The sequence below is a fragment of the Abramis brama genome, assembly GCF_963993115.1.
Source record: "Abramis brama genome assembly, chromosome: 10".
Lineage (NCBI taxonomy): Eukaryota > Metazoa > Chordata > Actinopteri > Cypriniformes > Leuciscidae > Abramis > Abramis brama.
In genome coordinates, this window is record NC_139972.1 from 22,901,328 (window position 1) to 23,045,506 (window position 144,179).

Genomic DNA, 144,179 nt, shown 5'->3' on the forward strand with positions numbered 1-144,179 from the left:
CAATGCTGTTGAACTCGGGGGTATTCCTTTAATACTCAAGCCATAAACTCATTGGATTTACAGCAGCACACCCCACTTTCTACTTCCGTCTTCATTTTTATAACCCTGACTTGCTGTTATTATAACATTATAAACAGGACCGACGGAACCTGTGTTTTCCCAGGGAAGTCCCCGCACTAGTGATGGGAAGTTCGGCTCTTTTCAGAGAGCCGGCTCTTTTGGCTCAGCTCCCAAAGAAGAGCCGGCTCTTTCGACTCCCGAAAGGCTCTTAATTTAGGATTTTTTGTAGGCCTTTATTTTACCATAACTTTGCAAAAATGAATGGTTTGTGTGTTGAAAACCCTTTCATGTGCAGTGTTTTTATGCATTTATTGCACAAATTAACAACAAAACAGCAAATAAACAGCTCTGTTGTCATTGAATGCAAGTTTTTTAAACCTAGGGATCCTATATAAAGCGACGAGAATACTTTTTGTGCGCAAAAACAAACAAAAATAACGACTTTATTCCACTATTAATTTCCTTCTCTCTGGGCCTCGAGTCTTTTCACGTAGTGTTTTTGCGCAGCGTGTCAGTGTTGTACGACACACGCATCACACACATGACCAGCGTCGGCCAATAGTGAGCCTACGTGGTGACGTGTAACACAGACACGCTGCGCAAAAACACTACGTGAACTAACTCGAGGCCCAGAGAGAAGGAAATGAATAGTGGAATAAAGTCGTTATTTTTGTTAGTTTTTGCGCACAAAAAGTATTCTCGTCGCTTGATATACTTAACATTGAGCCACTGTAGTCACTTAGACTATATTAACGATCTCTTTAATAACTTTTCTGGGCCAGCAAGTTTCAATCCCTTATAAGCCTATGGAGAAGTGATCCAGCTCTCAAATTTAATCAAAAATATCGTCATTTGTGTTCCGAAGATGAACGTAGGTTTTACGGGGTTGAAACAACATGAGGGTGAGTAATTACTGACAGAATTTTCATTTTTGGGTGAACTAACCCTTTAACGTTGTTACGACTCGTTAACTTGCAGTGGAGTGCTGCTTCGCTTCACCCACCTCTCTGTTTTTACATAATGGTATGATCCCATATCCTCACATCTGATTGGCCGCGATGCGATTGCTGACCAATCAAAACAAAGTTCTGCCTTGAGGAAAGCAGAGAAAGGAAAAAAACTGGGAGCCGACTCTCACTCGATGCGAGCCGGCTCTTCTGATTCACTACAAAGCATCGGCTCTCAGAGCCGCATCTTTTGCGCATGACACATCACTACCCCGCACCCCTCTGGCGTTTCTGAAATGGCACTGGTGTAAAGGTGAGTCAAGGGAAGAGAATGCTGGAGGAGGTCGAGCAGTTTATGATGGCATCGGGATGAGAACTAAATAAAACATTGGTGGCTATTTGAATTGGCTATTTCTTATTTGTCTACACATTCAGATATTGTTTGATGAACTCTAAATTTAAAAACCATTCAATTTTAGCTACTGCCTCGAGTTCAATGTTCTTGGCGTGTGCATTTGTTATGAGGAGGAATCCTCCACCTCAGAAGCAATTTAGATCTGCACCACTAGATGTCGCTGTTGGCCATCGTAAAGTGCAAGATAAGCCACCATCAAGAGTGAAAAGTGAACTACAAGATGATTAATGGAAGACAAATAGGCTTACGTTCAGAAATCCCTCTAAGCGTATGCAAAAACATTCCGCTATAGGCTATATTCAAATAGAAATAATTATTTTTCAATCATGCTATCTATTTTGAAAATATTGGATGAACTTTGGTAACGAAATATACAGTGAGGAAAATAAGTATTTGAACACCCTGCTATTTTGCAAGTTCTCCCACTTGGAAATCATGGAGGGGTCTGAAATTGTCATCGTAGGTGCATGTCCACTGTGAGAGACATAATCTAAAAAAAAAAAATCCAGAAATCACAATATATGATTTTTTAACTATTTATTTGTATGATACAGCTGCAAATAAGTATTTGAACACCTGTCTATCAGCTAGAATTCTGACCCTCAAAGACCTGTTAGTCTGCCTTTAAAATGTCCATCTCCACTCCATTTATTATCCTAAATTAGATGCACCTGTTTGAGGTCGTTAGCTGCATAAAGACACCTGTCCACCCCATACAATCAGTAAGAATCCAACTACTAACATGGCCAAGACCCAAGAGCTGTCCAAAGACACTAGAGACAAAATTGTACACCTCCACAAGGCTGGAAAGGGCTACGGGGAAATTGCCAAGCAGCTTGGTGAAAAAAGGTCCACTGTTGGAGCAATCATTAGAAAATGGAAGAAGCTAAACATGACTGTCAATCTCCCTCGGACTGGGGCTCCATGCAAGATCTCACCTCGTGGGGTCTCAATGATCCTAAGAAAGGTGAGAAATCAGCCCAGAACTACACGGGAGGAGCTGGTCAATGACCTGAAAAGAGCTGGGACCACCGTTTCCAAGGTTACTGTTGGTAATACACTAAGACGTCATGGTTTGAAATCATGCATGGCACGGAAGGTTCCCCTGCTTAAACCAGCACGTCAAGGCCCGTCTTAAGTTTGCCAATGACCATTTGGATGATCCAGAGGAGTCATGGGAGAAAGTCATGTGGTCAGATGAGACCAAAATAGAACTTTTTGGTCATAATTCCACTAAACATGTTTGGAGGAAGAAGAATGATGAGTACCATCCCAAGAACACCATCCCTACTGTGAAGCATGGGGGTGGTAGCATCATGCTTTGGGGGTGTTTTTCTGCACATGGGACAGGGCGACTGCACTGTATTAAGGAGAGGATGACCAGGGCCATGTATTGCGAGATTTTGGGAGGAAGCTCAAACTCCGTGTTTCTCAGCGACAGCCCAGAAACCTGACTGATCTAGAGAAGATCTGTGTGGAGGAGTGGGCCAAAATCCCTCCTGCAGTGTGTGCAAACCTGGTGAAAAACTACAGGAAACGTTTGACCTCTGTAATTGCAAACAAAGGCTACTGTACCAAATATTAACATTGATTTTCTCAGGTGTTCAAATACTTATTTGCAGCTGTATCATACAAATAAATAGTTAAAAAATCATACATTGTGATTTCTGGATTTTTTTTTTAGATTATGTCTCTCACAGTGGACATGCACCTACGATGACAATTTCAGACCCCTCCATGATTTCTAAGTGGGAGAACTTGCAAAATAGCAGGGTGTTCAAATACTTATTTTCCTCACTGTAGCTAATAAACATTATCTCATTAAATTATATAATATGATAACTTGATATTAAATTCGTTATTCGTTTCATGGTATTACCACTGTCAGACTTAAGTATTCTTGAAATTAAAAGATAATAAGAACATCTGTGTAAAACTAACAGCATGAAGTGAGTGTTGCTTTAAAATTAAATCACATTTCAAAGGGAGTTTTTGTATTTTGACAAATTACTACAGAGAATCGGGTCAAAAATGATGGGGTAGATTCAAACCAACTTTATTTTAAAAATCATTAAAAATGATCAACATTAAATACATTAGAATAAATGGTGTTTTTTGCACTCTATACGTATACATAGGCATCAAATATGCAGAACCAAAATGGCTGTGTAGGAAAAAAAAGGCCAGCATGATCTTGATTCTCATGCCTATAGGGAAAATCCACAATGAACTACATTAATGATGAAGGTACGAAGCCCCCAGGGGGTCTGACGTGCCCCAGCATCTCCTGTGAAGATCTGCAGATGATAAAAGTGGAACATAACGCTTCAGTCTTTCTTAGTTTCTAATAATACCATTAAACATCACACAAACCTACTTGCGTCGAAACAGCACTGCATATTTGGACCGTGATTGACACGTCTAATAAAAGCAAAGCGTGCTTCCTCCAAAGTGATAGAATTGTCACAAACGGCAGTGATTTCAGTCTCCTACCCCCGTCCCCCATCAGAAATATGCCCAAGACAGGAGCGTAAAAATAGACAGCAGAAAGATTCCTAGTGCTTTAAATAGAGCTGACTCTCTGAGTATGAGGTCAGTGTCACTGAATTTCTTTGTAGGCTCTATTCTATGCTTCTGTGACTAAAGCCAAGCACATACTGCTCTCTTTCTCTCTGACGCAGGAATCGGCTATACTTCAGTCTCTCACCAGTGTAACACTCACAGCCTATACACAGTGTGGCGAGAACGCAGCGTTTCCCTCTGAAAGAAGGCCTGAAGGCTTCTGTGACTGGAGCTGCATGAACGGTGACATTTTTTCATTATACAACCTGATTTTGCAATTAAAACTTGTACCTAGAGTATTGGATTCATTAAATCCAATCATGAATAATTTACGTGCATATCATTTTAAAAAAAAAAATCAATTACATACTTCCATGACATTCCTCATGTGGTCTTTTCTTCATTTCTTAAAGCCGTGTATGAATTATGTTCTTTTGTTCCACTCTGTAATCTTTATGTTTGAACGGCTTACATGTACAATAGTTGGTCAAAAGAACATGTACAAGCCATAAAACAAGAAACTGGGTCCCCGACGTCAGTGCCTGACCTCAGTGGGATAAGGATCAAATCCCAGCTGCCGCTCCAACTTCTAGGGAAAATCTGTCCCATGAGAATGTTGGCGGTTATAGCAGCAAATGGATGACCAACTTCTTATTAACGCCACTGGCTTTTAAATGAAATGTTCAACAAGCTGAGGAGTTGTGTTTGGGTGTCCTCTTACTTTTGTTAATGTTTTGTATAGGACAGACTACAGCAAATATAATGGACACACTGGCTAGCCATCAGTTTATTAACATTTCTTCCTAAAATCTTAATAACTGAGGTTTATCAGTTGAACTGTGGTGCTGATCGAACACATTGGGAAACAAGAACTGATCTGGTTCTTATTCAGAATCAGAACTGGTTTTAATTTTAAAAACAATACCCAAACCAAACAATGTTCGGTTCTCTTAACAGTTACTGGTGCTGTACTGAAACTACAGCACAACCAGTTCAGTTTGATGACAGAATGAATTACTCTTTTGAGGCAATTCTTTTTAGTGAATAAAAAACAAACAGCGCGATCAGTGTATTCCAACTCCAGAGCAATTGGCAGTTTTTTTAGTAAATAAAAACACAACGCAACCAGTGTAGTACCATTCTTGAATGCATGACTCTTAAGAGTCGGTTCTTTTTATTCAGTCAAACACACACACACACACACACACACACACACACACACACACACACACACACTCTTGTACATCTATCTTTATGAGGACATTCATTGACACAATGCAATCTCTAGCCGCTTACCCTAACCTTACCCATCACAACTAAGTGCCTAACCCAAACCCTTACCCTAAACCTACCCATAACCTAATTATAACCTTATCCCTAAAACCAAGTCTTGACCCTCAAACAGGCCTTTAAAGGGGTCTCAGAAAGTGAGGACCAGCCAAAATGTACTCACTTTACTCTCTTTGTCCTCACTCCAATGGTCTAAAACTCAAACTGGTCCTCACAAAGATAGTTGTACAAGTACACACACACACACACACACACACACACGCACGCACGCACGCACACACACACACACACGGGGACTTTCTATAGACATAATGATTTTTATACTGTACAAACTGTATATTCTCATATTCTCTCAGACACGCAAAACACTATTTAAATAAAAACATGTTTTGGACAATTTATAAGCCATTTTAATTGTTGAGGACCAATAAAATGTCCTCACTAGTCAGTTTTCGTAATATTTCACTATATAAGTGGGGACATTTGGCCCGCACAAGTGTAGTCAAACTTACACACACACACACACACACACACACATATACGTTTAGCTATCTAAATAGGGACATTCCATAGACTTTTATTATTTTTATATATTGCTACTATAACTATAAATATACTACTACTACTACAACTGCAGTACTTATAACTATTATATAAATACATTCATATCATATCTCTAAATACTACAACCAAATTCTAACTTTAACCCACACCCTAACAGAACATTTTCTGCATTTTAACAAATAATAATAACAATACTTAAAAAAAAAAAAATTACTTTACTTTTATACTATTTTCACAAATGAGAATGTCTCCAAATAGACGTTCGGGAGATTTGTCTGATTTGGCTCACTTTTTTAGTACAGTTTGACCCCAAAATATGGTTGAGTGGGTACGTACACACACACATACACACACAGAGAGAGAGCTGTCAACTAACTGCAAGACATAAATTAGTATCTGGCTGTTACAACATGTAGTTAAAGATTTGACATTTAATGAAATATGTTACTACGTACATATGTTGTTTGTTTTGTTGAGTTGTGCAATGCCAATTATTGGACTGCATTAATGCTAGCTGACAGGATGTGGTTTCAATGCTGTATTCACATACAAAGTTATGATTAGAGTTTGGGGCTTAACAAAGACTGATTTGTTATCATTTCATTATTCAGAGCACTGCCTATATAAAGACTATAAAACGCCTGGGAAAACACATTTTGCAAGAATTAAATGTATTTGTTTTTGCAAATATGAAATGGCTTTTTTTTCCAAATATAATTCTTTACAAGTACTAAAAGGATGGAACCGTTAATGAACTAGAACTGTTAAGAGGAAACGGAACCAAAACCATTATATTCTTTGCGATTTCCATCCCTATTCATGATGCACCAACTCCTGGGACGATTATATCAACTGGGCTTCTCCGTGTTTTGATGTGTTTTCTTTTGCATGCTCAGGACCATCTGTTTTCTGCTCCACTTACATACTATGGTCTGCCTGGAGTTATTCAGCACTACATTCCTGCAGCTTCCCCTCCGCAGTGCCCCGAGCAGTGCTCACTGTCAATGCCAGGGTCTAATTAGGACACCGATTCTCTGTGCAGATCCACACGTCTGGGTTATCCTAAACCATTCACTAAATCCTTGTAGTAAGAGAATAATGCTAAATCTGTCCACATTAGATTTATGTGCACGGGTACAAGCTTAGTTCAGCATATGGTCAAAAGTGCAATGATGTTTTTCTATTGCATCCTTTATTCTTTCATCAGTTATTTGAATCTCTATATGTGTCTGAGTAGCTGATCAAACTGAATGGACGATGAAAAATGCATGTTATTGAATTATTGATCGTGCGTGGTGTAGCAAATTATGGGCCATATTGATGACATCCTCAGCCACTGTTTTGCACTCTTATCTCAGTCAATATGTCAAACCTTGCTCTCAGTAACAAAAAGTTTTAGCCCTAAAATGTATTATGCAGAATAAAGGAACCATGCACCCAAAAATAGTATTTCTACAATGACATCAGACAATTTTGCATCCGTGCTAGTACTGTAAGTGTCCATATAATATCTAAGACATCAGTAAAGCATAAGCTGAATTCAGATAAGCATACTACTCTTTAATTCTTTGCATTAATAGTATGTAATTAAAAAATTGACAATTTAGTCAGAATACAATTTTAAAAACTCTATCTTATGGGTGAAGCTGTTTGTTGCATTGTGCTTGGTTGCAAACGCAGGGAGACATTTTCTTGGCACGTGCAAACATCAAACAGATATCTTATGCATGCAGAATGTCCAAAATGGGCTGTGAAGCTCTTATCAAAATCCATGGACACAAGAGCTTGCTTTTTTGCATACCACTTAAAGGCAGTTTAATGCATTTCAACATGGTGCGTACATAATATGGTTTATTTAAACCACAATAACTACCAAATTAAAAGCATAAAACCCAGCACACATTCAAGATGTCCGTTAGTGCATCATTAAAAAGCAAATTCACATATCATAAATGTCTTAAAAGCATCCACTGAATGTCCTTACACTTTACAGAAAGGTTTACAGACATAAAACATCTTTTAAATGAAAATACATATCCGTCAGCATATTAGTGCTATGGGGAAATAAATGCCCTGTTAAACTATTGTCTCAGTACATATATTTTGTATTGCATCGCAATAAAAGCAAATATTACACTTTAAATCACTCCCTGAAAAAATCACACATATTGCGATTTGGAATTTATATTTGGTTGGGACCCCAACAGCGAGTCAAATTTAAGCTACTTTTGAATTTTACAGCATACAGTATATGGATGCTGGGTAATATCACTCCTGCTGGTGTGACAAAACGCTTCTTATCTCCCTCCTTCATTACTTCATTAATAGCCTGCCAGCCTAAAAGTTATGTCAGGCTGAGATGCGTTCACTTAGGAACAACCATGCGTTCGTCAATCTCTACTTTTATAGTCGTGAAGTTTATTACAAAAGAAATCTATCAGGAAAAGCTTTTTTGCTGTGAAAGCTTAATAAGGGGAGGCTGGACGCGTCTCATTCATCAATGTAGCCGATGAGTTGACAATGTTAATAGCAGCATGAAGCCTAAGAAATTGATGTATCTTCATCTGTATAGTAATAATAATAAGCAGGGTTCCACTATATGTCCTTTAATTCAGTTTATCAGCGCTCAGATGCTGCACTCTCAACCATAAATATTCACCACAATCCAATGGTTATGGAAAACCACCTAGTTTCAGGCAGCTGAGAACAGACTCTTTCTTTTGATAGCAGCATATAATATTATGAAATGTACTTGGTTTTTAGTGTCAGCTCTAGTTGTTTGCATTGACAATAAAGTCTGATTTTGAAGAGATAAAAGGATACAAATAAAATGATATGAAAATTAGCTGAATCTTACAGTGTTAACTTAACACAAATATATAATACTGTGAAGCTTTCGGGGTCATGGATGAATTGTTGAACAGACAGAGATTCAGTTAATTCATGCACGTTGTGGCCGAGAATGAATCAAATCTCTGGAAGAGATTTGCCATACGCTGCCTGATGAAAAGATGAAGAGCTGAGAAAGATGACTAAGACAAGATGCAGAATATGGGCATCTTCATAATAGAGTATAATTAAAACCTAGCATTAATTATATTCAAAGCTCAATTTAATTTGAACAAATAATGTCGTTGTTTTCATGAAAAGCTACGTTTTCAGGATTCTATACCAACTGAGTGATTTATTTATTTATGAGTGCAAGTGCAAATTCAGCACGGTCTGAGACTGTTAGTATCCTCGCGGACTCGATGTAGAGCACGTCCCACTCATCCATAAGAACTAGGCCTGCACTTAAAGGAGGATACCAGTTTATTTTGGACCTGAGCAAGAGATTAATTATTCTGTTTAAAATATTTCCAGTGGATAATTAGACACATAGGCCTACTGCATTCACTCTGTCTGGAAGATTCTACAGCTAATCAATTTGGTTTAGTTTCAGACTTTAATGTCCTGGTGGTTCAATTCAGATGTAAACTCAGATGCATCATAGTGCAACACTACCAAAACATTTCAAAAGGCCTTAAAAGCAGATTAAACAAGGTCTATAAAGTCCACTACCATGTTATAATTGTTGAGAATTAATCAAAGATTCTGCATTTCAGTGAACCCAAGGTTGATTTAATGCTTAAACAGAGCATCACAAATAAACAGCTGCATGCTTCAGTACACTGCCAGTGCCGTGAGTGTGAGATCCTGCTGAGATGAAGCATTTATCCTTATGCAAACACATAAGAGTTGAGGTCAAAGGTGTGGAATGTACAGCTGTAGACTCTAAACTGCTTAAGTTAACTTGGTTAAGTTTTCCAGTCTCACAAACAAACCTATTTGAATTATGAATTATTTAGAGCATTTTACATTATGTTAGCTAATGTTTTAATAATGGAGGAGGCCAGGGCTAAATGTCACTTTTTTACCATGAATATTTCTCAGAATGTTATTGATGTTTAGGCACATACCTTAACATCTGCAAAATAATCTGTTGACTAGGAGAGGAAAAAAGAGATACACTTGACCAAATAGTTGGGCATGTTCTGCCCCAAGATGGAAAAGGTATACACAAATATATATAGTTTTTGGCCAACAGAAACTGAAATGAATAAATTATAACATTTTAAACATATGACATCCTCACCTGTCCTGACATTTAGGCAAAATGCCCTTGTTTCTTAAAAGACAACAACAACGTCACTAACAATCCTACAAATTTGCTAGGTGTTGAACTTAATGGTGAGAAACTTAAAGGGGTTTTTTTTATTATAAAGTATACTACAAAATAAAAAAATAAAATAAAAAGCAAAGCATTCTGACTGAATCATTATGAAAAAAATATTTATGAACGATTCTCATGATAGGCCAATGGACTGAAAAATTAAACTTTACACTTTATCTTTCATAAGTAAAACTTATTGCAATGCACAGTAACAACAAACTATAAACTCTATAAACTGTTTAATATATTTCTATAATATGCTGTATATTGTATAATGTTTGACAGTCCTTGTTACTGTGCATTTTTCTTCGATTTGAAAAACGATAGGACAGCGAATCATGGCTCTCCTTTCAGGCTAGGGACTCACTTCAATGGCAGGTGCTAATTGGATGGCATGTCTCGCGTAATAGCTCTGGGTAAGTGGGGCCCCTCGCCCTCCATTCCGGCTCAAGATCTCCGTAGACTGTCACTGTCTTTTACAGTATCGTGTAGCCGTAATGGCGCCAGCTTCCACATGCAACAAGGGCCTGTTTATTATGGCTGGACCTCCGTCTCTTCCTCTCGTCCGCTGATTGGCCGTGCTACTTCAGAAGCGCGACGTGATTGGTTCAGAGACCTGTCATCGGACGCGGACTAGACGGGTACCCAAGACGGCAGGGTTGCGCGTGTGCCTTCCCAGGTCCTGGCAGCACCATCCGGCGAGGGGGTGAGGACGCTGGCCGCCTGTTTTATGACTGCAAGAAACACTGGATGTTCTTATTTTGATTTCTTCTTCACTGGATATACATGCCCACGATACTGAGAGCAAGCACGCGGCACGCCGGTGAACGAGCACATCGTTATCGATGGGGAAAATAAGTTGAAAGCTTCGGAAGAATGTTTCCAGGAAAACGGATTGCTCCGTTGATCAGCGTGATGGGTGTTTCGAGGGGATTTTGACATTTGGAGAGGATCTGGAGGTATCCATCTACAGCTTAGAGCTCGAGCGCAACAGAGCGCCATACTGCAAAACAAGCTTTCCGGATCGATACAGTGTAGCAGCAGCCTTTTCATGCGGGGGAATTGTGCGTTTTAATGGAAATGTAAACAAGTAAGCTGGCGAGCAAGTACCAAGTCAGCAACGGTGGCCTGATTGAGATCCACGTAACTTCTGCAAACTGCATGCAGCCCTGGCGGTGGAAACAGGGCTGGATGAGCCCAAAATGGCAAATATGAGGAAATCTAAAAGATGAATGTTGCATTCCCCACGTAACTTGTACTATTCGCCTAATTTCCCTTTCCATACAAGCCCGAGTTTAGAGCAAAGCAAGGTGCTCCTCGTGCCTCCAACATGAGGGAGATTTAAGGCCGTGCGGAATTGATTTTTTATTATGGGGGGAGCGCATTATTTTGATTTAATCCCTCTCTCCTCTTTTACTTTTCTTTTGTTTATCCTTCGCGAGATTTTTCTTGGATGTCCGCGATTGTCATTTTGCTAGTCTGGAACGTATAACGCAAAAGATCCTCCGAAGTAGGTCAGATCAAAGCTGGAGAGTTGTTAGTATGACACCTTTTCACACTCATCTTGATGTAGGCTATGCCGGACATTTATGCTTTGATTTTTTTTACCCGTCGTTTGGCTCTATGACAGCCAAATGAGAGTTTGACATCTTGGCAGCCTCCCTCTCCATCTCGTTCGCCTCTTTGTTTTGTTTTTCCACCTCTCATTTTCTGGCTGTTGAGTGAGTGAATGGCTCTGTGCGGAACGACGGCTTCCAATGCCGCGAAAATGATGGCTGCGTACAACGGCGGAACCGCGGCAGTGGCAGCGCATCACCCGCACCATCACCACCAGCTGCCCCATCTCCCGCCACCCGCCCACCTCCACCACCATCACCACCCGGGCCAGCATCACCTCCAGCACCCCGGCTCGGCCGCCGCCGTGCACCCAGTACAGCAGCACGCTTCCACGGCCGCAGCTGCTGCTGCTGCTGCCGCGGCGGCGGTGATGCTGAACCCGAGCCAGCAGCAGCCGTACTTCCCCTCGCCCGCTCCTGGTCAAGCTCCGGGGCCGGCGGCCGCTGCAGCCCCGGCGCAAGTTCAAGCCGCCGCCGTGAAGGCGCATCATCATCACCACCACCACTCGCATCACTTACAGCAACAGCTGGATATAGAGCCGGACAGACCGATCGGATACGGAGCTTTCGGTGTTGTTTGGTAAGTGACATGGTAAATCACATTGTAACAACTTCTGTAAATGAAAGTTGATCGTTTGTTGCTGCTGACGACTTTAATTTTGACTTCGAAAGTGCGCTTTAAAAGTAATGTGAAAATAAAAAAGTTACAAATAAAGATTGCATCTTTGGGAAGTGTAATTATAATGATGTACACTCTCATGAGATGAAGACTCTAGACACATCAGACTAATAGAAAAAAAGCATTATTCCACACAGAGCTGGTCTCCCCCCTCATGGGTGCCGCCATGTTGATGTCACATGACCAGCTGTGGCGTGCAATTTACCAATTTACTTACAGTAATGTTGCCTTCACGTGCCATCGGAATAATCGTAAATACTAGTTTCCTAGTTAAAAAAATTGGACATGAGTGCTCTCTCAAGTCACATTTTTAATGTGACAAGTTCGTAATCATGACTTTAGAAGTGACACGTGAAGGTAGCATAATAATTGTATATAATAATAATAATAAAGTAGCAAACCACTAATACTGACAATAATTAATATGTTTAGTCAACTTAATCCCCAGAGAAAACGTAACTATTTTACGGAATGGTGATTTTGTATGAATTTGTACGGAATTGTACGGTTTGATTTTTAGACAAAAAGGTAAGCATGAAGGCCCACCCCTAACCCTTAGGCTACTGATTGTATGAACATTTTAAAAATGAGATTGTATGAATTATTCACCAATTTGCAAAAATGTAAAAATTGTTATGAATTGCCATGAGAGTGTGTTGGTTTACTTTATAAAATGTGTTACAAAAATTAAACATAAAAGTGCAATATAACAGCTAAAGAGTGATGGTATGGATCAGCATGTTTACAATTTATCAGATAGAATGAGTGGACAAATAGCATAACAATGATCATTTTGCCCATTGTAACTAGATCTGCCTAAACCAAAACTTATAGAGTGCACCTTTAAAGTGTTTTACCTGTCAGGTTTGTTAGGATGGAGAGGTACCATATTTTTAGATTCCTGTGTGACAGTCCAAGGGGAATAAGGGACAGCTTTTGGCAAAGAATTGAAGATGTACACTAAGGGAACATCGCTCTACTTAAGGGATAAGCTGACTTAAATGCTCAAGATTTAATTCATGTCAGTTTGAATGTCTTGAGAATAGTTGCCAACACAGGTGTTTGCTTCACTCCATGTATAAACCTATAGGCACTGAACCTATAAATATAATGTTGTAAAGTAAAGGGACCCTTCACCCAAAAATGGAAATTCTGTCATCATTTACTCACCCTCAAGTTGTTCCAAACCTGTATGAGTTTCTTTGTTCTGTTGAACACAAAAGAAGATATTTTGAAGAATGTGGGTAACCAACCAGTTTCTGGTCCCCATTGACTTCCATAGATTTTTTTTTTATACTATGGAAGTCAATGGGGACTATCAACTGTTAACCATATTCTTCAAACTATCTTCAAAAAACTCCTACAGTTTGGAACAACTTGATGGTGACTAAATGATAAAAGAATTATTTTTTTTTGGTGAACTATCCCTTTATGCAAGTGCCTAGTAAATAACTTTTGAATTTCTTCCTGCCACAACCAAACCAGTTCACAGGGCAATACAAACCAAAGATGAGAAGTTGAGTAATATGTGTAATTCTTTAAGGAAGGACAGTGCTGGTTCTCAGAATGAGTTTGTAACTACAAGAAAATGCAATATCCTTTGTAAGCACACACCCTGTCCTTGTAGAAGACTCAGCCACAACTACTGTTCAGAGGTTAATCTGAGAGTTAATTCCTGGGACAAGCAATTATTAAGCACAATAGACAAAATTAAAATAATGGGCCATTTTCATTCTTTGACTTTTTCTAGCACACATATATTGGCTCTCTGTGTGTTTATCCAAAGGAATCGCCTGTAACTGGTGCCTGCAGAGGGGCCACAAAACTAGGGGAGCTCTCATCAACAGCCACCCTACCCCCGCCCATGCAATCTTAGCCTGACCTTTCCTCAAAATCGCTTCCTGTTGCTCATTGTCTGCTTTTAATCTGCACTGTTGCCTGCTGGTATATTTATAGCTGTCCTCCAGAGGCACGACCATAGAGGAAAATCATTTAGGGTTTGCACTCTCTTAAAGGGGGTGTTCAGACTGCAGAACCATGGGTAATTAAATTAATAATTTACCCAGAACGTTACAAATTGACAATTCTGCAATCATTTAATAATACCTCTCATGTTGTTCCAAACCTGTATGACTTACGTCTTTGGAATACAGAACAAGATGTTTTAAAGAAATGTGCTATCTTTTACTTTTAATTACAATCAATGGAACCTGGAGCTTTCATGATTTCATGCAAAAGCATGAATTTCAGTTCATAATAACTTCAATTTCAGATTGTTTGTCACACAAAGCTATTGTTTAGCTTCTCAAGGCATAAGTTAAAGTCATATGCTCATATGTTTTGATACTTTATGGTGCCTTTGCACCCTTTTTGAACTCGTAATGGGTAAACATAAACATAATGGGAAATGTACCAGCACAATCTTCTCGCACCATTCCTGATTTTTTAACACACACTCACAGCGTTCGTCTTGGTCTTGCAGCTAGTAGCGCAGAAACGAAAGCTGCTGCTCTCCGTGTGTTTTCTTCAAACTCCAGGTGTAAACGAGGACGTGTCGTGTCTCCTTCATCTACTTGTGATCCGATCTTAATACCCTGTGTAAACAGGGCCAAAGACTTCGTAAGGATCCTGTCTATTGGAACGCAGATCCTGTGCTGGGATAAAGGAAGAGTTAAAAAAAGGAGAAGTGTGAGCTTGGTCCTTGTGTTAGCTATATAGAAGGCTGTTTTGGATGGTGTTTTACATTCTAGTTAGTGCCCTTTCATTCGTGCAGCTGCAAAAGTTTAGATAAATTGGTTTTGGCCCGGCCACAAAGTGTGTGTGTGTCACATTCTGGTTCTGATGCAGATGGAGTTGAATTTAATTATTTGATATTCTAACTATACATAACCTATATTATCTTTTTGCATTTGCTTAATTGCAGGAAATAATGCTTTATTAAAGTAAGCATATTGTTCAGTGATTTTGCAAACAGTTTTATATCCTGTCTTCAGAATGAAAATGAAAGCAAAATGAAATGGAATAGAATTGGTGGTTTATGCTTAAGAGACCCTGCGTGTGCTTGGCGTTACTCGATCGTATTCTAGTCTGCAGGAAATGAAGTGCAAACTGCTGGGTCTGATGCTTTCTGGGAAATATCCCATATCTGTCATTAATAATACCCTCAAAATTGTCACTCTAATAGCGTGGACTGCTTATGTGGAAGATATAGTGGCATAACTCTCTCTTGATGCTCAGTCAAAAAGTTTATTTTGAAACCCCTCGGCCTGCATGTACGCTTGTAGTTTGAGATTGACTCATAGTGTACGTAAACAAATTTACGGGAAACAGGAGCGCTAAATGCTAAACCGCTGTAATTTAAGAAGGCTTCAGTTGATGGTGATGCCTCATTTGTGGGTTCTGGGAATTCCATGTGTGTCCTGTATTATGTTTTGTGTGCCTTAATGTGGCATGTTGTAAGTCAGGTTTAGGCAGCTTTGGTCATTTCTTGCCTCTGATAACTTTACATTACATTACTTAACATTTACATTTTACATGAGAGAATTTGGCAGACAATTTTATCCAAAGTGACTTGCATTGCTTTCAAGGTAAACGTTTTATTAGTTTCCCTGGGAATCATACTCATGACCATGGCGTCCAAGACAAGAAGTCTTTAATTTTACATTATAGTGCATATGTATTTTGTGCATGATATAATTTGTTTGCTATTCTCAACCTATTCTCAACCCCAAGGAGTTCTAAATTTCTAATGCTCTCACTGTCAAAATTGTTCCAGTGAACTTAATTTTGCACCCTAGAAATTCCCAGAATGCACTGTAAAAGCTAATGATCATGGGTTTCTCAGTGTATTTGTTTACTGAAAATGTTGTAAAGTTATCAGAGGATAAACACAAGTGTGTGTATATACATATATCCTTTACTTAAAAATTTGTTGGTAATGTACATGAAAGGGCTTTTTTTACTTTGATTTAATATTACGTTAAAATGAGTTTAGTTGTTTTGTAGATAACATACAGGATATCATACAGTTGTTAGATTTAAAGAACCACTTTGTTCACTTTTTTAAATGTATTTGTTCATTGTTCAATTTGGTAATTTTTGTGCTGTCAATCAATTAAAACAAATTAACTAATTAATTGCACATTTTTCATGAATTCCAAATTAATGTAGAAACAACATAAAGACAGTATGCTTTAAATATTTGTTTGATGGCATCTTTTTTTATGAATGAAGTCCAGTATCACTGATACTAATACTGATATTTTTTTTCTCAATTTTAGCCATTAATTATAGCCATTTGACATTACAGTATAATTGAAAGCTATTTATTTTAACATGTATTAGGCTTTAAGGGATAATGTAGAGCGAGGCGGTTGTTATAGCGAATACAACCCCGACAGGCTGATCAGTCTTGAATCAGCCTGAAGGGGTTGTATTCGCTATAACAACCGCCTCGCTCTACATAATCCCGCTTATTACATGGCTACCTACCAAATAAATCAAAAATATTAAATAAAATAATGTAACGCTAACCAAAGGAAGATGAAAAAACAGATGCTGCATTATTTGCGTTATGATGCTAAATATTTTTAATGCGTTATGATGAAGAAAAAAAATGCAAAATGAATGTTAATTTTCACAGCCCTAGTCATTTTTAATTGTTCATTATTTGTTAATTATAATCTGCAATTTTTATTCTATTTATTTGATTATTATTATTATATATTTTCCGTTTTATTTGATTAATTATTATATTTTACTTTATTTATTTGTTTTTAATTTATTTCTTGAATACCTGTTTTGCTTAGAAAGATAAACTGATTCACGACAAGGAGAATTTAGGAGGCGAGCGGAATGACACAGTCTGTTGCCAACAGTTTGCTCGTATTTATATTAACAAACAATGCATATCATAAAAACAGATTTGTCCTGTTCAACCTGCGTCCCACAGGCCTCCTGCTGCTCAAACCAGATCCAAAAACAGAGACCTACCAGATAATCTCTGTCTCAATCTTAATCACAGCCCTCATGACTTACTTGTATTTTTACACGTGCGGCCTCCATCCGTGAGCTGTTAGAGCCAGTGCTGATAAAGACGAAATGCCAGACACATGCATTCGCATGTCATGGGTCCCGTATAATAGGCTATTGTTTATTTTCCATTGGGAGTTTAGTTGATTTTCCCAAAAAAATGGGTTGAACTGTGGTTCTCCACTATGCCCCCATAGGCCCCTGTCTCTCAGGGAAGAGGCATGGCTCTGCACAGGAATGTATCTGAGTCTTCGGTGGCCATTAAAGTGTCAGCCGGTCTCTGTTGCGCTCACGGTTTGATCTGTGCGGGGAATGCTAGCATGGTCACGGACAGCTTGAATTAGGCCTGATGTTCTTAAGATCTCGTCTGGCAGATTGTCTTTGCAAAAATATGCAAAGTCTCTTTCTTGAAATGGCTTGGTGAAACTTCTGGATCCTGCTTTGTTGATTGGCATCACTAAACATGACACTTGTCAGTAATTCTCTGAACAGCTCTTATACAGTATATATATATGTATATATATATATATGTATAGACAATCGACTACTGTGGACTTCGACCGAAAACAGGATGTAAACACAGGTATGAGCGCTGGCCGAATTAACTTCATTTTTATTCATATCTTTCACATCTACTGCAGTCAGATTCACCCGTGTTCACTCTAAAGGAATCACTCACATTGGCTGGGCACTTGTAATGACACATCAAGGATGTTAAGAGGCTAAAAGCAGGTGTAAAACTTGCCCCATTGAAGTCAACAGGGTTCAGATTTTAAAAAGAGGATAACACGGTGTAGGCAACACCGATTTTTGTCATTGTTCTCTGTATTGACAGCACTCCAAATTTACAAAAAAATGAGCTCAATGTTAAAATTGACCGGAGTTCTCCTTTAAGGCTTGAGTTTTAAAGATGTATGACTACTTTAAGATTGCAAATCTCTGAAGATCACTGAGTTTTCTTTTCTAGAAGTACATATGAAGTTGAGTTTTGGGAGAACTACAGGAAAATTAGCTCTATATGTAGCTGCTATTGATGTAATGATTAATGTATCTATCTAATGTACCAAGCTATTTAGTTGCTGATCAAACATGCTTAAACAACATTAGAATATTAAATATGATTTATCATGCAGTGTGTGTTTTTTCCCAGTGTGATGAGCAGCAGGATTGAACCCCGAAACTCTTTGAGTTTTCCTCTCGTCATCTATTATCTAAAATCTAATAATGTCTTAATTAGTCTGATGTGATCATTTATCAATATGACCCCCATAATTGAAAGAGTCATTACATGATTGTTGAGTAGATTTTAACTTTCTCTTTTCAACCCGTGGTTTTGCTGCAGCTTTGTGTGTGTGTTTTTTAGGCGAATTATAATGGCAGACGGCCTGGTGCTTTTATACTCTGAACTTGAAAGGCTCACGGACGGGACAAGCTTTTTTTTTTTACAACCACAACAGTCAGAAGCAGCTCTTAAGAGGCTCTGGGCTTGGCAGATGCACAGACCGAGCAGAGAAACAGCTTACCTTTGAAGTGTTGGGGGTGAAAGAGTGCAGGAGTGTGTACGTTAACCCTTCACTCACCTGCCTCTATTCTGGGCTTTACTCATGTTGATCTTGACTGCACTGCTGAGAATAAGTCTGTTTTGTTTTCCTTGTTGTTTGTATGAATGCCACAACGGAATGTGCGGGTCATTTCCCCTCGAAATCAAATCAAAAGAAAAAATTGCATAATAATTAATTTGTTCGTTCGTTCATTTATTCATTCTCAGAACAAGTTCTGTCATCATGATTCATGTATGCATACATGCAGTTGTATGCAAATGTACTTTCCAGTTTAACCTGCTAGAAAATCAAAGCGTATGTCTATGTCTAGCCAAGGTGTGTTCCAAATTTGAAGTTGATATCACAAACAGGATTTAAATGATCATTTCCATGGTATCACAGTGTCAAATTTTAAAACACAAGATGAATTTTAAGTGTTTAAGCTTTCAAATGATGACTATTACTAAATATTCAATAGGGGGGGAAAGCCAATAAAAAAATCGTACCAAGTCAAGTTGTTTTTGATAACTGGACACTGACAGTTATCAGCCTATATGATATATCTTCTTTTGAGAATTAATTTTTTATTTTTTTTCACATTACAATAGGCTAGCCTTTAGATCTGTTATACTGATTAGCATGTCTATGGATTCAGTAATTCAGTTTCAATAATTTGCAGTTCATCTTAATTTTGTTTTTGTAATTTATATAGTAACACTTTAGTTAGGGTTAGGGTTATGCTCAGATGTAAAATAACTATTTACAAATACTTTCTTTACAGTACTTGAGTACATTTTAAAGTCTTGAGTTGAATTACGTTGTGGTTCTTTTATTTTTACTTGAGTTGAATAAAGATAAAGTATTCAACTTCGCTACATTTATTTTTCACCAAAAGTACAAAGTACTTTGACAAAGGTGCCGACGGAGCAACTGGGTGAGCTTTTCCAACTACTGTATTGGAACCTTGCGCTTCAGCCAATAAACAGACAGGTCTGACTCGGGTGCAAAACCAATCAAAACTTCAAGTTCAGTTGGGGAGCGTTAGGTCCATATTTTAGTGAATGTAAGTGAGCTGTGCTCATTTTCTGACTTTAAATTGTAATTTTGGCAGCTCCTGAAATGGGTCGTACCATCGATATTACCAGTGCACTGAGCAGTTGAAGTAAATAGAAAACTCGGCTCATACAAGGACACAGTTATTGCATGGATGGAGCAAGAACAATGGGTGTCTAAAATGCATGCACGCAGTTCAGTTTAATGGTAAAGCTTGCCCTCTTTAACAATGCAGTTAAACTAAATGTATGAAGCAAACTTTGAACAAAGCTGAAATAACCCCAACATTAGCAACAACAGTGAAATAAGATTGCAGGATTTATCTGTCAATCAGATACACTGTAAGTGTAGTTTGTTACTATAGCAACAGTGGACGAAAAAGAAGAGCATTTTATTTAACATGTTAACATGTACCCCACTTTTTTTTTAACTGGCACTCTTGCATTCATGCTGTTTTAAACCCTCATTTTGCCCTTCTTAAAAAAACATTCAAATTATCTTAAATGGACTTAAATTAGTAATAAAACAATCGCTCTTGACAACCGAGATAGCTAGTATATTTGTTTAGCACAGCGTCAAACGCAACAATTCATGAGACTAATATCATGTTTTGCTCCAAAATCACTATATATGTATACATGTCAGTCGTGTTTGAAATAACTTCTGTGGTCCTATGTTGCTTCTTAACACAGCGTGAGACAGAAAATATTTTATTTTGTAAAATTCTATGATACAGTCTATGTTGATTACCGTTGCATTACATCATTCTTATGAAAATACCCGAGATGGCTTGAAGAACACAAATAATCACATCGCATCACATCAGTGTGTTTATTGTATTCATGTTCCATCAGTCAAAACATCTCTATCTGCATGTTATTCAGCTGTCTATTATATCTGATGTCCATTTAAAGGATTTTCGTCATAAATTTAATACTTCTATGAATCTGACTTGTGGACGCCCTCTGGCTTCCAGTATGAATGAAACAAATTACATGAAAAGTGTTTAACGCTTCATATTGCTAACATCGCCTCTTTTGGGGTAAAAATAGAAAAGTAATAATAAAGTACTTTGTAACGTAGTAGCTTGAGTAATTTTTCAGCAAACTACTTATTTACTTTTACTTGAGTTAGATTATTTTTTATGGAAGTAAAATAATGACAAATGTTCTTGAAACAAAAAATCTTGTTGAATTGCACTACTTGAAAAAATATGCATTGCATTAACCCTGCTTGCATTTTAATGCATTGTGCTGAAATTCAACATGGTTGTATATTTAAGCTGTGAATATTTCAACTCAAAATATTTCACACACGTTTTCATTATTAAAAATTCAATAATCCATATTCACCTTTCAGATTTCACTTCCAAAATATTCATTCTGTTTAAAAATACAACCTATAATATTCGACAGGCAATTTTTTGGTCCATTTTATTTCGCTTTACAAATTCGCTTCAACAAATTCAGTGATTCAAATTCGACAGAAAATTCAACATTTGACATCCAGGAACGACTGTAACTGTAGACTGTAACTCTAACTGTAAACACAGCTTTTGTGTCTTTATCAGCTTTCCATATATATATATATATATATATATGGAAAGCTGATAAAGACACTAAATCTGTGTTTACAGTTAGAGTTACAGTTTACAGTTACAGTTAGAAAAGTCTGCAGTTAGTTTTGTACATGTAAGCAGCTTTCTCTACCGTGAATGAAATTATAATGTAAAATTCCCCGATGCTGATCTACAGATAAATCGTTAAATCTGAGGTAGTAGACATATATTTCTCTCGGTTGTTTAGTTTTCTTAACTTTATAAAGGGCTGTGCTGCAAAACTGGGGATTCCCTCAATATGTCATTCTCTAGGATTCCCCTGCGGTCAGGACACTTAAAGTAATATTTTTTACTTTAAAATACTTTTTTTTTTTACCATAATTTTTCAGTATTTCTACTTGTACTCAAGTAAATTATTTTATTTAAGTACACTTTTTAAGTACTCTTTCCTCTAATCGCACTCTCATGTGTGTTTTTGCAATATTTCATACTTTTCATTGATTTTCCAAAATAATTACACTGTAAAAAGTGCAAATAACTTTAATTTAGCTGAACATCCCAACCGGGTGTACAAAATCTCACATTCTTTCAGATCTGTTGTAAATTTATGGTACTTTTAAGTGCTGGTATATCATCATGAAAATATTATCAGTACATAAAATAAATAATATAGTTAAAATTTGGTGCAAGACTTAATGGTCTAAATATAGGCTTCATTTGCAAATATAATTTATTTTGATCTTGTGGTGAATATGACATTTCTTAATAGTTTTCATATTCGTCCTCTTTGGCTCTTTTTCGGTTCCTACCTCTATTTCTCTATGCTTATTAAAGTGTACGTGTTTGTTGTGTTATTTAACCAGTGTTCCTCAGTCAAAACAGGGGAAACGCATGAGACTTTCAGAGAGGATGTGGCTGTGTATTGTGTCAGCTGTGGAGCAGAGGTCCAACTGCTTTAGCTTTAATACTGTGAAGACCACCTCTTCCTCAGAGAGCAGAGCTGTTAATTAAAAAGCCCTCTGCTCAGACTGAACCGTTCCATTTAGAGCTCACACCCCTGACACTTTTTGTACTTATTTATAGCTGTCCTATTAGCTGCCCGATCTCAATTCTGCCTAAAAGCTACCTGGATTTCTTCTGAAGCATTCTATGAGTGAGTGTCATAGATGTGGTTTGGATCTCCCTCTGTCAGATTTGAATATAGAAACAATATCCACAGACAGGATGTCTTTAAAACAGAAATTTGAATATATTTCTGGCCATCTGTCTGGTTTGTTTGCCATCCATTCAAAACAGACTTGTGAAGCACACCCTAAGCAAAACCAGCCCTGTTTATGTACCCTTCAAAATTCAGACAAACGCCTTGAATGTGATTTTTATTTTATTGTTTTGGTTTGAAAGGAATTTTTTAAATGCTAGGCACTAGTAGGCAGTAAGGCTGCACAGAATTGAATAACACTGACATTACGATATCTTGTTTTTCTGCAAAACATATTGCGATATAAAAAAAAACAAAAAACAGGATTTTTCACTTTCAAATTACTTGGAGCGATATTTGGAAAGAATCATTTGTTAGGGAGTGCATAGAAAGAAAAAAACAGGGAAAAAAAGAAACTGAAAAAGCAAACCATCATTTTAGGGTTGAACGATTTGGGAAAAAATGTCAGTGTTCACGCTTGGGTTTACTCATTACAAGAACCAACAAGTAAAAAAAAAATCTCTTTCCACTTGATTTTTCATAGTCCACATTCTCACTATTTTTGACCCATTCAATATGACTTTAAAATAATATGATTTTTATTGTAGTTTTTTTTTTTAAATAAACAAAATAAGAAATATATTGCAATAATACTATTACTGTACAGTAAAAAAGTTGAGGATTTAATAAGAATAATTAAAATAATTTTATTCTATAATACAACTGTAAAATGTAAAAATCTTAATTTCATTTTCAAACGATAAACCATCTAGCTTTTATTTCGGACGTTTGTAAGTTAATGCAACTTTATTGTGTTATCTTTATTGCTCCTTTTTATCTCAGATAAACTCAAACGGGCGGTTTTCAATTGTCTCATTACTCTTTACATTTCACAAATATGTAGAATGTGAACAATACGATATAATTTGCGATATATGCGAAATCATGTATGGAACCGGCTCAAGGGCATATTTTTAGAGATGCAACAATGCATTATTTTAGGGATGACATCACTGCGCACACCAATTTATCAGTATAAGGCCAAATGGAAACGGGTTTGAGACAGCAAATTTTGCACAAAATATTTTTTTTAACGCTTTTTCACGTTGTCAAACAGGGCAAAAACTTGGCTAATGATGCTAAAATAATACTGCTGCATGCGTGTAAATGAACATAGTGCCGCGCTTCACTCTGGAAACCAGCAGCACATATTTATTTAAATCACAGACTTCGCGATTGCATTAAGGATATTGATTTTATATTGATATTTCATGAAGCCCTGCTAGGGAGTTTGGAAGCAACAGTGGCTGATTTACATGAGTGTCATCCCAGTGAGGTTTTTTGGTGACAGGCTCACACCTGTAAGCTAGCTTTAGCTTGCTACTCTGAGCTGCACTGACGACATGGAAGCGCAGGCAAATGGTTGCTTGACTCAGGCTTGAGTTAGTCAGTGTTTGCCTTAACACTCTTTCTGAGTGTGGTGGCGAGAGGCCAGGGATGCCCCCACGCTGTGTGCAGTGGGCCGCTCAAGCATGACTGTCCTCAGGGCATCACCAATGTTTTTTTCCGTGATCCTCAGGCTTGTTCTAGAGTCCTAATAGCAGAGATGCTCCGGGGGAGAAAAAGACGAATATCCGGGAGTGTGATTGCAGATGGGAAATGTGGTCAGGGACTGTAGGAAGTCGGGGAATGTATGGGTGGGAGTGTCTCTTTTGTCGTAATTATCTCTTCAGCCATTTCCTCAGCACAACAAACACCACCCTGTTTTTGGCCCTGTCAGTATACGGTTTGATTAAGAGCTCTGGCTTTTCTCAAGCTACTTCTAACTGGACTGAGCGTGATTGGTTCTTGGCGAAAGCGGGAGGAAGTGGCCACGGCATCTGCCATTACTGGAACCATCCTCAATAGGAGAACTCCCCGGATAATAGCATCCATTTGTCTAGAGCATGTTTTGGCCTTCCTAAGTGGCTTCAAAGGGTGATTGAGAGTATTGTTGTTATCTGGACTGATTTGTTTTTTTCTTCATTCCCTAAAATTAAATTAACCACAAACCTTACTTCCACACATTACTGAATTTTTAGACTACATTTAGAACTGGTATATAACATTATATAAATGTTATTTTTACTGTTGAGAGTGTTTTGTTTGTGTTTTGGTTGTTGAGGGTTAATTTTTAAAACCACTAATAATCTATTAAAATCAAATTAAAAATGAATATCCATTTTAACGCCTAAATTCACTTAGCTTTCAAAGCATTTAAAACAGTTGTTTATTGTTTATCTGGCATAATAAGAAATAATTATCGGTTTGTCGTATCAGTGAAAATTAATATGGGTGCATCCCTAGTTATATAATTTATAGTTTTTCCTGTCATAATACTGTACTATACTATTCAAAAGTTGGGGATCATCAGAACAAAATGTTTTTGAATGAAGTCTGTTATGCTCACCAAGCCTGCATTTAGTTGATTAAAATGCAGTAAAAACCGTAATATTGCGAAATATGTTTTGTTTTAATGTATTTTACAGTCTGATTTATCCCTGTGATGGTAAAGCTGAATTTTTATCATCGTTACTCCATTCTTGTCACATGATCCTTCAGAAATCATGCTATGATAATTATTAGCAATATAATATATATATTATATTAGCAAATTAGCAATATGATTATTATTATCAATGTTGAAAACAGTTGTGTAATTTTTAGGATTATTTGATGAATGGAAAGTCTGAAGAACACCATTCATTTGAAATAATAATGATAAAAACTTTTAATAAATGTCTTAAGTGTTACGTTTGATCAATTTAATGCACCCTTGCTGAATAAAAGTATCATGATATAAGATTTTGTCACACCCCCAACTTTAACCACATCAATAAGTCTGAGTTGTGTGTAACCTGTCTTAAATACTAAACAGTTCGTGTCCATTTTTCTGTGTAGTCAGAATTCATAGTTCCTTTGGGCCTCTTTTCCAAAAGTTAGCCTTCACAGCTAAACGGTTTGGATATAAGAACAGATATATGCTCATGTTTTAGCCATATCCTGTTGTGAATCATCGTTTCTATTATGCTTTCAAGGTTGGGATCTGATCTAACCCAGTTAAATACTGTTTTATCAGTTTATGACTATCCTTGTACTATGTCCTGTTAGCAAAGGCTCACAAATGGGATCTGGGATTCTCTCACCGAGTGGCCCTCGATGTTGTGACAGTGAAAGAGTGTGAGCGGGCTCAAGTGTCCGGACTCTCCACCTTAGGGCGTGACCCTGTGCGAGCACTGCCTCTGTTATCAGTGTTCAACACATTCTCCTTCTTCGTCATTCACAATTGCTGCACACGCAAACACACACCCACTCCAGAGCGTGGACAGATCTAGAAGCAGAGCCCAAGTCTTCGCTGGCACTGGGTCTAACGAGTGCTTGGGGCCTCTGTGAGGAAATTAACCGTGCAGTTTCACAGCCAAACAAGCCACAATCAGCCTCTGATGATAACTCATCTTTTAGTCTCTCTGCTTTCCCATGATGCACTAAAATGTTCCAGCAGTGCAGACTGTGCCTGGTCCCTGTATGCTTTCCCTTTTCTCTCCCAAGCTCTATTGGCAATTTGGCACAGCATGGTATGCTTTCTGCTTTGTTGGATCGTTGCATGCCAGACTATTTTTAATAACTGATTTATATTTGATTATTATTATTATTATTATTATTAATCATAATGTAAATCATAAACTGTTAGCCTATTATTAATGAAAATGTGTTATTTTATATACTTTATTATTGTTATTTTTATTTATTAATAACAATAATATTATTTTGTTGTCAAATAAAAACATAAAAAGTATATTAACTTTATTATTTTATTTTATTTATATACTTTATTATCATTAATAACAACACTGACAGTATTACAATAATAATGTATTGTTATTTTAGTTGTTGCTAAATAATAGTAATAATAATAATAACATGCTTTTATTATTTTAATTTAATTGTATATTCAATGTATTTTTAGTAGTATGACTATTATTATTATTATTGTATTGTTGTTGATGATGATGATGATGATGATGAAATTCTGATCATTTTAATTTATATTATATTTAATTTATTATTATTATTATTATTATTATTATTATTATTATTTATCAACACATTTATCGACAATAATAATGTATTGTTATTTTAGTTGTTGCTTACTACATAATAATAATAATGTGCTTTTATTAATTTAATTATATATTTAATTTATTAGTAATAGTAGTAGTACTATTATTATTATTATTGTATTGTTTTTGATGATGATGATGATGATGATAATAATAATAATAAACTTTTGTTATTTTAATTTAATTATATTATATAAATAATATTATAGTTTATATTATATTTAATTTATTATTGTTATTATTATTAGTAGTAGTAGTAATAGTTGTGTATAGTAGTAGTATTAAAGGGACTCCAAAAAGAAATATCCTATTTTAAATATATTTTATATATATTTTAAAAATCTTCTTTTTTTTTTTACAAAGCCTAAAGTTAATATTCATTGATTTAAGTTCAGTATAAATAAAAGGCATCTGTTTAAGATGTATATTTGTTAAAATAACACTGGAAGTGACATGAACAAAACAGGCCTCTCATATTCCACCATGCACTTTTCTCTGTAGTCTGTGGCTCGCCTCGCCTCCCCCCACCACCTTCTTTCAACCTGAAAATCCTCTCCAAATCACTGCTGTTGTTAGGCTACCATATGTTCGTCTCTCTGATCCTATTTGAATGGGTTTACCTGAGAGGTTGAGTGGGGTTGGGGGCAGGGTGGTGTGGAATGTGAGCGGCTGGAGGGGCAAATGCAGGACTTGCCCTCGGCCTGGCACGCTGGTGTCCCTCTCATCGTAGGCATGTGAGTCCCGCAGCACAAACACATCACAGCAGAGCCGCCGGTTACTGCAGCTTGACAGTGGCCCCTTGGATGATCCTCTGCGCGCACACGCACACACACACACACACACACACACACACACACACACACACACACACAGAGGAACCCTCAATGTATATGTAGTATAGCCAGAGGGGCCTGTAATTCAGAATCTGTCTAGTTCCACTAATGGGCTCGTGAAGGTTTCAAGCTTCCGGCTGACTGGAGGAAATGTCTAGATTGCTGGAGAACAGTTCTGATGGCAAAAAATAGAATAATAAGCCCATTATTGTGGCAAACCATTTATGAGTCAGTTAAAGTGATAATTCACCTAAAAATGAAAAATTGGCATATACTCACCCACTTATCGTTCCAAACCCTTCAGACTTTCTTATGTAGGACACAAAAGGAGATGTTAGGCATAATGTTCATGCTACTGTTTTTCTTACATGGAATGGAATGGGGATGAATGCTTTGCAAATGACAACTTCAAGCCTTCTAAAGCCATACGACAGCATTGAGTGAGGAAGCGAATGTCAGTTGTACTTTCATAGTGCCTTTTTGTCATTTGACCTTGAAAACATTCATCCCCATTTTTTCATCGTATTGCAATTTTCATCGTATTGCAAAAGTGTCATTAAAAGATGTACGCCTATTTTAAAATGTTCTGTCAATGTACACAACAGTACAACATATCAAACAGGCTGTACTTTTCACATATAGCCTCGATTATGACTAAGGTTTATGAGCAAACTAAGGGCCAGATTTACTAAACAGCAAATTAGCATGAGAGCACAATCTGCCAAGAGCAGCGCAAATTAGTTTAAGACATGCTTTTTTTGGCCATTAATTAATGGCGCAAATACCGCTAAATTGACGAGCGCAAACCTTTGTAAATCACCTTGCATGATTCATTTAAATACACTCCTCCAACTCCTCCAAATGTATATGCAATAAGGTCAGCTGCAAAATAACCCTGTCCAAGCCTTTTCAACGCTAATTTTTCACTGCGTGTCTAAAGTAAATCCTGACAGAAGGTTTTTTTTAACGCCAAAAGAAGGTTTACGCTGGAGCAAGCTGTTAGTAAATCTGGCCCTAAGATTGCATGATGGAAAAATTTCATTTCCTAGTCATGTTTTGCTAGTTTGTTGTGCTATAGTGTGCAGCACGTTATAAGCTCAGCCATTGCGCATTACGAGCTTTGAGAGATGAAGGATAGGTGGTTAAGTCGTTCTATGTAAAACGGTTCCAGTCACACTACAGGGAGCAGCGAAAGAGCCTCACATGTAAGACTTTGTATTTAATGTCTTCAGAGAGCCACTGTGCATATGCTCACTCACTCTGCCTCCCTCCACATGAGCTTTATTTTCTCATCCTCTGGGGTGCTTTGAAGAGAGATGAAATAAAATATTTGATTCTGGTTGGAAGGAACAAAACAAATAAGTACAAGTATGGATTAGAGAAGCACTTTCATGTCTCCCTTACTGTTAATGGCTCCCCTTAAATTAATACTTCCCCAAAATTTTCCAATGGCAGCAAGCCCTCCCATTGTCTTGCTGTGTATTTCAGCTGCAAAGCTGGAGGGAACACAAAAGAGTTGCACTATAATCCATTATCTGCCATCTTCCCCTTGGGCCTCCACCGTCTCCCTCTGATCGATTCTGACAGTGCCACTGTCGTGTTGACGTGTGTGTGTGTGTGTGTGTGTGTGTGTGTGACTGTGTGTGTTTGTCAGTCTGGGTGTGTTTTGTGTGTCACTGACTCGCTATACTTTAGTTAACTGTTTGTCCAGCATGTTTGTAGTTTAAAATTTAGAATTTGAATTACCAGATGAGGAAATAATGCTGATTTTACAGTTTTATCATAAATTAGTAGTGATACACCAATTATGATGCATGATATATCGGTATTATATTCGTTACCGGCTGATATTTGAGTTTATATGTATATGCATGACAGTTTCCATGTCCTTAAAAGACAATGCAAGATGCTTCGCAAATGATATAAGCTACCTTTAACCACGGCATTGACTTGTTTGTCAAATTTCAGCTCCGAATCAAAAATGACTCCAAGGTTCCTCACTTGAGTGTTGACATTAGTGGCTATGGGGCAAGATGTACAGAAAGCTGTTTGGCTAACTTTGGGGGACCAAAAATGACCACTTCAGATTTTGGCAAAGTTGTGATGTTGGAGTCTTCATTACATCTCAGGGGCAAATATAGCTGGATATTGTCAGCATAACAATGGTAAGCCACATTATATTTTTGACAGATTAATCCCAGAGGGAGCATATATAGAGAAAACAGAACTGGACTAAGACATGAACCTTGAGGAACCCCTGAGGAAATAGGGTGGGAAGATGAAATAGAGCTTCCTAGTTCCACCGCAAAAGGTCTACCATATAAATAGGAGGAGAACCAGTATAAGGCAAGCCCCCTAATCCCTCCCCACTCCTTCAAACGGTCAAGGAGAACCCCATTATCCACAGTGTCAAAAGCTGCTCTAAGATCAAGAAGCACTAAAACCTACAGACAGCAACAGATCATTTTTCACTTTGAGAAGAGCAGTTTCAGTGCTGTGTTGAGACCTAAAACCGTACTGAAATATATATATATATATATATATATATATATATATATATATATAAAATTGTTTAAAAATGCTGAAAGTTTATTAAGAACCACCTTCTCCAATAACTTAGCCAAAAAAGGCAGTTTAGAAATCAGTCGGTAGTTATTTAACACTGAAGGGTCTAGACTTGTTTTTCAAGAAAGGCTGCAAAGGCTCTGATTCACAATGGACAAGATCATAGAGAGGATAACGTCAAGCGAACAATAAGATGGCTTAAGATGTTGAATAACTTCTAGCAGATAAGATAGAGAAACAGAAACAGGGGTTATTGCTGCTCTCCCTGCTCTTATCCATGCTAGGCTGCATGGATGCGCAGGGACTTCTTGCCCAGAACAGAACCATACTGCCAATCCAAACTGTATGCTAATTGTCAGTCGTATTTGACGATAGTGATCCTGACAGAATTAGATATATTTGCACTAGTGGCAGTGATCTAATCCACAAAAAAATTGTGAAAAGCTTCCACAAGCTCTCTCAGAATTATCAACAACAGCTGGGACAGTGTTCAGGATTGTATTTATTGCACTCTCTAATGCTCATCATCTAAACACTAATCATTTAATAACTAATTTTTTTTTTTAAACTTTGCATTATAATGTTGTGATGCCTTCTTAATTTATGATATGTTTGGTATTTTAATATCAGCAGTTAACTGGGATTTGCATCAACCACTTTTTAAAGGTTTTTTATTTATTTAATGTTACTGTTTTACACATATAAATATTAAAGTCCATTGTTTTGTCAGTTAACATTTTCAAGGTCGTAGTAGATCAAATAAATTGACAACTCAAAGTTTCTTCATGTTTCAGCATGCTGAATAATTCTTTCAAGACTGTTAATTGTTTTAAGAGGCGTATTAGCAAACATTTCTTTTTCTCAGTGCCAGTGTGTAAAATTACACTTTTAACATCTTTTCAGAAAGGGAAATTCTATTCCTCAAGTTTTGTACTTCTACCGTCTCAGATCCACTCATGTTTATGTAAAAATACAAACCTGAAAACATTAGGGTATATGTTGATTAATCTAAATAGTAATTTATCAGGCAACATGGTTGAAGCCTTATATAATTTCAAGACATTTTTGCTTGCAATTTCCAATTAATTTAAAACATACTGAAGAGAACAAAAACGATTAATGAGACAAGAAAGACAGTCAGTGGTATAATTTAGTTGATTGCAGACTACACACTAACAAAACAACAGAACAAAGATGCAAATCAACTGAACAGTGCTTGAAGGTTTTCAGGTGTCTGACAACAGTATCGTGTAAACTTTCAGGAATTTTTTCCAAAAAACAAAACGTACAATAAAACTACCTAAATAATTGCCACAGTCTCCACTGCATGATTATTGCATGATTATTTCATATAATGTTTTGCTGATTTGATGTTCAGTTTGATTGTGAAGCAGGTCTATAATTAAAATGACCAGTTTCCAGTTTCCTGTTTTTTTTTTTTGCTTTTTTCTTTAAGCCTAACTTTGTTATTAAACCTACAGCAGTAGAGCAGTGAGTGGTTTTCTGGTATTCTTGTCAGTATTGTTTTTTGATAAATATATCAACAAGTGTATATATATATATATATATATATATATATATATATATATATATATATATATATATATATATATATATACACTCACCTAAAGGATTATTAGGAACACCATACTAATACTGTGTTTGACCCTCTTTCGCCTTCAGAACTGCCTTAATTCTACGTGGCATTGATTCAACAAGGTGCTGAAAGCATTCTTTAGAAATGTTGGCCCATATTGATAGGATAGCATCTTGCAGTTGATGGAGATTTGTGGGATGCACATCCAGGGCACGAAGCTCCCGTTCCACCACATCCCAAAGATGCTCTATTGGGTTGAGATCTGGTGACTGTGGGGGCCATTTTAGTACAGTGAACTCATTGTCATGTTCAAGAAACCAATTTTAAATGATTCGAGCTTTGTGACATGGTGCATTATCCTGCTGGAAGTAGCCATCAGAGGATGGGTACATGGTGGTCATAAAGGGATGGACATGGTCAGAAACAATGCTCAGGTAAGCCGTGGCATTTAAACGATGCCCAATTGGCACTAAGGGGCCTAAAGTGTGCCAAGAAAACATCCCCCACACCATTACACCACCACCACCAACCTGCACAGTGGTAACAAGGCATGATGGATCCATGTTCTCATTCTGTTCACGCCAAATTCTGACTCTACCATCTGAATGTCTCAACATAAATCGAGACTCATCAGACCAGGCAACATTTTTCCAGTCTTCAACTGTCCAATTTTGGTGAGCTTGTGCAAATTGTAGCCTCTTTTTCCTATTTGTAGTGGAGATGAGTGGTACCTGGTGGGGTCTTCTGCTGTTGTAGCCCATCCGTTGTGGCTTCACAAATGCTTTGCTGCATACCTCGGTTTTAACGAGTGGTTATTTCAGTCAAAGTTGCTCTTCTATCAGCTTGAATCAGTCGGCCCATTCTCCTCTGACCTCTAGCATCAACAAGGCATTTTCGCCCACAGGACTGCCGCATACTGGATGTTTTTCCCTTTTCACACCATACTTTGTAAACCCTAGAAATGGTTGTGCGTGAAAATCCCAGTAACTGAGCAGACTGTGAAATACTCAGACCGGCCTGTCTGGCACCAACAACCATGCCACGCTCAAAATTGCTTAAATCACCTTTCTTTCCCATTCTGACATTCAGTTTGGAGTTCAGGAGATTGTCTTGACCAGGACCACACCCTAAATGCATTGAAGCAACTGCCATGTGATTGGTTGATTAGATAATTGCATTAATGAGAAATTGAACAGGTGTTCCTAATAATCCTTTAGGTGAGTGTGTATGTATATATATATATATATATATATATATATATATATATATATATATATATATATATATATATATATATAGTGTCAGGTTTATTAGGCTGCATTTACACAGAATGTACAGATCCAATCATTTACCACCCATTTTTGTCCCATCTGTTTACATTCACTTAACACTGACATTCAAAAGTGGTCCAAAAATGGTCGTAGCAGACAAACACGGCCATTCACACACACAGCAAGTACCCTACCCATGTGAACTGCGAGCCCAGTACTGACAATAAAATCCAAAATAAATGCAAAGAAACAGTTTGTAATATTAACTTATCTTTTTACCTTACCCCCATAAAACAAATTGCTTAGAGCTATTTTATATTTAAAAATCTGTAAATATATATGTAAAAAGTCACTGAGTGACTGATTTGAAAAGTTAGTAATAAACTACAAAGTAACACTACACATAGAAAAAAAAGGTCTATTAATTAGCATTTTCACTTCAGCACTTAATGCACAGGTCATTTGACAGTATCAGATTGTTTTGTTCAGCGCAGCGTTAATCAGAATACATCCTTCATCCAGCCCACTTGACATTTTGTCGCTCTGTGAAATTGAGGCTGAAATGGGTGTGTACTGAGAATAGCTTGTGAGTCAGTGTGTTTTTGTTGTGGGTTGTGAGTCAGTCATGGCCTGGCGGTTAGTTAACATGTTGCAGGCATGTTGAGCAGTAGTGTTCATGTAGGAAACGCAGGCTTGAATCCAGCCTGCAACATTGCTTCTTTCTCAGCTGTAAAGTGACATAAACGAACATAAATGAGGCGAATTAGGAAGTAATATTGGAAAGCCGTTACCTGCAAATAATGTATGCTTATTTTTAGAGCATTTGATTCGAGTTTGCTTCAGAAGCCTGTGAGAGAGAATAAATGATGTAACTCTTCAATAATCCCGTCTTCTCATTTCTGCTTTGATGTCACTCGCTTCTTTTTAATATTCTTTATCTGTCACCTAAATTACCTCTTTAATCTGATTTATGCCCAGATTAGATTTGAAAAAGGGAGTCTGCTCTGTTCTATTGGGCATGCTCACATCGTTATGTCTCTAACACTTTTAATTTCCCAAATAACTGGGTCATCGACCTAAATCTACTGCCATCCAGCGAACGATTTGTCAAAGCCACTATCTGCATTCTAAAACCTCTATTTAAATAGCGGAGGTCGAGGATTGTGGGACAGATGCACTGATGTGTGTGCGATCTGGTTATCACACATCTCTTGTGTGTGGGTCCTCGGCTCATTCAGTTCCTCAGCAAATGTGTTTCTCTTAGAGTCACACTGACATTTGAAAAGCTGGCATTATATAAAGATGTTGGGTTATTCAGATTGTGTGTAATTGGGTAGTAAGTGACAGTGACATGCTATACTTCTTCTAAAACTAGTTTAAACTGTTTTTCAATTCTTTTTATAATTATTGGTTATTCATTTACCAACTTTTCAATGTAAGTCTGAAATTTTACAAGGTTACAAGACATGTCCCACTATTCATCCAACTATATATATATATATATATATATATATATATATATATATATGTATTATATATATATATATATATATATATATGTATGTGTGTGTGTGTGTATATATATATATATATATATATATATATATATATATATATATATATATATATATATATATATATATACAGTATATGAAGAGTTTAGATGCAAAAGCCTCTAAGTGCCATCTGAAATTTTCTTCTAGAATGATCATTTTTATCAAGCTCGTATATTTAAGTTCAGTAATTTCACTTAAATGACAATTAATAGGTAATCAATCTTCATTGCCATTTAAGTGAAATTACTGAACTTAAATATACAAGCTTTATAAAAATGATCATTCTAGAAGAAAATTTCAGATGGCACTTAGAGGCTTTTGCATCTGAACTCTTCATATATACATTTTATTTATATATATATATATATATATATATATATATATATAATTTAAGCATAAACCTTTAGATTGAAAGGCTTTTAAATTCAGTCAAATGGACGAATTCAGATCATATTCTAAAGTCTTGAAGTTGAAAATAGGAGTTCTTTCACATTCTGTATTTATTTCAATATACAAATATAAATGTGAGCTCTGTAACATTGTGTCTTGTAACAGATTGCAATTCTCCCCATGGGAGTTTGACAATACAGGTCTTTATTTACTCGCATTTAGAGCTAAAAGAAAGTTTTACCTCCTTTTTCAGTAAAACCAAAAGTTGTTTTGTTTGCAGTGTGAGGAAGGTGAAGTTTCACAGTGGCGCTGGTGGAAGTGTCACATGAATTGTGCAGGGGACTTCAGATCGTCTGACACGATGTGCTGCTCTTTGATTCATTATGCAGGCATATGCTAATCCTTGCTAGGCTAATTCAAACACAAAGTTCAGACCCCCCCACCCGACACCTCCAGGGGACCGGCGTGTTAAAACAGTCAGCGTGCGTAACGACTCTGACGCAAACCCTGACTGGCGTTCTGGTTTGAGCTCGCGCCCGCCGCTCCCCTCGACACCCCTCTCTGACAGGAAGTGTACATCAGTGGATCAGACGCTGTGTTATTTGAGGTTGAGAGGGAAGAATCTGTGCAGAAGGCTGGAAAAAAGGCCGGGCTCTGTAGATTAATTAGGAAAATCAAAGTGGCTGGGGACGGAGAGCTGTGTGGCACTGCCAAAAACCCTACAATCACTCTATCCTCCCAGGGCTCAGAATGGAAAAGCCAGATTCTCTTAGCGCTTTTCCTCTGTGACTGCAAAAAAAGGCAATGTATCATAAATCAACAATGTCTAGTTCCTCATCTAAATGTTGCCCATGAAGTATTCAGTCTGTGATTTCCTGAGTGTGTGCACAGCGTCTGTCATCTCTCAACATGTAAGAAGCAATTAAGTATTAATGCAGTTAAGTAAGTAGTTTATTGTCAAGTGACTCTGCATGTATTTTATCCCTGCCTGCTTTTAGACCTAAGGGTTCAACATCTTGGTCCTATGGTCCAGGATGTTGACGTACTGGCCCAGTCCTATGCCTTATGACCGAGAGGATTTCAGACCAACAGATTGAACGGTCACTGTCCATTCAGTGCTACACTAATCTTTTCGTGCATTTGTTGACCGTGTTTTAACTTAACTCATCTTAAACATTTGGTTTTCATTTGGATTTCTGAAATTCAGTGCAGTTAAAGCTGCACTGAAATGTGAAAGTTTGTGCAGTGATCCATTCAATCTTTTTGTAATGCTTTCATTTTGGTGCTCAACAAGTATGAGATATTGTTTGTTTGTTTGTTTGTTTTTTTACAGTATACTTTGCCGTTCAGAGTTTTGGGGTTAGTAAGATTTTTTAAAAATGTTTTTTTCCCTGTGATCAAAGCTGAATATTCAGCATCATCAGTCTTCAGTGTCACATGATCCTTTAGAAATCATTCTGATATGATGATTTGATGCTCAAGAAATATTTATCAACATTATCAATGTTGAAATCAGTTGTGCTGATTTGATTTTTTTCAGCATTCTTTGATGGATAGAAAGTTAAAAACTACAAAGTACAAAGTTTTATGTCTATTTACAGCCATATTTATCCCTAATTTCACAGTCACCAGATTTGTTGCCCAAGGTTTTGATTAAGTATATATTTGATACCGAAATGCCAGATGATGCCAAAATTTTGATATCGACAATCAATTTAGCGACACTACAATCATCCCTTCTTAATCCTGAGGGACGGTTTAAGATCAACGGCTATGTCGATTTCTGCCATAGTCAGAATGACAGTTTCAGTTTAAGTTCAAACAACTGCATTGTTTGTGGCTTGAAATGACTTCTTTACAGTAGATGTCTTCTATAAAGTATGTTATTAGGAAGTCTTGAATACACAAAACATGCAGCTTTATTTTTTCTGTTCACAGAGTTCTGTTTTGTGAGCAATTTCTGGGACTGTTCGCAGTTTGGAGTTTAAGCTTTTATTCTCACAAAGCACTGTGCAATTTACCAAACAGTTCCTATAGTGACAGTATAAGCAAACACAAAGTTTTGCTCCTCTAAATTGGTCTGTATGTTGTCCGTTAAATAAGCCTTTTGGAAAAATACATCCTCTCGCCAGCGGCCTGAAATCTTGTTGGGTTTCTGAAAATACACTTGTTGTTTTTTTAAACATGCCATTGTCCCTCAGTACCAATATGAATATGGTCGATGTTGAATTATTAACGACTGAGGTAAAATGGCTGGCCTCAGATTACAGAGTGATCGCTATAGGTTTCTCACAGTTCAGAAAGCCCAACCCAAAGAATAACACTCCAAGAGAGAGGCTTTTAATCACAAAGACATCCTTCAGCAGGAATTACCCACTTATTACGTGACTCCCGTTCCCCTGGTTAGGGGCAGATTTTCATCAGCACATTGTTGTATCCACTAACTGGTATTATATTGATACAAAACACAGCAATCTGCCTGCGATACGAATCCGCATGTGTTAGCCAAGCAGAATCAATAGCATTTGAGACTAAAACAAATCTTCAAGGAGTGAGACTCGGCTACGCAAAGTGTATTCGGCTCTTGAAGTATTCATGAGATGATCTGCTTTTTTTGGGCTCATGGATTTTTCGCTGGCTTTGAGGAAAAGCAGAATTCACCTTGAGTTTGGCTTTGCACCAAAAATGTTCTTTTAGATTTTGCATTTGATGTTATTTTAAAAAGTTGGGAAATTAAACAGTCTACACTAATTTTTTTTTAATATAAAGTACCTTTCAAAGTTTGGTGTTGATTTATTTAAAATCAACCTTTTTTTTTTGATCATCAAGGCTGCATTTATTTTAACTATAGAAAAATACAGTAAACAAGTAAAATGTGATGGCAAAGCTGAATTTTCAGCATCATTACTCCAGTCTTCACATGTCACATGATTATTCAGAAATCATTCTAATATGCTGATTTGCTGCTCAAGAAACATTTCTTATTATTATCAATGTTGAAAACTGTTGTGCTGGTTAATATTTCCACCATTCTTTAAGGAGTAGAAAGTGAATATAATTTTTTCTGGGAACAGTTATTTATTTAACAATATCTTTATTATCTTTAATTAGTGATAAATGATTAACAGATAATTTATGAACAGTCAAATATATATGATTATATATACGGTACCTGTCAAAGGCTGCGTGTATTTAATCACAAATACAGTAACAACAGTAATATATATGTATATATATATTGCTTTCATAACCATGACATTTATATGTATTTAACTTTTTTTATTATTAAATAATGCTCTTTAAATGTTATATAAATGTAATGGCTTTTATCGGTGATAGTTATTATAAAGGGATGATGATATATCTTGTGTGAGGAGCTCTTAAACCACCTCACATTTTTTACTGGTGATATCTGTATACCATAATTTATGTTAAAGTGAAGGCTTTGCTCATGAAAATAATTATAGTACATAAGGTTTGCCCATAGGCTTAACTTACTGAAAGACATGTTACAGTATGTGTACACTAATTGCATGGCATGGCTAATTTTTGCATTCGAAAACATAGACAGCGTTCAATGAAATGGAACAAAACACAACAATCCCGAAAGGTGATTAAAACGTTGAATTATTTTGAACTTAAAGGGATAGTTCACCTAAAAATGGAAATTCTGTCATCATTTACTCACCCTCAAGTTGTTCCGATCTTAATTTCTTCCTTCTGCTGAACACAAAAGAAAATATTTTGAAGAAAATGGTTAACCAATTAGTTGCTGGCCCCCACTGACTTCCATAGTAGGAAAGAAAATACTATGGAAGTCACTGGGGTCCATCAACTGTTTGGTTACCAACATTCTTCAAAATATCTTATTTTGTGTTCAGCAGAAGAAAGAAATTAATACAGGTTTGGAACAACCTCTAGCTTACTTTTTAGAACGTCAAACGTTTAGAACGTTTTTTTGAGGACATGTTCATGTGCCCTTAGAGAGAGAAAAGCCATGTTTGAAGTACATGGATAATATTTTTCCCTTCCAGAAAGGCTTTTCATCTTTGAATAGCCACTGATTAAAAGTGGATGGAGAGAGAGAGTGAGAAAGAGATGGAGCGATAGACAGAGAGTGAGAGTGCGGCATATCTTTCTATTTTAGACGTTTTGCTCCGTTATCTCCAGGAAGTAGGTCCTGTGTGTGAGTCCTGAAGAGCGTTCCGGGATCTCGAGTCCATGCGTCAGTCGGGCTCACGTGGCCTCGTGTTGTAGTTTTCTTTGGCACCTGGAGACGGTTCAGGGAGGGATTTTGCGGCAAGGCTGCTGACACAACTTTAATGAGTTAAATTAGACGACTCCCCCTCATGCACGTCTGTGAAATTAAGCCTAGAAAGACACAAAAGATAACAGAACTAATAACAGGTTTTAGCCCAATAAGGCAACTAATTTACATCACAAATATGATTCATATTTATTTTTAGCACCATATTTTTATATGCAAAACTTTGAATCTGAAGTGTTTCCACTAGCTTCACCAAACTGAATTGGAAAAATGATTGTTTCAAACAATTTTTTAAACACTCCCCAATCTGCCCCCCATTGGTCAGACATACAGATAGTCCCGCCCCTAAACCCACACTATTGGTCGAGTCAGTGTTGCTGTGACAGGCTGGTCAGGATGTGCAAACAAACTCAATCCTTGTTAGCCCTAGTAACTTCCTGTGCAAATGTTTCTGTTGCATTGTCAGTCACATACAGTTCAGTGTGTATATCTATACTAAGTCTGTCTTTCTTTATTGCTCTATTTTACAAGAAACTTGTCTTCATCTCATGCCTCCTGTTTTAGCGTTTGTTTTGATACTGAGGAGAGATGGCAGTGCTGTAACGATTGCCTTTTTATCAAAGAAACATCTCTCTCTCTCTCTTTCTCTCTCTCTCTCTCTCTCTCTCTCTCTCTTTCCTCCCCCTCTCCCTCGTGCTGTTGTCTAATCCAGCTTGTGAATCACATGCCGTGACCAGGCGCGTGTGTTCGAGAGTGTTTGTGTGTGTCATTGTGCCGACCCAAGAGACTCTGTTAATCATTCATTTTACCGATCAATGTTTCTTCATAGCCTGAATAAACACCTCATTTGTTTTTGTTTCCTAATATATCTGTTATAAATCTGTTCCACTTTGTCTTACTTTTCCCCCATATTGTTTCAATAATTGTATCAAGCACATTGTGTGATATTGTTTGAAAATATTGGGATTATATATACATTAATAAATAATATATAATAATATATTTTGCAAGGATGACATTGAAGACATTTCTATTTCAAATAAATGCTGATTTTTTAAACTTTCTATTCATCAAAGAATCCTAAAAAAAATTAAATCACAGTTTCCACAAAGAAAAGGAGCAGCACACCTTAGCAGTAACATTAACTGTGCCCAGAAAAATGCTATACACTTATTAATCATTAAAGAATGGTGGAAAAATGTATCAGGTTTTCCACAGAAATATTAAGCAGCACAAATGTTTTCAACATGGATAATTTCTTGAGCAGCAAATCATCATATCAGAATGATTTCTGAAGGATCATGTGACACTGAAGACTGGAGTAATGATCACAGGAATGCATTACATTTGAAATTATATTAAAATAGAAAACATTTCACAGTATTGCTGTTTTTACTGTGTTTTTGATCAAATAAAACAGCCTTGGCTATAGAGACTATTTGGATAAGAGATTATTGGTACTTTTAATAAGCATGTTTTTCACTGTAAAACCTTTAAGACCTGTCGTCATTTTCTCCCCCTTCATTGTGATCCAAAAAACTTCCTCTCTTATGGAACACATAAGAAGATATTTTGAAGAATGTTTCCCATACAATCAAAGTTAATGACTTTGGTTTTTCTATAGACAAAATGTTTTTAAAAATATCTTCTTTTAAATCTGTTATTATCGGGATTACATGAAACTGTTGTATGTTTCCGTGAGCTTGAATTGTTTTTCAGTCAGACTGTTCCATTCTGTTTCAGGTGAGGTGTACAGGGACACACTTACTTGTGTACAGTGATCACACCTCTGAGGTTTATGAGCCACATTTGAGACAATTATTATAAGACAAAAACAGCTATTAATATATATAACGCCCCTAAGCATTTTGTGTTGTGAAAAGCCTATACTGTACATACATTTTATGACACGTCTATGTATTGGTTTGAGACTTAATGTGCACTTTGTAGTTTGCATAAATATACACAAGATGCATTTCAGAATCATTAACGTAATATTTCCCTCTTGAATTGATATAGTCAATGCATAAAAATGAACAGGCATGGTTGCACAGTGGCAAGTTGAAATGACTCTGTGTGCCGAGGAAAGGATAGTTACATTTGTGTAATGTGTTTAACATTGCTGTGGAAAATGTGTTACTGTTCAGGGAAGAAGGAGAGGCACTTATAGCAATTGGCATCTCTCAGTAAGGTCACATCAAGCTGCTCATAGCAGAGTGACGACAAAAGATGTTCACAAACATTCAAGGCCATTACTGAGGGCCCTTCAGCGCTTGCCTTTTTATCAACAAATCATCTCTCGCTTGCTCTCGTCTTCTTTTTGTGTCAAAATTCAACAAAATGTATGATTAAACTGCAGAATAGTTATGGGCGATATATCAAATATTCACACTGTTGCAAAGATTTTGCTGACAAAAAATAAAATTAATCAACAGTATGAGTATCTATTATTTCAATGCACGTCTTATTTGTACATGTAGAAATGTATCGTGACTCCTTGTATCGTGACTTCCAAGTATTAGCATTGGATTTCATAGATTCAATTCATTTTTATGAATCACTTCAAACTGTCCATTTCAGTGAACTGATTCAAAACAATTAACTCGTGTCACCAACAATGTAAAAAAATGTAGATAAATTGTTTTGTATTACTATGTATTGTGTTATTGGTGAAACTGGTCACATTTTCTTGCTTTCGATCATTTGAGTATAAAAATCAGTGTGGAAAACGAGCCTTTATTATATTTAAAAAATATTGTTTTACTTTATTTTACTTATTGTATTGTATTAAACATTTTGAATGATGGTTACAAACTTATATATATATTTATATATACACTACCGTTCAAAAAGTTTAGGGTCAGAAATATTTTAAGAAATGAATACTATATTCTGCAGCAATGTGATAGTAAATACATGTGACAAAAAAGTGACAGTAAATACATTTTATATTTAAAAAGCTTTATATTTCAAATAAATGCTGTTCTTTTGAACTTTCTATTCATCAAAGAATCCTGAAAAAATGTTTTCAGAGAAATATTAAGCAATATTTTCAACATTGATAATAATAAGAAATGTTTCTTGAGCACCAAATCAGCATATTAGAATGATTTCTGAAGAATCATGTGACACTGAAGACTGGAGTAAATAAATTACATTACATTTAAATTACATTTAAAAAAAAAACATTCTTTTAATTTGTAATAATATTTCGCAATATTACTGTTTTTACTGTATTTTTGATCAAATGAATGCAGCCTTGGTGAGCATAATGGATTAACACACTACCGAAAAAGTATGTAGACATACATTTTGGCTATATCGCCCAGCCTGATCACTTATTTCTCATCTTTTACTTTTCTCCTCAGGTCGGTGACAGACCCCAGAGATGGCAAACGTGTGGCCCTTAAAAAGATGCCCAATGTCTTCCAAAACCTCGTCTCCTGCAAGAGGGTTTTCCGCGAACTGAAGATGCTTTGTTTCTTCAAGCACGACAATGTAAGCTCCCCACCATTCTCTGTTTCTTTTTTTTTAATCAGTTAGTGTTACCTAACTCTCGCTATCTACGTGCTGTCCCCATGGTGCCATTAGCGTGAGCCTGGCTAGCTCTCGCTGTCCCTGGGCTGCTGGTGCCTGGGAAACGAATGTCATGTGAAGGCTGGTGTCAGTGCCCACGTTCTCTGGCGTCAAAGCTGACCTCTGGCGCGCTCTGTCTTTGTTTCTCCACAGGTGCTGTCAGCTCTGGATATTCTACAGCCTCCACACATCGACTACTTTGAGGAAATGTATCCTAAACAGAAAGCTACTTTACCAGCTGCTGATTATGATTATGATCCAACCAGTTTGGATTCCAAAGAATTCCAAAGAGTAAAAAGTTCGGCTGATACAATAATTATTTTGGATCGAATCCAGTTTCCCCCTAAATATAACTATTGTAATATTTCTCTGTAAAATTCCAACACTAATATTTATGGCTGCCTTAATTTTTTATTTTTTAAACATTAAACTATCAAGCTTTTGTTTTGAGAACTTAAAGGGATAGTTCACCCAAAAATGAAAATTCTGCCGTAATTTACTCACCCTCAAGTTTCAAACCATGTAATATATATATATTTTTTTTTTTTCATATTATGGAAGTCAATGGGGTCCATCAACTCTTTGGTTATCCATATTCTTCAAAATCTTATCTTTTGTGTTCAGCAGAAGAAAGAAATTCAAGGTTTGGAACAAAACAGTGTGAGTAAATGATGACAGAACTTTCATTTTTGGGTGAACTATCCCTTTAAGCTTCTCTTTTGTTGACAACAGACGTATTATAATCGCTTCTCATGCAGAGATGAGTTCATGTGGAGCTGCATTTACTGAGAACCAAGCCGCTCTTAGACACTAAAAACACTGGATCATGAGCCGCTTGTGTGTAAAAGAGCACAGTGCTGCGATTCACTCAGAATCACAAAGTTGCTTTGATTTATTTAATTCAATCATGGCATTTGCGATTTAGCTATCACACTAAATCATATCACAATTTTGGTTTTATTTCAATTAATCATGCAGGCTTTTTTCTTTGTTTACCTGTTTTTTTTTTTTGTGCTTTTTTTTCTAGAATCCTCAAGCTTTCTGTTTATTTACAGATTTAAATGGCATTTTAAATCACAGATTTTCTTTGTGGTTTTTAGACCTTGAAAGCTTAGAGCTTGAAAACAATTAAAAAATTGTAAGTAGCTGAATGAAACAATAGCTTGTAGGTTTACAGAGCTCTGGTGTGGAAAGGGCATCTGACGTCTTATTTTAAAGTCTTAAATCGCGCATATGCTTTTTGTGCCTTTTGTGGTTGCTAAAGTGGGATCAAGCTGAACATCATGTTTAGAGAGGTGATGGCTTGCCTCACGCTGTGCTTGAGTGTTTTTGATGGCAAGAGATCCAGTGTACTTATGAGAGTTAGTGTTCCATTTACATTATAGACAAAACAGGTCTGATTATTCTCCTCATTCTTTGCTTTGGCTAATGGGTTTGTTCTAGTGGAATATGGCTGAAGTTTCATTTGGATTTCAGAAAAAGCTGACATGTTATTTTTAAGGCCTTTTTTTTTCTTCCTAACCCACTCTCTGATATTTCCTAGATGTGGTCTGCAGGACGCTAAAGGCAACCCCAGCTTCTTAATTTGGTATATAATTTAATAAGTGGAATTACACGCTTTCCCAGTTTACAGCTCTTGCCCAGTCACCCGATACGCACTCTGTAAGCCACTTTTCTGAGAGTATTTTTTTTCTTTCAAATACCAAGAGGCTTTCTATGATTTGAGCTGGAGAGTCTTCCTCTTAAATTAGCTGGATTTTTAGCTTTTCAAAATCAGGAACAAAAAAGGCTTTTGTGTTAATTTGCTTGGAGATTTATCCTGCGCTTTTGTATTTTTAGATGTTTCTCATGCAGCGTGACTGCTGGCTGTGGTCTGGATTGGGATTCGTTTCACAGTGTTTGGAATCATCTAAAAGACATATAACATTACTAAATAATGCCGTGTGTGAGTAAATCCACTAAAGAATGGATGAACATGCCAAGCAACATACATTTTAAGCTCTCTACAATGATAGATTGTTTTGGCTTTAAAAGTGCTTTGAGATGTAATGCACATTCAGTCATATTGCATGCTTGCATTTCTCCATTTTGGCTCCAGGATTAAGGGGGGCATATCGTGGGAAACAGGATTTTCCTTGCTTTTTTTAAATAAAAGAGTTTAATGTTATGCAAAAATAACATGAAATGAAGATATTAACATATGGTTGGCAAAATGAGTGTATTTGTAAACTACTCCTGTACACAGAGGTTAGCCAATCATAATAAGTGGTAATTTACATACTGAAATGCAAATGGTGTTTAATTTTAAGGCTCAGGTAGAGAAGGGAAAAAGATCACATATAATTTAAGACCCAGTGTTTTTATATACAGTGTTGTGATATGGCTATAGTTATTTTACTTAATTGAAATACTGTAAAGCTGAAACAATATAAAGTATAAATATTAGAAATTACAAAAGCACAATGAAAATATGTGACCCTGGACCACAAAACCAGTCTTATGGGTAATTTTTTTTAAATTGAGATTTATATTATATTATCTGAAAGCCGAATACATAATCTTTCCATTTATGTATGGTTTGTTAGGATAGGACAATATTTGGCCGAGATACAACTATTTGAAAATCTGGAATCTGAGGGTACAGAAAAATCGAAATATTGAGAAAATCACCTTTAAAGTTGTACATTTCTATTGGCGATTGTGCTGCATCCACTCACAAAAATAAATGTTTTATATATTTAAGGTGGGAAATTTACAAAATATCTTCATGGAACATGATCTTTACTTAATATTCTAATGATTTTTGGCATAAAAGAAAAATCTATAATTTTGACCCATACAATGTTTTGTTGGCTATTGCCACAAATATACCCGTGCAACATAAGACTGGTTTTGTGATCCAGGGTCACATATATGAAAAATTTAACTTAAATGAAAGCTGAAAATATAAAAAATACCACATTATATTACGTTATAAATATTTATATTCAAAATATTAATTATTAGTATAATTAGAGATACACCGATTGCAATTAATTGAAATAAACACAGCTTTAAGTTTTTCAGGTCGGTATACAGTATATTCAGGTAAGAAATTCGACAGAAATTAAAGTAGTCAAATGTAAAATAACACTGGATAGATTTTATTGTAAAAATTAAATACAGATCAATGCTTACAATTAGTTACACAAGTTATTCAGTCAAGAGCAGAGACAGAGTGATTTTCTTTGTCTTTTGTTCTTTTATTAACATGACAGACAGCAGCAGGTTTATTAGGCTGCTGTCTCTTTAAGAGCTTATGCACGGATCCAATATACTGTTACATAACATGCATTATCTCTCCACTATTTACTTTCCGAAACTGAATGTTTAACTGAATACTCCCCAAGACGGGCATTCTGGCATAATTTTGTGTGTATTTAACCATTTAAGCGCATTTAAGGCTTATGTAGGCTCCACTTACCCCTTATTTACACGCGGGAAATCAGCTGATTCCGGTCCCTGGCCAGTTGATCGGTGCATCTCTAAGGATAATAGTATATAAATAATACTAAAATAAAACTTGACCAGGCCCACAAGGAGTCTCTGCACACAAAGTTTGAATGCTCGTCGTAAACTCAGATCTGCAAGTTTCTTGCCTTTTTGCACATTCCATAAATGTTACCCCCAAAATCAGTGCAGAAAATTTGGCAGTTGTGCAAGAAATAAAATGATTTCAAAAAGTGCAATATGTCCCCTTTAAAGTAATTATCTTCATCCTTTGCAGTGTGGTGAAGGCTTTTGCGTTTTCCATTATGATCTTCTACAGAAGCAGCATAATAAGAGATTGTAAACACTTATAAACACACACACACACACACACACAGGTGCAGAGAAACATTCATATTCTGTGTGATAGGCTAATCTTCCCCCTCAGTGCCACTATCTTTGTACTGCTTAACGTATTTATTTACTCAACGGATTAAACAAAAAATCATATCCTTCTGCTTTCGCACAGCACAGTAGAACCTTTGTGCGCTCATTTGAATGGATTAATAAACAAAACATCAGTGCGGTCGGCTCCTTAGTGTCGTGAGTCGTATATTCGAAAACCGCTCGGTTAGACATGCAAAAATGTATGATCCTTAACATGTACATGTACCATTCACACAAATTTAATAAAAAATAATTAAAAAAACATGTTCCAGAGCCTGGGGTTCCGGCTGGCCCTCAGCAGACCTGTTTGGAAAGGTTATTTCATACAACACTGCCACTGTGTATTTCAGGCTAATTATATCTTTTGCTGAATGGTGTCTTTCTGAGTGACTGATGTGTGAATTGTGCTCGATGCTCCTTGTCATAATGGCTGTTATTTCTTCATCTGACTGCTCGACTGCAGTTTCATATACGCTGCATTTTACCAGACGCCTGCGGTGAAAGCATTTCGGTTAATCAGTCGCTGTTTGTGTTATAAACGTTCCCTTTCTCTGCAGGAATGTACTTTTTGTCTCTTGCTCTTTTTCAAAACCTAGTGTGCTGCCTGCATAGGGAGCATTATAAGACATATAGGTGCACTCACAACAATGTGAAGGCTAAGATAGGCAATTATATGCTAATTATATTGCCTAGGATGCATCATTTTGCACAAATTCTGAAGTCTGGTATACGCTACACAACTTTAGCCATGATTTGCAGTCTGGATGAGTCAATGCCAGTCTGCAGATTCTGGACAGTCCAAGTTGACCGATTTGACAGAAAATCGGCTATTATTCATTTCCCCATTTGTTTTCACGTTTCTGCTTTAATTCGTTATTTTCAGAACGACTTGAAAGTCTGGTAATGTGTGATCCTCAGTCGTTTAGTCCACGATGCCCAGTTTTTAGTCCACGATGCCCACGATGCCAACCAAAAGTGAATGAAGCCTTGTGTTTTAAAACCTGTTCAGATTTTAAAAATCATGCAGTGTTTTCCAACCTCAAGGAAACAATATATTTATTCTTTGTAAAGAAGAACATCCATTAAAAAAATGTGTTGGTCAAGATGAGAGAAATGTCAATTCTAAATAAATGTATGTCATTGAATACTTAAAATACTTTAAAAGAGCTTAGTGTAAAGAGTTATTTCACTCAATATTTATAAGCACTCTATTGAAATCGGTAGGAAGTAGCCTAGTATAGAACTGTATTTGTGTTGCTAAAATAGTCACTTATGTGGTTACATGGCCTTTGGAATCCCATATAGGCACTTCACTAGATTTCGCAACAGAACCGACTCTTGTTTATGTGGGTTTATGGTGCTTTGAATAGGTTGTTTTTTGTTATATTTGTGTCTTTCTTCTACTGTTAAACTTAGCTTAGCTTCAAAGCTCTTTCAGTGGTTTAGCTACATGAACTGGGTTTCACACACAAATATGCTTCAACTATGTACAGTATATGAGAGCATTCTTCCCTATATTTTATTCTATATATAAAGTATGCTGTATAAGTAGAGATTTTTTTGCCACAGTACATGTGTGGGTACACGTGCTCTTGTGTTCTTGTGTCATAACAGAATCCCCAGGGATGGGATGTGCTGGCTCTCCTCCATTGGAGCCTGCGCTCGCTTTTCTGGAACACGGTCTTGCAGGAACACACACAAATGCATCAGGGATGCGCATTTTGGTCGGTTCGAGAACTAAACGGATAAATCAGAGAGATCATGGAGAGAGTTCCATCTGCGCTTATTTTAATTGTACATGTTTTGGACACACGTCTTTTGTAGTTGCATTGTGACTTTTTTTTCCGGAATCTCACACCATGAGAATCGCTATTTAGAGTCTAGTATTGTGTTTTCATGATCAGTAAACCTGCGCATTCCTAAAATACCAGGGTTCAACTGTATTATTTTTATTTAAATGAAATTCCCTGCCAACATTTTCTTTGGCCACACCTAAAAATAAAAATTCTGCTTTTAATTTCACAAATTAATTTTTATTTATTTGCATCTGCATTAATATTATAGGTGTGTAATTTTTAAAACCTTTGTTTGAACCTTTTGTTGAATAAAACAATTGTTTGTATTCAATTAATTGTTTTTAAAGAAAACTTTACATTTAAATACATAAAATGTGTCAACTTTTGTGGTGGAGCCAGTGGTAGTGTTGGCTGGACAGGCAGTTGATCAGTTTGATGCTATGATCAGTAAAATATCCATACTTCAAGCAGTGTTCAGCACAAACTCTTTCGCACTGAGGGCGAGTGGACACCACTGCTGTCTTAGCAGGCTATTTATAGCAAGAACAGTTCTGTCAGTACCTGCCAAGCTACTCGCTGCCCTATCATGCATCTATTATTGAATAAACTGAGAATGTCAAGAGAAGCAACCTTTCGAGTTGTGTGCTGAACACGAGTCAAGCTTGTTTTTAATGCATCTGCAACTTTCTTGTTTCATCTTCCACGTCTTTGATACAGTTGTCACGAGGTTGCTAGTTTAGGAGGATGTGGATTTCTCTGTAGTATGTCTAAAAGAGTGCTTTTTAACCAGTGCCAAAAATTTCAACAGCAAATTTTGTAACAGCAGTTAGATGAGGTGATTCTGAGTTTGGTCGTTTTGGTACAGGTGAGACAGGTATGTTTTTAAAGGAGAATTTTATTTCATTGCGTTATTTTATTTCGCATGTGAAGCACATTAAGATAAGCCAGTGAGCATTTGTGTGGTATGATCTGAAATGTTTTGGCTGGGCATCATGCGGCGGGTGTTTTTTTTTTCTTCTGGGTTTCTAGGAAGGTGTGAGAAGTCTCAAAAAATACAGATTGCTTTCATGATTACTGAATGAGTCATGTGTGCTTTAAGGACAAAGACATCGATGATTCAATTTTATTGCCAGTGACTGAATTTGCATGGCTGTTTGTGATACGCCTTTTAAAGTGCGTTTGGCTTTGTTACCTACCATACAGGTATTCCTCATCTCTATAGTCATCTGTGTTTTCTTCTGCTGTTCTGCAATGATTCCTTAGAAGCTTAAAATGTGACTTCACCTGCAGAACCAGTCCCGTTTCTCTGTGGCTGTTGCTGAGGCAGGAAGTTCAGGATGTGGAAGATAAAAGGCTACAATGGCCAATGGGCTGACAGAAGCAAGGTGCGCTGGGTTTAATTACCGAAAAGACTGTAGCAGCAGAATTAGCCCCCCCATCTCCTCCCCCCCCCCCCCCCCCCCCCCCCCCCCAGGTCTCCGAGCAGGTCAATTAACACCCAGCAAAGCTGTGAAATACGCCTCCCTCCATCTGCATCTGGCAACGATTACACCTAGCTATTATGTGAGGGGACTTTGTGAAAGCCGTGTTCAGTCTCGCACATTGGCCAAGCCCCCCTTTCTGTGTGTGTTTGGTGCGTGTTTATATGAATTCACAAAGCTATGTGTGTGTAGGCCTAGTGTGAGCTGCATTTGTGTGTGTGCATGTGCAGCATGTTTGTGGGTGGGCTTGTGTGTGTGGCAGAGAGAGAATAGTCATATACCATGTCTTAAAGCATTAATAATGACAGGATTGGTGTGTCTGTGGGCTGTGAAATTAGAGAGACATTTGAATAGCTATGAATTGTTCATTAAATAAACATATCAAAGTTCACTGATCTGGAGAACTGGCTGTTTGCCTTACTGTACCTTTAAGACATCTTAGTGTAAATGGTTTTATGATAGGCTAATGCCTTTGCATTTGAAGACACAGTAACTGCCATATTTAATGTGTTAAAAAAAAAAATGTATTAAATCATGCTAATACAGTGAGCAAATATTTCACTATACTATACATTCGACAAATAGCCTTCCAAATATAGTCAAAATACACCAGCTATTGTATATTTACATATAGTATTAAGATTCTTATGTTTATGCACCAAGATATTTTCTGAAAGCACACAATGTAGCATTGTGAATATTAAAGTACGTTTTTTATGCATTAATTCTGATTTCAGTCTTGAGGTACACTATACATGCAGGTGTCTTTTTGTTTTCTGCTGCTTGTTTAGTAGAATCACTCCACTACACTCCTTCTGTAACCCTCAACTGTCAGTTAGTCATTCTGAAGGGGAGCTCCAGACCACAGGTGCCTCTCCACCTCTACCCACAGTCAAGCTGTGCTAGCTGGCAAAGTGATCCGGCAACACTGGTTAAATGCTAATTTAGTGGTAGGGAGACAGAGAGAGTCACGGCAGAGAAAGAAAAAGTCACGGGCCACAGAGAACCGACGGAGTGCCACAGACTTCACTCCTGTAGTCCCCATTCAGCTCTTCAGTATGTGTGTGTGTGTGTCTGCGGAGAACCGAGCTCGGAGGATGTGTAATTTGCATTTCAGTGAAGCAATCAAGCATAGCCGTCATTTGCATGAGGCTAATTAGGCACGTGACAAAAGCCCTCTGTTCTCAGGCGATTATCGAAATATCGTGTGGAGGTCTACCTGGAGCTCTCCGCAGATCTGCTTTTGAAAAACCCTACCTGGTTAAAAAGTCTCAAGGGTGTGATTTTTAAAGGGATTTTTCACTCAAGCATGATAATTTGAGCATTCATTTACTCATACTTATGTCATTCTAAACCTGCAAGACTTATGCTGGGTTCAGACTACATGATATAAGCCCGATTTTGGCGCGATCTATTTGACATGGGGTGTCTTGGTGATTCGTAAGGCTCGACACACACTTGAAGATTTTTTGCTCGATCAGGGGAGGGGGGAGCCTGAATATGTGGCCCGATTCAAGGCTTGTCGGAACTGAATTTTTATCCAAGAAATTCCTCAAATGTGTGGTGTCATTACGATTATTTTACTGCTCCCAATCGAGTCAGTGCCTTCCCAATCCCAAATCGTAAATATCAAACACATTTGATATTTACGCCTCCGATGGGATACCCGCAATAGCCAATTAGAGCGAGCAAGCTTCACCAACCAGATGATGTGTGCTTTTATAGCTGAAACATGGCAGGAGAGGTGTCATGCCCATTCAAACCAAGGGGCACGTGCACCCTCAAATTTTTGAACAAGATGGAATTTGAATGCAGCTTCCAAATGACAAAAATCTATATTTTCACATTTGACACGATCACACAGGTGTGATTAGAACGTTCAGTGCATCACGTCATCAGCTGCTAAATTTAAATCTGTGTTCGCACTTTTGTTGCCGCTGAGCCAGATACGGACGCTCTCACTTGTCATGTATCACAACCACAGATCACAACTGTTCTGTGTTTTCAACTATATCATGTTTATTTTATGTTTCTGATATTTAAATACACATAGTAGGGTACTAGAAAAAATACAATGCTACTTGTAAAATAAAAATTACACGCTGATTTCTATATGGAAACACCAATAATAATCCTTTAGTTTCGAATACAATTTGACGATGCGTTTTAATGATATCTGATATAATTTGAAAGTTTACTCTATTATTTTCCCCACCGGCCACTTACTTTGAAGCGGCTGGCTACATGTTGTAAATCCCACAACTCTGATTCTGAATCGCCTGTTATAGATCAACTACATACAGTTGTAATCTAAATCATTCAACCCTCACTGCAAATCAGGTGTATTGGCAAAATTTACAGACTTTCAGCTGTTTGCAGTGAACAAATCAAGCAAAAGTAATTGAAATAGCTCAACACAACAACTGTTTCAAGTGGATTCCCCAAATTGAACTGAAAAAGCAACGTTTAATGACTTCTGCAGTCTCAAAATTATTCAACCAATTAATGGCAAGCATCTTTAGTTAGAACACTAAGCATTTAGCATACTTAGTAGAACACCATTTTGCTGTTATTACGATTAAATCTTCTCTAAACTTTTTGGACCATTATCTTGGCCATATTTCTAACATACAGTCAAACGTGACACTCAACAAACCTAGCCAGTTCAGGTATTTCATGTGTTCTAGCTCAAGCAAACCTGGTGCAACTAATGAAGCCCTTTATTAGTTGCATCAGGTATGCTTGAATATATGAATATGAGTAGCGATTAATTATTTGAATAGTAAAAAGATGAAGTTATGGATTTATTATAATGTTTTAGTGGTTTGTGTTGTTTTTATAGTGTTGTCTATTGTATTGTCTATGATATGTATGAGAAATAGCTTGAACTTGTTCACTGAAACCTAATTTACCTATGGGTATAAAATAAAGGAACCTGAACCTATTTTACAGTTTTGTGCTGTTGTGAGGGATTCTATTCAGGGGGTTGAATAATATTGAGATATATATTCATTTTTTAGTTGTATTTGGCAAAACCACTTGAAACATTTTTTGTATTGAGCTATATAAGAACGGCTGGCGAAGATTGGTCAGGCAGCAAGTTACGTGTAGTCTGACGTGTTTCATGTCCACGACATGACAAGAATTTAGGAGTCAAAATTGCATAATCTGACACAGTGACTATCGTAACAGACAAAAATATTGTGTAGTCTGAACAGTTTTGTGTGTGTCCCTCATGTAAAACTATAAGGCTTTTTTATGAACCACTTTTGAATACTTTTATGGCATTTTTTGTCCTTTTTAAGCTTAAAAAGCCCTAGTTCTCATTCACTATTGTCATAATATTGAAAAGAGCTGCGAGGATATTCTTTTTAAAAAAAACGCCTTTTGTGAAACCACCACAAAAGAAAGTCCGTCATATAGCTTTGAAACCACATGAGGTTGAGTAAATGTCAGAGATTTAATTTTCAGGTGAATTGTCTTTTCAACATTGAATACTATTTTACCTGCCGTCCTGCATTAAAAAAGTAACTTATTTTTAGCATGCTGTTACTGACTTGTTAATTAGTAAATGGTGTGGTTGATAAGTTACACCAGGTCTAGCGAGTTACTAAATAAGTTACTAAATACTCCAGAAATCCATTTTGTGTAGCACTGACAGCAAAGCTCTATTGCCCTTTTGCAGTGTAGTAATGTTTTATTACCCAACAAAGAGCTGTGAAACAAATATTGCCTTTGTTTAATAGTGGATGTGAAAATCTCAGATAGGAAAAAGGGAGAGAATTGGCTATTTATAGTCCATAAGCTGTCGAATTGTTGGGACATAACTAGATTTTCTGAAGAGAAGGAGCCGCCACAATGCTAGTTTTCTGGGTGGTTTTCAGGGACTTGCTAAATGTTTGCTCAAGTATCCTGTGGAGTCTAAATTGTTCAGTGTGAAATGTTGGCAAAATTGTGATTGAGAGCAAAAAAGTGATTGTCAGATGTTAAAAGTGTAGTGATGTATGAAGCACAGCTCGCAGAGAATTGTCTTTCAAATCAAGCAACTTTCTGTTGGTCAATGTGGCAAATTTGTGTCACCAACCCATTACAAAATTTCGCCCGATTTTTTTAAATTCCCGATTGCGTGGATTCCTTTTGAAATGACTAGATTTCAGCTGCAGTGTGACCACACCTTTATTGTAGTTTTTTAATAAAGAATTTAATTAATCTTTTCAATTTATTTTAGAGTTTGTTAGTTTTAACTCTTAAATTGTTAATTTTGATTAGTTATGTGATATCTGGTGTTAAAAAAAGTTTCATATTGTTCAATTTAAACAAAAAATATTATTAAAAACTAATTTGTGGCCATTTTCAATTTATTTTTGTTAATTTTGGAGTTATGAAAATGGTTTTTAGTTTAGTTCTTTTTTTTCTTCTTTTTTTTTGTTATGTTGCAAGATGTGAATAATTGCAAGATTAGTTACTTGCAAGTTTATTATTTTAAAACACTAAGGCCTGGTTTCACAGACAGGGCTTAGACCAAGGCAGGACTTGGCCTTAGTTAAATAAGGGCATTTAAGTAGTACATTTTTAAACAAACAAACAAAAAACATTACTGGTGTGCATCTTGAGACACATCAATGACACTGAAGTATTTTAAGGTATATTAGTGCAAATTGCTTTCAGTTCAGAAAGCTCAAACATGCATTTTAGTCTGGGACTGTAAAGCCTTGTCTGTGAAACCGGGCATGAATATGTAGAGAGCACTTTAAAAAAAACTGCCTAAGAGACACAAAAAGAGGAAGAGAGATGCATCCAAGGCTGCGAAAAGAAGCCGTGTCAATTTGCAGTGACACTGTGAAAGATGGCATGAAAATACTTGTGACACTTGTAGCTGAGAATCTTAAGAGAAAACCGAGGGGTGGGTAGAAGATGAGCTTGTCCCAGCAGACAGTCAATCAAGCAGTCCTGCATGCTCAGCTGTAGTTATCACACACACACACACACACACACACACACAGGGGGGTTGCCTCTGCTGACTCGGCCACAGTGTAGATGACTGGATGGGCTTTTTTTGAACCACAGATCTGCATCTGTCAAACCCTGTGTAGCTTCGTGTGCATGACTCCCTACCGGCGAGTGCGAACGCTCAACTGGACCGAGTGGCAGAGCCCGGCTCATCTTTATGTGTTTATAAAAGGAAGATCACAGGCGGTTTGTCTTTGCTGGAAGTCCTCCTACGCTTTCTCCATCACTCGTATTTACTGACAGCAGACGTGTTGAGTCTGCGCTCATATGTGTTGATTGCTGAAGTTGGTGTTTGTTTTGAGAGACTAGTAGCGCTGAAGCAGATAATTGCTCCTTGTTCGTTCTTTAGCACATGAATGAGTCATAATGTGTGTCTCCAGGTGAAGATTATTCAACATAATATTCATTTGCCACATAAAGGTCAGACCTAGATACTCGCAAGTGTCAGTTCTCCAGTTTGTGTTTATTAGCTGGACCATATGTCAAAGAGCAGCTCATCTTTGTGTGCTTTATATTCTGGGAATTATAATAGAGGTCTTATATGTTCTTTTGCCCTTAGACATGGAAATGCCACGTTTTTTTTTTGAGCTTTTGATGGTCACAATGAATTATAGTAAATGTAGTTGGGTTGATTGGATTACGTTCCCTCTTGGATTCAGCTCACTCATTGACTGTTGTAACACTTTCCATGTGTGTTTTCAACATCTACATTCATCACTGTGTAATTGCCACATCATCACACCCTGATGTTTCTGCGAAACCTCCCAGTGCCATGTGTTTGGCAGAACAGGTGTTAGGACCTGCTGTCCGTCTTCAGAAGAATGTAATGCCACTTTCTTTTTTCTGCAGGTGTACAATAGCAATAATGATACTTGCATTGCTTGTTGTACATTCAAAGTAACTAAACAGTGTTGGAGATTTTGTTCTCAAAAATAACTGTTTATTTCAATTTCACTTCTATTACTATAATAAGATGATTCTAAAACGAATTTAAAAAATGTAAATTATATAAAAATAAAAAAAAAGAAATACTTATTTAAATAATTATATTTAAATATATGTTTTGGGGTTTGGTACAACAGGAAAAAGCAACAAATTCCCAATGCTAGGCTTCTTTTAATTTATTTTGAACAGACAGTAGTGCAAAATTTGTTCCACCTAGCAGCATTTAGTCCCCCTGAGGTAGTTGGTAGCCTACAGTACAGCCTCATATAGTGTATTAAAGGAGAACTCCGGTCAATTTTAACATTGAGCTCATTTTTTTGTAAATTTGGAGTGCTGTCAATACAGAGAACAACGACAAAAATTTGTGTTGCCTACACCGTGTTATCCTCTTTTTAAAATTTGCACCCTGTTTACTTCAATGGGGCAAGTTTTAAACCTGCTTTTAGCCTCTTAACATCCTTGATGTGTCATTACAAGTGCCCAGCCAATGTGAGTGATTCCTTCAGAGTGAACACGGTGAATCTGACTGCAGTAGATGTGAAATATATAAATAAAAATGATAATAATTCAGCCAGCGCTCATACCTGTATTTACATCCTGTTTTCGGTCGAAGTCCACAGTAGTCGATTGTCGATGTTCACGCGCGTGATCATAGGTAACTAAACATATGCGCGTGAACTCGACAATCGATTACTATGGACTTTGACCGAAAACAGGAAATAAATACAGGTATGTGCGCTGGCTGAATTAACATCAATTTTATTCATATCTTTCACATCTACTGCAGTCAGATTCACCGTGTTCACTCTGAAGGAATCACTCACATTGGCTGTGCACTTGTAATGACACATCAAGGATGTTAAGAGGCTAAAAGCAGGTTTAAAACTCGCTCCATTGAAGTCAACAGGGTTCAGATTTTAAAAAAAAGGATAACACGGTGTAGGCAACACCGATTTTTGTCATTGTTCTCTGTATTGACAGCACTCCAAATTTACAAAAAAAATGAGCTCAATGTTAAAATTGACCGGAGTTCTCCTTTAAGCACTATACAGAATGCACTCTTGCATAGATCTTTTTTTTCTGTAGGGCTAAAAAAAGAAAGAAAAGTATTTGGTCACAATCAGCTCCAAACCTGAAACATCTGAACTCTTGTTTTGGGTTGGTGGATAGATTGTCTCTTCTGCTTTTTTTCCTGTTGCGGTGGTTAGCAAACAGCGTTGCATTATCATGCGCTTCTGGATTGGAGTATGGATCGCCTGTGACTGTATTTGTCTTCTGACTGTATGCACCGAACCGCGACGTCCGTACCTTTACCGTCCGGAATGAATACATGTACCGTTACAATTAAATATTAAAAGTAATTTTCATATATATTGACACATGTGTAGTTTTATTTAATGATTTTTAGAAAATTATTTACTAAAATGAAGACAATGAAATGAATGACAGAAAAGATCATTCTAGAACAGGGGTCTGGCATTTTGCCACATTAAACAGTAAACTAACAAGTTTAACAAAGAAAACAGTAGCTTGTTACTGTTTTGAAAACAGCTATTTTTTATTGCTGGTTACTCCACAAAGCTGTAACTAAAGTCTTCTAAACAGCTCTAAAAAATGGTGTTAATGTATGCCTCATCATCATATTTTGCATGTGTAAAATCTGTGATTAAAAGAAGTAGCAATGTGTGACTAATTACTCCTGAATTTGTGCTCCAGTTTAGGAGAGGCGCTTTAGACAAATGCTAGTCCTCTTCACATTCACCCTCTCCACTTCCCCATGACCTCCCTATCCATTGGCTCTGTTTTTAGATGAGTGCTAAAACTGCCTATCATTCGAAGCGCTGCTGTACTGTATGTGTGAACTTCCTGCTGTTATTTTTGGCATGGTTGTTTCCCTTGACATAACCGCAGTTATGTGGTGACGGAGTTGATGCAGAGTGACCTCCATAAGATCATCGTGTCTCCACAGCCCCTGAGCTCTGACCACGTCAAAGTCTTTCTCTATCAGATCCTCAGAGGTGAGATACACACACACACACACACACACACTCTATGCCCTTTATTTCAAATCTTCAAACTTCACCTTCAGAGGTCAGACACGCACATTCTCCCGAGTCTTTTTTCACCAAGATCTCATGGGTGGAGAAACGTGCAGACAATCACACACACTTAATGTTCCTTACTATCATATTCTCAACAGAGACATTGAGGAGGAAGAGTGTAAGAATGGGAATGGGAGAACCAATCAATCTCCTTTCTGATATTTTGTTTACTGTAGGACAACTGACATGTTTTAAAGGGACCAGTTCACCTTATTCCTAACAAATCACATGAAACGAGTATAACAGTGTTTTGAAGTGACACAAAGCTCTATTACATCCTAGACCTAGAGTGAAGATACCATAGGGCACAAGTCTGTTTATATGTAAACTGGATTAGATTTCAATGCAAACAAGAAACCTGCACAGCATATGCTACATATCAATACAGTTTGTGTCCACAAAATGTCTTTGATGACTGATGTATATGTTGTGTCCACAGGATTGAAGTATCTACACTCAGCTGGCATTTTGCATAGAGACATTAAACCTGGTAACCTACTGGTCAACAGCAATTGTGTGCTCAAGGTTAGTGAAATACTAGTCAAAATTACATTTTGTCTTTTCTGATAGTTCAGCTTGGATGTTAGAATTAATTTATTATTTCTGAAATTTTACGCACATTGACCCTGAAAAGTAGTCGGACTCTTAAGATAATTGTTTCTATTAATTTAGTGATGTCATTTGATAAAAATAAAATAAGTAATTAATTGTTCTGTAATTTAATCACGATTAATCACACCTAATATTAATATTAATATTAATTATGTTCACACTGAATCTCCAAATTAATTTAGCAACAACATAAAGATATTATAAATGAAAACCAGTATCTACCAATTCTGTAACTAATGTCTCTATTAAATGGATTATTTTGTCAATTTCAACATAAAAAGCCATCATTAACTTAAAACAATCTTTACATAAAGCACTATAATAAATGTCACACTTAGCTGTGCTTTTACGTGTAATATACTTTTTGTTGGATGAATATGAGATTTTGACTGTTTAAGCTCTATTGCACTGGCTTCTTTTGTCTCTGTGCTCTCCTGCTATTTTAGCATTATACACTCTAGCCTATGGGCCTTGAATTCTGCTTTATAATTCCTTTCTTCCGAGGACGCTTCATATCTATCTGGCCAGGCCAGGTCTACAGCATACACACACGCACTAACACACAATCTCTGGCTCCAGGGGGTCAGGGTCCTCTTGGGATTGATTCATCTGCTCAGTTCCTGACATAAATCTTCATTTTAGATCCCATAGCAAGAGCTCAGCTACAAAAGAGAAAGCAAAGGTGATATGGGAGATATAGGAAGAGAGAGAGAGATAAAGAAAGAGATAAATTCTCGATGTATGTGCGTGCTGACTTCACCCAACAGCAAGAGAAGTGCGCTTGAGGGGAGAGCAGGAATAGATTATGCTATTGGACCACAGAAAGGGAATCATTTAGCGTGCGTTGCTTCATTTAGTCCTTAATCCCCTTTTCCGAAAAGAAAGAATGTTTCTCTCATTTAGCTCTGACATGCCAAACCTTTTCTTTTGGAAAATAATACATATCAATATTGGATGAAAAACTTGGCAACGAACTGAAATAAAATAAGCTTAAGTACCAAAATTACTAAAGCTAAATCCGATAGAAATCTAAATTAAAGCTAAATGGATATTTAAAAAAGCACATAAAAATGACTAAAACTTATCAAAAGTAAAATGAAAACTGAAAATATAATTCAAAATGTGAATAAATGCTACAGTGGTAATAAATAATGAACTTTTGAGGGCACATCTAGGAATTTATTTTATAAATGTGTTTCGATCATAATTTATGTGTTTTGACATTTCCATCTAGCATTCTTTATGCGATTTCACTTAAAATACATGGATGGAGTCCTGACTATAAAAATGGGAAACACGGGCTCTTTTGACTTAACCACCTAGCAACCACATAGCACCGGCTTGGCAGCTTCTCACTCATTCCGTGGATGGAACAAGAAATCATTTCAATAAAGTGCATGTTTTAGTGTTTCTTGCAGGATTTGAATTTGTCTTATGGGAAAGCCTAAAATTATCCCACTGGGATATACTGGGTGGAGCTGCTTGGGTTAAATTGTTAGTAATGCATGTTAGGCTCTTATGTGCCTTCTTTCTGAGAGAGGGTGGAGAGAAAAGGCATTTCTCATTTATTTATTCCCCATGAGCACTCAAGCAGCTCAAGATGATGGAAAATTGGGTCTTGTGTTTATAGCGCTTTTAGTGTTTATCTCTTTGGTTAAAACGTGAATGAGCCTCTCCACCTAATTTTCTCAATCTGAATTTATTTATAAAGCTCAATTAAAAACAACCACAGTTGACCAATGTGCTGTACAATGTTCTAAAAAGAATTATAAATACACCTAAACCAATAAAAAAAAAAAAAAAAAAAAAACAGACAACAAAGGACATCATGTTATAGGCTAGCGTGAAGAGATACTAGAGTAAGAGATTTTGTATTTATTGCTTGATTTACTGAAAAAAAATAGCATTTTTCAACATCTTCTCCATCCCTGTCAATACATGCACACTGCAGACTCCACGTCAACCTAATAAGCGTGCGAATAATGGTAATATGCACACAGATTTGTGACTTTGGCCTGGCGAGAGTGGAGGAGCTGGACGAGTCGCGTCACATGACCCAGGAGGTGGTGACGCAGTACTATAGAGCGCCAGAGATCCTGATGGGGAGCAGGCACTATTCCAACGCCATCGACATCTGGTCTGTGGGCTGCATCTTTGCCGAGCTACTTGGCCGACGCATCCTCTTCCAGGCCCAGAGTCCCATCCAACAGGTATTCACCTACGCTCATGCTCAGCACACGATCTGTAGGCAGGAACGGGCCCTTTCACACAGCTCAATGTGATTTATACAAGTAGAACTTGTTCCTGTCAACATTATTTATTGTTCTTGGAACAACATTCTTATCAGCCAAATAGAGTCCTCTGATTTCAGAAGAGCTAAGGACGTTAATCTAGGAACATATTCTACTCACTTTGTGTCTTTTGACTTTTTCCTCAACTTACAGTCTGCAGTATTACATGTTGTAAAAGGAAACTTCTAACTGCTCTCATTGCAGTATGATTGTGGATAATTTGGCCTCTCAGATGTGTGAAATAGAGACGAGTTCAGCAGCACTTGCCAAAATTGACTATGGCGACTCGGCGAGTAAGCAAAACATTGGGCAACAGGTTTCCAACAGGTTTGGCTAGGAACCGTATGTTTTGTATGGGTTAAATTGCAAGAACCTTCAAAACAAATGCATAAGAAACTCTCTACGAAAAGATCCGTGATTGTAACAACTTGTCTACATTCTGACAGCTTTTACCTCAATGGAAAAGTTACTATTTAAAATGTACTTTATAGGATATTTTATTCTACTGAAGTCATGTGTTGACACGTGAAATATTTTGGTAACACTTTACAATAAAGTTCCATTTGTTAACAGCTAACTACATTAGTCAACATGAACTAACATTGAAAAATACTTCTAAAGCATTTATCATTCATTTTAACATTTACTAATACATTATAAAAATCACAAGTTGGAACTGTTAATATTATATAATGGGCTAACATGATTAGTTCTATTTTTATTGACTAATGTCAACTAATGGAGCTTTAGTAAAGATACTTATTGTACTGGTACTTATTGTAAAGTGTCACCAATATTTGTCACATTAAGTCACTAAAAATGTTGTGCATATGATGCTGCTAGTAACACAGCGAATGGTGCTGTTTTCACAAATATATTTTTAATGCAGAATACAGTTTTAATGACCTGTAATAAAGATTTTTGCCTATACATTTATTCAATCCAATTCAGTTCAATTCACTTTTATTTGTATAGCGCTTTTCACAATACAAAGCAGCTTTACAGAAAATGCATGTGCCTACATTACAATTTTTAAAAGTAATTTGTTATCAGAGATCAAATGGTATTATGGTATTAAATATTTATGGTATTAAATGTAGATGTTTAATTCTCTTAATTCTCTAAATTCTAAAAACAAAATTTAATCAAAGTATTGCTATTATAGATTCCCAGCTTAGTAACATTATTAGTGAAAACAGAAAATGATGTTAAGCGTGTGACCTTAACGTACAGTTTTTTTGGCAAATGAAGTACAGCCATGCTAATGAGAGAGTGGCGGCAGCTCAAGGCTCTGTTGTCCTGAAGCCCCAGTGTGGCCGCGACCCAGAAGCCCTCTGTCCTTGAAGGCTGTGTGCAGGCAGAAGCAACACCATCACGGCTTAGACAGCATGTCTCTAGCATGTACACGGAGGCCTCTATTTTTTTGTAGAATCTCATAAATATCATGACATATGATGGAGTAACATGAGACAATGTCTTGAGAAGTATGACTATAGATACATTTTTTAGTTTTAAAAATTTCACACAGAAAATGATAAGCCATGCGTTCTAATAATACTGGCCCTGCAGTGTGTCAGAGGCTCTGGGACTGGTTGTTCCTCTGGCTGTGTGTGTGTGTGTGCGCGCAGCTCCGTCCCCACAGCCCTGAATGTGCACCGACAGCACATCGACATTCCCTTTAAGGCTCATTAAATTCTCTCCAGTAAAGAATTTGATTTACTTGAACATGGTTCTGCTCTAGTTTGTTTGTGTACAGGTCATGAACATGGATCTAGTCTCATATTTTTTCCCTTCGTCCTTCTCCTCCTCTTTTATTAAATTTACTAAATCAGGACTTTCTGTTTTTTATTTATTTACATTTATGTGTATGCTTTATCCTTCTGAGAACCGTAATACAACATAGTTGTGTTTCTCTCTCTCTCTCTGTCTCTCTCTCTCTCTCTCTCTCTCTCTCTCTCTCTGTCTTTTATTTAGCTTGAAATACGATGTTGATTTGTAGAAGTTTACAAATAAGAACAGAGGCCATTGGCCTGATGAGTGATCACTTACCTGACATGTTATGTGATTGGTGGATGCCATACCATCTGACTTTCTCATTGGTTATTTAAAAATTTGAATTTTGTCTTTGCTAAATGAGTCTTTGTGCTCCTTCAATCTTTTAGTAAATCATATACTTTTAGATAAATTAGTACTTAAAACATAACAAAAAATACTACAGTAGCTAAAAACGAATTCCTGGATCTCAGGTGTGTATTTGCCTACAAAGAGCTTGTATTATGTTTGCAACTTCTATATACATTGTGTATACATCACTTATGTACTCTTCTTTTCCTTGTTATATTCTAGCTGGACTTGATCACAGATCTGCTGGGGACTCCGTCTCTGGAGGCCATGAGGACGGCATGTGAGGGGGCCAGAGCTCACATCCTGAGAGGACCACATAAACAGGTGAGTCTGACATCGAACAATGCTCCAAAAACCAGGCACAGGTGTTCGAAGCAGCATCGTGAAAAGACAATGACTCGTTAGTGGATTATATGCTGTGCAATTCTCCCTTGCACTGATATTTTCGGTCCCAGTAAGCCTGATTATAAACAGGCCCTGTGGCGCTGCCATGGAGACTCGCTGTTCCCGCTGAGTGACGGAACCTATTGACCGATCCTGCACCTTGTTTATGGAACCGAGTCGCTCCTGCTGCCCCCCGGAGTGCACAAATTTCCCGTCAGCCTTTGCTCCAGGATTCCCGGCACTCCACTCGCTCCGGCTCCCTCCCGCAGCCTCTCCATTTTCTGCCCTGCATCATATCCACTGACAGACTGATTGATCAGTTGATGAGAGCGAGGAGAGAGAGACAGGGAGGGAGGGAGAGAGAGCCATGACAGCTATCATTGACATATTTGTGCACAGCAATTTTGTGGTTAGACTAAATTTTTAAACTTGTGATGAATGATATAAATTCCATATTGGTTATCAACTGAAATTAGATTTTATTTTTTATTGATAAGGATTGGACATTTCATTGTACGTGCTCATTACCACTACTTATTCATTTATTTTACATTTGCCATTAATCTGTAAAAGCACAAATAATGTAACACTGTAAAATGTCATTTTTAGCAAACCTCAAAATGAACATACAGTACATATAATGTTATATAATGTAATGTAAATTCGCATGAAGCATTTACAAAAAATTATTTTAGTGTTTTATTTCTAATTAATTTCTAATTATTTTTAAATAGTATATAATTTTAATATCAGCCATTTGTTGGTAATTGGCCATAACATAATTATTGTCAAGTCTGTAGCTTTTTAAGTGTTAAAACACTTTCTCCTATCCCAGAGACACTAGGGCGGGACTATCTGTTTGTCCAACCAATGACGGACAAGGGGCGTGTCCTGGAAACCTGTTTAAACAAAAGTCAATATTTGTGCAGTTGTGGCTCAAAAGTCACACACTTCAGATTTTATCTTCTGCTGTATTCCTTCAAGATGTCTTTATTAATTTATGAAAGGTTAGAAATAGTGCCTTTTGGTAATTTGAAAAATTGAAAGGCTGATGGTTTTGAGCACATAGAGAGCTGTTCTCGGCGTGTGAGTGTGAATATGTGCGTGTTTGTGAGGGTGTATGAGTGATTTGGCGCTGGGTGTTGGCTCTGTGGCTCTAGACAGCTCCGCTGAGAACGCGATACCCTGCAGAGAACAGGAACTGCAGCGCAAGGGCTGTGGACCTCTGCTTCCTGCTTTGCATCGACCTGATGCCTGGCTGCTCACCAAGAAGCCCGCCTTCTTTGCACACACACATACAGACTCGCACCTGCTAGATCTAGTCTTTACCATTTAGCTCTCTATGTAAAGAGGCACTTGTTTCTCTGGTCAACATTCACCAGTCTTAATCCCAGCCAGTTAACGCACCCACACACACTCATGCTGACATTTGGCTGACCTTGTCACTCGACGCTGCCTCCTGTGTGTGGTCGACAGGCCCTAGAGCAGGATGTTTTAATCATGTTAATCAGCTGAGCTTCCTGTTACATGTAACAGGCTTTGGAGATTGAAAGAACAGGGGTCTCTGATGGGTCTGTGGGCTATTGTGATGAAACCCCTCTATGTGTCTGATCATGGGTCAGTGTTTTCCAAAACATTCCGTTTTTAGGTTGTTGGCACATAACATTGATAAAAATAATTTTTGTTATTATGTTATAATAAAATATGATATCAATAATTATATCAATGAATTGTACTACTTAATTATTATTATTACAAATATTATTATTAAAATAAAGAAAGATTTTTTTTTACTATTTAAAAATATATAAATATTTCATGCTATGTAACTTATTATATTTCTTTTATTTTTTATTTGAATATTTATCTTAAACAACTCATTGTCAAGTAAACATTCTGTCAGTATGTTAACTGCTATCACAGTTTCATCGACTAATTTGTTAGACTGATTGAAACTCTTTTTTGCTAATTCAAAGAAACGCCTCGGTTACGACTGTAACCTCGGTTCCCTGAAGAGGGAACGAGCGTTGCGTCGAGAATGACGCTATGGGGAACGCTTTGCATGATGACGTCTTGCAGCACATGTAAAATCAGTCACTTCTGCGCCACAGGGCAGCTCTGTGGACGTAGGCGTCTAACGCCCGAACTGGGCAAAGCAAATTATTAGCCTCCTGGTCCGCATTCTGGAAGGGAGGAGGACAGAAGGCCTGCAGAATAATAGGTCTGGCCACATTAGTGGGGACCTTGGGGACATAACCCGGTCTGGGATGGAGAAAAGCTTTCACCATACCCGGAGCAAACTCTAAGCAGGACGGAGCAACCGACAATGCTTGAATATCCCCAATTCTCTTAAGAGAAGAAATGGCAAGAAGGAAAATAGCTTTCAAAGTCAGAAACTTTTCCGAAACCTCCTCAATGGGCTCAAAGGGGGCCAGGGACAGGCCTTGTAGAGCAATGGACAAGTCCCATGGCGGCACCCTAGAGCGGACTGCAGGCCTCAGCCTCCAAGTGCCACGAAGGAAACGAGATACCAGAGGGTCCTTCCCCACAGACATTCCACCCAAAGGAATGTGGTAAGCACCTATGGCCGCCACATAGACCTTTAAAGTGGACGGGGTCAGACCTGCAGTGAACCGGTCCTGCAGGAACTCTAGCACTGTACCAATTGGGCAGTGGACTGGGTCCAACCGACGGTCACTACACCAAGCAGTGAATACTCTCCACTTCAGGGCATAAAGTTTCCTCGTGGAGGGAGCTCTGGACTGTAGAATGGTCTCAACAACCTCAGTTGAGAGACCTGACTCTATGAGCTGGGCCCCCTCAGAGGCCAAGCCCACAGGTTCCACAGTTCTGGGCGGGGGTGAAATATTGAGCCCCCTGCCTGGGACAGAAGGTCTCTCCTGACGGGTAACTCCAGAGGATGCCCGTCGAGGAGGGAGACCAGATCGGGAAACCATACTCTGCCCGGCCAACGCGGGGCTATTAGAAGCAGGCAAACCCGGTCCCTGCGAACTCTCTCCAGAACTCCCGGGAGCAGAGCAACTGGGGGAAAGGCGTACAGACGTAGCCTCGGCCACGTCTGAACCATAGCATCCAGTCCCAGAGGAGCTGGATGCGTGAGGGAGAACCAAAGTGGACAGTGAGACGTCTCTCGAGACGCAAACAAATCCACTTGTGCTTGGCCGTACTCCCTCCATATCAGCTCCACCACCTCGGGGTGGAGCCTCCATTCCCCGGGCCTCGGCCCCTGCCTCGACAGAGTGTCTGCTCCTATATTCTGAACCCCGGGGATGTAGGCTGCTCTGAGTGACAGCAACTTCCCCTGGGACCACAAGAGGATATGGCGTGCCAGATTTGATAATGGGCGCGAGCGCAAACCCCCTTGGTGGTTGATGTAGGCGACTACCGACGTGTTGTCCGTATGCACTAACACATGGTGTCCCCTGAGGTCTGTGACAAAGCTCCTCAGAGCCCGGAAGACAGCTAACATCTCTAGGCGATTGATATGCCAGGAACGATGATGGTCTTCCCACAGACCTTGAGCTGAGCGACCCTCCAGGATCGCTCCCCAACCCGTGAGGGAAGCATCCGTCGTTAGCAGTCTGCGACGACAAGAAGCTCCCAACACTGGGCCCTGGGACAGGAACCAAGGTTTCTTCCACATAACCAAGGCACGTAGGCATCGCCGCGTGACCTTGATTGTGCGAAATGGGTTGCCCCTCGGGGAAAACCCCCTGGTCCTGAGCCACCACTGCTGGGGCCTCATGTGCAGCAGTCCAAAAGGTATCACGTTGGAAGCTGCTGCCATGAGACCCAACAGTCTCTGGAACTGTTTGACAGTGAGTAGCTGGCCTAGCTTTACACTTTTCACAGCTGCAAGGATGGACTCTATACGTGGCGGTGACAGGCGCGCCTGCATCGACACTGAGTCCCAAACCACGCCTAGGAAAGTGGTTCTCTGGAGTGGAGAAAGCACACTCTTCTTGGCGTTCAGCCGTAACCCCAGCTCTTTCATGTGGGCGAGAACAACATCTCGATGTTGAACCGCCAACTGATGCGACTGAGCTAAAATCAACCAATCGTCGATGTAGTTCATGATGCGAATCCCCTGAAGGCGCAGAGGCGCCAGAGCTGCATCCATACATTTCGTGAAAGTGCGGGGTGATAAAGCTAGGCCGAATGGAAGAACACGATATTGGTATGCTTTGCCCCCGAAAGCAAACCTCAGGAACTTCCAATGACACGGACGGATGGAAATATGGAAATATGCGTCCTTGAGATCTATCATGACAAACCAGTCCTCGGACCTGATCTGTGGCACGATCTGTCTCAATGTCAACATTTTGAACTTGAGCTGCATGACTGACTCGTTCAGAACTCGAAGATCCAAAATGGGACGCAATCCCCCGTCCTTTTTTGGAACTATGAAGTACCGGCTGTAAAACCCGGTTTCCCTGTCGGAGGGAGGTACATATTCTATGGCCCCTTTCTCTAACAGAGTGTTTACTTCCTGTTCCATAACCAGAACCTGCTCGGGGCCCACCACTGTGGGTAGGACCCCCATAAACCGAGGTGGGCGTTTCTTGAATTGTATCTGATACCCTTTTCCTACGGTCTGCAGGACCCAACGAGAAACATTTGACAGTAGCTTCCACGCTGTCAAAGATTCTACTAGAGGTACCAGCCTCTCGAGACTGGTTTCTGGATTTTGTTGTTGTTGAGCAGTCAATTCGACGCCCTGTAACGGCGCACCGGCAGGGAGCGACCGAACAGACTGCTCTAACACCCTCCTCGGAGGGGGCGGGCATCCCGAGGCCACTACGTTTCCGGGTGGTCCTTGAGATATGTGCTCGCCGGAGACCGCTGCGCCCTGTAACACCGATGGCGGCAGGGTTGGCAGAACGGTCCCCTGAGGGTACCGAAGAGAGACGGGCACCGTAAAAAGAGGTGTTAACCGCTCTGCTTCGGGGGAGACTACCCTCATTAATCCTGAGCCCTCGGACGTCAGGATTTCTTCCCAGCAGCCTTCTTGGCGGTAATAACGGTCCGCAGATCCGTTCTACCCCTCGAAGACTGCTGGGTTTGAGCGCGCCCTCCGTGTCCCCGAGATTTTTGTGGGGGAGCACGGGAGGACACGCTCTGCTTCTGAGTGGCACGATGCTCAGCACCCTTTTTAGAGGAGTGAGGCTGCTCCCGCTCAGCAGCCTCATAGAAAGAACGGCGGGGAAGAAGCTTTTGAAGAGCAGATGCTTGTTTAGCGGCTTCTTGTGATTTTGCAACCGCAATATTTACTGCATCCCCAAATAACCCGGCAGTGGAAACCGGAGCGTCTAACAGAACATGCTTTTCTTTGTCCTTAATATCGCTCAGGTTGAGCCACAGATGCCTCTCAGTAGCCACCAGGGCTGCCATAGACCGCCCGATAGATTTAGCGGTCTCCTTGGTGGCTCTGAGAGAAACATCCGTGGCTCTGCGCAGTTCAGCCACAGTGTCGGGACCGATTCCCCCGCCCTCCTCTAAATCCCCCAATAATTCTGCCTGATAGGCTTGTAAAATAGACATCGTATGCAGACACGCTGCAGCTTGACCAGCGGCTGCATACGACTTATTAATCAGGGAAGATGTCAACTTTACTGGCTTTGAGGGAAGTGTAGGAGCCTTCAGGGAAGATGCCGTTGCTGGAGAGAGATAGCCCGCGAGCGTCTCTTCCACCTTCGGCATCTCCCCATAACCATGCTCTTTATATTGTGAAATAGTGGAATATAGAGAGGTGTGTGGTGTGTAAACTCTGTAAGAGACTGGTCTCCCCCACGATCTCGACACCTCGGTGTGGAGATCGGGGAAAAATGGCAGGCTCCTACGCTGGGGCTGAGCACGAGATGGCAGGAAGCGTTCGTCGAGTTTGCTTTTTGAACGAACGTCCTGCCTATCCTCTGGCCACTCAATAGACAATCTGTCAACTGCTCTCGTGATCACATCGAGCAGTTCTTCAAAAGCATGAGACTGAGGTGGCGAATCCTCAGACTCAGCATCAATACTTACAACATCCAACTCCTCAGAGCTGGATAGTTGCAGTATTGGTGCCTCTATCGGGGGGGAAGAAACCGCAGCGCGTGCTTCCACACCCTGATGAGAGGCACTGGATCTGTCAGTAAGAGGCTGAGATAAGGCAGAGCCCGTCTCAACATCCACTGACAGATCCATTTGCGAACCCCAGGTCTGAGATCGCCGCCGAGCCTCAGCCGCGGCGGGACCCGAGCCCTGGGGAACGTGGTCGGGATTGAACCGAGCCAACCGGGATCGGAGCGTCCGCAATGGAAGCGCACAGCAATGCACACAGTCACCACCCTCGAGTGCTGACTGGGCATGCTCCTCTCCCAAACAAACAACACAAAGAGTGTGTGTGTCACCTCCCGTTAAATAACGCGGGCAGGGATGGACACACACTCGATACTGCTGCTTGCTCGCCATATCTGAATAAATATATATATATATAGACAGACAACACCAAATAACAAGGACAGATTTCAACACAGAGCGCGACTGAAGACTCAGAAAGCTTCCGTTTTCTGTTTCGGGCCGGCTTTTATAGCTTCCTGGTACGTGACGTCACCCGCCTCTGACGTCCCGCTACACCATTGGACTGATTTTACATGTGCTTCAAGACGTCATCACGCAAAGCGTTCCCCATAGCGTCATTCTCGACGCAACGGGAGTTCCCTTGAAAGGGAACTGCTTGTTAGAGTCATTTGTTTGTGACCTGGTCATACTATTTATTTTTGAATAGAAAAACATGTAACCTGTTAAACAGGGGTGCACATAACTTTTTTGGTCTGGTTCTCGAGGGGAGCACCTGGAGATGGCACACTTATCCTACAAGCTGATATAATCACTTTCCTCCTGACTGATCTCCTCGCTATCTTCTTTTCTCTCGAACATGGTAGATGATGATGATGTTGATGTTTTTTTTTTTTTATTAACATTAATGACAGGAATATTAGGTTGCTGTCACTTTAAGACTGAATGCACGGACCAAATATACTACTGACACACATCCTGTACAGTATACTGTAGTAGTAGTATATACTGTATACTACTGACACACATCCGGTTTCTTTCTCAACTGTTCACTTATGACATAACCAAGAGAATACGTTCCGGGACAGGTATTTTGACATCATTTTCTCTGTATGTTCAAGCGCAAGTAAACACGAAAAAGGAATCAATTTTGTGTTCGAGCGCTGTGTGAAACACGCCCCTCTCTCTCTCTCTCTCTCTCTCTCTCTCTCTCTCTCTCTCTCTCTCTCTCTCTCTCTCTCTCTCTCTCTCTCTCTCTCTATATATATATATATATATATACAGGTCAAAAGTTTGGAAACATTACTATTTTTAATGTTTTTGAAAGAAGTTTCTTCTGCTCATCAAGCCTGCATTTATTTCAAAAATACAGAAAAAAATGTAATATTGTGATATATTATTACAATTTAAAATAATTGGTTTTCAATTTATTATACTTTAAATTATCATTTATTTCTGTGATGCAAAGCTGAATTTTCAGGATCATTACTCCAGTCTATCACATGATCCTTTAGAAATCATTCTAATATGATTCATTATCAAAGTTGGAAACAGTGCTGCTGCTTAATATTTTTTCATAACCTGTGATATTTTTTTAGGATACTTTGATGAATAAAAAGTAAAAAAAAAAAAGAAGCAAATATTTGTGTTAATATTTGTAACAACAATATACACTACTGGTCAGTAATTTGGGGTCAGTAATTTTTTTTCTTTCTTTTTTTTGAAATAAATCAATACTTTTATTCAGCAAGGATGTGTTAAATTGATTAAAAAAAAGTGATAATAAAGAAGATTTATATTATTAGAAAATATTTTCTTATTTTGAATAAATGCAGTTCTTTTTAACCTTTTATTCATCAAATATATTTGCAGCAGAACTGTTTCCAACACTCATAATAAATCAGAATATTAGAATTATTTCTAAAGGATCATGTGATAGACTGGATGTCACATGTGACACTGAAGACTGGAGTAATGATGCTGAAAATTCAGCTTTGCATCACAGGATATACACAGGATTTAAAGTAGGCCTATATTCAAATATAAAAGTATTTTAAGTTGTAATAATATTTCACAATATTACTGTTTTTTTTCTGTATTTTTGATCAAATAAACGCAGCCTTGATAAGCATTAGAGACTTCTTTCAAAAATATAAAAAAAGCATAATGTTTCCAAACTTTTGACCTGTACTGTATATATAGAAAAACCTGTTTTGTTCTCTATAGATAACTGCTTTTAGTCACCATTTAATGGGTGAATGCTGGAGAAGTCAAGGCAATGAAGTACGTTTAGATCAGAGTCAGTGTTGGAGTCTTAATGACTGGTTAACATGGCACACCAGACCTCCACCTCCACTTTTGTGAAGGTGAATAGCTTATCTAGATGGCTTTTGAGTGAAAAAAATGGCAGCGAGAGGAGCCGATCTCCAGAGAGTCTTGCAGAGGGATTTCAAGAGGCATTTCTGTGTAGTTCTCAACACTGGTGTTGGGGGAGATGCGGAATGCTTTAATGCCCATGCTCAAGATAGAGACAGTCACTCAGGATTTGGCTGAGTGGATAGGTGGAGGAAGAAAGAGTCAAGATCTGTCCAAGAGAAAGCAGGACTTGAGAGATCTAAAAAGAGGTCTGACTCTCAAGATCTACTTGGCTGCCTCCACAGGGGACCTCATTACTTCTATTAATTTTGCAAGGCTCTTACCATCATTAGAAAGAGAGGAAGCTTTTAGCTTCCGCTGGATTGGGAGGATATAAAGAGACCTTATACCTTAGCTGTCATTTAAAGACAGAGTGGAAAGGATGTAAGAGGTTTAGCCCTATTAAAATGTTCGGTGTATGTTGTGTTTTGAATGCTAGTGTGTTTATGTCCTTACCAGGCTTCTTAAAGCTTAAACAGCAAGAGTGCTTTAGTCAACCAATTTTAAAGGAAAGACCAAATTGGTTGACCAAGGAACTCTTGCCAAGGAGTGTCTTCCTATAAGATCTCTTTAATATGTCATTTTTGCTTCCTTAGCAACAATTAATTACATTTTGAGATTAAATGCAGACTTTTGTATTAAGTCAACGTGAAATTACAGTTGACCTATTTAGTTCACCCCAAAATGAAAATTACTATATTACTATATTATTAAAAGAAACTGCTCAAGAGTCATTTGGTTGTGTTGTGAATTGAACTGCACTGGTCATGCTGTATGTTTGTTTTGTGTGCATTCGAGCGAAGACAACACAAGAGGAACACTTTGTCTGTTCAGATCGCAGACCTAGGTAGAAGAAACATCTTGGGCAAAATTGATACTTGCAGTTGATTATGCAAGTGCCACCTCTGCTCATTAAAACTTTCCTCTGCTTTGTAGTTGTAAGTCACCACCTGAGTGCTGTGTATGTAAAAGCCGGCAGGGAGCTCTTGGAAACAGATGTATGCTCTGGTCCATGCTGATTTTTCCGCCTTAGCAGAGAGGCAACATGATCGGATCAGATTTCTGCCTACACGCTCTCTCTCACAGGACACGCACAGAAGGGGTGTTGTTTAATGGCTTTAGGGGGTCTTGCATGCTGACCGTGTGCAGAGCCGGAGCAGATGTGGCCCCTCCCACGTCGGTCGCCAGGGGCCGTGTAGCCTGATGTCTGCCCCAAACTGAACTCCATGGCACCTGCTAACAGATGGCGTTCATTTTATTTTCCCCTCTCTGTGCGACAGCACCGCGTAATAACCCGTGTTCGGTTATTGAGGCAGGCACTGGGGTTTTTAGCAAATTCATGCTACTCAACTGATGCATCATTGGCTATTTCCTGTGCAATACATAAATACAACGGGGATGGAAAGTACACTGAAAAAAATAAATAAATAAATAAATATATATATATATATATATATATATATATATATATATATATATATATATATATATATATATGCTTATTTAACTTGTTTAACTATAAATATTTGGGGGAAAAATTCACAAAATACTATAATACATTTATTTTACACAGCCTTAATATTGTATAAAGGTTTACATATTAGTTGAAATTGTATTTTTTTCAAGTAAAATTTCTAATAATGCTTAATAATATTAAGAATATAGTAGGGATGCATATGTATAATAATATGCACTTTTATTAATATTGTTTAAAAATAGCCTATGAGAAAAATAAATATTGATTTAAAATGTTTAAATATTATTAATATTCGTAATAACATTTTATATATTTATACGTTTATGTTTAAACAAATAAATACATTTGTTAATAGATACTTTTATTACATTAATTTAAGTATTTATTTATTTATTTATTTATTTATTTATTTATTTTAAATGCAGTGGATTGTTTTCAAATAAAATGTCAAAAATAGTATTAGGATTATATTATATTAATATTCTAGTTCTTAATATAATATATTCTTATTAACATTAATATTCATATTATAAAAATGTTAATTTAATGTTGCACTCATAAATGGAAGGTGTCCTTGACCTCATTAGAGAGTTGCTATGGCTGTAATGTTCCTCTTATCGAAGCATATGAAGTTCTGCTCTCTTGCCGAAGATACAGACCTTGTTTTGACGTGGTGACACTTTCACAGCTCCCAATTTTTATTTTAAAGACCAGTCATTAGTGTGTTCATCTTGATGTTTGCATCAATGTGGGAGGCCTCAGACATTTGTCCTGTTCCTGTGCTATAAATAGAGAAGATCTGATTTGGGCTGTTTTGAAAGGAGATCCTTCAGGAGCTTTAGGGATCTTCATCCTCACCGTATCGGCTCTAACACTTAGCCAGATTAATTTGAGCATCTGAGTGCATCTGAGAGATACGGTCTTCAACTATGTCTCGCAAACCAACGCTAAGTGCTACCATTCAAACTGAAACCGGAAACAAATATGCTTTCTCACAGCCTGACTGCATGTTTTAAGAGGTGGAAGAGTTACACCCCTGCCCTGCATGAATGTTATTCTATCTCAGAGCGCCACTCTGCTTTAAAAAACACCACTTCTCTGCCTTGTTTTCTTTCTCTTTCTCTTTCTCTCTCACCTCTTTTTTTCTCTTCCTTTTTTCTTTCTCACAATGGGTCTCATTCAATAACGTCTTAGTACAAGTGTTTTTACTTATGTGCACAGAAAAGGTTTTCACACAAAATCGCATGATGTATTTATTAGTGCTGTCTATCGATTGAAAAAATAACTAATTAATCACACATTTTTCTGTTGGTAATCACAATTAATAGCACCTAACATTATTATATTGTGATCACACATGTAATCTCCAAATAATTTTTTTCATTACTGGCCCAGTCAGACTGGTTCAGATTTTTACATTCCTTGCAAAAATGCACAAAAAGGTTATTGTTTTCATTGTTTTTGACCCATGTAACCTTGTAAACAGTGCTTTAAAGGACAACTCCGCTGAAAAAGAACCTAGGGGTAATTAACACATGGTTACCGAGTCGATCGTTCGCTGGGATGCGTTTTCATGAAAATCGGATGCAAAGAGTTTTATCTCTAAAAACAGATTAGCTCATAACACTAGTATATGGGGCACAGAGTAAGTAAAAGTAAATCGCTAGTTAATACCACTAACAAGGCTCAAAATAGCCTCACACTAACACGGTAGCATAATGAGGGTCCCTACATGCAAACCGAAGCATTGAGAACTTTGTAAGTGTACAGACAGTTTAATAAGAAGATACTTTATAAAGACAGTACATTACGCGTATACAGGCAGGATCCATCTTGGAAAACAGTCTCGACTAATCGAGTCACGAACGCCGTGCTAAGTGAGCTGGTCGATAGGAATTACGTTTGTGAAATCTAACGTAGCATGGCGTTCGTGGCTCGATTAGTCGAGACTGTTTTCCAAGATGGATCCTGTCTGTAAACGTGTAATGTAACGCGTAACGATTTACTTTTACTTACTCTGTGCCCCATATACTAGCGTTATAAGCTAATCTGTTTTTAAAGATAAAACTCTTTACATTCTATAATCATGAAAACGCATTCCAGGGAACAATCGACTCAGTAACCATGTGTTAATTAACCCCAGGTTCATTTTTCACCGGAGTTGTCCTTTAAGATTTTCAGGTAGATCTAAGTGCTAGGAAATGAGCTTGAATAAAGTTATCAAACACATCACAGTCTTCACTGAATAAATTATAAATTAAATATGGATTAATCCTTATTAAAGCTGCAAAAGTTATTCAGTCAAGAGCGGTGAGTGACGTACTTTATTATCCTTGATGACAGACAGCAGTGGGTTTATTAGGCTGCTGTCACTTTAAGACCTGCCGCGGATCTTACACAAATAAATTCTGACGAATTAAGGAACTATTTAACTCATTTAAGACCGTGCTTTCGAGGATTCTCGACAAAACGGGCATTTTGGCATACTTTTGGGTGTATCATACGATTGTGTGTGTGTGTCACACAGATAGGAGATTCACAGACGCGTTAGTACAGCACTACGTTCTCTTTTGTGTCGTATTGCGCTTGAATGGTTTAATTTAAGCACTGTCACTTGATGGTGGATCTGGTGAAGAAGCTGTCAGCGATCAAAATATTGATTTTAAAGGTGTTGAAAATTATAGTTTTGAGAATATGTTTGAGAAAGACCCGAATATGTAATAATGGCGAAACATTCACGTATTTAAGGGTTAAATGTGTGCAGGGCGACAAGCTTCAGTCTTGTGGTGAGCGCTTGGCATTAGTGAATGAGACCCAATATCTATTACACACACACACACCCTGTTCAGATTCTGCCTGTCGAAGTATACAGAAGGCAGTCTGTTAACTGCTCTACTGCTCAGCGTTCTCTGGAATCACTGTTGTCTCTGTCAGCGTTCGCTCGTTTAATGGCCTGCTTCTATATCAGCTCCCCCTCCCCCTCTCGTGCCCGTAGGAAATGTGCCCTGCTCTTTTTTTTTAGCATGTTAACTACAAAAATAAACAAACAGACAAGTCCTATCCACCTGTCTGTCCTCGCTTGGTCCGCTCTCTCTGCACTTGTGGGCCTGAAGGGCTTTGTGTTGTTTTGCTGCCAGGATGATCAATGGCTTGTTTGTGAGACTGGGGAGAGATGGCCCTGACCACACAGCCGCAGCGAGCGGGGGGAGATTATGGAGGAACGCTGGGCCAGTTGGGGAACGCTGTAGCCTGCACCTGTCGCCGAGTGTTGCTGGGGGTTTAGCTGGGCCAGAGGGGCGGTCAGACATCACGTGGGCACCGCTTCACAGGAAGCCGAGACTTGTTTCTCAACCTTCTCATGACACGCACCTCCTCCTCCTTCCACCCATAGCTGCGGCCTGGGCTCGTGTCACCAGCCAGGAAGAGGATAAACTTAGCTGTTTTTGTGACGATCATTTTGAAGGAATTTACCACTTTTATTCAGCAAGAATGCGTTAAATTGATTCAAAAGTGACGTTATAATATTTTTATATAAATGATTTATAATAATACAATTCATTCTGTTCATCAAAATATCTTGAAAAAAGTAACGTGATTTTCAGAAAACAATATTAAGCAGCACAACAGACTTTCACATTGATAATAATAAGAATTTTTTTCTTGAGTAGTAAATCAGCGTATTAGAATGAAAATTCAACTTTGCCATCACAGGAATAAATTACATTTTAAAACATTAAAATGGAAAACAGTTGATTTAAATCATAATAATATTTCACAATATTAATGGTTTAACTGTATTTTTTTTTTTACAAATAAATGCATAAGAGACCTTTCAAAAACATTTAAAAAATCTTACCGACCCCAAACTTTTGAATGGTTATGTAGTTATTTTTTCCATTTTTAAGTAATGTAAATATGTATTGTAATGTGTTCATTTCTTTTAATAAAGAACTAAAAAAATTATAATTTTATGAATTTAATTATTTCGAAAAATATGTTTTGTTTCTTTTAATAAACAACCAATTTTTTATACTTTTTTGTGAATTTTTGTTAAATATTCTGTAAAATAAGTTTTAATTTAATATACATTTTTCAGGGGCTCAGTAAATATTTTGTAATAGGGTTTGTTTCAGTAGAGCAGCTTTGTGTATAACTCATTTGTTATTATAATTTATACATAATACAATTTATGTATATATTTGTATTAAGTCAAACACTGCTCACCCTGCTCTTTAGATATCACAATAGTACCAGCCATTGAAAAAACCCATATTTGTTGACCACTATTCCTTTAAATTATGTCCTAGCCAATGTGACATGTTAAGAAGTGATAAAACCTCTTCTGTGTAAACCTTTTTGATTTGGTTCTCTTATAAATTTTGCCCAAACCAACTATATCTTGGTCTCTCTGATGTAGCGTCTCCACCGTTTATCCCGTCCACAGTAAAATCTCATTGTTCCTGAATCCTTCGCCTTAACTGTATATTAAAAATATATAACAAAATGTGTTGCATCAAGCAACATTTCTGCTTATGTGAACAGGCAAATTACTGGTCACCTGAAACTTGTTGTGCTCCACCAATAAAACTCACGTCACTTACATACTGAGGCTCAAACCACTGATACTGGGTCAAGTTCTTTGTGTAAGGTCTAAAAGTGTGACCTGTCTGACTCCACAAGCTTGTCAAGGATTTAAAGTAGCAAATTTGCTCAGTCCATTGCTCCCACTGTCAGGACTGCCTGCGTGCTTGGGATGACTGAAAGCCTAGGCTGATGATGTCATGTGTCAACCTTCCTGACTCATCATTTGTCTAATTGAGCTTTGAATCATGGGACAGGGAGAGGCCCTTTCCCTCCCTTAACCGTCTGATTCCACATTCCACTTTAATCCTAACTAATACTGCCTAATTCTCCAGCACACGATCACACCACCCCAGAGGCCATGATTGTACACACACCATCAGATAAATAGCTCACACACTGTGCGCTACGGCCAACTACTCACCAAAAACTTGCCCACTATGGTTCCTTACTCACATACGCTCACGTAACCCCTCCGCGTTGGTACATCACTGCACCCTGCATGCTTCTTGACTCATAATCGCACAGGCATAGTTTCGGCTCGGCCCACACAGAAGCTGACCCACTGGGTTCAGACGCCCATCATTTGATAATCTTTCAGATTTGTCAGAGGAGCCTAGCGGTTGGCGCACGTGCTCCGACACAAATAGGGAGCAGCTTCTTTTAGTGTTTCAGAAACATACGGCATTCCCGAATAAATTTCTTTTTTTAATGAATCAAATCTGTACTGCACAGGAAATGTGGACCGATTCCCAAATAAATGACTCTTATGTGTTGGTTCTTTTAAGTAAGTAGAACAAACACTAACGTTCTGAAGTTTGGGCACAGTACTTTTTTTTTAATATTGCATGTTACAATTTTAAGCAGCACAACTGTTTTAACATTGATATGATGTGACACTGAAGAATGGAATAATGATTCTGAAAATACAGCGTTGCCATCACAAGAATAAATGACATTTTATAATATATTCAAATAGAAAATAGTTATTTTAAATTATAATAATATTTCACAATGTTACAGATGTTTACTGTATTTTTTAGTGAAATAAATGCAGTATTGGTGAGCATAAGATACTTCTGATCACACACTTTTGATCGTGGAACTTTTGAAAACTTACAATTAGTTTTGTCAGTAGTATTTTATAAACATTTATTATTTTATTTAGTATATTTTGCTTTATTTTTATACATTTTTCAGTGTTATTGGCATTTTATTAAATGTATTATATACGACCCTGGATCACAAAACCAGTCACAAGTCGCACAGGTAAATTTGTGGCAATAGCCAACAATTCATTGTATGGGTCAAAATGATTGATTTTTCTTTTATGCCAAAAATCATTAGGCTATTAAGTAAAGATCATTGTAAATGTCCTACCGTAAATATATAAAACATTTATTTTTGTGAGTGAATGCAACACAATCGCGAACATAAATGCGATTTTCTCAGTGTGATTTTTTTTTTGCACCCTCAGATTCCAGAATAGTTTTATTATACTATATATTATTAAATCTTGTCCAAACCATATATAAATGGAAAGCTTATTTATTCAGCTTTCATATGATGTATAAATCTCAATGTCAAAAATGTTAACCATGTGACTGGTTTTGTGGTCCAGGGTCACATTATTATTAGTAGTATTTATTGAAATCATGGGAATGGAATGGGAAAAAAAGGCTTTTTCAAAAAAAAATTATATCACTTTAGTGTGTTTTGGGCAGTTGCCTTAAGTTTTCCATTCAGTTGCTAAGGTGTTCTGCATGTTGCTATGCTGTTGTTGTGATGTTCTGAGATGTTGCCAACCTTCAAGTCTTCATGGTATTCTAGTCCCTAGATATGACTCAGATTCTTCCTTCAATGAAGGTCTGATCACTTAAAGTAATAGCACACCTCGTTTCCGCTTGGCTGTAGTTATGGCTGAAAGAATTCATTCCTTTCGCATCCTCTTCCTCCATCTCTCGTCCGACACCTTCACCTCCATCGGCTATACAGTCAGCCCTGACGACGCGTCATCCCTTTTTAAAGGGTGAATCACCAGCCATAGTTCACATCTGTTCTCAGCTCAAAGAACCTAACCAGGGAAAGCAAGCAATTACCGGTGGGCTTTTTTTTTAAATCAACTCTTTGGCGAGTCAGCTGGGGGGCTTGGGATGGGGGGAAGGTGGGCGGAGGAGATAATTAGACATGGTTAAAAATATCCCAGCTCATTGTCTCCGCTGTCCCACATCCTCAGATAAGTCTGTGGCTAGTGGCGCAAGGATCATGTGCTACTGGGAGGAATGTTTTGAATGCTTGAGATTGTTACGTGCGGTGCAACTGAACGGCTGCTGAGACTCACATGACCGGGGTCGACATGCTTAGAAGAAGCTGTTTCTATGTTTTGACTGCTTCTCAGCACAAGATGAAAATGCTAAGATCTGGCCACGTTTCTAAATCATGTTCATTCGCACACTTTACACATGCATTTTCACATTTGTTTGATCACATTCATGTATTTTCATGGTTTTATGTTTTTTCCCCCAAAACTTTTACTTGTAGTCCCTCCAAATATTGAATCATTGATATATTCTGCAGTTGTTTGTTTCTGCCTATATCTGAATATGTATAAGGTTGGTAAAGAACAAATACTTATACAATTTCCTGTTTCTGCAGCCTTCACTTCCTGTCCTGTATACTCTATCCAGTCAAGCAACCCATGAGGCCGTTCACCTCCTCTGCAGGATGTTGGTCTTTGACCCAGTAAGTGTCCTTGATACTCTATTCTCTTAAACTGGAAGATTACAAACTAAAGACCAAAAAAAATTAAAAATGATTTACACACACACGCACATATATATTATTTATTTATTTTTTATATATAAAATATATAAATAATATTACATGAATATTATAATATATTTAAGATTATTTGTATAAAGCTTTTTTTATGTATAAATTTAACATATATGTATATAATATATGTACATGAATATATATATATATATATATATATATATATATATATATATATATATATATATATATATATGATTATTTTAATATTATTAAAATTTTATTACAATTATTACATTTATTATTTAATTTAATATATATATATATATATATATATTTCATTTTAAAATATAATATAATATATGTGATTGTATATTATTAAAATGAAATTTTATTATATAGATTATACATTTTTTTAATTTACAAAATGTTATATAAAATAATTTATGATTATTTATATATTATTGAAATGAAAAATTATGTTATTAATAATTTAAAATATATTTATATAATTTACATTCATTTGTAATATTAACATTTCATTTTCAATTTAAAACATATCAGTAAAATAGATTTTGAAAATGAAATTTCAATCAGAACAATTCTGTTCCCCAATCCAGTCGAAGCGGATCTCTGCGAAGGACGCCCTGGCGCACCCGTATCTGGACGAGGGGCGTCTGCGGTACCACACCTGCATGTGCAAATGCTGCTACACCACATCCTCTGGCCGCGTCTACACCAGTGACTTTGAGCCTGTCACCAACCCCAAGTTTGACGACGGCTTTGAAAAGAACCTGACGTCAGTTCGGCAGGTCAAAGGTTAGCGCGGCGCTCTCCCCTGTTGATGATGATTCATTCAGCTCTTATTACGCATTGTGCATATTATACAACACGTGAGCCAAATATTGTTGCTCTATTGATTTACACTTTTGTCCTGATCCACCTTCGGTTTGTAAACGACGTGTATAAGAGCTAAAGGTCTTAATTGAATTGGCGCATGGGCCCATCATGCCACTGCATGTTAATCAAAAGTCTTGCTGGGCGTCTCCTGCTCCAGATCCCCTGCTGCTCCTGTTGTTTTCGTGCCTTGTTTTCACCCTTCATTCAGGGCCCCTGGATCTGTGCTTGCCTTCCACTGTCAGTGGGTATTAGTGAGAGTCTGTCGCTAAAAGCAGGCTTACTGTGCTGTCGGCTCAAAATAACTCTGCCCTTCACCCTCCCTCCTCATCCTCCATCCTGTGTGCAACGTGTTTCCACTGGAGGATTAATCTGTGCGGATGGAGCCGACAGCCTAGAGACCTAAAGCGCTTTAGGGTAGGCAGCCGTGTTTGGAATGCGAGGGGAACCCCTTTTGGATCGGCATAAGAGGAGTTTCCACGTTGCCTGAGCTAGTTTAAGCTTAACAGCTCGTCTACTAAATTAAAGAGCACAGCGGTTTAGAAGATATTACAGATATTAGTCCACCTGTGGAATATTCCATTAACCTGAAATTTTACTGCTAGAATAGATCTTCACTTCATTCATAGTTTAGATTTGGACTTCTAGTCTGGAAGGAGTGTCATCCAAGCCAGTTACATCGCTCCACCTTCTTTGTTACAAGGAATGATGACAACATTTTTGTTTAAACTATGCCTTTAACAGGTGAACAGGTTTAGCTTGCTGTATACTTGTTAAAGGGTTGGTTCAACCAAAAAATTTAATTTCAGTCATTAATTACTCACCCTCATGACGTTCCAAACCCGTAAGACCTTCGTTCATCTTCAGAACACAAATGAAGATATATTTGATTAAATCCGAGAGCTATTTTAACAATGTCTTTACTATCTTTCTGGGCCTTGAAATTGGTAATTATGTTGCAGTCTATGGAGGGGGTAAGAAAGCTCTCGGATTTCTTCATTTGTGTTACAAAGATGATCGAAGGTCTTGCGGGTTTGGAATGACATGAGGGTGACTAATTGATTACATAATGAAAATTTTTGTGTGAATCAACCCTTTAATGAGATTAACCTAAAAATGAAAATTCTGTCATCATTTACTCACACTCATGTTATTCCAAACCCATATTTTCTTCGACATGAGCAAAGGGAGAAAGTTTAAACATTTTTCTGAACTATTCTTTTAACCATGATTGCTTGTAACTTTTAAACTGTTATTATTTAAACCCGTTATTATTGCTTATTTCTCATCATCCCTCCTCTTTTTCCCCCACATAGAGATTATTCATCAGTTCATCCTGGAGCAGCAGAAGGGAAATCGGGTACCGCTGTGTATCAACCCCCAATCAGCTGCCTTCAAAAGCTTTATCAGGTGAACCCTTTTTCTGTACATACTCTTTAATTTTACCTTGTTCAGGTCATATTTCTAAAAATAGCATAAAGTAAATGAAGTCTGTGTTTTGGTCCATAAAGATTTTTGCTTAGAATGTTTTTTTTTAGATGTACTTTATGATTTAAATAATAATATAGTTATTTAATTTGTATTAATAATTTATATTTTTTATTTATTAGAATTATTATTATTTTACATTTCAGAAGTGAGAATGAGATTTTTCAAATTACAAGAGCTGCTGATAATTGTGAGCGTGATCAGTTTTATGAAAATAATATAACAGTGCAAAGAATTCATTTTTATTAGAAACATACTTTTTATTTAAATTTTGTGACATTCACCTCCATGTCTATGTTCCTAACCTCAGGGTTAACAGACTTAACATAAAAGCCAGTCAGCGTGAATGTCATGATTTTTTTTAACCATGTTTTTGCTTTGGGTTTCCATTGCCAACATGCAATTATTTCATATTTTGGCAAACATTTTACATAAAAGAGTGTTTAATGTCTTTTCTAACTATTATTGGTGGTAACTACTGCAACTTTAGATGTCCTGATGAATCTAGTGCTTTTCAAGCATATCTTGCAACTTATTTTCCAGTGTCTCAACACTAGATGGAGACATCACCTTATCCTTAAAGCAAGACATAACAATCCCTTCTTTCTTTCTTTCTTTCTTTCTTTCTTTCTTTCTTTCTTTCTTTCTGTCCACAGCTCGACAGTAGCTCAGCCCTCTGAAATGCCTCCATCTCCTCTAGTTTGGGAGTAGCTGAGGATGGCGGAGAAGATGGCGTCGATGTGGCGGAGGACGTCCCTCCCGCGTCCACCCTCGCCCCCCACGGACTACTGACCCCCAGGCTTCCCCAAACCTGCGTAGCATTTCACTGGAGTCTAGGACTAGCCATGCGGCTGATGTGTGTGTGTGTACTGTAATACTTACTAAATTGGAGTTTATAGAAGCAACCACTGCTGATGAGTTCAAGCGGGACACGGGAAGGGTGGGCCTGGTCACGGGGGGTCCGTTCGTACATACCCACTGCTCTGTAGTAGTATACTGAAGGTTTGCGCTCGTGAACCCGTACTTTCGGCAGACGAAGTCGACCCCTGTGGACTTGAATGTATTTTGAACAGCAGGGCAGCAGAATCTGCGCAGTATCCCTGAAGGAAAACTCTTCACGACTATGTGTGCGAGTAATCATGCTTTATTTATTCATGGAAACAGAAAGTGCAGTGCTTCATGTAGTATGGAAAGAATTGTTTTTTCACACGCTAGCACCTTACTAAAAACCAGGGCCATCGTCTAGGGTGGAAAACCGCTGTCCCGGCCCTCAAAGGTCCTCTGTAGTAGCCTATTCATTAGGCCAACCCATATAAATTTGTCCCGGGCCTTGTCAATTTTAGCGCCGGCCCTCGTAAGAACTGTGACCACTCGTTCGGCTAGAGTGAGCTGCTCATTGCGTTTATTTCCTGCAACAGCGGTGTGATTTTTAGGAGTTTCTTCCATTTGTGCTGTCATCTGCACTCTTCCTTTCTTTCTCTATCGATCTATGTTCGCATCTCGCTTTCCGTCTCATATTCAACTTTCGTCAGTAAAAGCAAATCAGTATTCTTTAGCGCAGCACTTGGCAGAGATACTGATTCATAGATACTGTTTCATAGGTTTCTCTTAGTACTCCTTAATGTGGATGTGATGTCAGTATTTAGCACTTCGGGTGGGTGAGTGACTGAACGGCACAGCGGTTGAGGATCCAAAGCATGCGACATTGGCTCGAAAACGAAATGCTCGTGCCTAAAGGGTTTATTTGAAGCAAAGGAGACTTAGTGCGTGTGTCCAGAAATCTTGCAGGTGCTCGTCTCCTACCAAGACTGAAAACCCAACTAGCATGTAGTGACATAATATAGGGAGGTTGTTCTCAGATGACCTTCGAACCCTGCTATCCCTGATAGAGTATCTAGAATAGCATGCGAACCAAATTAAAAGCCTAAAAAGTAAAAAAAAGCTAAGAAATTAGATAAATAATAGGTTGAAGTGTTGGTCAACCAAACCATTCCTTAATTGCAATGGTATATTACCAAACCTTGTCCGTGAAGACAAGCGACGAACGCCATTGTGAGTGCATGTATAGACCCGTGCATGTTTATAACTGACTGTGGCATCACGCCAGTGATCCTGTGTATGTCAGTTCAGTGTCGTCTTCTTTGACCCCCCCTTCAAAAGCTCTTTTTCTGTTGAAAGACTTGTGGAGAGGATGGATCTGAAAAGGGTGCCTGGGAATGGCATACGTTGTGTGTCTGGAAAGCAATTGGAAGTCGTTTTCACTCACTGTACCATGCTTAAATTTCCCATAATGCTTTCTGCACTCTCTCAGACTAAAAGAAAACAAATGGAAAATATTTAATATATTTTTAGATAATTATTTTTATTTCTTCCTCAATGTGCTATGGCATGCTTTCCCATGATCCACTGAGTATGGTATGTAAATAAGCGAGTAGCAGGTAGATTTCAATAGAAACACAAAATCTACAAAAAACAAAAACAAACGACGTATAAAATAAAAAAATCGCCAAACAAAAAAAACAACAACTATGTAATACTGCTGTATAGAAGTTGAATTAGCCTGCACATTTTTAGGGCTGTGAAATTTTATTTTATTTTTGAGACTTGCATATAATTGTACATATTTTTTTTCTTCTCTCTTTTCTTCTTTTTATTTTCCCCTGCACTAGAAAGTGTAGACAAAGAAATAATCCAAAACAGTATAAGTACAAAAACAAACAAAAAACACATAACCAATTATGTTAATTGTGTCTTGTGTGCTGCAGAGCTGTGGATATGAGTATTGAAGTAGAGCCCTTTTTTAATTATTATTATTATTATTAATTTCCTTTAAAGAAACACTGAACTGTTTGTGTATATGTATATAATGGATTCACATTGTTGGTCTCTACCTCTCGAGCTCAATGACTTGGTTGTTTACCTCCACGCTTTTATTTTTATGTGGAGATTTAAAACTTGAATGTCCCTTCCGACTTTTATATTCCTATCAAACCCTGTATAAAGAAATCAAAGTCATTACAATTGCGATTGGTTGGAGTTGGTTCCCATCATATCCTTGTACAAAGTACCATATTCTCACCCCAGTGTTCTCTGACTGTTAGATCACACAGCATACTTGTCCTGCGAGACAACCTAAGATAATTGACATGGCATCCTTCACCGAGAGACAGCGGATGAGATAAACGTACAAAACACGTGGCAGAAGCAGGCGTATCTGAGATAACGTGCGGATTCAAACAGAACCTGTGAGACGAGACTAACACGCAAGCTCCAATGGGCCAAAAAGGGGAAGGTACTGCACTTGCTGTCAAGTTTTATAAGGAAGTTTGAAGTTTATACTTAGAGTTAATGGTATTTGAATACATTTTATGACATATATATGACTATAATATAAAATTTGCATTCGATGCCCTGAAAGCGGAGGAGGTGATTCTTAGGGACCGGAAGGACTCTGTGGATGTGTTCTGTGTTTTTGAAAAATCGCCGGTCTCTTTTCAGAGTGTAGATTTGAAGTACAGTGGTGAAGCTCATTAAATGTTGACATTTAAAAAAGCAAGCTGTTTCTGTCCTCATTTTACTTATTTTAAATATGTGGATTTAGCAATCGATTTTTAAATGTTCTTTACTGCATGTTTCAAGTTTCAAATTGAGCACCGAATTGCTAACTTCAAATGCCAGTATTTGGAAAGCTGTTTAATTTGTGTCTCTATCTGTTTTAAAAATGAATTTGCTTATGTTGTTTTTTCTTTCAGAAAGGTGCTATGGTCACACTCAGGCACTATAATGTTTTTGTTTAACTTTTATAAATTATGATTATATGCTTATGTACACAAAAGGGAACTTACGGTAACTTACTGGCAATAGTGCTGCCAGTAAGTTACCACAAAAATATGATAAAAAATGTCTAACAGTGCAGTTACAGAGGATGTCCCAATAGGATGGAAATAAAAAGGGATTGGGTGTAAGCATAGATGAGGGTAACAACTTAAAGTTAATTATGATATTAACCATCTTTTGAAATTTTGGTAATATCATACCAAAGAGAATGGAGTGTTTTAGAGTAAAACAAACCAACTAATATATTGTTAATACTTACTCATGTTTGTGCTGCTGTTTTCCCACCAAAATGATGTCACTCCCTAGGATGATGTCATTATGCACGTTTTTTTTTATTAGTGAGTGTGATTTTATGGAAGACAAACAGAATGGACCATGAAATTTAGTGCACAGAAGAAAAAAAACGTATAAATCAGGGAGTCAAAAAAAAGTCTAAAAACCATTAAATTAAACATGTTTTGTTTGATTGGATTAAAAGAGAAACACTTCTAAATATGTATTTAAAAATTACTTTTTTTCAGGCATGTGCTCAAACCAAAGTGGAATTATTTAAAACTATGTTCATACCTGTGTTCATTTAATTGTAATAAAAGAAAACTAATGTAATTTCTTTAACATGCGAGACATAAACGCGCTGAATTACTTTATTACACAAACGAAATAACAACAATTATGAATGTTTGTAAGTTCATGCAACATTCTTGTAGGTTTCGTTGAGGTGTTAATGCAAGAAACATGTTCTGCTGAGATCTAATCAAGACGTCTAAATGTGACCAATGGAAAAGTACAAACAGTTTAGGAAATATGGCAAAACTGGGGGAATGTTCCAGAAAGTTCAGCTCATTAGAGGGGTTTACACCTCTTTCAAGTGTAACTTTGTAAGAAATGATCTTTCATTCACAACTATATGATTTATGAATCTTATTTTTAATCTACACTGCTCAGCGAAGATTAACTCCCGGTTTCGCAGACGAGTCTTAAGCTAGTCCCAGACTAAAATGCATGTTTTAACTGAAAGCAACTTGCACTGACATATCTTAAAATATCTCAAGATGAACATCAGAAATGTTTTTTGTTAGGGCACTTTTTTAAAAGCTACTTTAATGTCCTAATTGAACTAAGGCCTAATCCTGGCTTAATAAGCTCTGTCTGTGAAACCAGGCCTCAATGCTATAGTAGTGACTTCTAAGCATCAAATATAACAACTATGATATGAGAAGATAAAGTTAGACAGTATAAAGGCACAGTGTAAAGATGTGTGGATTCATAAACGATGACTAATATTAATCACTTGTTGTTTATGACATTTTTTGGAAAGTTTGTTGGGTCATTTATCTATAAAAAGGATTCAATCAGCCCACACAGCATCAAAAGCAGTCTTAACAGAACTGTCTTTTGTTATAAGGTCAGGATCATAGACTCTAATGTCTTATTATGAGATGTGTTTGACTTTTTGGGTTAATATCTTGAAACCTCACAAAATGTTATCGCTGATGCATGGGGAATTCTTCATATGCGCAAGTACACACACACACACTGTAAGAATGACTTTGATGCTGCTGGGGCTTTTCTTTCTTAAACAATAAGCGCTTTCACTGGCGTCTCCAGGTGAAATGAGGGAATTGTGGGCCGTCATCTGAATGATGTATTGACTCGACGTGCAGACAACAGGACAACAGGTTCTCAGCACCTTTCATTTCATTCAAAGGTCAAATACACAAGACAAACAGGATAAATACACCATAAGGTTGTTGTTTTTTTTAAATAAAAAAATCAGTAATAACTACATTGATCTTACAAGAAATAAAACATTTTTTTTTTAATAATAAAATAATAAGGAAGTGCAGTGTACAAAATGTATTTTGAATACTGCGTACCAATGCTTGTTGGTCTTTGGTCATGAATTCCATTAAGACAGAAAGCGTGTCAAAGAGGAACCTAAACCTCTATTTATATTAATTATGGGTGAATAGCCTACATTGCGAAATTAACAGTGAATTTCCGAGATGTAGTCATTTTGAACAATGTCATATCTGCGTGCACACAGTTTCAGGCTATGCGCTTAACTTAAAAAGAAAATCATACAACTGTGTCCTCAAACGCATTTTTTTAATATTTACATATTTTTGTAATAAGACAGAACAATAGTTACTTTTAGATTACTTTTAACCTAACTCATTTATCACATTGAAATAAACAGGATACCATATTGTAGCCATATTGATATAAAAATACAAAGAGAAAGAAAATATATTCCATTCTGGATATATTTATAAACAACATGAAGTGCATTAAACATTAGCCTACATTACATCAGGGTTTCCCAAACTGGGGTGTGAAGAAACTGCAGGGAGTTTGTTAGTTTAATAATAAAATAAAAAAAGTTAGGCTATTGTTAGGCTAATTAAATAAATCATTAATCAATAAAAAATGTGTTCGAAAGACAATTTCACAAAACAAGACTTTCTGAATATTTTTTTTTTCCACATATTTAAGAGATATGCTTTTTTAGAAAGAGAAATTAAAAATATGAAAACAAATTCACCCTTTTCAGATCCATCAAAATTATGAATTATTTTGTGTTAATAATTTGTAAGATGCATGTAATCAATAAAAAAGTAACTAGTCTGTGTAGTACTTAATTTTTGGAATGTAAACCACCTTACATTATGAAATCAGTTGGGCTACTACCAGAAATGTTTGAAAAATAATCAGCATCATTTTACTGAACAGATTATAACGATCTTCAACAGAAGAAGAGATTACTTTTATTATGAAATAACTTCAGGTTAGAAGTCGATGAGGAAGTGGTTCCTCTGTTATGTGTATCCTTCACCTTTACATTTCAAACTATGTGCATGCGACGAGTGTTATACGTCTTATTATATAGTTACAACTCGAAATAGGCCAGATATACTCAATGTTATTGTAGTGCTTAGACTTAGCAATCAAACTTCGAAAAAAGTGCAAGTGCCACTGCCAGCAGAACACAGACCCTCCTCATGCCTGATCTGATCCGCACGCCGGTGCAGCTTTACCGCTTTCTGCTGCGCTGCTGCAAACTCCTGCCATCACCAGCCATGCAAAAACACTACCAACACGCCATCAGACAGGTACTTTTATAAACCTCAAACCGAGCTACCTATCAGGCTGCAATTAGAATATAACCCGAGAAATGATATGTGCATGAGATTCACCTGTTCTGCTGTCAGGTGTCAATGTGAGGTCAGCCCGATGTTCCCACAGCCCTATGGTCCTATGTTCCCACATTTCTAATTTTTATTTATTTATTTTTTTACGATTTGTCTAAACCCCAGTTATGGGTAGGTTTAGGGGTCGGGTCAGGGGTAGGCCATTTGTGGGAACATAGGGCTGTGCTGTGGGAACATAGACATGCTCCCGTCAATGTGACTTTATTTTCTTTCAGAGCTACAACAGTCATGCGGATGAGGATGATCCAGAAAGGATTCAGATGATCATTCAAAGAGCTATATCCGACGCTGAATGGATATTAACTAAAGTACACGCTTCTTTGGCACCAGAGAAAATACGAATCTTCATTATTTGATTCACATTTGATTATAACGTTTTTATCTTCTTTCCTAGTACACTAAAAAGAAGTGATCACCATGGAAAGTATACAGCATGAAGCTGACAACGGTCATTTAGCCCACAGACTTTTGCTGCTAAACATACCAAAATGAAACTGAAATCATACCCACAGATTGTAGATCACCAAATATTCATACAAGTATAACATTTGGCTGGTTTTTACTTGATAAGTTTTTATAAGAGTCCCGTTAAAAAGCATCCCGTTGTGTTCTGAAAACTTGATGTTTTATATAAAGACAATAAAACAAGGCCCACACCCTTAGATTGGCCTTTTATTCACTTTGGATCAGTAGGGGCTCCTGACCGTAAGTTTAGGTCGATTCTGGGTCTTTGGGTTGTGCTTCCTTTGCAAAGCCATTCAAATGATTGATGCATATGAAGTCATATGCTTGCAAGTTAACTTAATATTGTTTTTTTGTGTTAATAAATGTATTTAATGTTACATTTGTCTACTTAGAATTTTTTTCCCCACCAAAAAATTAGTTTGAGATAACAATAGTTGGCAAACCCAAAAAATTAATAAAAAAATTTTATTAATGTGAAATAGTAAATAGGCAGTGCAGTGGGATCAATTTGATCTTTGTAAAAAATCATTTTGTTCTCGTGACAAAGCAGGTAAGGTTTCTGTTTATGAACATGATCATCTGGTTTGTAACACCTGGTTATATAAACTTTTTTGATATTGTGGGTAATGAGGAAGAATTAGAGTAACTCATTTAGCATATCAAATGTACCGATATATTATGTAATGTAAATCATTGTCCAGGAATACATTTGATCTTTTTCCTTCCCAGACAAATAATCACTGCAGTAATTCACAGAAATCATTAAATTTATTGTTAGCTACTGGAAGCTGGCCTGTAAAAATTTGTGTTTATGACAGGTCAGATGTTCCAGATAATGAATTTATTTTGTTATAATAGTAAGTTATTCTGTTATGATCATAACATAGTTTGTAAGGTGATATAAAAGACAGTAAAGTAGTGAATGCAACATAAATGTGAATTCATTATAAAAACAAAACTAGTCATCAGCGTGTTACTGTATTTAATTTGTGCGTTTAAATATAAATTCAGGAGTTGATTATGAATCAGATGACCTGCATTGCACTCTTGGTTGTCAAATCCTGTGACATGGTTGCTGTGTGTACATTCATTAGTTGCTAAATAAATGGATGGAAACTTCATTGCATAATGCAAAATCGAAACTAGTTAGATCATTTCAAGTTTTAATAGCAGTGACATCAAATTGCGTGAATCACGCACATGTACAGTCCATGTGCTGCAATATATTGTTCCTTTTGGCCAAGATTAGATATGATTTACTTTCATAATGAAAGTGATAATAGGATGAGGACAGATGATGGAAACCCACTGATTGCTTTATTATAATATTTTTGCAGTTTATTATTTGGAAACAATCAGATAATTATGTGATTTTCTAAATATGTATGTAATGTACAGAAATGTAATATTAATTGTTCCTTGTATATGGGATATAGATCACCATCAATCTCAAAAGAAATCTCTAAACATTGCAGACTTATTCGATTATGACGTACATGCAATTTCTGTGAAAAAGTTTGATGTTTCATCTACACTGAAGAGCTTTTAAAATGAAAGAAGAAGGGAGATTTTCTCAAGTGTATTTGAGTAATTTATGGAAGTCGTGTGATAAGTGTAGAAATAGAAGGGCGTACCGTTTTACCCAATTGCTAAGATACATTTCCTAGAAACAATAACACGTTTCTGGAAGACTAAGAACACTAGCATATTGTGCAAACCTAAAACTTATTTAAAACAATAATCTCAAAATCCAATTCAAACTGAGTCCTATACAAGCTTTATAATGAACAGAAACACTGCACACTGAGATTTATTGAACACAATAGGATCATAGCCTGAAGTTAATATAATCAAGCATGGCAAATTTGCAATATAATGTACAGTAAATACATGAATGAGTGGAATGAAAACTGTAAAATCAAAACAAACATTCATTCACAAGTGCTATTATCATATTTATTATGAATTGGAATAAAATCTGTAATATACAAGTATATTATTTCTATTTTGTTCATTCATCCATCCAAAGGTCATCCGCTTCACTGTATTTGAACTTAAAATTTAATTTAGTGGAAGATTAGTAATGTCTCAGTGTTCTAGAGCGATTTGGAAGGTTTTTTTAATGAAGTTGTTTTATTCTTTGTATGTATTGATTTGTTGTTTTTAATGTTCAATTGTCTATTTGTGTTGTTTATAATGTGCAATGGTGGCAAATGAGTTTCCCCTTATGGGGATTAATAAAGTTTTCTAATCTAATCTAATACAATACATTCATTGAAACTTTTGTCAAAGAGTAATAATAGATACAGGTCTAGATTTATCAGATAACCTGTGAGGTGTGGTTATGGTTTTCCTTTCGTATTCATCAAACTGTCAGTGTTTTACAGATGCTGGAGTTTGAAGATTCCAGTATGGGTGTAATATTATGACATTTGAAACTGTGGTCAGGCTGTAACCGTCCAACCCTCCTTGAGGCGAAATGCCAAGACCATCGCAACTCTTGACCTACCCTCGCCAAAAGGCACTCTAGGTTGAGTATATAAGCATGGGAATTAAAGTGGGAAAGTCACTACTGCAGACTGAGAGAAGGACTGCCTAACACCTGACACGAAGGTAAGAAACTCATGTTGTTAATGAAATTCATTATTGGATATCATATAATAACAGATATTAGATGCATGTAAAAGCATATATTAAAAATATTAAATACATGTATCTTTAATTTATATATAAAAAAAAAAAAAAATTCTATTCTCATTTATGTTTTATAATGTGTTGTTATGTGCATCACAGCAAAATCTGTGGTGTTAAATTAACACTGCTGGGTGTCTATATGGGTCCACTCTATACAGTGTTGACCATAATTGATGATATTTCTGATAACTGCTGTTAACAAGCCGAATCACTGAAGGAAATATGAACAAAAACAGAAGGAAAAAAAAGAGACGAGCAGAAACACAAGAGTTACAACTGACTTCCAGCCACTGCTTTAGATGAAATCAACTGAAGATAAAATACATTAAGGATGATTTACTATTACTATTCATTACTATCCAGTGTGACATACTGTATGTGTACAAAAGCTTATTGAAAATTAAGTTAACACTGATGTTTTGTTGTTCAAACAAAACTATTATTTTCAATAAAACATCAACATCTAAACCTCTGTAAAGATATGATAAAAATAAAGTCAAACTGGTTAGTAATAAGTGAAGCTGGTAATGCTGTTTTTGGAGTTGTTTAATCATCCTCTGCTGAGATCTTAGATTTAATGTAGTCTTTTATCTTCAGTTGATTTAATCTAAGTCTGTGGCTGAAAGTCAGTTGTAGCTTTTCTGTTTCTGCTCGTCTCTTTTTTCTTTTTTTTTCTGTACTTGTTCTTATTTCCTTCAGTGATTCTGCTTGTTAACAGCAGGTATCCTCAATGGTCAATCATCCCTTAAATAATCACTTAATCATCTAATTAAAAGCAAGACTGCTTTAGTGTTACTTTTTAACACTCTGTATAACACCCAGCACTGTTACCAAAAACTGTACTTCAACATTTCATTGAACTGATTTTCCATTCAGTATTTCAGGGAGATATGGGGAACCAAGCCACTAAAGACAAGAAGGATGTAATACTCCACCAGATTAAGCCGAATATGGTGAGCAAAACTTCAAATGACATGAAATGCAATGTCATAAATGAAATGCAATATCCTTAAGTTCTGTTGGTTTGTCTAGCAATGGGAGAACAAGGTAAATCGATGCCCATTTTCCAAGCAAGTGAAGAACTACCAGGATGGTTCGTGCCATAAGGATACATTACATCACAAAGCAGTTAAGGTGAACAGATTTATGAGCCTGTCCCACTGAAATATTTTATTTTTATTTTTAATGTATGTGTGTTAAGTTTCTCATTGCCTGCTTTTATAGGGTCTCATTTTAAATTAAGCTATTTTGGTAATTGCATGGGATGATGAGTAGTGCAGAATAAGTTTGAACTTTGCCCCCTTATCTTTAGAGCCAGGTTTGCATGTCTCAGGTCTGTGAAGGCTCTATAATGACTCCAGAGGCTCTGGTGCGCTGTCCTTCCTCCACCCTGCCAGGCTCTGATGAAATCCTCATGCAAGCTATTGACTTCATCAATCAGTACTACCAGTCAATTAAAAAGTAAGAACCTATAAGTTCATAGCCACCAGAGACAATTTTTGGTAGATCAAAATGGGTTTTAAATGGTTGATGGTTAATATTTTACCGTTAGTCCACTCTAATACTGAATAAGTGGTTACGTTCTTGGTTTTCGTTTAATGCCATAATAAAGCAGACCATGAACTTGCTTAATTCTGAAGAGTGAAAATGGTAGGCTATATGACTGAATTATATCTGTTATTCAGCTCAAAAATTGAGGAGCACCTGTCTCGTGTGGAGGAAGTCGCTAGGGAAATAGATGCCACCGGGTCATATCAACTCACCACAAAAGAACTGGAGTTTGGGGCTAAGCAAGCATGGAGAAATGCACCGAGATGCATTGGCAGAATTCAGTGGGCTAATTTGCAGGTAGTTTCTCTATTTTGGACTAAAACATGTATCATATGTGTAGTCGAATACTGTAGTTCTGTTTACATTATCTCATGTTTTTCTGTCCAGCTGTTTGATGCACGTAAATGCAGAACAGCTGAAGATATGTTTCAGATGTTGTGCGATCATATTCAGTTCGCTACCAATGGAGGCAACCTGAGGTAAACCAAGAATGTGTTATTTGAGCTTTTTAATAAACCATCCCATCTTCATTGTCTTTGTAAATTTGATGTGATGCTGTCACAATAAAGAGATTTATTTTCACAGGTCTGTCATCACTGTGTTTCCTCAAAGAACTGATAGTCAACATGATTTCCGCGTGTGGAATAGTCAGCTCGTACGATACGCTGGCTATAAGATGACAGATGGAACAATAATTGGAGATCCTGCCAGCGTTGACTTTACAGAGGTAGATACCAGTCTATTTTCTTTATAATAGATATTTTCTCTTTTTGCAATAACTTTTTTAGAATATCTATCTATACTATATGTCTGTCTGAATACTACCAAATACAAATATTCTTTTTAGTCTTATATTTAATATGAGGTCATAAAAAACGTTGTTATAATTATAAAAGATATATTTATAATATATACCGCATTAATGTCTTGTCAATACCCATATTTAACAGATGTGCATCCAGCTTGGGTGGACACCAAAGTACGGCCTATTTGATGTGCTTCCACTGGTGTTACAAGCTAATGGAGAGGACCCTCAGTTATTTGAAATTCCCCAGCATTTAATTTTGGAAGTTCACATGGAGCACCCACAGTAAGTGACATGGAGCTTGTACTGGCTGGGAAAACATTCTCGCCGTAGATTAAAAACTCTAATGGATTGAAAACACTCTAAATGGTTGTTACATCACTATGCATCAAGGGTCCTAGTACAAAGTCTTATAGCTTGTCTAAATTTGAGTGCGATGTTGTTTACACAGACCACCAGAGCTCTTGACTGAGCTGCTTAGATTTCTGAGATGACTTGCATTCCACTTGATTTTGCAGCAAATCTGTTTGCTTCTTGAACAGAAAATTATGCAAGGCTTTTCCTTTTAAGAGCTCGTATTGAAAGGACCTTTAAAATCAAACGCTCCTAGGCACTTAAAGATCAGGCTAGAGTGGCAAAGTCATTCAATCCTAAAACAGCCTGTCTCTATGCCACATTCTTTCATCCAGACCTAACAAATGAGTTTAACCAGTGAGGCCTAAAGTCAATCCAGACTCACTCCAACACTTCCCATTAGAAAGCTACCTAATTAGTAGTGAATTTGACTGAAGTGCTGTTTGATGGGCTCCAATAATGGTGCAATCATGCAGACCTAGAAGTGTTATGGATTTGTGTCAGCAAAATGGATGAAAATAAGAGGGTTTTTTTAACTGAAATATTGCATTTAGTAACATGGTCAAGGGTTTGTTTGAACTGGTAGCTAAATATATGCCAATGCATTTGCATGCCATTATAATTGGATGGATTAATTCACTTCTTCAGATACGAATGGTTTAAGGATTTGAAACTCCGATGGTATACGTTGCCGGCAGTGTCCAACATGTTGCTGGAGATTGGTGGTCTTGAATTCCCAGCATGTCCTTTTAATGGTTGGTACATGGGCACTGAGATTGGAGTGAGGGACTTCTGTGATGCCCAACGCTTCAATGTTCTTGAGGTGCTACGATTTTTCTTTCTGCTTAAAATATTTACAGTCAAGAAGAGAAAGTTTAGAGGATCTTTGATACTAATTTTCTTTCATTTTATTATGTCCTACAGCGGGTTGCCCGCCGAATGGGCTTGGAGACGCAAAAACTGTCCTCGCTATGGAAGGACCAGGCCCTGGTGGCCATCAATGTCGCAGTGATGCATAGTTTTCAGGTAAACAAAGCAAATAAGTGTAAAACACTTGTGAGAGACAGAGGATTTTGTATTATATTAATGTATTTGTCCCGATTTCATGAGAAAACCTAACTACAGTAGTCAACATTTGAAGTGGATCAAAACCTTTCATCAAAGTTATACATGAATTTTGAACAATACCCGTTCTTGTCTTAGGACAACTTTGATGAACTTTTTTGATCCACTTCAAATGTTGACTACTGTATTTTAAATGGTGGCAGTTTCATATGAATTTGTATGGAAACTTGCGATTTTTAGCACCCACTGAGGGTACGTTTACACGACAATGATGTATTAAAAATGGAAAAGATTTTCCTTTGTTTTTCACGTACAGACGACAACATACCGGTAGTCAAAATGATTCCTGTTCCCACGGATCTGCGAAAACGACTAAAAACTCTGTATTATTCATGCAAGTCCAGTAGTTGTCAAGCAAAGAAACACTACGTTCCTATAGACTGAACACTTGATACGCATGCACATGACGTCACCTTTTTTGTAGTTTTTGTAGTTTACACGGAGACAACAACGGTTTCAAAAACTTGCACTTTGAATCCCGTTTTCAAAAGCTTGCGTTTTCAGGCCCACAAAACGTTAATTTACATGAATGTAAATGAACGGCCAAAACACAAAAAGTTTAGTTGAAAATGATGTTGTGTAAACGGCCCCTAAATCTGACTGGTTTGTGACTCATGTGAAAACTGAGACCCACACAGCATTTGTTTTCTGGATTTACAGAAATAATTTTTTTTTTTTTAAGAATTATTTTCTCAACGTTGCATATCTAATCAGCTCTTGATGAACACATTAATTATTATTTGAATTATCACTCAGTGAGTCATTTACCATGTATTACTGTCTTTGGAAGGCTTTTGTCTTTCAAACTTATTAAAATGAACAAATTCATGTCATTTCATATTTACATGCAGTGCATGGGATTCCCCAACTTTTTTGTCAGCTGAACCACCTGAGACTTTAAGAGAATAAATTAGGATTATCAAATTAATGTAATGAACAAGTTAGGTCAAAAGTAATCTAAAAGTAATCTAAAAGTAGTCAGGTTATATGGATTACGTTTTTGTCATGTCATTTGGAGTCATTAACCAACTACAATTTGTAATCTACCCAGCACTGCCAATTTGTTACAAAAATATTTTTATTTTATTTTAATTATTTGCTGTTAAATGTAGACCTATTAAACTCATAATTCACTGACTTGAAACTTTGTGAATCTGAAAAGCCCTGGAATTTTTTTGAAAATAAACATGCATAGATACAGGTCCTTGAAAGTGCTTGAATTTATTTTGTGCAAGAAGTTTTCTGGAAAAAAATCCATATTATTCCCTCCATTCCGCTAATGTGTTATTTCGCCAACACTTCATTGCCTATGCATATTAGCTTGCTTGATTTACGTTAGTTACGCGCTACGTTAAGTATTTCCCTTGTAAGGTACTTTGTGTTGTACATTGCCATGACATTCACGCATGCACAAAACTACTCTAAGATGGAACCTCAACGTTTGTTGTTCGACACATTAAGTCCTTGAATGGTCCTTCAATTTGAAGTTAACCAAGGTGTGGGAACCCGGTGTATATATTGATAAATTATTTAGGAGACAACATGTGTGAGAAGCTAAATCTTAATGTAAAATATTTTAGTCAAATTAAATTAATAGAAGAACTAGAGGTGGATAACATTTTAATATATTATATTTTTATTAAATAAATATAAATAAATAAAAAAACAATATTGGGAAATTATTGGGAAAATTTATGGGAATAGATTCACATTTATGCACATCATAAAGTTATTCTACACTGGAAAGTCAATATAAGGGTTAAGATGAAATTTGACCTTGTTTATTCACAGTTTTATGATCTTTTTTTTGTCTAACCGACATACAGAAAAATAAGGTCACCATTACTGACCACCATTCTGCATCAGAATCCTTCATGCAGCACATGGAGATGGAAGTGCGTCTGCGTGGAGGCTGTCCAGCCGATTGGGTCTGGCTGGTGCCGCCAATGTCTGGATCCCTAACTCCTGTGTATCACCAGGAAATGCTCAACTACATCCTGTCACCCTTTTTCTACTATCAGGTATCATCCTAAATATCTATTGTGCATTCACCAGAAAAGCTGCATTTCTGGATTATTCTCGAGTCTAGTGGTATAAAGCTATGTGAAGTATGATGATGTCCAAACTAAAGTTTTGGGATGTTCTTGCCTTAATGTGTCTCATCTGTTTCCATTTAAAGCCTGAACCGTGGTTGACATACAAGTGGAAGGACAAGAAGAGAAAAGCGAGGAGGTGTACAATCAGCTTCAAAGGATTGATCAGGTACCACAATATCATATTCACACTTCCTCAACCAGAACAACGCAGTGCTGTTCTCTCAGAAGAGATCTGTCTGCAACAATGTAATGAATATTTGAAAGGTTAGCTGTGGACATTTGGTGAGCAGCCAGTATAGCTTCTTGTTTTCTTTTCTCTCTTTTAGAGTAGTGCTCTTCTCTCAGACACTCATTAAATCAGTCCTGGCCAAGAGGGTGCGTTGCACCATTCTCTACGCCACAGAAACTGGGAAATCACTGACTTTTGCAAAGAAACTAAATGCCATGATGAACTGTGCCTTCAGCTCCAGGGTAAGAGGACCATCTTCCCCGATTCATATGTAACTTATCGTTCTGCTACTCAAATTGAGCAACATTACCAACATTCATTACAATATCCCACTCTAAGGTAGAAATTACCCAGTTTCACTTTTTTATAAAGTCCCCCTGAAGTCAAAATTTTTATCCCTTAACTCATCTTTGATCACCAAAATTACATATTTAAACATTTTTTCTCATGCCTTAAAATAGCTTGAATGTAACTCTACACCCTCATTTAGTATACACGGTTCTATGAATATGCAAATTAGCCCCGCCTCCACTCACTCACTCCAGTTCAGAGATCCACTTGTTGACGATCACACATTGACGTGATTGGTTACAAGGTAGTTTGTGACGTCAGAAACGCCACGTTTTTGAGACTGTCTTTGGTTCACTGCAGTTTTAAAGAGAAAATACTCAGCAATGGTGTTGACTTATGCATTTGCACATGGTTTGTCTTAAAGCATATTAAAAACACCACATATTCATATAAACATTAAAAGCTTGATTTTCAGCACAGGGGGACTTTAATATGCTATATGTAATAAATGATTAAAAGGAATACTGTTCAATTAAACACTAAGATTTGACAGTGACCTTTTAGTTAACACATACATATGTGAAACATTGTGCTATTATACAGGTTGTTTGCATGGAGGACTACAACTTCAGTGAACTTGAGAAGGAAAGTCTCTTAATTGTTGTCACCAGCACCTTCGGCAATGGAGACTGTCCAGGAAATGGAGAGGTGTGGATATATTTATGCATAGTGACCTACAGTATTTTAATGAAAAACCGTTACTACAAAAAATAATGCTGAATTTAGTATGTCCAAATGAAAAGGTCTTCAAGAAGAAGTCATTTGCTTTTGGAATGATTCTTTGTACAATAACCACAAAAGATGTTTGATAATTAGAATGTGATTCTTACTTTCTTCTCAGAGTTTCAAGAAGCAGCTTCTCAGTCTGAAAAGCCTCAGAAACAAAGTCAGGTCCGTATTTAAAATCCTCTACAATTATCTTCTCTCCACTCCTGTGTAGAATATATTGTTTGAATTGTTTCTTTCCCCCACACAGGTTCTGTGTGTTTGGTCTCGGCTCTCGAATGTACCCACACTTCTGTGGGTTTGCCCATTCAGTGGATGATAAGCTTGCGGCACTGGGAGCCGTCCGCGTGTCATCCACAGGAGAGGGAGATGAGTTGAACGGACAGGAGGAAGCTTTCTCAGCCTGGGCCTGCACAGCCTTCAAGGTCTAAATAAAATAATATAAGAAATATAATTAATAAAATAATCATTAAGCATACTTTGTTTTCTGCACTTTGGTGAACAGTAAAATGAATCATGAGATGTTTGTTTTCTGTATGTAAAGGATGCATGCAAGGCGTTTAACATTGAGGGTCAGCTTCCAGGCAGCGATGGTCTGGCAGATTCCTGGGATCCGCAGAGGCACAGAGTTCAGAATGACAGCTGTACACTTGACCGAGTCGCAGGTACATTTAATACCATTTTATTTCTTTGAAAGAAACATCAAGGGGAAATTATGGGCAAAGCTTGACAAAACCTGTATAAGTAATTAAAAAGCTAAGCAAAAATGCTATATTGAGAATATTCTCATTCTCATTTCTCATTTTTAAAAAATATGTTGCATGACAGAATTATATACAGTGCGATATCAAGTAGGAATATGGAAATGCTTAGTGACATTTTGACATTTTAGATTCAAATATGCCATATAGCAATCATTATAAGAAATGAGTACTCAAGAATCATGTTATTAACAGATTTGCAAGATTTCTGCAGTGATTGATTATTATTTGGCTTGGTTTTACAGCTCTATCAGCTCTCCATTCTAAAGCTGTGGTTCCCATGAAGCTGAAAAGAAGGCAGAATCTACAGAGCCCGAAGTCAAGGTTTGCTCTCAAACCAACTTATATTTGTGCATCTGCATTTAATTATTATTATTATTATTATAAGCTTTTATTTTTTCTGAAACAGGTGCCTTATGTTGTGTGCCTTGTTTTCTCACACAATATTTAACAGTATTTATTTTTACGTGATCTCAGTCGGTCTACAATATTGGTGGAGCTGGAGATGGATGGGAACACTGAGCCCTTAAACTTTGCCCCTGGAGACCATGTGATGATTTTCCCAGGGAACTCACCTGAATTAGTAGCTGGCATCCTAAAGCATCTGCCCAGTGCCCCTCCTATCAACCAGAGCATTTGCTTGGAATTCCTCAATGATTCCTACCCTGGTACTGAACCATATAACCTAATTACATAATGGAAGTCTTACACATAATAACATAATGATACCTAATAATGTTGTCCTGCAGATGGTGGAAGGTGGCAGAGAGATGAACGAATACCACCGTGTCCTCTTGCCCAATCTCTTACTTACTATCTTGATGTCACCAGCCCACCCTCACAAAGCCTCCTCCGCAAACTCTCAAAGATGGCTGTGCAGGAAGATCAGAGACAGCGCCTCTCTGCACTAGCAACAGTAAGTCATTTTTGGACAATTACAGATGTTTCAGAACTAAGGATGAGAATTGCACAGAATTTAACAACTTTGAGGGTCTTTTAGTAACTTTAACGGATAAATATAGAGGAAAGAAATGCATTTCCCATTGCCATATGATGAGGTATTTTTCATAATAAATAATTTTGTACAAATCCTTATAATGGGCACATTTACACAGACTTTTTAATACATTTTCGAAGTCATAGAACGGACCGACTCATTCATTCAGGAATCAGACTACATTGACTGTTTGATTTGCTAAAAAAAAGTCTCATTGGAATCGTTCATTCGTGAGTCGGCCAACACTGGTTGCTGGTTGTGTTTTGAGTTTGCTAAAACGAACCTCCTGTAAGAGTCTTTTTTCCGGAATTGAACTATGCTGGACTATACTGGTCAGGCTTTGTTTGATTCACTAAAAAATAACCGACTCATTTTAATCATTAATATGGGAATTGAACCACACTGGTTTTGTTGTGTGTTTTTGATTCGCTAAAAAGAGCCTGCTCGTCAATCATTAGAACGCCATCCCGAATGCACGTGCGAGAACCGTTAACAGACCCGAATGTCATTCAGTTCAAGTTAAGTTAAAAAGATTTGGAACCAGTTTAATACGGCATTTTTAAGGCAATATACAGTAATATATAATGTCTTGTGTAAATTAATTATTCATGTTGAACAATCCATAGTATGCTAAAAGTGTAATTGATAATAAAATGTCAATTCATAACAATGAACTTGCATATTAATGAAACACACATTCTTTCAAAAAATATCCCATTATAGCCTATTGAATGCGGCGATTTACCAAATAATGGGTTCATGAACGCTTATGCTCATCTTTCATGAAAAATGTCTATTGTGCGCAATTATCATGGTATGCATTTAAACTCCATTGAAAACAATTCAAGACATACCTCTTCTACAGGACCGCCAGGTTTACACAACATGGAAGGAGTTCCACAAACCTACCTTCCTTGAGGTGCTAGAGGAGTTTTCCTCTCTGGAACTTTCTGCTGCCTTTCTCCTCAGCCAGCTGCCTCTACTGAAGCCACGTCTTTACTCCATCAGCTCCTCCCCAGACCTCCACCCTCAGGAGCTCCACCTGACTGTGGCAGTGGTCAGCTATCACACACAGGGTACAGGAAACCATATTCCCAAAGATTCTCTTATCATTTATTAGTTGATACCTGAACAGTGGAACTTCCTAGATGTATAACTTCTAGAATCATTGAAGAAATGTATTTGTTGTTGTCATATGTCCTGCGCTGTTTAGAGGGAAAAGGTCCACTGCATTTTGGTCTTTGCAGTACCTGGCTCAATACCATCAAAGAAGGAGACATGGTGCCATGTTTTGTCCATAGGTAACTTTCATTTCACATTCTCAAGATGTTCCTGAGAGAGAAATGCAGCCCAAGGTGTTTTTCCCTGATCATAATTAACTAACTTTTCCAACAATTCCAGCTCTGGCGGCTTCCACCTTCCATCCGACCCTAGTGCTCCCTGCATACTTGTTGGAGTTGGGAGCGGCATTGCTCCCTTCCGTGGCTTTTGGCAACAGCGATCCTATGACTTGAAAAAAACAGGTATTGAATTTTATCCCTGATCACATTCAAGTCATTTCAAAAAGTCCACTGAAATGGGCTTGCCTCAAGTTGTTGACCCTCAAGTTGTGTTATTTCTCCAAGGTCTGAAAGGGAGTCCAATGACACTTGTGTTCGGTTGTCGGGATTCAGATACTGATCATCTTTACAAAGAAGAGACTCTGGACATGAGAGATAATGGCACTCTAAGCAGTATCACAACCGCTTATTCTAGGCAGACTGGACAACCCAAGGTAGACAAACACAACTGTAGTTATATATATCTTGAGTGATATCTATTAAGCATTACAATTATAATCTATAATAATATTGTTTTTATTATTTATTGTTATAATTTGTCAGTCTAAGCTTTTGTTTTTGAAACGGATGCCGTCGTAGTATGTCTTTTTCAGAGGTGTAAAGTCCAGGTTCAGAAAGTAAAAGTCCTCCTCAGAATTTTGTTCCAATCACCTGGATTTGCTAATTAGCACAGTTTTTCAGCCAGGAGATAGAACTAATTAATGAAATCAGCTGGCTGAGTTCATGGATGGAATAAACATGGCAGGACTTTCTGACCTCTGGTCTTTTTGCTGATGTTCATAACACAAAATATGAATACTTACTTTTTTACTCAGATTCCGAATGGCTGTTAACATTCTCTGGTCGTTGCTTATAGACATTCTGCATTTGTTTTTGGTCCAGGTTTATGTCCAAGATATCTTACGAGAGCAATTGAGTGACAAGGTCTTTGAGGTTCTGCACCATAATCCAGGACATCTGTATATCTGTGGAGGCATAAACATGGCTCATGCTGTGGCCACCACTATCCAGGAAATTTTAGTCAGCCGGCTGGGCATCACTCTTTCACAGGCTGAGGAATATCTGTCAAGGCTCAAGGTGAACCTTCAGAATGTTCAGATAATGTCTTACAGCATTTATGCTCCTATGAGGGCTCAGTTGCCCTGAAATGGTGAATTGTTTACAGTCTGTAATGATATATGGTCAATAATTTTAGATGGTTATGCTTTTTGTTCACAGAATGAAAAGCGTTACCATGAGGACATCTTTGGATCCTAGTGGTCGAGATCACGTATACCATCTTGAGCTTTTCAGTATCCAAACACATCAAAAAGGGGGACATTTTAATATTTTTATTTTCATACAGCTTTCAAAATAATGCCAAAACCTGTCTTAACTAAGAGGAAGGAGTCAAATAAATAAGAAATCACAAATATACACTGGAAACACACACAAAAAAGTAGCAGCAATGTATTTAATTAATTTATAGAGACCATTTTATTTCCTACTTGTAAATAAACTATTTTTAAAAAATTTATTTGTTTTTGGGAAGACTGACCTGCACTTTGCTAGCCTATTGAGTAGTGCTTTTTATGGCTATAACTAATTGCAGGAACAATTCTTTTGGATTCTACATTTGCCATGCTCAATGAAACAACAGGAATCACCTCTATCTGACCTTTTGAACCAAAAAGTTGTCATGCACATGTTACAAATGCTTATATTATCAGCCACCTAAAAATTGTCCAACATACTAAAACATGTTTATTTTCTTTGGGCTTCACTTTCTGTTTGTCTATGCTTAGCTTCACATTTTCAGTTTAAACCATGAGGCTATCTTTTATTCACTGTGTTTATTGTTATATATGCTCCTGTGGCTCATACTTTCTTATATAATCACCTCTCACAGTGTTAAGTGTTGTATAAAGTTGTAAATGGATGTTTATGGTAAATATTGCATCTTATAATAATAAAGTCAAGTTTCCTACTAAGACACGGTAGTGTTTTTTTTATACGCGTCCTAGTAGTTTGTCTGTGATGGGTATCCGTAGTAACACCGGAAGTGGTGTATACATGCTGCAGTAGAGAGTATTTGTAACACATTTTTAGTCTCTTTTCTGTTTTATATATTGATATCTAATTAAATGTGTATTATCGAATAGACATTATGGCTGGAAGTCGACTTGAGAAATTCGGGACTGTATTTACCCGGTAAGCATTAGTGACAGCATGCTTTTTGAGATCATTTCAAGGTTAATGATAAAAATGAGAAAAGAGATCGGATTACTTTCAAATGAAGGTTTAAGTTACTATGTAAAATCGTTTTATAATTCCAAGAAATGATAAAACAAAGACATCTTGTATAGTGTATATATAACGTTAGTAATTGCTTTTGGCAGTTGAATCTAGAACGAGCAGTGTTAAATATCTTTTTACAGCAGTTTGCTGACACACGCATGTGTTGCTCGTCATTCCTAACTCTGTGTATTCAGTTCGAGTTCTCATTGTGATGCTGTTTGCAAAGGGTTCGTGATTTAATGCGAGCTGGAGTCATCAAGCAGGAGGAAAAGCCCATCTGGTTTGATGTGTATGCTGCTTTTCCTCCTAAGAGAGAGCCACTCTACGAGAAACCTGTGAGACCACTGAAAAAACATGCAGAAGATACTGTACCTGAAATCTTATACAAGGAGGATGAAATACGAGCGTAAGTCCAAACAAACCTGTATAAAATCTTCGCTTTCAGCAGTATTGCTCTCCCCATGGTCATTGGTCTATATAGAATATCTTATGGTCACTCTGTGCCCTTCATTTGTACTTTATACATTTTTTTCCTCCCAGCTATTAATGTTTGTGCCATCTCTGTTGATGAATTAATTATATGTAATGCCTTTATTGATTTTGTTTGTTTATTTTGATCTTGGTGCTAAATACACTGCTGTTTAAAAGTTTGGGGTCGGTAAGAAATTAATACTTTTATACAGCAAGGATGCATTCAATTTATAAAAAGTGATAGTATATATGCTTCTGAACTTTCTATTCATCAGAGAATCCTTAAAAAAAAAAGAAGAAAAAAAACAACGATTTCCACAAAAATATCAACCAGCACAACTGTTTTCAATATTGATTTATGATGATAATAAGAAATAGCACAAAGTATATTAGAATATTATATTAGAATGATTTCTGTAGTAATGAAGTAATGATGCTGAAAATTCAGCTTTGCCATCACTGGAATATATTACATTTAAAAAATATATTAAAATAGAATAGTTACTTTAAATTGTAATAATATTTCACAATATTACAACATTGCTGTATTTTTTATCAAATAAATGCAGCCTAAAAGACTTTCAAAAACATAAACAATCTTACCAACTCCAAACCCTTGAATGGTAGTCTACATATAACTTAAAATTATATTAACAAGGTCCCAGATTTTTACTGCTGTCAGACCCTTTTCGGAAAACACCTCCAACCCAGTTTTGGGTCACGGCCCATCAGTTGATGATAACTGCATTAAACTTGCGTGCTTGCCGGAACCTGTACAGTAAATCTACATGACTTTTTTTTTTCTGTGATTGTAGGAAGTTCTTTGAGGTTTATGGTAATGGACCCAGAGCTTTTGAGCTCCTCAAGCCCAACTTTGTTTCTTCATGTCAGAGGTAAGTTTTATAGTGGGTTTTTACTGTACAGTGTTTTCTGTGCCATTTGATTTAGTTGTTGTGTACTTCATCATTCAGGTTTGTGATGAAGTACAGTGAATTAGAAAGCAGAGGGGATGTCAAACCCGAGCTTCTGTTTGAAGAGACCGCAAAAGCACTGCTCGCAGAGGGAGTTTATTTAAGAAAGAGAGGAGGACCTGGGGTGAGTCCGAGTCTGAGAGCTGAATTGTTCTTTAGCCTACTTGTCTCTTCATTGTCCATCATGTTTCTTTGTAACCAGCAGGTGGCACCAGAGTCTCGGAACCCTTTGCTGAACATGAAGTTGACTGACATGTTGGCAGAGCAGCAAAGAGACACAGAGACGATTGTTCCAGAGAAACAGCCACAGGCAGAGACAGTGAACTCTGACGGCCAGACGTCATCATAAATATACCACTTCTCCTCTGTTAGGACAACATAAACTGCTCCTGCCTCCAGCACACCAACATGCTGCTCAATCATGCATTTTTGATGCGTCAAATACCGGGACATAGATATTGTTTGTTCTGTTGTGGACACTATGCAAACCCAGAAGAGCAACATGTGTCTTTTCACCTCTTGGTGTCAAATGAGTGATGTTGAAGACACGTTTGCACAGTCAAAATGCTTTTGGCTTGAGGTCTTTATAGCCAAGCAGAGACTTTATAATACAGATCTAGTAAGTGTTTAGTTTCTGTGAAAGTGTCTAATGTCTGTGTAATAAAATATGTGGAGTGTTTAATGAAAGTACTTTCAAGTCCATTAACGACAGAAGTGGTAAAGTATCTGCACTGTAAATCAGTGTTACATTTCCAGTTTTCAGAGTCACTCTATAAACTTATGATTCTTATTGATATTAACCCCCCTCTTTTTTTTCTTTTTTACTGCATCCTTGTTACCGGTGCACTCTTGCGTTTAAATACATCCTCAGCACAATCTTAAAGAACTTTATTATAAGAACATTTTTCTTGTGATGTTTCAGCTATATAATATCGATGGAGAGCTGATCTGCACAGACATTAAATTTCAAATTACTTCACAAATGCCATTGTCTTAAACTCCAAGCATTTTCCCCACTCTTTCAGAGGTAATGTTAAACTGAAATATTTTGATGTAAAGAATTACTGACAATTGCTCATTTGTCATTTAAACATCACTTGTGTTTGTAGCATAACATAATAATAATTAGAGACAGACAAACAAACACTGGAACATAGACAATGACCCAAAAATTAAGAAATTATTTGACCAATGGAAGGTTAGTATTTTGTAATTGCCTAGACATGAATTAAATAAAAAATCTGTGGTATGAACTGAAGACACGCTCTAATTTAGCAGAACATGGATTTCTCAAGCAGACCTCTTTTCCCAAATGACTGAAGGCTTTATTAGCTGCTGAAGAACATGTACAATGTACTGAATAGATACTTTTTGTAAATTATAACTATTCAATACCATTTACTTTCAATATCCCATAAATGGCCTTGTGGGAATGTCATTGAATAGCTATTGGTTAATCATTTAGGAATTTGTTAACAGGATCAACCATTTAAATGTTTTCGTGTACCGGGAAAAATTTGATAATTCAAGGATGTGAATCATTTTTACAGCAGTAATGTAAAGAAAACAAAGACATGACTCATCAAATGAGCATGCACTTGATTGTTAGTGTTTGTTTTTGTCTCTAAAGACACTTCAAACCGCAGACTTCATAAAAGCACCACTTAGAGACCAGAAATCCCATTAGTGGGTAAACGTTTGCTACTGACTGAGCATCGGACCCAAACACATTTCACATTTTGTGCTCAATGATGAACAAGCAAAAAAAAAAAAAAAAAAAAAAATATTTTTCTATTTCCTTATTTTGATTATGCCTTTGTCACAATCTAAAGAACTTCAAGTTTACATAGTAGCCTATTGTGGCTACTAATTTCAAATTTTGAAAGATTACTTTATCCAGTCTAGACATAATCTCTTCAGGTTCAGGCAAAGACCTTTGGTTCAGGTCCTTCATTGCTGTCTAAGAAGTAAATGGCTTTAAACCATAATTATGTCAGTAACATTTCGTATGTTTCTCTTTTTGTGACGCTAGTTTCCTGAAAGGAGTCATTTACCGTTGACCGCTAGATGGCAGTAATGTGATGTCTATTGACTGTTGATATCTGGCGGCTGTTTGTTCAAAATGCAAAACACATCTTGGATAACATTTTACCCAGAAGTTTTTTTTTTTTTTTTTCTCTCGATGTTGCAGTTTAATTTGTGTAATTTTTTTCAGCTTTAATGGTTTTTATATGTGTGTTTTCATGTGTGTGTGTATTGTGAAGGACCCAGATGCAGCTGAAATTAGTGAAGGAGAGGCGTGTAAGTAGTAAAGGCAGAGGCGCGTGACGGACGCTTGGAGGGTGAGGACTGCTCCTCAACCTCAACACAACAACCGTTCAACAATTACCATGGTAACTAACCACAGTTCCTCTCTAAATACCATAGTTATTGTTACTGCCATGAAAAAACACAGTAAATTAATAATAATTTATTTCTTGGCTAATAGTAGGCCTATGACTGCCCCAGCCAAGTTAAAGGAGACCAGGGCTAGTTATCACGGGTTGTTTTCAGGAAGTTGTAGATATATAGAACGTTAGTTCTAGTCGTGGTTTTGTTAGTTTGTTTTAATACAAACATTATTATAAAGAAAGAAATGAAATAAAGAAGTGAACACAAAACCTACACTAGCTGAAATCACTTCAAACTGCACATTGAGGTAATCTTTTGACTTCAGTTAAAAGCAGTTTTTCTCTTGCACAAAACAATAACGATTTTAATTAGGGTGACAGCTACAAACATAAATTTATACTAGATTAATAAAAAATTATATAAATGAAAACAGTGATAAACAGCAGTAGGCTATTTAAATTTTGCTACAAAAAGGTTAACATGCCATGCAGAGAGTTTCAGGAACACTGAGTGATTATTAATTAAATTGCTGTTTTTTAACCAGTTAAAAAAACAACTCTCTAAACAAACTTGTTCTATATTTGAGAGAGAGAGAGAGAGAGGTTCTAGTAGAGCGTGTTTGCTTTTTCATGCTACAAAGCTACACAATTGTGAACAGTTTAACTACTACTGCAAATGTAGTTTAGGCGCGTCAGTACTTTGCACACATGATAACCAAATTTTCATGTTAAACTGACTCTTTGAAACAGTTGCTCTTTGACTTAACTTGATGTTTTCATTTTGAAATAACATGTTTTAATCAAGAAACCCAATCAAACAGGACTTTCATTTCCCATCATGCTTTGCAAAGGGGTTGAATTGGGAGAGTAAATGTTGAAATAAAGTGTTATTTTATGCAATTTTTTTTAGCAAGATGAGAAAATAGAGAGACTTGTTAATGTTTAATGTTCTATTATGTTGGTGTTTAAAAGTTTTTGTTATGTTAGCAGCATAGTTCGAATTACAGGGGGTATTGGGGGGGTCCGACCCCCCTAGATGAGACTTGGACCCTCCCAAAAGGGATAAAAATAATAGTTTGGGGGTACTGAAAAAATGTAATAAAATTAAATATAATGTTAGCCTATCCAAAAATATGTATTTAAATCATCACATACCAACTATTCAGGAAATAATCTAATGAAATACGATTTTCAAACCCCCACTCCCCATTAGGCTGTACCATTTCTCTGGTACGTTCAGACTGTGTTCTTTGCTATGGTTCTGATATCACTTCACTAGCTGTCAAAACATACATACCGGCTACGGGCGCAGGCGCTGGTGTGTCAGCGAAAAATTAAGAGTAATTGGCTGAATCAACTTTAATCTCTGCCTATGGTTTTTACTGCCATGTACATCATCATGCGTTGTGCTTTGTGGTAAATGTTATGAGCAGCTCGTCACATAGGCGTCACTAGGCCCTTTTTAGGGGGGGCTTCAGATTGAATCATGTTCAGCCAAAAAGCTCATTTTTAAGAGTGAAATATTTTAGAACAAGGAACACTAATACGGTTTTAAGGTCCTCACTTCAGAATAGATCTGGTTCATTTACACATACGTTTTTAAATTTTAATGTCCTGAGATTACAACCGGCTTATTTGAAGTGTCCCTGGTTATGTCTTCTCTTTTGTTATGTCCTGATAATGAGACATGATCTGTACACACTAGATGTGCACTACTGCTTCTGTCTGGTGGCCAAACAACCCTTTGAGTGCTCCATCACCATAATCAATGGCAGGTTGAGCCGGCTGGGGTTTGAAGACCTTTACACAAACACTGTTTGTTTTACTTCTCCACGGCCATGGAGCTCAGAAGAAAGGCTGCCATCCAGTTGCCCTGGTCATGGTATCGATTGGGACCTGCTTGTTTGTTGTTTTATTTATTTATTTGTTTATTCAGCACTGGAACTCTGGGATTCTCCCCTCTGCATATGTCAAGGGCATTTTTCTCATCTCTGGCCTACAAAAACTTCAATCTGCTTTGCAGTGCAGGCCTGTTGTACTGATTAATTACATAAAGATGCCTGATGGTTTAAATTAGCCTGGTATATTACTTGAGAGACCTGAATTACTGTAGTTGGTCTTCCTCTCTCTGCTGAGGTCTGCACAAATACAGGCAGCTCACAATCCTTAAAGGGGTCATATAATGGTACATGCACTTTTACAAGTTGATTGTACTGAAATGTGTGTTGGCAGTGCCTGTACACAACCATCATAAAATGATAAAAGTCCATCCAGTGTTTTTTTTTTTAATCTTCTTATATGTTTCCTCCTGTCTCAAATCAAGCTGTTCGATATTGTGACGTCACAATATCGACGCCCCTCCCACGATGGCTGATTGACAGCAGCGTTTCAAACACAGACCCGCCCTCGTGAGCGAGCTGTCAATCATAGCACGCGCCGACCGGCGCGTTCATTGTTGATAGCTGGAGTGCTGAGCAGAATGGCGTCTAACGATTGTGGTGTTCTGTTCTTGGGTGTAATAAGGAACACAGCAGTCATATTGATGATGTTTCTAAATCCGTACAGCTGAAGACGCAGTGGCTGAGTTTGTTTTCCAAGGGAATATTCCCCACGATCAACGTCAATGCTGTCATGTTTGCGCGAATCATTTCACCAGACTCGAGACTGCTTTACAAACGAGGGACAGTATAAAGCTGTTTTTGCTAAGAAGCTGCTCCAGAAAAAAGGATCAGTACCAACTATTCGTGTTCCTGCTGAACCTCCAGAAGAACAAGTGAGTGTAACGTTTTATTGACCTTTATATTAATCTTTGCAAATAGCTTGCACGCTTCACGATGAATGTGACTATTTTTACACTCAGGGTACATTATGGCATGTTTTCTATGTACGACGTTCTCAATATAATTCATAATCCCACGTTTATAATGAACAACGCGTTATGGTTTTTGTATTATTATTTTAAACGGTGTACGCACAGAACAGAGGGGCAGGGTGAGCAAAGCTCATTATCATTTAAAGACACATGCACTGAAATGGCGTGCTGAAAACAGAGCTGTTTTTGACCAGGTAAAATGAGTGTTTTCTTACAATACTAATGAGAATTTTTAATTAAAGTATATTACAAACTTTTAATTTAGACCCTAAAGAATCATATTAGCTTGTACAAAAATGACATTATATGACCCCTTTAACCTAAAATATGATGCTCTCCATAAGTCCCCAGAGTGTGTATGTGAAGTTTTAGCTCAAAATACCTCATAGATTATTTCTTATAGCATGTTAAAATTGTCCCTTTTTGAGGGGGAGCAAAAACGTGTCGTTTTGTGTGTGTCCCTTTAAATGCAAATGAGCTGCTGCTTCTGGCACAGAGGGTGTGTTATCAGCTCAGATTACCTCACACAGACACGCACTAAAATGTCAGAAACTGTTCTGCCTTTTCTGTTTAAACTGTAGTCGGACAATGATGGAGAGACTCAAGAAGTGACAACATGTAGAATGCAACAGGACGTTTCTGAATGGTTAGTTGATGAATTTATGTTGCTGATGTGGAGTTAACTATCTTCAAGTCTTTGAATGGCATATTCTGTCATGATAATATATAAAATCGCTCGTGTGGGAACTGTTATAAGATGCCTAAAGAGTGTGTTACGTACTGTATTGCATGTGAAAAGACGGATGCAACAGCTTGAGCAGACTCACAAATGTGCTTTACTACAACAACTATTCCTCTTCTCAACATGGACTGTGTCGTGTTTCCAGGAGTGGGGTTTATGTAAATTTTAGGATTTGTGATGTCACTAACCTGGGAGGAATGTCGTGTAGTCCCTACCAGCCTAACAGCAACATTACACACTAACTAAAGTTAGAAAAGTGAAATCATAATCAACCACCCCTTTAAACACTCACTATACAAACCAGGGTTTTACAGCCTGATGTCAAATGATAAAAGTTGGAAAAACCTAGATAATTATTCAGAATGTACATTATACACTGCATTTTTTTCTTTTCTTAAAGTCTCCATATAGTCAATAATTGTATCCCTTAAAACTAATATTTGGTCACCAAAATTACATATTGAAACATTTTTTTTTTTCCTTGAAAAAAATTATTTCATGCCTTAAAATAGCTTGAATATATCTCTACACCCTTGACTCATTTAGTATATGCTGTTCTATGAATATGCAAATTGGCCCCGCCTCCACTCACTCGCACCAGCTCAGAGATCCACTCGTTGACGATCACACGTTGACGTAATTGGTTACAAGGTAGTTTGTGACAAGATTTGTGACAAGAACTGTATTTTTGAGACTTTGGTTCACTGCAGGTTTAAGGAGAAAATACTCAGCAATGGTGTTGACTTATGCATTTGTACACGGTTTGTCTTAAAGCATATTAAAAACACCATATAGACATATAAACAACATTAAAAAACTTGATTTTCACCACAGGGGGACTTAAAGGGGTCATAGAATGAGAATTCAAATGTTCCTTGATCCTTTGACAGTTAAGAGTTCATTATACTATAAAAATACCCTGTAAGTTTCAAAACTCAAAACTTTCTTGTTATTCCAAAAACTGTTTTTATTGAAACCACGGCCAGCAAATGACAGGATCTAAAAAGTGGAGACTTGTGACGTCACACTTCAGCTTTCGTTTCTCTTAGTAGGATGAAAATAATCTTTAAATTATATAAAGAAACTTTAAATTATATAAAGAAAGCGATCAAAGAATGCTCCCTTTCCAATTGCCCAAGCTGTCAATCAAACAGCCCGAGTTTATCTGGACACTTGCCAAAACTCGTTGAAATCAATCATCACAAAATCATTACGCTGTTACAATGTACAGTACAACGAAGCTTTTACTGTATTTACATTGTGTTTGCATTGTTGTTTGGTGAAAGCCAGAAGTGTAATTTCATACGCGATCAACAGACTGTCTGTCATCTGCTCAATGCTCATCACTGCAACCTACTACCATACTTTTCACGATTCCTTAATCTCGATAGCTGTTATAGTAAAAACGTAGTAAAAGTTTTAGTGAGAGTTCCACATGTAATACTAGCTATTTCATATGCAAACATGTCAGCCAATTACAGCAGTGGGTGTTTACACTGAAGTCTCACAGCAGACATGCCCCTTAAAACAGAGCGTTCAAATCAGAGGCTAAAATCAGGCTTGGAAAAATGCCTTTTATTTATAAATTATGACAATTTTTGACGTTAAAATCATACTAACATTATAAGGGCACCCCAGGAAACATTATAAAATAATAAAATAATCCAGTCTATGACCCCTTTAATAAAAGTAACAGAGTTATAATGCTTTATAATACACCTTTAATGTATTATAACCTATTTTTTACAGTCTATGATTATAACGAATTAAATGCTGCTCACATGCTTTAATGCATTATACTATTTTTTACATATTTACATAGGTATCCATGCATATATAATGTATTATAATAGCTGTTAATCATATATGACAATATAAAAACTATTTGTAAGATATTATCAAACATTTGCAGTACACATTATATAAACCTTTCTATTCTTTACAAAACATCATCATTTGACACTTTAGAGAGCTCAAGAACCAAACAACCTTCATTTTAAAAGAAGCATGTAGCCATCTCAAAAACACTAGGCTTCTGGATATGCACCATTAAAGATTTATTTATTTACGAAAATAATTTACGTAATTTATGAATAGCGAAAACTGATCTACATTTTGAGCTTTTTAAATAAAAATATGAAAGAATGAACCTGTTAACCAACTGAAACACAAAAGAACTCCAGTGCTGCCTTTCACATGCTGCTGTTTATATCACAGTTGTGCTGTCGGGATATACAATAGCCTGTCTAAAGTCATAAGAAAGACATGAAAAATACAGTATTTAGGCCAGTTTAGTTCTCCTAAAAGCCTCAGTTTAAACTGTCAGGCATCTCAGTTGACCAGGCAAAGGGTTAAGGCTCTCCCGCGGAGTTCTGCCTCTTCCCCGTCAACACGTGCGATCCAGGTCAATGCAATTTGCTCTGCGGGCGAGTTCATTTTCACATGGCATTGAAATGCACGGCCACACGCGCTACCCGCCTGCATTGCCTCAGGTCTGTTTCCTCTCTTCTGTCACCTAGAGCCAACCTTTCACATGATACAATTCTAAATAATTTTTGATAATTAATCCTTGTGAAAGGGTTTTCTAACAAGCCTAAATTGCATATAAAAGTCTTTGACTTAAGCTGTGCTTTAAAAAAAAATCAGAGCTGAAAGCTCACAATTAAAAGCCTGGGGGATAAAAGGGAGCCCAAAGAGCAATTGCACCCATGTGGTGCGTTCATGTCATAACTTGCCTCATCCTTTCTGTTTAGATCCTCATGTTGTACAGTTCAGAAAATATACACTGTGATATTTCAAAGTGAAAACATAGAGATTTTTGGAGTATGTGCTACAAGAAATGACCATTTCAGTCTTTCTACTTCAAAATCTCACACTTCATTCGATGTGTTACTTGCTGTATCTTTGTCATTATTTGTGAAATGTAATAGCAGTTCCCAAGTGAAAATTGTTATACTGCACAATTGTTATTTTTTTTTTTGCGGACCACACAGGAGTCAGCGGTTGGTATGGTCGAGGCCTTCTGTGGTTGTGATTCACAACCTGTTTTTGAGCCCCCTACAGGGTCTGTGAGTTCTGCTATACCCTACCCCAAAGGTGCAGGTGAGCTCAGACTGATCTGAGATCAGAGACGCAGCCACGGGCGAGCCCTCTTACATGATTCCATGTCCTCAGGCTATGAAGTCTGAGCCGAGCTTTGGAGGGGCAAGAGGTGTAAAGGGATAAATGGAAACTGAATTCAACAGGTTGCCGCCAAGCGTGGTGTCATCAGCTGATGCCACAAAGGCACTTTTTTCTCCCTGACAGGAACTGTTCAAGGCATTTTTCCCCCTTTATCATCTTCTTTTTTTAATCCTTCAAGGACAGGAAGAGCTCTAATGGGAGACCAAAGCATGTGACATCCACACATTTTAATGCAAAAAAAAATGAACATCTCTGCTTGAGACTTTTGAAAGAAGCTTGCTTTTGTGGATTTTTGCCAGTCACTCTCAGTTCTGAGAGGACAACTTGTGTTATTGACAAGACAGACACCTTTCTAACCCTTCAACACACTCATTTGGATGTGCGAGACCAATCACTATCATTACGGCTGATTCCTTTAATATGATTTTCAGACTTTCATTTAAAGATTTTGGCTTGTACATTTAGTTTAGGGAATCCGATTGTGTTTGTTGCACAAAGAGAGTCGCTCGCGCAACCAGAGCTGTTAATTATGATTGGTTTGTTATTGCTCACCAGAGCATAACAAATCGCCATTATGTTGTTTTGCTGAGTCTAATTTAATTGTAACAAAAGTAATTATCTCTCATTTATATTGATGCCATAAGCAGAAGTAAGAGAGCACCTGCTGCCATAAGCCAGTTGTCTACTAAAAATAAACCAGGTGAAATCTAACCTCGTGTTCTTCAACATACCATCCATCAAGAACTTCCTCTCCCACTATATTTGCAGAAAGAGTGAGTTGTTTATGCTCAGTATGCATTTTATTCTTGGGTGAGCTATATACAAAAATGTATAGTTTACTTAAACTTTCTTTTGCAAGTTTTTCTTTGTTGTAAATTTCAATGGTATAAATCAAAAAAGTAAAACCTACTTATCTTGGCAACATAACATTGAATAAAGTGAGGGAGTAAACCTTTGCAAATCTTTTGCTGTGGTACTTCAAATAATCTAATAACAGTCAACTGAATAACATTTATAAGTGCCGAAATATATTAGATTTCAAACAACCCAACAAATGTAAAGAACTAAATGCATGCTCACCAAAAGTGAGACAACAAAGTATGTGAAGAAAAGGTCTGACCTCAACAAGTCCTATTTATCATGATATACATATATGCATATACAATATTCTCAACTTCATGCTTGAACTAAGTTCTTTTTTGCGTTGCATTTACCACAGTCTTGTTTTTCAGTAAAAAAAGGAAAAAAAAGAAAGAAAAGTGAAGTTCCTTTAGAGAGTATCAAAATCTCATTGAATTACTTCTTTACATAAACTTTTCCCTGTGGACATGTAACTCATCCGGCATATCTTGACCGCGGTAGAGGAGAACGAGCCAGGTCTTCTCTCGTAATTTTCAGTGAAACCTACATTTCTATGAGAAACGTACAGTAAAAATAGACAAACACCTGAGGCTAGTCCATTTGGAGCGCCGCCAATTACTACACCCACCAAGGAGAACGACAGCGATTGTCCCTGAAAAGTTCTACCCATTCTTAACAATGATTTGTATTCAGTGTCTTGACTATTAGCCTACTCAAGTATGAATGTAGAGGACATCTTTCCGTGGCACCATCTTCGCCCAGGGGGACGGTTGAAAGAGCCCGACGAATGCGGTGAATGCTATTTTTCTGGGCATCGTTTCCTCTGACGGCCGCCTGCCAAAACGTTAGCGGTCGAAGTGATATGACAACCCCCACCCTGGAATCTCTGCAACATTTTGCCCCTGCAAGATGTCAATAACAGGCTCCAATCGCCCAATCTTCAGGCCCGCCCGGCTCTGCAGGCTTTTTCCGGGAATGCATCCTTCAATGTTCATTCTATATTAATGTTTGTCAGGAGTGATTCTCGTGCTGTCTGGGGTGGAGGATTGACTGAAGACACTCGGAGAGCTGCATAATGAGAATCTTTAATATCGTCTCCCTGTCTCCCTCCGCTGCAGATGAGATTGTTTGGGGCTAAACTAGCGAATGCGCTAAAATACTATTTATTTTCTGATGGGCCTGTGGCATCTCTCGGTTTCTCTCTCTCTCTCTCTCTCTCTCCTCTCTACTTTCTCCGTCCGTGAGACCTGAGTGCTCATGTGAAAAGTTTGCATCGCTAAAGAGGAAGAGGGAAATAACCTTGAGGAGTAATTTGACTCCGTCACTTGTCTCCGTCTGACAGAAGAGGCGATTACGGCCTCGCTCTCAAAACTGGAGTGTTTGCAAATACAGTATTCACGTACAGTTGGGCTCGGGCAGCTGTGTAATCACCCCCCTAAGTAATGTGACACTTTCTTGCTGCAGTAATAAGGGAAGGAGATTTGAAATTTTCTCTCTCATCCCCCATGAATAACATTAAAAATGGAAACCGTCCGAAGCGGAGGACGGTGATAAAGCCCCTCGTATTAATTATGGCTTTAAATAAATAATGCATCCTCATCTGGATCTATTCTCTTCCGCTCGTTCATCCGGCCTCTTCATCACGCTCTCATCCACAGTTCAGCACTTCTGATCAATCCTTCAAGGACAGTAGAAGATTGGATGATGGCCGAGACACACTTTTTTCCGGAGGCTTGGGAATTTCAGTGGAAGTGCTTTTTCTCCTTTTGTTCCTGGCATTACCACAGAATTGATCTGAAAAATGCACCAATTTCTCAAAGAAAAAAACAAAGTATTGGCAGGGAGCTCTTCTCAATTTTTTGCTCAGCATCAGAAACAGTGCTGAAAAAAATAAATAAACCCAAAACCAACTCATTAAAAAAATTGTTAGAATTACCTTTCACATTTTCCTTATTATAGGCTAATGTACACTTAAAGTTTGAGCACAGTAAGAGTTTTTTATTAATGTTTTTGAAATAAGTATTTTATGCTCACCAAGATACTCACCAGATATTGCTGTTTTTACAGTTTTAAAGTTTTGATCAAATTAATGCAGCATTTGATCAAAACTTCTGTAAAAACAGCAATATCTGTGAAATATTACAATTTAAAATAACTGTTTTCAGTGTCACATGATCCTTCATAAATCATTATAATATGCTGATTTGATGCTCAAGAAACATTTCTTATTATCAATATTGAAAAGAGTTGGCTGCTTAATATTTTTGTGGAAACCATGATACTTTTTTGTCATGTTTTTTTTTTAATGAAAATCTTTACAATATAAATGTTACATTATGAATACTGTATATATAAACGTATAAATGTCTTTACTGTCATAAATGGCTGAATAAAAGTATTTCTTAAAAAAAACAAAAAAACAATGCATGCGACAAAACCCCCCCACTAATGTTATTGACAAAAGTGCATGGAATGTGTGGCTTTCATCACAATTTATATTGATTTGATGTAATGTTTTATTTTATGTTTATGGGCATGAGGTGTATACTCAAGAAGAGCTTATATTGTAATAACCTGTAGCTTTCGCCTACACACACACACACACACTGGAGCTAAGCAGGGTTGATCATGGTCAGCTAGTGCGGCCAGCAGGGGGTGCTCATCCTGTGACTGTGTGGGATAATGCCCCTGTACACAGTAGTAGTGATGATAAGATTAAAAGTTGAACTGTTCAACCCGTGGGTACATACTGAATTTTTGTTGGTTCATTATAACGTCAAGTGAAAGTAACTTGTATACAACACAATGCAATAACAAAATCCTAACAGTTTGCATTTACTCTAAGAGATTTTTTTCTGGTTTACTTCAATTAATTTAGTTAATGCAACTCAATTTATAAAGTACCACCTGACTCCAAAATAAAGTAAATCCAACATCCCATATGTCTATTAGGTTTTGAGGTCATCTGTATACTAGTGTAAACATACAGTAGATAACTCGTGTTACGTTCAAGGGCGTATGCAAATTTTGGGCCAATAAAATGCTCCCTATGTTAGCTAAAATCTTTTGACTATGAAAAAAAGAGTACTTAAATATGTCCCGCTCCAACAAAGAAAACAGATTTAAAGGTCAATGTTAAGAATTATGGTGGTGATAATCAATAAACATTTTCCAGCAAAGTATTGGATAGGCTTAAATCAATGTGAACATTGTTAGACCAGATCTACAAGATTTCCCTTTAAACACTTTTGTGATTCCAAGCTCTCTGTACAGATTGGCTCGGCGTGTTTTTCCATTTTTCACGTCTATGTCCTTGCTTTGTTATAATTCTCCTTAAAGTGCTGTTGATGTCAAGCCTTAAATCTCCCAGATTTATTGTCAGATAATGCAGGAAGGTCTTTGTATTTGGCTGTCAGTGTCTGCAGTCAAAGAGCCGGCCCTGTCTTGACATATCACATGTTCAGCCGCTCTGCCTTCAGTGCAGGGAGGGCAAAAGAAGACAGGAAAAGGCTTGTCGTGGGCAGAACGGATAAAGTATGAAAGAGAAATGAATAAAAGAGTAACCGCCTCCTCCTTTCTCTTCTCGGCACTGGTGCAGAGTTGAGGTTGTCTGTGATAATCTTATCGCGCTATGATGGCTAGCGGACGGGGACAAAAGAGGCCGAGGCACGTTGAAGGTCTGATGGGTTGCTGATTGCAAAGCTGTCCAGCGGAGCGACAGTTGCCATGGAAATGATGAATGACATATGTCCCACCTGATAGGACAGGCAAAGCAGTAGAGTGATGAATAGGAACGTTTGTGTGTGAGAGAAGATGAACAGCTTTAGTGCTTTTTGGTTGCAGTTTTCATACCCTCCACACACACACTCATAACAAGTACTTTAATACCAAGTCTGGGCAGTTCAAAAGTTTTAGTAGATGACCATAATATGGTTCTAAAAATGATCATTTAGCTAAATTAAAAAATTCATCTCTTGAATATTTGCATAACACGTCCACTGACTTTTTAGGTTAAAATTAATATAAATGTATGCAGTTTAAGATGTATAATTGATTTTTTTCCTTTACTCTTAAAAATAAAGGTTCTTGATTGCCATCTATGGTTCCATAAAGAACCTTTAACTTCCATGGAACATTTACATTGTACAAAAGTTTCTTTACGGTGGAAAAACGTTCTTTAGGTTATTAAAATGTTCTTTACACTAAGTAAAAACTGCTCAATAAAAGGTTCTTTGAGGAACCAAAAATGGTTTATCTATGGCATTGCTGCAAAAAAATAAAATAATAATAATTCAAACCTTTATTTTTAAGAGTGTTATTTTAAAGTTATTTTCAAAAGTACAAATAATCAATGTAGTCTCTCAATCCATATGATAAAACATACAAATAAATAAAAAAACCCTGCAAACACCAAGGTCATGGGTTTGATTCATGAATGGACAAAAAATGGATGTTAATGTTAATTTCTTTGAGAAAAAAACCCCTCTTGATAAAATGCATACATGTCATCATAATTTTTAGTACTTACCAAACATTGCATAATACTATATGACTTAACATTACTGTCTGGCACAAAAAGATCTTGTTATATCATATAACCAGAGAATACAGCGCCATATCTCTGTCTTTTAACATAAATTTTTCTCATTTAGCAAGAACAAGGACAAAGTGATCGGGGGAAGGTGTGAAACGAGGGTGTGTTTGCTAATACAACAGACACAACATGGCCTCCGGTCGCCTCCTCAGCGCTGACTGTGATAAATGAGTCTGGAAAAATGTGCAGCTTCACGACTAACTCACTCACAGCTGCAACTTGAGGAGGACTTTTCAGGTATTTTTAGAGAGCTTTTCTCCACTCTCTCTCCTCATACTTCTCTTATGAGTCTCGAGTGTTTATCACCAGGTGTGGAAGCAGGTTCGGTCGCAGACAGTGGCTCAGCTAACCGGGAAAAAAGCTCTCTCTTTCGCACACTGAACATAAACTAATTTTGGGCTCACTTGAGAGAATTGTTTCCTTCATTAGGGAAGCTAAAGTGTGGTGTTCATCTCCCTCTGATTGCTCTTTGGAGGTGCTTGAGGGGCCCAGACTCCCATTAGCCTGATGAGGAGCTTACTCTGCTAACCCAGCTATATGGGGCAAATTACATACATATGTGGGTGGCTGGATTCATATATTGGGCTTCAATGGTATATTACAAGCAAGAAAATCAGTGTGTTGTACTGTTATAAGAGGAAATGAGTTCTGAACTTAAACTTGTTCTTTCTCATCTTAGAAAACTTACAAAACCACAATCGCTTGAAGGAATTCTCTGGGTTCAATACAAAAAGAGCTCAATTGACAGCACTCGTGTCATATAATGTTGATTACCATAAAAATCGTTTCTCCTTTTCTTAAAAAAAATCTGGGTTACAGTGAGGCACTTCTAATGGAAGTGAAGGGGGTCAACCCGTAAATGTTACAATACTCACTGTTTTACTAGTATAGACATGAGCAATATGCCTGTTAAAATCACATGCTAAAGTTATCTGTGCAAAGTTGCATCCATTTTTAAAACTTTTGCCATGACCTCAAAACCCATCAAAATGAGAACAATTCAGCTCAAATAAAATACGTTTTAACAGAACAATTAATGTCAATGCATTAATAACATTAAAAGCTTCACATTTATGCGTGTAAATCCTCCAAATATGGACCCTATTGACTTACATTGAACAGTAAGGTTGTGTTCACAGGTTCAGTAAGGTTGTCTCGGTCTGCTTCCAAACGAACTCTGGTGCGGTTCGAATGAAATATAACCGCAACACGTAGAAAAACCAAAAACAGGACATGATGTCACAAGATGTCATCCTAAAAAGGGCAGAATGCTCATGCATACCTATTTATTCTTGTCATAGTCTTGATGTTTCCCATCCCAATTCAGTACAGGCATTAAAACTGTGTCTCCTAGCAGATCTTTGGAGGGATTCCTGCCGATGTTTTGACTCCTTTACACATTTTAGAAGCTCTTCACGAGTTCTCAGTTCCATCATATGTACTCACGTTTAGCCCAGCACACAGCATTGTTTTGGATGTTCGACAAGTTCCGTCCTAAAATCATAAAATCATTTTTTTTGTATCTTTAAGTTCGGTGTTAAAAATGACAGTGTGAATGCGAAGCGAACCAGGACTAAATGTAGAATTTTCTTTTTTGGTCTGTACCAAAAGAACCAGGAGAACCAAACTACAAGTGTGAACACACTAAGTGACACACCGTAACCTTAATTTCGCTTTTTTTAGTGACAAAGGAAAAGTCAAAAATGTCTTTTTGTGGTAATTATGCAGTTAATTATGCTGCAAATGACGTTGATTGATCTTAACTGGTACTGAACCTGGAATATTCCTTTTATAGATATTCTTATTATAGAAATTAATTAAAGACTAAGCAAAACCATTAAATTGAAATAAAGACTAATAAGCTGTACAATGTTCTTCATGAACTGGCCCAGAAAGGGTTGGTATCCAGTTTTCAGCATGCATTGTTGTGATTTGACTGTTATCTTCATTGCAATTCCTCTCCTCAGACTTCCACGCAGGATCCGAAACTGGCCATCACATCCGATCATTACTTACGCCGGCTCTGGCACGAGCACACCGGCAGACTGCAGAACTAGACTCCTTGAGTATCTTCAGGGTTGATCAATATTTAATGTGGCCTTTAACAAGATCAGATGTAGCAAAGATATTCTGCTCTCCCTCTTGCACGAACATTGCTGCTCTGGCCTTGGGGTGGAGTAGGGGAGGAGAGGTGCCAAGAGCCCTTTGGGTTTTATTAATATGAGTGCTTGACCTGTGTCTGCCCGACACACTATGCTGAGCTGGGAATACATTTTTCCTTTTTAAGTCTGGCTCTTGCTTGAATTCCAGGGAGCAACAGCAGGAGTATTTGTTCAAAAAGAAGAACATGTTTGACTTCACTGAATCTTAATGATAATTTCTGTACCTGTGACATTTTCATAACCATAATGAGTCTGACCATAATGGAGTCCTCAAAGCGTCTGCAGCTTGAACTTTAATCATTTTCGCAGCACTCTTTTTATGCAAGCTATAAGATAACTAAAATATCTGGTAACTGTACACTCTAAAAAATGCTGGGTTGTTTCAACCTAGATTTGTGTCAAATATGGACAAACCCATCCGTTGGATTACATTTTTTAATACAAATTTGGGTTGAAACAACCTAGCATTTTTAGAGAGTATATTTTGATATCAAATTTAATGCAGGGCGTAGCGTAATAAAAATGTTATGGATGGGCCTAGTGGGTTTCTTCAGACACAACAAGTGTGTATATGGAAAAGACAGGCTTGAAAATAATACAAATAAAATGCCCACACTTTAGCTATATATTAGTTAAATGAACTAACAATAAACAATACTTTAATACTTTACGATAAACAGCTTTATTTAATCTTAGGTAATGTTATTTTTGACATTCTAATACATTATTAAAATCAAAAGTTGTGTCTGTTAACATTAGCTAATGCACTGTGAACTAACATAAACAAAGGTTAAGAGATAATGTAAAAATATATTGCGCATAGTTAGTTCATGTTAACTAATGTATTAACCAATGTTAACAAATTATTGTAAAGTGTTACCAATAAATTCAAATGAAATGCAGAATAACCTTGTACAAAGCCAAAATCCATAAAAAATTAAATCAGATTAGAGTACGACCTTTTAGGATAAGTCCCCTGACCCTTGTCGCACAGCGTCACCCCTGGAAGAAAAGCGGAGACATCTGTTTCGCAAAGCCAGCGCTTCACATTCATATTCTATTCATAAAGGTAATGCAGGCCGCCTGGCTCTTGATGATCACCTGTGGCCTTCTGTATGGAGCAGCGAGGCAAAGGCGGGGGTACGGAGGGGGGTGCTAGGGAAGGTGGGGTGAGATCAAATTTGAACGTGCTGATGCCTCCTCCGTAAACGAATCACCCGCCTCGTCGATCAGACCTTTACACAAATAATACATCCATCAGCTTGTCGTTTCCCCTGCCCTCTTTACCGTTATCTCCTCCCGAGGCGGTCAATATCCTCGGGGCCCTGATCAGATCACAGCGGTTCCATATTTAATAAAGCCCTCCCAGCAGCCGGGCCTCTGCCTCATCCCAGACCCACATTCATTTCCATTATAATTACCTGAGCCTCTTCCCAACCCCCCCACCACAACCTGCCCGAGCCCTTGACCAGAATCCAATCTGTGCCATCGCCCACAGTAAATCTGCCTGATATAAATAATAATGTGCGTGCAAATGAAATGCGAAAGATTACATTTGGTCACATGAAGGAGGGTGGAAGACCTTAAGGGGTGAAGGCTCGGCGGTGTATCCTGGATCGAAGACATATCTGAAGGTTAATTTGTTTTGATGCCGCCGGCAAAATCTTTGGGGCCCATCTCATCGCGGAGTGACATCTGTGTCGCGGTTAAAGGGACGGGGAACTCGCAGGTGAGCTTAATGGCAATGGTGCGGCAGATCAGCATCTGGACTAGATCAGAAAATTACAACTATTCAGTATGAGCTTAATTTATCTATTAATATATTGGATTAAATGTCTGATAATGTTATATTCACTAAATGATAATAATTATGAATAGAAACGTCAAAAGAACAGCATTTATAGTATATATGAATGCAACATTTAACATGATCAGACATCTATACAAATGTGTTAATTGCTGCATTGTTCAAGTTGTTGTGCTTATATAGCGTCCCTTCTTTTACCCTGTATGTCTAAAAAAAATTATATGACAATTTAAATGTAAAATAAATATACAAAATCAATTTGTAGTTTAAAAAAATCATGCCACAATGAAGGACCATTTAAAATGAACTGGTGAAAGCAAAATGGTGATTCAGTATTCAGAATAAATACACACATTCCCTTGTACATTCATATAAATGTTAACAAAAAATCTTGATGTTGATTTACAAAACTCCACGGACACATTATGCGTCTACAACGCCAGATTGCATTCAATTTTAGACTATAACAGCTGTCAATATAAAGCACTTTGGCCCGAGTGGAAGCTTTCTAAATAAACTGTTTATGTCTATCCAAATGTCTGATCCCTGGCAGGCAGGTTTCCTTTCCTATAACAGTTCATCTTAAGAATGCTATTGTAAACATACGGCCTATGGTCTCTTCTCCAAAGTCAATTAACTTGTCTGTGTCAATCCTGTAACACACCTTCCTTGTTTAGACCCAGCAATGCAAACACACACATACAGTATTTACCAAAACATTCTATAATTGCCAACTCCACGGCAACTCTTGTGAAATATTGATTGACTCTCGCAAGAGTTATTTAGTCTTTCGACGTACAAAGCTAAATCTCTGGTACAAAATGCATCGCATTCCCCAAATCCTTTGATTGTGAAAAAATGATTCTTTATCCTAATGATGATGTTGGATACTTTTACACAGAGATTTCGATAGATGAAAGAGCGCTAGATAGATACACGGCGTGTCATATGATTAGCTTTTATGTGTTCGTTTGTGACCAGTTTATAATGTGGCAAATCTCTACAGAGAAACAACATCATGACAAAGGATCTGGCTTTGTGTCAGCGATTCCTGAAGTCTTGCAATCAAATGCCAAACATGATTAATACCCTGAGTGGTAGAAGGAAAGGTGGGTAGACGGAGAGGAGAAACAGAACGAGAGCGAGAGGGGAGAGGGACTATCAGTGCTCAAGATAATTTACTTGAGGGACAACCGGAATCTATTCAGGAAGCGTTGCTGGATTAGTAGAAACTGCCTTTAATTAACAGTGACACTGTGCAACCTGTTCCATACGAGCGGAATACCAAATATTTAACTCTCTGATCTCATTATAGAAATAAACACATGGTGTGCACATTGACAACGGCTGTTGACTGTGCCAAAAACGTGTCCAATCATGGATCCTATCCTCCACAGAGTCTTACTCATGCAAGCATTCTCTTTCCTATTATAAATGCAACTACAAAGCATCACTAATGGCTTCTGAATTATTTACTCCGGATACATTTTTAGCTCTCCTATAAAGGCTAGGCAATGGCTGTTCTGTTTTTGCAGATTCTGTAAATTGATTTTCTTTTACTTGTTTTCCTTGAATTGCGTTGATTGCTTAGTGTTAACTGACACCCACGTCTTTCTTTAGACTTTTTGCTCTGTTTCAGCACAATTTTGTAGGTTAATAATGTACATCATCTTAGTTCAAAAACTTGCGTCGTATTCACTAATCATCTGCAATCCAGTTTAATCAGGTGCTAAATAGTATAAAATTAAACTCGTCATCTTTTCAGCACACACATGCCAACACTTTATATGCAAATTACACACATTATAGGTTGCACTTCATTCACAACCTGAAATTAACCTTGCACTGCCAGCGCAAAGCAGGTAGTAAACTGAATTAGGTTTCAAAAGTATGTTTATGTAAAAAAAATTAGCAATCACTAATTGATCAAATGATCATATATCAACACGCAGTACAGATGAGCACACGTTTTGTATCCAGGTGTTTCCAAGTATATCCCGTCACAATAAAGTATGGCATATAATGCCAGCAAGAAGTGGAGTTGTAATTCCCAAATTGCATTCAGCACAGATTTTGTGGGCATGTTTGTGTTGTTACCTGATGATTCGCATAATTCCTTTAGTGAATTGCGCACTAAAACAAATAATGCAGATAAACAATGCTATCATTCATTCATGGTGAATACCTTACTAGATGATTTCTCATGCTGTGCAATACATAACAGCCATATTGATTGAATGTTTTTTAGGGCCCGAGCACCGATGGTGAGAGGACCCAATTGTTTTTGCTCCGTTTCTTCTTCTTCTTCTTCTTCTTCTTCTTCTTCTTCTTCTTCTTCTTCTTCTTCTTCTTCTTCTTCTTCTTCTTCTTCTTCTTCTTCTTCTTCTTCTTCTTCTTCTTCTTCTTCTTCTTTCTTCTTCTTCTTCTTTCTTCTTCTTCTTCTTCTTCTTCTTCTTCTTCTTCAAAGTGAACGCTTTTTAGAGGGCCTTAACATGCTCGAAAACTCATGAAACTTTGCACACGCTTCAGAAGTGGTGAAAATTTACGTGTGATATGGTTTTCAAAATTGGGGGGGGGGGGGGGGGGGCAAATTCGGTAAATTATTGCCCCCACATTTTGCCCCGGCTCTAGGTTTCACGTACAGGTATGAAATTTGGTACATACATGTAATGACCCAATACCTACAAAAAAGTCTCTTGGAGCATAGCCCTTTACTAAAGGCGCCGGGTGGGGGTGGCAGGGGTGTGAGGGCCCTTTTCATCGCTGCTTGCAGCTTTATTTTTTATTTTATTTTTTTAAAATAATGACATAATGACAGAGAATTTGACAGTAAGTAATGATGTGGTACATTGATTCCTGGCACTCCTAACCTGAACACAACCTGTGTGTTCCCAAAGTTAACATCTGCCAATTAATTGGAAATTGTCTTGATTACACAATTATTTCAATCTGGGTAGCTTTTTTGGTTGCCGTTTAGTGATGTGATAACCCATGAGGATGAATAATTGTGTATGAAACATCATCTTTCTTCCCATAAAGGGAAGGATTCATTTCTCTCTCGTCAGGAAATTACATTCAGATGATTGCGAAGGGTCGAGGTCTGGCTAGTTCGCCCCTGCTGGTACATGCTGTAACTAAAACATCTGGCTGCAAAAACAAACATTTGTATCCATTCAAAAGTAGCCATACTCTGATGAAATGCAATTTTTGCAAGCAACATATAATTTGAAAATGACATTTATTGGCTCTAAACAGACATCAGATTACAAATCAAGTCCTTTGAGCAACTGCTATTGAGAAGAATGGGAAAATAATGCCAACGGATTGTGCTTACCACTGATCTAATAATTGCTCATCTACAAAAGATTACTGTTATTTTATTCAAGAGATGCTGTGTAATTCTGAACGTCCTTTAGAAACATGCTGAGTTAATGCAAAGTGTCACGAACACACCATAGACTGACATGAGAACTAAATGCATATGTAAATGGACAAGTCTTCAGTCAGCGATTTTTCTCAGCATCACACAGTCTAGGTCTAGGAAAGTCTAAAAATAACTCTCTTCTGTATCAAGCACATCTAAATGTGTTTTAACTTACAAATGATGTTTGCCAGCGCATCAGCATACTATTTCACAGACGCTAATGAGAGCTGAAGAGAGGCTAGAGGGGCTTTGTGGGGTCTAACATGCCAACTGTGGAATATGCAAACTAACCCCGAGTCAGGAGCGCATCAGATTGGCCACGCACAGCAAATTTGCATGCAAGGCTCGAGCAGCGCTGCTCTCGGGTTGCTGCGACGTCGCCCACCGTGCCACTGCAGTCCCCAAGAGTCAATGTAGCTTGATTACACTTCATACTCACCAAATTATAATGCAAATAACGTTCCAGCCATTAACCATGCAAACCGCTTGAAATGTGCACGTGTCCCTACGGTGTGTGATGTAAATTGCTATGTCACATTAAAAGTGACACCGGTAATTCTGCACATTGTGAAGTTATTGGGTGCCAGATCTTATGAGCCGTTGTGACAGCTATGCAGATGAGTGCATTTTGCCGTACAGAGTCAATTTGACACAGTCACAGGAGAGAGATTGCTTTTTTTAAGCATAATGAAACCACACAAATTAAGAAATTACCTTTGAGCAAACCCATCCCTCCTAGCCATCTTACCGGAAACCCTACAATTTCCAGCGAGTCGGAGTAGCTTATTAGTCCGACTAAGAATTACTTTACATTCACGTTCGTTCGTTTCTCATTTAACCAGAACTGAATGATTTGAATATGGCCAGCTGAGAGGGTTTATTAGAGGTTTGGAGAGATGATACATTTACTTCAATGCATTTTATGTATAGATTTTTATTGTTTTAGACCCAGATGTTCTAAAACTATTGCAATCCATCAAATTCAAATATTAATGATTATAACCAATACAATAAAATACAAAACGATACATTTTTTCCAGTAATTATTTCCACCACAGGAACAATTTTGCCACTAATCAAGTTAGTGTACTGTTACCAAGGAGACAACATTCATGTCAGTGAAGAGCTTGAGGCTGACAAATCAAGGTCAATATCACTTTAAATATCAGTGTTTTTATTGTGCGTCATTTCCAATCAGGCTTTAATTTTGCAGCATGTATACGCTGTTGGACAAATTAAACCCGAGAGAGCTGGAAATGAGTGTTTTAAAAGTTTTCCGCAAGAGTACATGAAACCATTCCTGGCTGTTGAAGAATGCAAACAGGCTATGAAAGTAGATGTTAATGCAAAACAAAAGCACAGTAACAAGTTGCGTTTTGACTTTGAACAAATCAAATCAAATCACAGAGCTGTCTCACTCCTTCATAGGCTGCTAGGTAATCGATATCTGCCATCCCAGAGAAGTTAGTAAAGACATCGTTAAAATAGTCCAAGTGACAACAGTGGCTCAACCTTAAGTTTATCAAGCGACGAGAATTCTTTTTGTGCGCAAAAAAACCTAAAATAACGACTTTATTCAACTATTCATTTTCTTCTGTGTGGGCCTCTGAGTGAGTTCATGTAGTGTAACAATGCAGCGCGTCTGGGTTGTACGTCAGAACGTAGGCTCACTATTGGCCGACACTGGTCATGTGTGTGATTGCGTGTGATGTCTTTAACTTTTCTGGGATGGCAGATATCGATTACCTAGAAGCCTATGAAGGAGTGAGACAGCTCTCAGATTTCATCAAAAATATCTTCATTTGTGTTCCGAAGATGAACGAAAGTCTTACGGGGTTGGAACAACATGAGGGTGAGTAATTACTGACAGGTTTTTTGGGTGAACTAACCCTTTAAGAGGCGGATGACTGTGCGACTATAAAAAGTGTCAGGAGCGTTTTGATTTCCCTCCATCTTTCTGAGTGCTAGTACAACTATGTGGGTAAGCACACTGTTCTCCCCTCCAACATCACACCTCGCCTGCAATCTGAGCTCATCGCGTACTCCTGCTTTAAACACACACCATTCAGAAGAGGGCTCCTGAGAGGGCTGATTGGCTCCTAATTAGAGAGTTTTGTTAATGATAGGTAGTGTCAGATGCTAATGAGGCCCTGATTGGAGTATTGGGGGAGTGGAGATGATTGGGATGTCTAGCAGTTAGAAGTCAAATACACATCAGCTAAGACAAGGGGCTAAACAGGTTTCTAATCCCGAAAAACTGTCAAGGCTCATTCAGAACGGGACGGTCTCCATCTCCCTGATCGCACTTGATGTTAATGCGTGATCACATCCGAACCCTCACGGCGCTCCTGACACCTTAAACGATTGCGGATATCCATTCTGTGAAAGCCGCAGGACTCTTTCGGTCATCGATCGCTTAGCCGAGAGCACCGAATGATGAGGCTGCCATTATGTTTTTCATCAACAACCCTCTCATAAAGTGTCATCTGCTAAAAATTCTGTTTCCCATGTGGATATGAAGAGGCATAGTGGGTGGACAAACTCTAGTGAAAACGATACGGTTTTGTCAACTTTGGCCTGCACATTTACCGTGACACTGCAATAAGATCATTTATCAAGCACTGTACACCTGCCAGCAATTAAAGGCCCTGCTGTTAATTACAGTTTGATCATGCATTGAAATTCAATCAGGAGAAGTCTAAATAATGGACCACAACCAGTATATAATGCTGGTCATTATCACAAAATAAACCCTGACAGCGTGAACAGGTCTTGTATCTCCCTGAGAGAATAATGATCAGCTAACTTACTGTAGCCTACATTATTCTCCTTATTAAACAGATGCAAAATAAATACATGGAAATGAAATATTAAGTGATTGAGTTGAAATAACTCCATATGAGAATCGAAAAGAGCCATGTAGGAAATTATACCATTTAATTTTAATTATATCAATGTAACACTAGCAAAAGCATTGTTTGTCCCATTGTATGTTGTATATAAGATATATAATATGATATTGTTTTTATACAGTTCAATAAACAATAATTTTATAGCGAGTACCTTACATTTCAGCAACAATATTGGGTCCATGAATTGACACCGTTTTTTAACCTCTCAACGCAAACAGTCCCAAACGACGTTCCGTTCCTGAATGAATCGTGTTTTGGAACAAATCAGTTGAGTAATGACTTATTGATTCACTCACGGACAACTGCTGCATCCCAATTTGCATACTATCCGTCTTAAATGGTAGCCCTATTTGAAATTAGAATGAGTGTGTCCCATATCGTAATATAATTAAATTAATATCCCAAAGGTACCTGGATGGTTCACCATTTCCAGTGGAAATTCGAAGTTCTGATCCATACACACTCCAATGGTTAGTTTTACCCACAACCCAGCGTTAGATGAGGATTCGAAGCTTGCCTGCTATTCTGCTACACACTCAAAAGTTTGTACTTTTTCTTCACAAAACAGTACATAGCCTACTTTTAGGGTGTATAAGTATTAAGTAGGCCAATTTGGATACAGGTTATCACTTGTGTCACGTGTGGACTTCCCTATTCTCATAGAATTAGAACTGTTATTAACACTTTACCTTTACAGTTATTGTCTTTGGTGTGAACGCACCTTTATACAGTGAACAGTGATTTTGGACTATTGCTGCATTCACACCATGTCGTAATTACCGTGAATTCGAGATTACAACATGACGTTGTGCTCAGAGCTGTTCACATCCTCTGGCTAAGAATTATGCATTACTATGCAACGCCTAAATGAATCTGCGGCGGTCACGTGGTACAGGGGTGAACTTGATTTCAAAAAGTACATGCTACTGGATCAACATCTTTGTTGATTCTAGAAAAACATTATTATCAACCAATCAGATTTGAGTGACAAGTTTACAGTTTATGTCAAGTTTTGACCACCATGGTTAGGTGCTTCTACATTAGTGTTATTCACCTATCATTTCCCTCTGATTTTAAGGACAAGTTATGGGTAGGATTAAGTTTAGGTGTAGGGTTAGGACTTTTTTTTGGGCAGGAATATTGTTCTAACATGTTTTCCTTGGCAAAATCCCAGTGACCATGGTACAGGTCAGAGCTCTCAGAAAATTCCCAGTTTGCAAGTTGTAAATTAAGAGTTCTAAGAAAACGTGAACGCTTTTTACAAGTTGGAATCTCAACAAAAAAAGAAAAAAATAACAGTTCTTTCTTGTGTAGATATAAACGCCTTGTGTAAAGCAAAGTTAGTTACTAAAACACTTCTCTGGGAGGCTTTGTGAGTGAGCAGAGGGGAGCCTGTGATATTTTTCAGCCCGTACAAACACACCGGCAGACCTTAAAGGTAGGACAGCTCTGTCTTAAATATACACCAGAGAACCCAGAACTCTCCAAATGAGTTCTCTGGAGATCGCTCCTGACACCTGCAGTCATTTTTCAAACGATTTAATTGGTGTACTTAAGTCAGCTGATACCTACGGCAGTGCTTTGTTGCTAGGCATCATGACACAAAGGTCTCCAGGTACAATTAACTCCATTGTGGCATCGCGATGTACACACAGTGTTTTCGGAAAGGACCAACTTGTGTATACGTATATCGGGTGGGGGTAATATTAATTCACGAACGCCATCACTTGCACTTTATACGAGGGTAATGACCGGCTTCTTTTCCGTACTACAAGTAGCAAGCACCTGCTGGCAAGTACATATACGACACAAAGAGATTCCCCCTTCCTTACTATGAGATACACGCACGCTTTCAGAGGACCTGTTTGACAGAATTGTGTTTTTTTTTTTCTGCGATTGAACAGGTTAGGATGCAGTGCTGCAGCTCTCCTGTCTAAGTGGTCTCCTGATAAGAGGGAAGCTGAGATTTCTCTCAGTATTTCTCTCCTGGCAAACAGTGAACACAATGAGTCATGACACTATCCAAGGGCTCCAGTGAAGTATGTGGGTGGACAGCTACAGTGATAGTGACTGTATGAAGAGAGCTTGCTCATCCAGGACGAGAGAGAGAGAGGAGGCAGGGTGGAAGATGGATTTCCACACATTTATAATAGCTGTCACACCTTACATTCAGCAAGGCAATTTCACATTTGAGAATGGGACAGCGACTCAAATTAAAAATGACATTAATTTCTGCCAGCCTGCACACATTGCATTTTTCATCCCGGTTGAAACACCTCTTGATTAGGCTCTGGGAAGACACAAACGTTCCACACAACAATAGGACTGTCTGATTGGATTCTGTGTACAGTATGTCTTAGGAAAGATATTTGAAAGGGTTTTGTTTCTGGAATCATGTCCCCCCTCCCCTCCCATCCCATCTCTAACATTCATATATTTGTTTCCTTAAATCTTTTTAAATCATGTTCTCTAAAACATTTCTAATTAGGAATCCAAAGACAAAAACAGTCCAAATCGAGATGTAGCTATTCGAAACCATCTTGACAACCAAAACATTTAGCACTTTAATTTCAGTGGCAAAGCTTTCTAAGGCAAATCCTTTCTAAGACTATTTTCTAAGACTTAAATGTGACCTCTTGAGCTTTATTTAAACTAATTATACCACATTTGTCCTTTGTTGGCCTATGGCGTTACATAAATGACTAAAAAAATGTTTTCGCATTATTCTCATTATATTAGTCTCATTATTCATTTCAAAACATCTTATAAATATCACTACGGCAATCAATTAATTTAATTAAAATGTAATATCTTTATATTTGAACCTCATGGGTTATAAAGCAGATTTTACAATGGACATATCAAGTGGAGAGCCAACACGGTACAAGAGTTTTTAAATGGTTTTTAATGTTAAAAAAAGTTCTTAAAATCAGAAATGTACTAATACCATGAAGTGCACAGGCCCAACAATATGCAGCATGACTAACATAAAAAAGGACAGAATTTTAAACCCGCCAGTTTTGTATATTCATAAACAACAGCAGAAATGTGACTTATAATCATTATAGTTGGACTGTTTTCTTTCTAAATGTCAACTGGATTTGGTTTCTTGCTCTTCACAGTTATTAATTCACAGCACATAATACAATGTGTTGTTTATCCTCTTGGCAAGTGAATGTGTATTTAACGTTTGGGTTGTATTATCTTGCATAGTTTTGTTTATGGTTATCAAGGATGAGGGCACATAAAGCACCCTGTCTGTGTTGGCATCTGTCTAATCTAACGGCTTCTACCAATTAAAAGATGGATTTGTGCCAAAAATACAAAAGAGTTTGAATGGGCACAGACTTTGAAATCAACAACAAAACTTGTCACTTTTAAGCCTACTTATGTTGCTATTCTATATGCACAATTATTTAGCTGAATTGTATTATTTGCATTAAGTATTGTTTTTGTTTGTGACCCTTTCAGAACAGATTTGCAGGCTCCCCAGTGAACAAAATATTGCTCTAATGAAGTATTTCTACAATTGTCTAATATATATATGTATGTAAAAAGTGATCAGTTGAAGTGAGGAAACCCATTTACTTAAAACTATTAAGTAAATAAACTTAATGCGTAATTGAAAAAATTAAGTTATGTGAACTTGACAATTCCAAATTTTTTCAACTACGCATGGTTTATTTACTCATTTTTAAGACTACGGGTTTCCTTACTTTAAGTCGCTTTTTACAGTGTGTGTTTATATATATATATACATATATATCTCTTATGTGTGAGCCTATATCAAGTCATAATCCAATTTAAAGATGTAAACAAATGTGAGAATGAAAACAAACTTACACAAGAGCTTTTGGGCTCTGTATTCAACTTTGTGCATTTTAATCGTTGTGCATGTTCTGGCATACAATCTTTTGCAGGTATATTCATTTCCTTTGAAATCACAAATCAATTGCTTGAAAAAAGTTGAAAATAAAAACCATGAGTGAAATGGTTCAAAACTCTTTTATTTATTTTTATTTTTTTAATCTTTTCCAGACAAACACATTGATTTCTGGACCACAGTAGAGGATGGAAACCTTTCACAAACATTTTTTATTATTATTATCATTATTATTTGAAAATACAAATATAAAATTATACTTTCCACATCTGAGATGTGAGAGACCCCCATCCACTTTAGTTTATTTTACAACAGGGCTTGAGCAAGCCATACAAGAAGACCTGAAAGATGCTTTCAGACGTCAGTCCGTTCAGTCAGTTCTCACGGTAAAAAGTCCGTTAACATTAAAAAATGGGCAAGTGTTAGGAATGGGCAAGGCAATCAGCGAGGCCTAAACCTCAGGAGAAAATGGGAGACAGAGTTCCCAAAGGACGTGGCAAAAATAAAACCCTCCACCTAATGACACCGTATTGACCGTACCGTCCCCATTGAGCTACACGTCCTCGTCAGGTTTACGCGACACATTCTGCAGCTAAACTACTAGTGCTGCAGCTCTTACACGACACACAGCCAGTGAAACAAACAGTGTGAACTAGCGTCAGTTCGCCTATGATGATGATGATGATTCAACAATTTAACAAAGAGATATATACACTATACATATATATCTTGTATATGTATACAAGTATACTGTACATCAGACATTACAGTGTAGGACGTTTTGCTGCTTTATTAGTGGGATGATCGTTTTGGCCATTGCCTAGCACTTGCCGCAAAATTCAAGTTTAAATGGATACGGTAGTTCACTCCCAATATCACTCGACACCTTCCAGGTCATTTTCTTTTTCTTTTTTTTTTTTTAAACCAACAATTTTCCAATGATTTAACTAGTCTAGCAAGATGTGTAACATTCATCCGCTGTAAACTGCTGTCCATGGAAAACAAAATGGTGGCAACAGAGCCATGCTACCTTAAAGTCCAAGCTACGAGATCAAATTACGGGGAAAAAACAGGCTAAGCTAACGACGCAAATGGAAAAGATTGCCAGCCTTCATTTTAATCAGCCTTCAGTCACACTCTTATTTGACAGCAGAAGGGAAACGTGCTTCATCTGCTGTTAAACATTTGCCTTCAGCCGTTTAGTCGAGGATCATCTAAATCTATACGAGTATCAAGACCTAAATGGATGCTGGATACTCAACTTTTTAAGAGACATCCAACTAAGAACAACTAATGTTACAGTTTAAAAAGATGTCATCAGTAAGAAAATGCTGTGCATGATTCATCCCGACAGCACCTTTAAATTTAGCTCAAATGTATTGAATAACTTCAATTAGACACCTTTCATTAAAAGTTGTGCTATTTACTGATCATAACCCGCTAGTGTTACAAAAGTCTCCTTTGCGAAGGTGCTACATTGGCTCATGTTTGATATCCCTGAGAAGAGATGTGATTCAGGAATACAGATTCAGTGTGACACTGGATTCACACTCAAGTCAAGCTAATTAGTATGACATCAGAACAATGACGCTGTCTGCTATCGAATGTAGATGTTGAATTAAAATGAAAAGCTGGCAATGCAGTTAAAAAGCACAAAACAATCATTTCATATGTTCCACATGACTCAAAACTAAAGTGTGTATTCATCTAAGTAGACACGATTTTAAAAAAAAAGTAGCGCCATATGCCACTGGGATATTTTTTGAAGAGTAGAAACATCAAAACCTATTAGTTTGATCTATAATGATTAGGCTATATCATCATCATTACTTTGTTAGAACTTACTAAAAAAATATTTATGAATTTCTTCATAATTATAGCTTGCATCCCCCTTAAAAAAGAATGAAAGTGAAAACGGTTTTGCATATCTAGCGTTAGCATTTAAGGTAGTATGGCACACACCCCTTTTAAAACATTCAAGGGTGGGGATCCAATTAATGCCTTGATTACAATTCAGTCGTACAGCAATTTCTTTCTCCTAGATTTCATCAGTGAGAGCTTTGGTTAGTTGAAACCATGTGAGACCAGCAAAACAGTGGAACAAAAAAAAAAAAGGAGAACAAAAAAGAAAGAAAAAAGAAAGGAAAATTACTATGAAAAGAACGCTCAGCATTTTTTGTCTTTAAATGATTATAAAGAGAAAGTTCTATCCTTACTGGTCCTACAATTGCTAATGAATACGTCTACATCTTAACATTAAGTACATAACACCTACGACTACTCACTAAAGAGAGAGTGTGAGATATAGAGAAAGGGGAAAAACGACAAAAGGAGAGTGAGAGGGGAGGGGAAATGTGAAAAATACCAACCAAGAAGTGTATAGACCACTACACTGGCATCAAGACAGCACTCTTTTACAAGGTAAAGTCATATTCCTGTATTTTTTTTCTTGTTTTTTTTTGTTTTGTTTTTTTTACACACTACTAAAATACAATGATCAACATAAGATTACTGAATGAGGTGACAGGGAATGAAGAGAAACAATTGATAAATACAGTACATAATATCTGTATTATTGTCATTGTTATATTTAGTATAATCATTAACATCCACAAAAATATTGATAAAAATCCATCCCTATTTAAATTGAAAAGAAGTTCGGGATTTTTTTTTTTTTGTACGTTTGTCTTTTTTGAAACAGCTCAAACAGTTAGCACAAAGTTCTCCTTGTCTTTTTAAAATCATATGACTTTATCACGTCTTTCTTGAGAAAGAATCCAGCATTCTGCCTCACCTGTTAGTTTAGTGAAATGAACAAACAGAAAAACTCAACAAAACAAAAAAGAAAATCAAAACCCCCAAAAATAAATAAAGAAAAATAAAACATTTTCAACAAGATCGAAAAACAGCATACATCAGTCAATTCATATTTCTAAATGCCATTTGTGTCTCATCAAATCCAGTCCCCACATGTACAACAAATGTGTGTAGCAGCTACTGGTTTCAATCAGTTTCAGTGTTTCTGAGGAAATGAACTATTGCTACCAATAAACTCATCTGTCATCTCTGATATTCTAGAATAAAATCCCTGGAAAGAGATCATTTAAAAGTACAGTCTTCAAATCAACGCAAGCCAAGACTCGAGATTTGTAAGTGTTATCCTGTGTGGAAGGAAAGAAAGAAAGAAACGGCTTCCACAGCGGTCCTTCACATGACCCATGTTAGAGACTGTCAGTTGACATGTGCAAATAGAAAATGATAAATTCTCTCTCACAGTGCAATGATTTACTTAATTTCAAAACAACACTTTAATATCTTTTTCAATATCTGTCTCAGGCTAAAATAAATTAATTTGTAATCTCCTTTAAAGTAACTCTCACAGGACTGAGGTAATGGTATAAAAGACTTGGTTTTCCTAATCGTAGAGCAATTTCAAAACGTTTTGAAATATTGCCTTTGTAATATTCCAATCGTTCGGCGTAAAAACCTCCGCGCGCACGGGAAAAAGAAGCCCACACTAGAACACCAAATGAAACGTTAACGTGAAATTGAAATGTCTCGACACGGTTTGAAATCATAACTCTGATGTGTGCTTTGGATTTGGTGGCGATTTCTGTATATTGTCTTTGTAAGCTGTGCACATCTTAACGTACTATCTAATCCGTATGCTGGTATGAAACCTGCACAGTTGTAAAGCCGACGGTATTTACAAAGCGAGCTAACAGTGTTGGATTGAGTTTTGTCCGTACTGGGGTAAATCACGGCCTTTGTGCTACAGATGGACCTCGGTTACTGCATTGAGCCTCGAAGACATATTGCGTCTCGCGCACATTACAACCTCTATGACACCGTCACAAAAATATGGTTCTCTCTCAGAAACAGTTTGATGCAGTGAACAGAATAATATTTACAGTTTCAGAATTCTTTTCTTTTTAAATCTCATTTCACAAAGTATTAAAAGGAAAGCTTTTTCTTCTTCTTTTTTTTTTCTCTCATCGACAACAAAAATGACATTTATAAAAAAGGACTGTGAAAATATTGTAGTCCTCTTATTGCCCAAAATAGGTAATCATGGTTAACAAGACATCACAATAAACATAGAACAGAGCTACTAAGATTTTTTTTTTTGAGTTACCAACTCATTGCGGTTTAGGCTTGAATTAAAAATGTCTGAGTCATCTCGATCCGTTTTCTTGCTCGAATGAAATGAAACCTGAAAACGCGATAGACGAGGACTGTGAAATGAAACTGCTATTGGAAAATTACTACCTCAAAAAAAAAAAAAAAAGACAAAAAAAGACATTAGTTTATGTTTACATAGTCGCTCTCATCAGAGAGCTTTCAAGAACAATGAAGAACATCTAGAAACTCAAATGAACGTGTACACAATTAAAGATGACTAAAAGGAAAGACAATAAAGGAAAAGTAAAATCCTAAGTCAAGGTCAGGGCTACACTAGGATAAAATATTCAAAAGCCAGGTTTTCAGTATAGTACAGCAGATTTGTTTTGTTTTTTTCTTTTGTTTTTTCTTCTTGCTGAGATGATTCTGACGTTTGGGTTTGTTCTTCGTGTGGCGCCATCTCAGCTTTAGATTCCCGTTCAGCGCTGTAGTGCTTGAAGTTTAATGGCCTTTACCTGTACACAGAACCAATTAGAAACTCCGGCCAGTCTTCCCCGGGCCTCCTGATAAACTCTGCTGAAGCAAACAGACAAGTGTATCAGATTTCACACGTATACTTCAGGAAAAATGGTGTGTGTGTGTAAAATGTGCTGCATCTGAGCCTTACTGGTGACAATCATTTTATGTCTGTGAATTGAACTCCATGAACCTTGTCACGGACACATTTGACAGCGGCATGTATGTTTCTCATCATAAAGGCAGATTTGCAGATAAAAAAAAAAAAATGTGGGCTCGATAAGATTTACTTTTACTACTTTTATCCTGCAAGGACCCATTCAATTAACCAAAAGTGACAGTCAAGACATTTACATTACAGATAATAAGAAATGTCATTTGAGCAGCAAATCAGCATATTAGAATGATTTCTGAACGATCATGTGACACTGAAGACTGGAATAATTAGGGATGCACCAATATGAAAATTTTGGCCAATACCGATAACCGATAATTATTTATATTTGAAAGCCGATAACCGATATATTGGCCAATAAATCGAAATCCAATTTTTTTTATACTTTTTAAAAAGCCTGATTACAAAAACAAAAACTATAATGATGCAATTATAATTATATAATGATGTTTTCATTATAATTTTATGTAGCCTATATGACATGACTTGCACTGCACATGTTGCACTGAACTGGATTTTCCTTTTTTGAAGTGATTCCAATCATATTTCAAGCAATTCATCACGGCATTAGCTGTAGGAAATAATCCATTATTTATCGGCTTTAATATATCGGCCAAATTTTCTGATCGTACCGATAACATTAAAAACGAACATATATCGGCCGATACCGATATGGTGGCCGATAAATTGTGCATCCCTAGTGAAAAACCATTACAATGAAAAAAAAATGAATTTAAAAAAAGTTTGAATATTTTTGCAATATTACAAATAATTTATCAAATAAATGCAGCTTTGATGAGATTTTAAAAACAAACAAAAAAATCTTACTGGCCCCAAACATTTGAACAGCAGTGTAAACTCTGTCTGTGTATAAATGTCTTTTCAATACCTGGTTTTATTTTTTTATTTAATATTAATGTTATTTATTTATTTAATGGGTGAGTTGGGTCGGATAGTGAAGCAAAAGCAGCCCACAAGTGTCAAGCATAGAATTAAAGTCCTTCGATACTATTTAAACTGCATCACTGATGCCTTTGATGTAGTATTATTCTAAAACATGAAAAATAGTAATCAAGAATTAGCAGATGTGTCCAAACTTTCAACTAGCAATGCACTAACATTTTGTACAATTCAAATACAATTTCACTTCAGTTTTTTTCTAATAAAACTGAGCTTTTTAAAAGCATGCATTGTCTTTGGAAGTGCAGTGTGTTTGATAAACTTATGCTTCTGATTGTACACAGTAAATCTAGTGTAAACATAAAGTGTGTATCGATTCAGTCCGGCTGAAAGTTTGCTGCTGACAGCTTTAAATTGAAGTAGAGATGTTATATCGTTCACTATCAGAATCAGTCCACCGTCAGCATCTTTTCATTATAAGCTTGGGTCGTGTAGGCTCAGATACAGAACACATCAGCACTTTTATGCAAACACATCTCATCTACATGGAGTTCAGACACATATGTTAGTGTTTCAAGCATGCAGAAACTCTTCGGACGTCCATCCAACCAGGAAATGACGAGTTAAGAACCTGCTTGTCCACTGCCGTTGCTTTCTCTGACTGCTGATGTGTACTTCAATCAAACGTTTGGAGAATCCATACAGATGGAGCGATTCTACCTACTCATTAAATCAATCATCCGTTTTGCCTCGAGGACAAAACGAGAAGCTCTTTAGGAAGATTATGGGCAACAAACCGCAGTCCGCAGGCCTCTTATCCAGACGACAGGTCACAGGTAAATGCCACGGAGCCACAGAGCCTGGCGTAATCGCAACTGAAGCATCACCATAGGAGATCAAAAAAAGGCTGGGTGCAAATATGAACTAAGTATAGGGGAGGGATTTTGACCAAATAAATGTGCATCCACTTATCCAGACACATCGCATTTGAATAAGCGAGTCATCATCGATTTAGCTCTATCTGGCATCTCAGCATATACTCAAAATCACCTTTAAGTCCTTAAGACCTAGCTATACAAGAGAAGTGATTACGGAAACAGCGCCTTATCCGAAAAACCTGATGAATTACATCAGATGGCACCTAAGTCAACAGATTCTCAGCAAAGAGTGCTCGCTTCCAGGTGCACACTAATCAAAGCCGCAACACCTGTGCATAATATCCAAATACAGCACTTCATAGAGGATACGAGTCGACGAGCGGCGCAAAAGAACTCTGGCAGTGAAAGAAAGCAACTGCGCAGTTTTGAGTAGACCCGCTCGCAGACAACATGCATGAAAGATCAGTCGAATGACAGACAGGCAGGCGGAGGATAAAGGAGGAACTAGTGACAAAGAGTAACGGGGGAAATGTGTAGCCTCCGCGCTTACGATGTTTGAGAAGCGGGAGACACTTTTAAAGGCTTTTAAAAGGCTTTAAAATGAGGATTTAATAACATAGATGTTCAATGAGAGATAAGACTTTTGAAATCCAGATTGTTGCATGTGAAGTTTAAATTCCCTTGTCTGGGACGTAAAAGCCCTTTAAATGCCTTAAGGTGTTGATGAAAAAAAAAAAAATAAAGAAATAAAATAAGAGCACTACACGGATTCAACGTAAACTCATCTGAGATCAAAAGGAGAGGGAATCAAAATGAATAGGCAGATGGAACAGGAAGATAGTATGGTGAATAGATGCATAATTATGATGCACAAGTAAAACAAAAATATATATATATTTATATTTCATAAATGGTACGGTATATCTACCTCAAATGAGATGGCAACCAACCACCTGTTAGGTTTCAATGGTATCCATTTGTAAAAGCTGTCGCAATCAAAGGACCCTAAAAGTGTACAGTTAGTAATGGTGTCAGTATGCATTCTGAGTGAAGTGATCACTCGTAAGTCATTTCAATCATTGCATGTGTTGCTAGCATGAATGAATGTTATCTATCAACCTTAAAGATCAGTCCACATCATTCCCTCAGTCTGATCTAGGTGAACAGCAGGAGAGTGCAGGAA

At 37.4% G+C, this 144,179-nt stretch overlaps 5 protein-coding genes across 32 annotated transcripts in view; 4 read left to right on the forward strand and 1 right to left on the reverse strand.

Moving 5' to 3' along the window:
* Positions 1-10,664: 10,664 nt before the first annotated feature.
* On the forward strand, positions 10,665-86,869 carry nlk2 (nemo-like kinase, type 2). The gene is made up of 11 exons (XM_084127158.1): positions 10,665-12,247; positions 42,735-42,864; positions 43,096-43,151; positions 58,001-58,107; positions 58,631-58,716; positions 60,804-61,013; positions 63,441-63,542; positions 80,809-80,895; positions 81,549-81,747; positions 83,142-83,235; positions 83,970-86,869. Exons 1-11 carry the CDS (start codon positions 11,781-11,783, stop codon positions 84,022-84,024), a joined length of 1,593 nt encoding a protein of 530 aa, XP_083983284.1. The 5' UTR covers positions 10,665-11,780; the 3' UTR covers positions 84,025-86,869.
* Positions 86,870-89,941: 3,072 nt separating this feature from the next.
* lyrm9 (LYR motif containing 9) lies at positions 89,942-91,204 on the forward strand. 2 transcript variants are annotated; one of them, XM_084127186.1, is made up of 3 exons: positions 89,942-90,263; positions 90,578-90,670; positions 90,757-91,204. In XM_084127186.1, the coding sequence occupies exons 1-3, from the start codon at positions 90,153-90,155 to the stop codon at positions 90,772-90,774; spliced, it is 222 nt and encodes a 73-aa protein (XP_083983312.1). In that variant the 5' UTR covers positions 89,942-90,152; the 3' UTR covers positions 90,775-91,204. The 2 variants fall into 2 exon arrangements, with proteins under 2 accessions (XP_083983312.1, XP_083983311.1); XM_084127185.1 differs by having other exon boundaries at positions 89,946-90,263; positions 90,578-90,851.
* Positions 91,205-93,299: 2,095 nt separating this feature from the next.
* nos2b (nitric oxide synthase 2b, inducible) lies at positions 93,300-105,824 on the forward strand. Its single transcript, XM_084127159.1, has 26 exons — positions 93,300-93,440; positions 94,398-94,474; positions 94,554-94,655; positions 94,834-94,982; positions 95,207-95,369; positions 95,460-95,551; positions 95,658-95,799; positions 96,023-96,162; positions 96,880-97,054; positions 97,156-97,257; positions 99,183-99,377; positions 99,536-99,618; positions 99,779-99,923; positions 100,576-100,680; positions 100,874-100,923; positions 101,009-101,183; positions 101,303-101,423; positions 101,765-101,843; positions 101,997-102,187; positions 102,269-102,435; positions 103,382-103,592; positions 103,730-103,817; positions 103,918-104,039; positions 104,142-104,290; positions 104,739-104,933; positions 105,075-105,824. The coding sequence occupies exons 2-26, from the start codon at positions 94,412-94,414 to the stop codon at positions 105,111-105,113; spliced, it is 3,243 nt and encodes a 1,080-aa protein (XP_083983285.1). The 5' UTR covers positions 93,300-93,440; positions 94,398-94,411; the 3' UTR covers positions 105,114-105,824.
* Positions 105,825-105,869: 45 nt separating this feature from the next.
* On the forward strand, positions 105,870-108,375 carry mrps23 (mitochondrial ribosomal protein S23). Of its 2 annotated transcripts, none has more exons than XM_084127184.1 (5): positions 105,870-106,046; positions 106,360-106,539; positions 107,420-107,497; positions 107,576-107,699; positions 107,781-108,375. In XM_084127184.1, the coding sequence occupies exons 1-5, from the start codon at positions 106,003-106,005 to the stop codon at positions 107,922-107,924; spliced, it is 570 nt and encodes a 189-aa protein (XP_083983310.1). In that variant the 5' UTR covers positions 105,870-106,002; the 3' UTR covers positions 107,925-108,375. The 2 variants fall into 2 exon arrangements, with proteins under 2 accessions (XP_083983310.1, XP_083983309.1); XM_084127183.1 differs by having other exon boundaries at positions 105,871-106,046; positions 107,778-108,375.
* A 28,900-nt stretch (positions 108,376-137,275) lies between these two features.
* msi2b (musashi RNA-binding protein 2b) overlaps positions 137,276-144,179 on the reverse strand; it is a 257,350-nt gene continuing 250,446 nt past the window's right edge. For 7 of the 26 annotated variants that reach the window (XM_084127171.1, XM_084127164.1, XM_084127169.1 and 4 more), the window contains 2 exons: positions 143,925-144,001; positions 137,276-141,100 (listed from right to left, as the gene is read on the reverse strand). In XM_084127171.1, the coding sequence (XP_083983297.1) occupies positions 143,960-144,001 (42 nt within the window). In that variant the 3' untranslated portion in view covers positions 137,276-141,100; positions 143,925-143,959. Of the gene's footprint in view, positions 141,104-143,924; positions 144,002-144,115 lie in introns of all 26 variants that reach the window. The other 19 variants (XM_084127173.1, XM_084127166.1, XM_084127170.1 and 16 more) reach the window with 10 other exon arrangements.

Coding starts and splice junctions, on each gene's coding strand:
- mrps23 (XM_084127183.1), top strand. CDS start 106,003: ATGGCTGGAAGTCGACTTGAGAAATTCGGGACTGTATTTACCCG. Junction 106,047..106,359: donor TTCGGGACTGTATTTACCCG/GTAAGCATTAGT, acceptor CTGTTTGCAAAG/GGTTCGTGATTTAATGCGAG. Junction 107,498..107,575: donor TTTGTTTCTTCATGTCAGAG/GTAAGTTTTATA, acceptor TTCATCATTCAG/GTTTGTGATGAAGTACAGTG.
- lyrm9 (XM_084127185.1), top strand. CDS start 90,153: ATGCCTGATCTGATCCGCACGCCGGTGCAGCTTTACCGCTTTCTGCTG. Junction 90,264..90,577: donor ACCAACACGCCATCAGACAG/GTACTTTTATAA, acceptor ATTTTCTTTCAG/AGCTACAACAGTCATGCGGA.
- nos2b (XM_084127159.1), top strand. CDS start 94,412: ATGGGGAACCAAGCCACTAAAGACAAGAAGGATGTAATACTCCACCAG. Junction 94,475..94,553: donor ACCAGATTAAGCCGAATATG/GTGAGCAAAACT, acceptor TGGTTTGTCTAG/CAATGGGAGAACAAGGTAAA. Junction 104,291..104,738: donor GGCAGACTGGACAACCCAAG/GTAGACAAACAC, acceptor TTTTTGGTCCAG/GTTTATGTCCAAGATATCTT.
- nlk2 (XM_084127158.1), top strand. CDS start 11,781: ATGGCTCTGTGCGGAACGACGGCTTCCAATGCCGCGAAAATGATGGCT. Junction 58,108..58,630: donor TCTCTATCAGATCCTCAGAG/GTGAGATACACA, acceptor TTGTGTCCACAG/GATTGAAGTATCTACACTCA. Junction 61,014..63,440: donor CCCAGAGTCCCATCCAACAG/GTATTCACCTAC, acceptor GTTATATTCTAG/CTGGACTTGATCACAGATCT.